The sequence below is a fragment of the Diprion similis genome, chromosome 4 (assembly GCF_021155765.1).
Source record: "Diprion similis isolate iyDipSimi1 chromosome 4, iyDipSimi1.1, whole genome shotgun sequence".
Lineage (NCBI taxonomy): Eukaryota > Metazoa > Arthropoda > Insecta > Hymenoptera > Diprionidae > Diprion > Diprion similis.
Genome location: NC_060108.1, coordinates 18190200 through 18291841, shown reverse-complemented (window position 1 = coordinate 18291841; position 101642 = coordinate 18190200). Strand labels below are relative to the sequence as shown.

At 38.4% G+C, this 101642-nt stretch overlaps 7 protein-coding genes across 20 annotated transcripts; 5 read left to right on the top strand and 2 right to left on the bottom strand.

The window, feature by feature from the left end:
- The first annotated feature begins 390 nt into the window (after positions 1 to 390).
- On the top strand, positions 391 to 67088 carry LOC124405075 (TLD domain-containing protein 2). 11 transcript variants are annotated; one of them, XM_046879666.1, is made up of 19 exons: positions 391 to 715; positions 41714 to 41779; positions 42521 to 42627; positions 45878 to 45970; positions 46402 to 46635; positions 47256 to 47413; positions 47851 to 48237; positions 48327 to 48560; positions 48647 to 49015; positions 50450 to 50604; positions 50763 to 50945; positions 51429 to 51595; positions 52288 to 52323; positions 53449 to 53611; positions 57758 to 58001; positions 58441 to 58530; positions 65317 to 65598; positions 65688 to 65857; positions 66183 to 67088. In XM_046879666.1, the coding sequence occupies exons 1-19, from the start codon at positions 531 to 533 to the stop codon at positions 66316 to 66318; spliced, it is 3459 nt and encodes a 1152-aa protein (XP_046735622.1). In that variant the 5' UTR covers positions 391 to 530; the 3' UTR covers positions 66319 to 67088. The 11 variants fall into 11 exon arrangements, with proteins under 11 accessions (XP_046735622.1, XP_046735623.1, XP_046735616.1 ...); XM_046879660.1 differs by lacking the exon at positions 391 to 715 and adding an exon at positions 30043 to 30952 and having other exon boundaries at positions 45878 to 45966; positions 46398 to 46635; XM_046879659.1 differs by lacking the exon at positions 391 to 715 and adding an exon at positions 30043 to 30952.
- Positions 67089 to 71650: 4562 nt separating this feature from the next.
- LOC124405088 (U6 snRNA-associated Sm-like protein LSm4) lies at positions 71651 to 72910 on the top strand. Its single transcript, XM_046879687.1, has 5 exons — positions 71651 to 71792; positions 71871 to 71912; positions 71986 to 72084; positions 72333 to 72540; positions 72622 to 72910. The coding sequence occupies exons 1-5, from the start codon at positions 71790 to 71792 to the stop codon at positions 72717 to 72719; spliced, it is 450 nt and encodes a 149-aa protein (XP_046735643.1). The 5' UTR covers positions 71651 to 71789; the 3' UTR covers positions 72720 to 72910.
- Positions 72911 to 73133: 223 nt separating this feature from the next.
- Positions 73134 to 74085, top strand: LOC124405087 (NADH dehydrogenase [ubiquinone] iron-sulfur protein 6, mitochondrial). Its single transcript, XM_046879686.1, has 3 exons — positions 73134 to 73378; positions 73584 to 73760; positions 73882 to 74085. Exons 1-3 carry the CDS (start codon positions 73148 to 73150, stop codon positions 73945 to 73947), a joined length of 474 nt encoding a protein of 157 aa, XP_046735642.1. The 5' UTR covers positions 73134 to 73147; the 3' UTR covers positions 73948 to 74085.
- LOC124405086 (protein SYS1 homolog) lies at positions 74080 to 74944 on the bottom strand. The gene has a single exon (XM_046879685.1). It carries the CDS (start codon positions 74829 to 74831, stop codon positions 74349 to 74351), a length of 483 nt encoding a protein of 160 aa, XP_046735641.1. The 5' UTR covers positions 74832 to 74944; the 3' UTR covers positions 74080 to 74348.
- A 562-nt stretch (positions 74945 to 75506) lies between these two features.
- On the top strand, positions 75507 to 78209 carry LOC124405081 (HCLS1-associated protein X-1). The gene is made up of 6 exons (XM_046879678.1): positions 75507 to 75725; positions 76298 to 76387; positions 76465 to 76619; positions 76715 to 76865; positions 77007 to 77317; positions 77859 to 78209. Exons 1-6 carry the CDS (start codon positions 75646 to 75648, stop codon positions 77960 to 77962), a joined length of 891 nt encoding a protein of 296 aa, XP_046735634.1. The 5' UTR covers positions 75507 to 75645; the 3' UTR covers positions 77963 to 78209.
- A 1135-nt stretch (positions 78210 to 79344) lies between these two features.
- On the bottom strand, positions 79345 to 85413 carry LOC124405077 (E3 ubiquitin-protein ligase Su(dx)). Of its 3 annotated transcripts, XM_046879672.1 has the most exons (14): positions 84954 to 85090; positions 83995 to 84133; positions 83429 to 83884; positions 82958 to 83357; positions 82594 to 82825; positions 82176 to 82486; positions 81984 to 82081; positions 81839 to 81845; positions 81597 to 81756; positions 81234 to 81508; positions 80933 to 81158; positions 80758 to 80854; positions 80454 to 80656; positions 79345 to 80335 (listed from the first exon to the last, which is right to left on the bottom strand). In XM_046879672.1, the coding sequence occupies exons 2-13, from the start codon at positions 84050 to 84052 to the stop codon at positions 80484 to 80486; spliced, it is 2493 nt and encodes an 830-aa protein (XP_046735628.1). In that variant the 5' UTR covers positions 84053 to 84133; positions 84954 to 85090; the 3' UTR covers positions 79345 to 80335; positions 80454 to 80483. The 3 variants fall into 3 exon arrangements, with proteins under 3 accessions (XP_046735628.1, XP_046735627.1, XP_046735626.1); XM_046879671.1 differs by lacking the exon at positions 84954 to 85090 and adding an exon at positions 85323 to 85413 and having other exon boundaries at positions 81839 to 82081; XM_046879670.1 differs by having other exon boundaries at positions 81839 to 82081.
- On the top strand, positions 85001 to 88259 carry LOC124405079 (RNA-binding protein NOB1). 2 transcript variants are annotated; one of them, XM_046879674.1, is made up of 7 exons: positions 85001 to 85122; positions 85414 to 85516; positions 85759 to 85891; positions 86261 to 86472; positions 86574 to 86964; positions 87065 to 87399; positions 87510 to 88259. In XM_046879674.1, exons 2-7 carry the CDS (start codon positions 85445 to 85447, stop codon positions 87768 to 87770), a joined length of 1404 nt encoding a protein of 467 aa, XP_046735630.1. In that variant the 5' UTR covers positions 85001 to 85122; positions 85414 to 85444; the 3' UTR covers positions 87771 to 88259. The 2 variants fall into 2 exon arrangements, with proteins under 2 accessions (XP_046735630.1, XP_046735629.1); XM_046879673.1 differs by lacking the exon at positions 85001 to 85122 and having other exon boundaries at positions 85403 to 85516.
- The last annotated feature ends 13383 nt before the right edge of the window (positions 88260 to 101642 follow it).

Here is a 101642-nt window from a genome sequence, read left to right as displayed (position 1 = left end):
GTGATGGACAGGTATAATTGTCTCTTGTTGTAACATACATACATACGTGTGAGGGAAACGAGACTGAGGATCGAGGCAGCAGAAAAGGGGGAGAATCGTTTCGACGATCGTAATGTATCCGATCGAAGGAAAACAAGACGAGCGAGAGACGACGGTGCTAAAGGCGCCGGACATAAACACGAGCAAGAGAGACGCATCGGCTAGTCGATATCTGTGTAATGACAGCTGGCAGCGAATAATCTCACAACCGTCTAATAAGCGATATTATTACTTAGTCGTCGTACAAATCGCGAGTGTCCGAATTGCTTCTCTTGGCGTTTCTGCGCGGCAGCAAAATTCCGGGATAAGAAATCGGTGTGCAATAAGTTATATAGGTATCGCGGGTTGCAGGTGGTGCAGCAGCATTTTTGCGAAAAGGCAAGGGGACTGAACCGCAATCGGAAACGCGAATGCGCGCTCACTTCCGGGCGAAGGGACATCCTAAGGCGATCTGTGGAAGGATCGGGAAATCGTCCTGCAACGGCTGAATAATGGCGCTGCTTCCTGGCAGCGGCGATCAGCCGCCGACCGGATCTTCCAGCGGAGTTACCATTCAGGGTTTACCTGGAGCCGATCAGTCCTCCTCGAGTGTACCAGCCACCGGAACCGGACCCTCCAGGCAACGCAGCCTCCGGGATCGTCTCCGAGAGGGAATCACCGGAGGATTCACGTGGCAGTGAGTATACGATGATATCTAATTACACATCGCGTGTTTTCGTCGACGCGCACCATAAGGTCCATTCTGAGCAGCTACGCTGTTCATTTGTTTATCGTTAGCACGCGGCTGATTCGAAACTCGGAGCTGCTCTGAGTGGACTTGTACCCTGAATTGACTATAGAATACTTAATAAGATAAAACCCATGATATTTTCACTCGGGCTGAAGTTTGTAAGGTTGTTGTATTTCACCTGAAAAATGTTGGTCGTTCTGATAAAACAGCAACAGCTTTTGCTTAGAAGTTTAGCGCATGCGCGTTGGATCGTTCGATCGTTAGTTACTCACTCTCCCCAGGCTAGCTAATTGCAAGTAGCAATGCTTACAAAAGTATTCAAAAGCGTACGCGCGTATAATAATTATACATATTTTATGCCGTCGCGATTCGGCGACGTTTAGCGCCGTGTACCTACCGTATGCATGGCTTGCTGCTGCATGCACATATTACGGGGTCAAATTGGACGAATTGTTGGAATTAACGTAATGGTCAATGTGTCATGTATACAGTTATGTACGTATAATAATATCGTTTAATGCACCGCCGCCGCATCGGTGGGAAAGGTTATATATATATATATATATTGTATATATTGACTATATATATATATATATATATATATATGTCTGCAGTGAAACGTTGTGTTATACACATGTATAACGGTAATTGAGATAAATTTTACAGAGTACTATATACATAATGCCACATATGGTATATATGTGTAATATGGGTATGTCCAATATACCACACTGTACTAGGGTGTGCCAAAAAATTCACAATTTTTTTTTTCTTCAAACGCGCAGCAAAATTTCGGTAGAGCATCTTAAAAAAAATATCTCAGCCAAATAGGCACCTCTAATGAGATATTCTATCAGAATTGCTTTAGGGAAATTTTGATGCGCGTTAGAATAAAATAATTTTATTAATTTTATTATAAATATAAATTATAAAATATAGTACAATGCCCAAGTTTATCTTTGAAGCACAACTCTCTCAATAGGGCCGCACGGCAAATGCAATGGTTCTGCCCTTAATTTTCGTTACCACACAAACAAACTTATTTCCACTTAAACGCGCAATAATTTATGTAAAACGTTTACATGAATAATTATGTACAAAAACATTAGTTGTGTTATTAAAACTTTGACACACAAATATTTTTCCAAGCTAAAATTAAATGAAATGGGAGTTTAAGCGACTCTCGTTTCATTTCATTTTACGTAAACAACGTATACACGCGTGCATGAGAGGCTGACCCTAATGAGAGTAATCAGAGAGTTCGCGACTTTTTCGTGACGTGAAGGTAACTGGTGGGGGGCCTCTGATTCCTGGAAAATCACTTCCGCTTTTGTATGTACCTACTGTTGCGGCCCTATTGAGAGAGTGCACTGTATATAGATATATACACATATATCTATACATGAGGTGGACCGCGGATAAAGAAACCATATAAAAATAGTACATATCATTTTTACACAGTGCTATAGCGCATTAAAGTCGAGGTATTTTTTTAACCTCTATGTTTTTTCATACGATGAAATCCTAGGATCTGAACAAGCGTTTTTGTTTCCTCGGCCTCACTCATTTGCCATCAGTGTCTGAGTCTGTTGGCCTAAATACGTGACGCGAAAATCCACGGATCAGCGGTGTTTCCGCGTGGATTTATAACACGCGTTAAATCGAGACTGAGAATTGGGAGATTATCCCTGCACCGCATATTTCATCGGCGAGCATTAATCGAGTCGTTTATTCGACGCGGTTAGCTTTTAAATACCTAATTGTATTTTGGTAATGATTACTATACACCCGTTTGCCCTGGATTTTCACTATCGCTCAGTCTTTGTATAGATTAAAAAATGGTTATTTTTTAACCCAACTTTTATTGTAGTTCGTATTTTTAGGATAAACTCCATGTTTTCCATCGAATGTGGTTGAAAGTCCGGTGAGGGTAAAAATACGTCAACTCAATTCCTTTATGGTATATAATATACGAATTCTAGAGTAAACAGATCAATGATATTAAACTTTTTACATGTAACAAAGCTTCTGGACATCGTGCATCGTTTTAATTTTTGATGTACAGGGTGGACAAGGAAAAAAAAGCTGACCGATTTGAAACGCGAATGAAATTCGAACGCGTCGAACCGATTTTCAGAAAGATTTTATTGCTCGAATGTAGGAGAATGAATCGCGTTTGAAAAAACGAGAGATCTTCATTCATTGCTGAGTCACCGGGAGTCACTGGGAGGATGAAAGAAACTAATATTAAAAAACGATTAATTTAATTTCCGTCTTCAACTGTGATTCGAAGTTTGATTCCGGTTTGATTCGACTTTGTCGCGATTTCTTGGCTTTCGTGATAAAAATAACTCGTACCAATAAAATTTTTTTTTACTCTCGTGTCCATACTCGTTAGGGAATGTACTAATTTCTGCAGTTTACACGATGTGCTGCACGACTAATATATACGAAAAATTATATATACCACACGTGCTTACATCGTAGAATTTACATACATGATAAATAGCTTAGAGATTCCCCATTATAAGCGTCAACGCGTTAATAAATCTCAGTCATTTATAACAAGAAATTATGACAATAATAACAACCGCGGTGCAACAATTGCTCCGATACATCAGCCGGGCAATTTATGGGGGTTGTAACGTAAATATGCCGTAGCGTAAAATCAGCAAGAAACTGGCGATTACTTCGGGAAATATACGAGTAAATCGAGTAACGCGCACGTGTCCTGTTACACTGTATCCTTATGCATATATATATATACATATTATTTACATAATATATAATATATATATATACCCATATATCTGGCTGTGATTGACAGTTATCGCGCAATAATAGTTCTAGTCTGTCTCGGGGCGTGATTTCTTCTTATTTTACACATTGTGCATACAACATATGTGTATTCATGTGTGCTGTGCACGCAATGGTGTATACCATAATTATTATATGAACGTGATACGACCAACGGCCCGGATAATCCTTTTGCGCATAGATAACCGAACGCGGTGCCAAAAAACTGCGGAAACTCTCTCACAAATCACAGTGTGTAGATGTATATAACTATGACTATAACTGCAGGTTTATCTCTCGCTTCGCAGATTCGCAGACGGTCGTTTAATCGATTCGAATTCATCCCTCAACTGGCGAAGAAGTGCGTGTTGATCTCTGTAACATTTCTGTACCTACTTACTGTATGTAATATTGACGATCATTATTTCGAAAGATCTTTTTACTGTTAATTATTCTCAATACATAATTCGATTAAAGTCTAGACTGTGCAAGTATCCAATTATACGTTTTTGTCTTCTTTCATTGGGCATTTCAGAGTAGCGTTGGAAAAATTAAAAAAAAAAAAAAAACACATAACGTGAGGAAAATCAAGTTGTTTATTACGTTTTATTGATGCTTATTTTTCGGTTGAATTAAAAAATTGGAACGCCAAGTCTGGAATATTGATGTAGTTTTTCGTTCAGAAATCTGTGTCAAATACGCACTTTGAATATTCCAGCAATTTCATGTAAAGGTTTACATGCATCAGTCGGGTGAATCGTAATTAATTTTGTCTTGTGATAAAAATTCAATCAACAAGCGTGTAAAGAATCGATTTGATTAAAGCTACCGTGTTTCAATATCGCTTTCCGTCTGTAATAATACCTGGTCGATCCGCAGATAACGATAATGATACACGTATGTATAAGACATTCCGCGAAATCGAATTAAATATATATTACAAAAATTCAAATTTATATTTATCTCGGTTCTTCTTCCTTTGCAATAAATTATTCCGCACGTAGCTTCCAAACGAAAAGTTTGCCCATTTCTATCTTGGTTTAAAAGTTTTCCTTTTCCAACAAAGAATTGGTACAATTAAAAAAATTGGTTTTCCATGTTTCTAAAAGCCGTGAAAATAAAACCCGTGGTGAAAAAAATATTATACCTACTCGGTAAAAGACGTTTTTTCTTTGTACACTCTACACCATCCTTGAAAATAAAAAAAAAAACCGCTGGGGGTGAATGTCTTACGTAAATCGGTTGAGGGTGGAATGCCTCATATATGTAGCTTGAATCCGAATAAAGAATCTCATGTAAGAGGATTATACCCAGAGACTATAAATATGTAGTTCGTTTCTTCACACTAATTAAATCGTCATTAATCTCGATCGTAATTGTACCGTCACTCTGTATATTCGCGCACAGTGGAGTGCACACTACATGCATTTATTATTATGCACATGATCGTGGAATGATATTACAACTATGAATCATTGTATGTACCTACTTATGTGTAAAACGATCGAACACCCACAGAAACACAAATTATATACGTACAGATTGAGTGAGACGAACGTACGATGTATATGTATATAAGAATGGTAAAGAGGAAAGAAAAAGTCTTTGAACTTTTAATTTAAATCATCGCACTTAACCCTATCGACCTTGGATCGTTGCGCCGTGTTAAGAGTCGCGAGTGAGTGACGCTTATTTAGCATGAATCGGAACGAAGGCGCTATGGCGCATTCTCGGCAATGCGGGGTCAGTGAGCGGGTTTATTGTATTCGCGAATAACCAGAACACACCGTGCATACGCGTGCATCAAGTATTAATTTTAATTATACGTTTCAACGTTATTATCCAAGAACATCGTGAAAAATTCATTTAACACAATCGACGCTACCTCTTGTGGCGATTTGTGTAATCGCTATTTTCAATCCCACGTGTGTTAACTATATATTGCACATTATACATGCACAATTTATCCTATCATGTAAGTATACGACACCGCGATTGCATACGTGTGTCGAAACACACCCCCCCCCCTGCCCCTCTTCCTCTTTCTCTCTCTATACATTTTGAACAGGTAGACAAAAAGGTAGGTTGTTGAAACGTATGATAAGGTGTTGTATTGACACTGTACTGCGACGACACCTGATCAAATGTTTTCTGCAGTTACCACGTGCTTTTTATCGAGTTGTAACAAGATTTGGCCGCCTCTTTATTGTATAAGGGAATTGACGCGTGAATTGAACAAGATTGTGCTTGATGTATGTATAGGAAGGCCATAAGCCAGCCCTCCAACTTCCAATTCTCACATTATAGAGAGAGAGAGAAAAGAAGAAGATTGTGCAATTCGAATTTCGAACTACAAATATTCATATTCGTGATTAATGCTTTTAAAGCCCTTGGATTTCATATTACATGAAAGTATGACGATTTTATTTTTTTTTATTTTGAACCACTAGAATGGATCCACCATTACAAATTTTGTAGATCTGACGTTAGATTCGTGATTAGCGACCGAAAAAACATCGGAGTACGAATTTTCATTCAAATCCATTCATCCATTTTCTTAAAATATAACTTGTCTGCGGTAAGATCTAACGAAAAGTCAAATTTTCATTTTCGGTGTGATTTTTTGTTACAATAACTTCCTATTGTCTCTGAATAGAGAGAAACGGGAAATTGGAAGTATAAAGCAGGAGATGAAATCGATGCCCGATCGTTTGAAGAAACGATTCGATTATACATACATATGAAGTGAACAACGAATGAAATTGACGAACCTGTGATTCTCAATCTCTGACGTAAACAATTAATCACTTTGTACGCGTGTTCGCATATTGTGCACTATACGATGTATCAAACAGAATACAGCGAGAAAAAATAAGAGCATAATTTTTACCGAGAATAATTTTATCGAGGTCATTGCCGAAGATAAGAAATTGGAGTACCGTACGTAATATACGTATACGTATACGTATGTACGTATGATACCGTACCTACGTGAGCTCCGGATGAGAAAACAGGAGATTGCTGACAGCTGGAAAGATATACAATAGCTGCTGCTCTTCTCTAGCTATCGCTATATACGGGGACTATCGAAATTCGCGTGAAATTTTTTTCCTACGCGCCGAGGCGTATCACGCGTCAGTATAACACGCGGCGATGTATGCGGAATATGTGGATTCACTTGGCGCGATGTGTTGTAAATTCTGCAAATTATACAGATAAGAAGATTTCAAAGAAAAACAATTTCAACACGAAATCTTGTCGTCTCGTCTGCACAGTTGCAGTTAATTTATACGGAATTAATTATAATCAGGCTCGTATATTATTGTTATTACTATTATTATCATTCTTATTATTATCATAACGATTTTGAATTTCTATTGAACAATATTAATTGTTATATGCGAAAATAAAAACAGTAAAGAAAAAATATCGTTCTCTCAATTCGTTATAAGCACAGTAGGGCGGTCCAAAAGAAATTACTATATTTTTTTTTCGTTAGTTACCATGAAAATATCATTCAAGATGATGACGAAAAGAAATTCTGTCAAAGTTTCGGCTCTTAATGTTAATATTGAGAGTTTAAGCTTTTACAGAAATTTTTTTCCGTCATTTTGAACAACATCTTCACGGTAACTAACGAAAAAAAAAATAGTCATTTCTTTTGTCCCACCCTCATGTACAGCTAATGATTTTACAATAGCAGAAAAAATCTCTTCAACAAAAGATCTATTTTAATTGTAATCGAGAAATTATGTAGAATCGACTCTCGTAAGAAAAATTGTTAAAGTACAAAGATACACAATGATACAGAAAAAATTGAAAGATACAAGCATCCGAGAGTTTCATTTTTCTTCTTATTCTTCTTTGTTAATACGGATCTGCATTCTCGAAGAGAGAAATAAAAAATATCGTCATCTGCAATTAGATCGAGTGGCTTGCCTTCGATGCGATATCTTCCTGCTGCTGTCAGCGAGACGCAAATAAATCGAGATTCGTGTTTTTCAACAATTTTTTTTCGGCGAATTAATTCATGCATTTCGACTTGATTTTTTTTATTTCAATCGTTGGTATCAATAATTCATTCTGATAGAAGTGAATGTATGTATATAAATGTCAAGTCATTTTTTTTAATTAAACAAAGTTGTTTTATTTTGATTCAATTTTTTCATGCTCTGTAAACAGATAATTCTGTCAGATAATTCTGTCACGAATTCAAACTAATTAAAATCAACTTTACTTAATTTCTCTATCACTCGGTTATTTCACAGTTAATTCTCATAATTTCAGTTAAGTTTTAATAATTCAGTCAATTCTCATCAACTTAGTTATCCTGCCATGCATTAATTCACAAACCTATTGACACGTCAATTCAGCGAGTTTATATCCCCCTCGGCTGTTTTATTATTACATTATACATACCTATATATGTATGTGTAAAGTAACGGCTACAAGAAATATCACGAATTTTATCGCCCATATAACAATGTTGTGAAATCAATTGATTTGTTTCTTCTTTGATTTATTAATTTAAAAATCATTACGATTTAATATTGCAGCGGTTTCAAAGTCACCACTTTATAGTGATATAATTAATCGCCAAATTATTCGTCATACTTGTGAAAAAAAAAAAAAAAAAAAGTTAAAAACCGCGATGAATAACCAATGATTCAATATTACCAATATATACATATACATACACACACACATACACATACATCGAGTCAGTCGATATCATAATAAAGAAAATTTACATGAATCGTCGAGAGAGCAAGGTTAATTGGGCGAAATTTCAAACTCTACGGTACACGAACTGAATAATAATTATCGTGAGTCGAATTTACGACCTGACGATTATAGACAAAATTCCACTACTTTGTTGCGTACCATTGCATTAGAAATTATCCATAGCGATGCGATTTCCGTTTGCCTTCTACAAGGTGAATCTGCACTAGCAGTAAGGACCTCCGGAAATGCATGCATCCGTTTTGCCGCATCTTCGTGAAATATTGCGACTGGGATTGACCGTGACAAATGTAGGTCATGTGCAGTTGTCCCCGGGGTATTTGCACACATGACGTACACGATGACGAGGAAAAGGAAGGGGGGGGGGGGGGAGGGGGAGGATGCATGAAGCGATCGATATAATTAAAAATGCGTGGGCTGTTTGTTTTTTCGTTTTTTTTTTCTTTTTTTTGTCAAAGAAAATAACAATCCTCGGGATATTCGTTCAATTCTGAGCGCTAATTTGAATAAACAAAAAACTTTCTTCGTCCGTATGCGGGCTTACTCTTATTATTTTATACACGCCCCTCGGGCCGCCGGCTTTTAATTAAACACTTTTCAAGTCGCAATTACGGTAATTGGCGGACCGAGGATACGAGCATATGTGTGTGTTGCACGCTTGCAAGGTGAGAGTTTAAACATCTCTGCAAATTGGACGGGGGTGCAATAAGGCCGCGGAAATATACGAAGGGCTGCACCCTCGGGAACAGGGGCAAACACTTTCTGCTAAGGACCGCTTGCAATAGCAGTTACTGCAATTATTTATGCGGTGAGAAAAAATTTCATTACTTGCGGTTTGTACAAACTTTTAGAACATTCTGTTGAACCGAATTCGCGTTAACTACTTGCTCAGATATTAATCTTGGAATTACAAGAAAATTATACTACACGTGGTTACAATTGTCGCCGTGTTATATTGACACATTCAAAATCACTGGATTGTTTTTTTTTTTTTTTTTTGTGTATTGGATTTTTGGAAAATGAACGAGTAAACCGGTCAACAAGAATTTTCAGTCCGGGTTCTAAATGTTAAATTATAATTTCTTCCACGTAATTGATAGATGAAAAAATCGTTTTATTAGATAAAGTTTGCTTTTTATTTCAACGTGTTGCTACCTGCTGCTTATACATACTATCAATCAAAACTTCAAGACTTGTTTATCAACGTAAGAATGAGAAAAGTAAACTTTGTAAGTAATAAATGGAGATTGTGGTTATTATTCGATGTACAGAATTAAAATTCATTAATTTGAAAAAAAAACTTGAAAATAATATTTTTTTTTTCTTTTGTTGACCTGTGTCACAGCTCTTAATATCAATTTATCGTTGCACCAACATCGAATTATCGCTACAATATCTGGATCGACAAAAATGTATACCTAATTACCTGCATGATCAAAAAGAATGTATCAGATTCTTTCTAGTTAGACGTATGTTCAAAACTGATGCAATTTTCATTCCATCACCATCAAAATTCTATTACTAAAATATTTTCCGGTTACGGTAAAAAATGATCATCAAAGTCAATGACTGTTTACAATTCCAGTAGCCAAAGGTATGAACATTTTTTTACCCGCTGTCTTGCGACATTTCAACACCGTCAATTTTATGGGATATATATATATATATACATAGATGTTGATAGGTGTGTACAAACCTCTTGCGACGAATCGAGCAGCAAGATGTGCTTCATGTATAACGCACGTTGCGTTGTAATTTGTATAATACATACACGTGTGCACCGTACAGGCATCGCAATGACACATACGCCGATGTGCGATGCAGCGCATGGCAAGGTGTGTATAATACGTTCGTGCCAACCTATTCAGTCCGTAACGTCGTGGATTACATGACAACACCTGTTCCACAGACCCGCGTTCGTAGATATAGGTGTGATAGTTATAAGAAGATAAGAAGATAAAAAAAAAAAAAAAAAAAACAAAGATGACGTACAAAAATGTGTACTTAATTTCGGTAGAAATGAGCTAATATTTGAGTCGATTATAATCTTCAATATTATAATAACAGGGGGAGGGAATTCATTGAAACGTGGCGGTGTGATATAGTTTGACAAGCTGTATTACATTTACAATAAAATCACTCAGGTGTATAAATAAATATATAATATGCGTTGTACAATTTCGGTACGAAAATTTGTCAGACCGCATTCCATACACCGCGGTATAAATTATAATTATACCAACGAATCGTCGGTTTCACTCGATTTCAACCTGCGGTTTTTACATTTTTTCACATTTTTTAAACCGTGTAGAGTATCTTTGAAATCGATTTTAGTTTATTTATTTTTTTCTTACGACTCTGCTTTTTCACCACTTCTTTCGTTTATTATATCGCTGGCAATGAAATGACCATGAATTATATATTAATTTACTAGACTAAACGGTACGTACGACACATATATTATTAGTCAAATTAAGCGGAGACAAATTTTCGACACAGTGAAATCGCAGTCATTTTATACACGATGTATAATTTCATTCGGAGTCGCGTCTAACAATGTGATGTCTATACATGATAATATACTCCTGCACATGTATTCACGTATGTACGTATCTATATACCTATATTCTCCTTATCAATGATCGCGCCGACGGCGCCTCTACGCGCAGAGTCTAGATCGCTAGATCAGTGTTTTTATTTTTTCATTATCGTTAGATATTTTATTGCAATTCTATTATACAAATACGTTATAACGCGGTATATGTACTATAATAAATATATATATAATATACGTGTGTAGGATAATAACACGCTCATCGTGAGCATTCGTATAAATACACGCGTGTATGTGTCGTGTGGAGACGTATGGGTGTACCTAGATGTGGGTGGGTGTGACATACAAGTGTGGCTAACGAGTACAATTAGAATTCTGCTTACATACCCGGGCCACTGCTGCATGGCGATACGCAACGTGAAATGAATTAGATCGTAATTTATAGCTCGTTTCGCCTGGCGTATAAATGATAATTACTCAATTGGGCGTTAAATTGAAGCGTCGATTTAACGGGTGGAAGGACAGCAGCAGTCGCGTTGAGGCAAGGACCGTTTGCACGCGAAACATGCAGTCGTATATTATTACACACACACACACACACACACACACACACACACAGTGTAGATAAGAGTGTCGAGGATTAATATATTATCATTTTGGCGAACGCCGAGTAAGAGAGAGAGGGGGGGGGGGGGGGGCGACGAAAGTAAAAGTAAAAGAGAAGGGAGAGAAGAATTAAGAAGAAGAAGAGGAGAAGGAGGAGGAAGGAAAAAAATTAAATGAAAAGAAATTGAAACGAGCGCGGACTAACAACTCAACTGGTACACTTGAAGACCGGGCTCAAGGAAGTCGGGCTTCTCGAATCGTGTCCTCGTTTTTGATGCCAATCCATCCGAGGTCGCTCTGGTACCTTATAAAATGCTCAATTAACGGACACATGCACCTCTCTATTATTATGGGACAATACATACGCGTATAAGCCTCACACCTGCGCAATGCCGACTTATTTTCACCGCCTGTTAGCGCGTGGGAACAAAGGCTTGTCGCTGGGTATGCGTGTGTGTGGGTGTGGGTGCAGCGTCATTTCGCTGAGCCTCGCCCACCCATCGAATCGGTCTGACAAGGACCTGCGCCATGGAATTCATTTCGGCCTCTTTTTGCCACCTTTTCTATATACATCTTTCTCTCTCTATATATCACAAATCGGGACATTAGGATCGTGGGAATTTGTAATCGAATTACATACAGGGAAGCGTGGTTTGTGCTTCCAATCACGTATACCTACTACCTAATACCTACATGCGGAATACGTATGGTATCGTTCATTGAGGTTGAAGTGGTTTATTTCACACCGTATATTCCACAAACAAACATCGATTCGAAGTATATATATATACGTTGATATGCTTCCTGTGTAACGTAACGATGTAAACATGTGCATATTTGGTGTTTTTTAAATGATTTTGAAATTACCCTCATTCGGAGAGAATGTTTTTTTTCTCTTTTTTTTCCTTTACAGGAAGATTCCTGAAATTTCAACAATTTGTAGATTTTCATCGGTATTATCAGAATTTTATTTCTATTCTTTGATTATATATTCATTTTTCCTACTCGAGTATTATCACAATTTGCGATTGTTCTGTTTCGATTAATTAATTAACGTCTTCGCTGGTTTCAAAGGCTTGTAATTCCCTTCACTTGTACATTACACTCTCTCTCTATGTATAATATACCTACTCATACAATATGTACGTTCGTCATGTTTATATCTGGATGTTTTATTTTCGGACTCATTCCCCTCCGAATTCGTTATACTTATATAAGTTATTTGGGATAAATCTTATAAAAACATTTGTTACGTACCCTGATAAGCAACACCTACGTATATTTATAATGTATATATATATATATATATATATACGTATACATGTATATGTATATATTTGTTTACATCTCCGTCTCGTCGGCAAAGCTCGAAATGTTTTTAAGAAAGAATAAAAAAATAAATAAATAAATAAAAAAAAATAGGAGAAAAATAGAAAAAGAAAAAGAAGAAAAAAATTTCTACGTGAATACTGGCGATAAAAATCGAGGGCGCGAGTGATCTCGGTTATGTAAAAGATTCGAGTCTGTAAGTGATTGTGAAAATTTTTAATAATGTCCAAGATATTTATCTACATGTTATTATATTTCTCGCTACGACACCGCGACTTCTTCGGTCATTAGGTCAATATAAAATATCATATATATACGATTATTCTGGTGAATTGTTATTACTTTTATATTATATTCAAGTAACTGAAAATCTTTGTTGACGTTTACTCAACAACGTTTTGATTTGTATTTTCATGTGAGCGACGTTATCCGAAAATCTACCGTGTTATCGGGCACAATTTGACAGTTTATATACACACACCTATAATACATACATACATGTATATTATATACTAGACTCGGTAATTTTAGCGCGAAAAAAATAACAGGCTACTTCGTAAAAAATATATTGTTTAATCGAATCAAACGAGTTTTTTTTTTTTCTTTTTCTTCTTCTCTTTAGATAACTTTTCTCGCAGATTCGTTTGTACAGTGTTTATAAAAAATTTACTCCCTAATCCGATTCCCTGACTTATTCCATGGAATAATGGCATATGGAATTTTTCGCATGTTTTATAGCAAGCATTTTTAATTTTGTCCTGTTTTGTTACGATCCGTTTAACTTGAGGTTTGTTTGTTTGTTTGGTTGGTTGGTTGGTTGGTTGGTTGGTTTTTTCTTCTTATGTATTAGTCATATATAACAAGGCTTAAAGTTTTGTTATACTTTATTCATTCGTAGAATATTATGCATCGGTATTATATCTTGCAATAACCGACAAATATTTTGTTCAATTGATTACAAGAAAGCGATATAATTTGCTATCGCTATTGAGTAGAATTAAATAAGATTAATAATAATGATAATAAACTTGGTGATAATATCGATATAAAAATAAAATTTCAATCCAAATAATAATACATTTTCAGCGATTTAGTCAAGTATTGCTTATATTGCGAGTAAAAATATCCCATCTCGTCAGCAAAACATTCGTCCAAGCTCCGGATCATTTATTCGATCAACCGACCCATTTTCGGATCAAAGACGAAACTTCAGTTTTTTTTTTTTTTTTTTCTTTTCTTTTTTTCTTTTTTATCTTTATATCGTGTATAGTATGTAGGTACAATAATAATTTAAGGAGGTAATGCAGGAAGAGTTAATTACCGTTCCAAGAAAGACAGTGACAACATCGTTACATACCCAAAGGCAGAGTTTAATGCCGTTCCGATGCAAATACACACATGTGCTGCAGACTCTGGATGTAAAAATATTTCCAATTTGTTTGATTCGTGTGAACAGATGGTCCTCCGTCTCGGACGAGCTGATGCATGATATGTCTTCCCAAACCACACGTGTACGTTCCACAGGCATACATTACAATAAGCCAATTATCCAACGTCGCATATATATAATATATATACGTTACACAACAATGCCGACGCAAGTGACGATACATATCGCTGCAGGCGTGATTAGGGAATCGGGTATACATACATTCGCACGTTTCGAATCGAGTCCAATATTCGCAATTTCCGGCTGCGGTTACAATCGCATCGTGCCGAGTCGCTCATCAGTGTATGTACGTCATACGTCATGTCTAAGGTACGTCAGATTACGTATACCCTGCACACGAGGAATTGCCCAAATCCCGTGTCCATGTATAGTAGGTACAGTAGAACCTCGATCATCTGAACTAACCTAGTCACAACCTACATTCGAGAGTTCAGATAAACCAAGTCATGCTTCGGATGATCAAGGTCCTACTGTAGCTGGATACCAATTTGTCCAACTGTACCTACGAGTTTATGTGCCATGCGGGGTGTATCACGAGCACAGTAACCTGTGACATCCGGTGTATTTATATACCTAACCATCTAATGGGTATATAGGTACAACGAGTAACGTTCAGACCGTATAAATGTAGGCATGCACGCACGACGAGTCGTGTGGTGCGAAGTCTTGGTACATGTGTAACGCATCGTGCATCGTGGGTGGATTCTCTGGAAGAAAGCCTGTGTTTTTCGGCTATGGCCTGGTCGTAAATTGCGGTAAATAAATCCTCGCTGATCAAACAACACGAATTATAGGTGTACGTTGCCACTGTGTTTTCTCAGGGCCGCCACAATGATGGACCCCGTTGTTTGAGCTACGCCAACGCTACCGCGAAGCGAAAGACATATCGTTGCTACTTCGCTGATCCGATCTAATCCAACCTCCTCTCCGTTAACTGCGACCAATAAAATAGTCACGTCGTAATTGTGCATCAAACGCTTTTGACGTACGGTACCTATACGTATATAAGAAACGATTTAAGAGAACCATTTTATACAGCTTGGTTATAGGTACAGATTGAAAATCATTCGTTGTTAGGGAAAAGATAACGCGGATAATATACCTAGTATATTTGGGCTGAAGAATGATCGTTAGTTACTGTTTATGTGATTGGAGATGATGTTGTCCAGAGTTCTAAACACGAGGTCCAAACTGCATGTAGCTACACCTTTACTTTCGTACCTGCGCTTAGAGGATGATTCTTTTCTATTGATCGCCTTCTTCTCTGTTTTCTTTTCCTGATGATTAAAGGTGAGTGAGTATACCTTGGATTTAACCTGTATAAAGTGCAGAGAAAAAACCGGCTCCATCATCAATGGTACATCTCGGGTGAACGATCTCGATTCTTGGAATAAAATTTTCTTGCAAAACGAGTTTAACTTACGCGTGTATACATGTATGTATGTAAGTATGTTACGTACTGCAGCTGCATACTCGCGGTATATACATACCCATATATACATATACATAGAATAAATACCGGTGGGAAGAATCCTTCAGCCTACTTCCAACTTCCAACCATTCTCCATATAGTATACGTAAAAGATGAGCCGCTTGCCTTGCAGTATCGCGTTTATAATGCACCACGCAATCAAGTATGTCACACTGCAAGCGCCGGTCTCCCAATATTACTAGATTCTATACACTATGCACGCGTGGAACAGATCACGCCTTGTGTCAGTTATACGTACAATGTATACTTACGTATCCTTAAAGGGGGATTTTCTTTTTTTTTCCTCAAATTTTTGATGTGCACGATTCGAGTCTGCCCATTGATCCTGCAACAGAAACCCAAAAACATTTTACTTTACAACAGATGTAGCTATCGTTCGATGAAGAGAAAAAACAAATAATAATTGCGGATCCGCTGATGTTTTGAACTCAAAATATCGATTGATCAAAAATAATCGATCGTTCTTTTTGTTATAAATAAAAAAATATCCAACGTATTGCTTGTTTTTCATCAAACGTTAGAAGGATGTCGACTGAGTATGCTTTCTAAATTTGAAGCGATCTGTTGAATAGTTTTTTAGGTATCGTGCACACAAGTTGTTGCAAAAAGCTGTTTCGAGAAAAACGCGTTTAAACGGTATTTTTAGGAGGAAATGATTTTTTATTTTTTTTTGTTAATTGATAAAAGATAAATGAATCCACATGTCAAATTTCGCATTGATCCGTTGTATAGCTTCTTTACCAGAAAATTAGAAAAAAGCGATAAATTTAGCAAAAAAAAAGAAAATCCTCCCTTAACAGTTCCATCATATTCATCCTGAGCTATGCCTACTATAGAAAATCATTTCCGCTGTAAAAGTCTCTGCATATAATTTGTAAACGACGTATAAGAGTCGCGAGTGGGAGAAATCATAGAAATGATAATTAATTATTTATTCATAATTAATAAATGTGTCCGGATCATTCCTGCGAAAATTAATATGTAGGTGTATGAGTAGTCGGAAGTATACGATATACTAAAGGAGGTAAAAAGGAAAACCACACCGGAACTCGACTTCGAGTCACGAAAATTAATTCATGTACGCTTTTGATTTCATTGTCTGCGGGTAACTCATTGGATTAAATACTCATAATGACCACAAGACGAGATTATGCGGTGGCTTGATGTCTGTCGTTTATCCTTAAGCGCGAGCAGCATGTTTAAACATTTTATTTATGTACTAGCGTGTAATAAGACGTATAAAGCGGCACTAAATCTTGCCTATCAAAAATTGATTTACGACCAAATTCATCTGACATGCAGGGCGTATCGCGTACGAACGAACCGCCGTCCGACGTCTCTCTGTCATCAAGTGCAGTTTTCGAAAACGTGGCAAATCACTTTTCAAACATTTGCATATAATGATATATGTGTCTATTATCGTTACACAGAACTGATATCAATCGATTTTCCCCGCTCATGTAAGCGAGACGCTAATTCGGAAGCTCGTTCACTTAATTATTTATTTTATCTTGACTCGTGTTCCATTCCAATTTGCTCAGATTTATTTCTTATTACACAGTAGCTACGTTCTTTCTTCAGTGTTTACCATCATTGCCGGAAGCAACATTGCGTCGAAGGAAGACTTTTCAAACGTTTTTTCCTCTTTTTCTCTTTTCCCAATCTTCGATTCGGACTGAAGGATTCCATTAATCATCAAGACGTTAGACGTCATTCTTATTTCTCGTTCAAACGATGTACATACATACAGCAATATAAGATTGCCGATGAGTCAAGGTATTAAGGAATATGACGTTAAGGGGACTTCCAGTCCAACCGAGATGCGGATACGTCACCTCAAATCGTACACCTGCGTTGGCCTCGTCACTCACGTTCAGCTCCCATCTCCACGCGCAGGTTTCTTTCCTTATTCGTCATTCGCCTAGCAAAATAATCCTTCGTGACGTTCGTGCAGCACATTCGTATCGCATCATCTAATTGCAAGTGTACCTGAAATCGACTTCGCTGTAAAACGAAGAATCGATGTAACCGTGACGCGTTTTACTTACTATACTCGCGAATCTGCACACTCCACATCCACCACACCTACAACCTACGTCCTGGGTAATGCCGAGCGAGTGTCTCTGTCCGTCGCGTTATCTGCAGCTTCAGACGGTAGCTGGTAGTATAATAAGCCCGCTATACGTGACGTTGTAAAGTAAACGCGGTAAGCGGATCATCATTTCGTGGCTTTCAACCAGCCGTGGATATTAAGGCTTGGTACATACCTACGCGTAGGTCATTTTCATAAAATTTCGCTGATTCTGTAGATTTTCTTTCTATTTCTCCTTTTTGCTTTATTTTTCATCAATTTTTAAGAAATAGAGACATTTTTTTAGCAACGACCTAAGCCTAACACTTGAATTGGGATTATGCTGATCGTGAACAGGTGTTCGTACAACTGTGGAATTCATTGATTCGCTGGATTAACGTTTGGAGAGATGATCAAGGGTCGCGAGAGTCATTCGGACGGATAATAAAAGTAATACGATAACAAGTGATTAGTCGTTTCGACAAATGACCCGCCTGCATGATAATGCCTGATTGTGAGTCACGTGACGAATGTGAAATATTGAAAGTAAAGCAAATATTGTATTGCATTTTATTGTATACACTTTGTCGCGGTAGATAGGTCAGGTTGTATTTCGTGCAATCGTACACATAAATTTTTAAAATGAATGAGATAAATTTCTGTAAGAAAGTTATTATACACGATGTGAATATAATGTATTCACAATCGTTTTCTGCTGCGTATAATATCCATCTGTCGTTTTCTTTTACACATTATCACTCTGACCTTTATAGATATGGTCGAAATAATCAATTTTCAGTTATATTTATGATGTTTCATTGTCGACAGCTGGTTCCATCTTTAATATATATGTGTTACTCGCCTTACATTCGCTGACGGTTATCTTCAATTTTTTTATCCCAACGTACGTCAATTCATGGAATTAATATACCAAGCGACGATGCAAACACGGAGAGTCTTGACAAGTTAAATATTAAATCACCGCCGTACTAGTTTCTTATTATACATATATACGGAAACTCGATCATTATGTAAAAATCGTATTAGATAACAGGTAAAAAAAAAGGATCTCTCAGATGATTAAACGATCATTAACAGTGAGTAAAGACAATTACATACAGTAATAATTTCATTGTCAAAAAATAACAGTAACGTATCTCGCGATTGAATTCGCCATGAATGAAATTTTTCCCAATTTAATTATGCTGCTTAAAGAATTTCACGCCGGCGAAGAATCGAACGAAAGAAGATATCCGTGAAAATAAGAAACTCTTGAGAACCCAACGAATAAGAAAAAAAGATCGGAGCCTGATCTTTGACCCGTCGTTCCAGCTGATTATATGCTCGAAGAATACTGTATTATCTCCGTCTGTTATCGCACTATAACGTATATGTGTATATTAGATATATATTATGTAGATATGACCATAGAGGCGATCTTGAAAGTCGAAAACAACAACCAGCTAAAGCGGACGTCTTCTTTTGTACGTATAACAAATCATTCGGTAAGGAGTGGAAAAGTCGAGACTATAGAAATACACGAAGACCGACTGCACGTATGTAGATATGCTGCAACTATCCATAGATTTAAACGGGCATCTGCTATAGAATATAGGAAAAATTCCACGCGCTTTGACCAGAATCCGCAGACGGTAGACATTTCGAATTTTTTTTCGTACTAGACGTCGTTCACAGTTTTGGAGCTAGAAGTGGTTGAAATTGTAATTTTTGGGATGCATTTAAAAATTTAAACAATTATGCCAAAGGTTTTGAAAAGTGTTAGAGATGTTATACTGATGCAAGTACAGGTTTTATTTTAGAGTAATATAGAAGTTACAAAAATATTTGAAATGCTGAAGAATTTCCCATATTATATAAATAAAATAACTATGGCAAAAGGCGCCGCTGACATCAGAGCGCTTAAATTCTCCGCCGTTCCGTATCAATTGATGGAAATATTCAACCGCCATTGGATACCCCTGCGTATACATAACGTACACATATATGTACGTTATATGTAGGTACCTACGTATAGCATCCGTCAAACTATTTTAGTTATTTTCCAACGCGCGAAATCGATGCGCGACCCCGAGGCAACGCGCTGATGGCTGCACGATTCTCGGATAAATATTTATTGATTTTACCTCCTCCTCCCCCTCCTCCTCGCCGCTCTCATTTTTGCTCTCTTTCCTACTATATTCATTCCTTTATAATGTACCTATATATGTATTTTTTTTTTTTTTGCTATACACGCAGATACGTTGTATAAGTCACTCGCTTTTTTGCAATCTTTTCGCCGTTTTGTTACAGTCGCTGAGAGATCAGATGCAAACAACGTCGACGTTTGAATTTTGATTTTGAAAAGCATTACGTATCTCGAAGTAACAATTCTGATCTCTCACAATATGAAAAATGAAAAAATTTACTCTCTTCGTGCTTAAAATTTTCTCCAAAACTTACAAAGCATAATTCTGTACAATCGGATATGCAAGGGTTTCTTCTTTCGACTTAGGTTAAAGTGATTGACTTTTTTCGAAAATATACTTCACCTTTATTATGTTACCGAATAAATTTGAGATAGATTTTATTCCTTTACACGCACGTATGTATTAGGAAAAGTTTATCGTTCGTGTTGCAATTTGATTTCTACTAGTTCGAACCAAAAATAAAATTTCGATTGGAAAATTCTAGGCACAGCATGGCTCTGTGACAAACGAAGAAAATTGGCCAGAGTAGAATTTCCTAAATTTTCGCTGCCAGCGTTTTAAGCCTGCATATCAAAGGTGACGCCCGCAGGTGTAGGAGAACAGATTCCGGGTTATCGGTACTGTACCTGTATAACGGACTTGAGTATAATCAAGGAGAGGCATCCGTATTATGTACCTTGAAAATACACCGTGGATATACCTAATATAAGGCCGAGTCCCAAGTTCCGTAGCTTATATGCAAAGGAACGTTGAACGTACGCCGTGACGAGTCGTATAGTTGAACAGTAATCTCGAGTCCGACCTAGTTTCCGGTCTCGCGTCTAACGTAGGTATAGGTACCTAGATTATAATTCATGCCTAACTCCTGCAATCGAGTCGGAAAACGTTCGGAACAAGGAAAGCCGATACGTACGAGGCTATAAGCTATGCAACGACTTTGAAATATGCGGTATGTATAAAGTACGTAATTTAGAAGCTGAACCGCGATTTGAAAACTCTTGTGTTATCCGCGAGGCGGAAGGATTTAAAGTGACATAATCAACCCGCTCTAGACACTTGTCTAAATAATTACCTACCGAATGTATCGAGGCAATTGGTCGTCGTTCTTGATCGTTCGTATTAATAACGAAAAAATGATAAAAGAAGAAGAAAATTAATCAAACATTTAAATCGAACGTATAGATGTAGGTAATTTCTAGACACTTGTTCTTTTTCGTTTATTTTTTCGCAGCTTTTTGTCAGAAATTTCTTTTATTTTTCACCTTGCATAATTTTACTGGTTTAATTACCGGGGGGAAAAGCAAATTTTTTATTAATTTCATCCTGTGATTATTTAAATACCTCTTTCCTGCAAAATTATACAAATATCTATCCATTCGTTAAAACGTTATATATGTTGTAGGTATATTTACGCACGTTATATGTAATATAAACGTGATGTGAGATGCAGGCAATGAGCGACGAAGACGAAAAAGAAGAAGTTAATTTCGGTAGATGTATAAAATTGCGTTACTCGCAATTCATTTCTTCCAGATGTAACGCAAAGAAAATATTCAACGAAAAAAGAAGATGACATACAACTTCCTGCCAAGTTTACTTTCTGGTTTTTTCTTCGATGACGTAATGAAAAGTCGCGATAAACTTACATCTACATATGTATATCAATATCCGGCACTGTCATCGTTTCGTTAGATTTTTCATCATAATGAAAGTTTTCTTCAACAATATGGTCGATGCAGAATTGTTTACGTTTTGTAAGTTCCCAGTACATGGTATAGAAACGGTCGAGTTTCTTGATCTCAATAATGACAGGACGCATCCGTAAACAACCACAATAAAGTTTCCTCCTTTTGTTCCTCACGTATAACGTGTATTCCAAAAACTATATTTATTATCACTGTCATTATTCATTTACATTTTGTTTAACTCGGCTGCTGACGATCAGTAACTTCGCGGTGTTCTGCCGTTGGATAAATATTTCCAGAATGATCCCTGACGAAGAAGAGAAAACAGAGTTGTGAAGGAAAAATCTGAAGTTTAAAAAAATTGAGATATAAAAAAAAAAGAAATCATAACCTTCTGCAATTGAAAATTATTAATTAAACCATGCGAATCAACGTAATAGGTATTATACACGAATGATATAGACGTAATTGTTTTTAGCGTAAAAAATTTCGTATAATGTAATCGACGAAGAAATTGCAGCGGTGAGCTCGTCGACGACGGGAACGAGTTAGAGAGAATATCCCTTACAGACAGATACGTGTACCTACTAATGTCGAGGAGACTTTCTACACTGGTCGTAAATACGGCGTTACGGCATAATTAGTGGAACAGCGACGGCATGAACTTCCTAGATTATGCGGATCTCGCTTTGTACGAGCCGATTTCATGTTTCTTATACGTGTTCGAATTCACGTCGTCTTTATTATACCTGCAGGTAAATCAATGAAATTTCTATAACACGTCATTGCACAAAGGGATTTATGGTGCAACGTTGATTTCAAGGGATATTTCACTCAAAGTATCACGGTGTCGGTAGCATTTGAAATCACTTTGTAAACGAGTAAAATTCTGCATTAGTAAGCCTCGATAGTCATGTAAAATCATTTAGGATTACATTTAGTCATGTGAAATCATATGGAATCTAAGAAATCGTTATAGTAATCATCATCCAGTCAAAGTAAAATTATTTATCAACTAATCTCTTGCAATTACTCTATAATACGTGATTAATCATGAAGTCGTACATCCCTTTTATCTATACCTACTTTAATCCACCGAAAGTTTAAGGCGAAGAACGCGAAAGATGCTTTTTTTTGCACACTCTACACCATACTTAAAAAGAAAAACAAACGCCGATGACGAGGGTCACGCGTAGGTCGGTTCGGGGTAGAATGCCTCGTATAATTTCGCCGATCGCGTAGGTACTTGCCAATATAACGCCGAACAATCGCTGCTGCAGGCAGGTACACGCAATTACACCTTGCGATGTATTATATGGGAGGATAAATCGGTGGTATCCTTGACACCGTCAAAACTGGCCGGTGCGGTGTGCCGGATGTACCTATTTGGTGAGTGTGCAACGAGAATGAGGCCCCCCATACTCCCGTTTACGGGGCACCAAGGGCGCAGAATTGCCGTAATCGTCGTGGATGCAACGCAAGTGCGCGGTGCTTCCGTAGATTAATAATTTATCGGCGTTTCTCCCTCTCCTGATGCAGTACATACTCCTCTTATTTTTATTATTACACTATTACCCGAATTGTTTTTTTAATTGAAATCACTATTTCCTGACCAACAAGAAAGGCAAACGTCGAAAACGACTTCGCAACGAAGTTCATATCAACTCCACTTAAGGTAATATAACTTTTTTAAAGTGACGGACATGGATATATAATCATTGGCTATACATTTGAATCGCTGATAACTTTATTCCCATTCGCGCGACAGCTGTACGTATAATAATGTGAAGAAGAAGAAAATAAAACATGTTACAGGGTAAGCACTTGTTCGTGTGAAAAAAAAAAATTTATATATATATATGTATATGATTTTATTTCCACTTCATCGCTTGTCAAATCTGCTCCCCTGACGATGTGGGCTAAAAGCAGTTTTGCGATTCGAATTACGTGAACATATATCAAACACCACCCACTTGCCGAGATTAAGTGATTTAGGAGTTTTACATTACGTGGATCTATATATTAGTATAAGTATGTATGTAACATACTTTGCCAGTCACATGACTCGATATAATTGAAACGTTGCGAAGGAAAAAGAGTAAAAGAATAGTTAAAAATAGCGAAAAATAATTGTACGAATTTAGAAGGATGCGGGGTATCAGCGTATATCTTTGTATTTTTAGATTCATAAATGCTACCGTACCATATCTGGTAATGGTTACCTTTTTTTTTTTTGTTTCTTCTTCTTCTACTTTTTTGACGCTCTTTTCTTCTCGATGCGATTTTCGGCCAGTTTCGAGAGACTGTTGACACTCCGCGGTATCAGATTTAATATTGCAATACAAGTGTTTACAGTACAGATAATGTCAAATCAGTTCGGACGTTTTGACTAACAAGCGACTTGGACATTCCGACGATTCAATCCGATTACGAATTAATTTTATTCCGGTGATTCCACGATGTTATTTCAGGTCATGTCTATTTTTAAGGTCGAAGACGTGTTCGCTGATTTCGGTGAATGACCACCACCTCCCTTTGCATCGTAAAAGATACAGCAATTTCAAACACCAGACGGACTGTAAAAGTTGAAAGCAGCAGCTGCAGTTTTTTACCACCTCCGATCATCATCTCTCGATTAGTATACCTATGTAGTTAATAACTTGATTGAAAGCCCACGAAATTTGATGGTGTGTATTGATTTTCCTTTTCAAATGTTTCATATTGTTTGTTTCATTTTACTTTATCGTCATCGTTGTCACCGTCGTCATCGTCATCATCATCATCATCAGCAGCAGCAGTACCACCATCACCACCACGTGGTTGTATATAGTAGTAAATACTTGATCCCGCGGTACATTTTAATATATATGCGCAGTCGTTGTTTTATATACATACATACGTGCATACATATATAGTATTCGCGTAGAACGTACCCACGTGACGGATTTACAACCTTTCTCTCTTGTGCCTGATGCCGGTGGGGGAGAGAAGGAAGAACCCGCGATGAAAATCTCCTGGAGCGTTCGCAATTCTTATCTCATTGTCAGACAGCTCGATAGCGTCGGGGGGAACCGAGGGGAAGCCACCTCGCAATTTGCAGATATTGTCAATCATTCTCGTCTGATTTACTCTGAAATATACGTCTCTTAAACGTATATATATATATATATGTGTGTATGTATAGGGTGCACGTCTATTTAGATATATTGTAATACAGTCTCTCGTCACAATAAACCGTGTTTTTATTAATTACCCTAACTGTAACAAACATATTTTTTTAAATATATTTTCTGGTAGACGATGTATAACCTTGTATATCTCAGATCTGTGTAGCTAGAATCACACGGCATTGAGTCACGGAATTTTCTCATGGCACGTGATAAAAAATAAATGCAAATCCTGAATTACTGTACATATAGTTTCATACCAAGTTTGAATAATAAGAAGATTCCTATGGAAGAACCTGAGTCGAATTAAAATGAAGACATTTTTTGAAATTGGTGAAATTATAAAACGAAAAGGAGGAAAGGTAACGTACCTTGCAGCATGAATCGTAACAATTTTCGATTTTGCATCACTCGGTATTCATTCCGTAGTATCCGAGCTGGTTTATACCTACCACATGTAATTTGTTCGCGCGGTTTTGAATGCAAAAACAGAAATTTGCAAATTGAATGCGCATGCGCTCCAAACCGTGATCAGTTGTTTGCCCGATCGACTAACTGTCATGAACGTAACCTCAAACATTTTCATAGTTGTCACGGATAATTGTGTTCAACATAAACAGCTGTCAAACGTTTTGAGGTTAGATACATCGCGGTGACCTGTCATCTGAATTTATGACGGTTGGTAGCCCTGAAAAACAACTGCTCCCAAATTTTAGCGCATGCGCGTTAAACAATAGCAGACGACGGGCCATGCACTCTGTCGATATAGATAATCGCTCTGTATATATGACTTAATAAGTATAATGTTCTTGATGCCTCCAATGCTACATACGTATTATTAATAGAAGAGATGCTAATGCGAATGTATTATTCAGAGTTACGGTTCATTATTGCGGTCAGGTTGCAAGATGATGTAACAGATATTTTTTACCCTGTGGGTATGTTCAACATACATCCAATTCCTGTTACATGGATAAGGTATACGTATATTGATATCGTCATATTACTGCCAGTTCCTCTTGCGTCCGTTTAACAAAAAGGAATAATGGAAGAAAAAAAATAAAAGATACATACGCGGTACACATTCCGAGGTGACAGCAATGCGGAAACAGCGCTGTACGCCGCACATCACGAGTTCCAAAACCTTTTTGGCGAACGTCGGGTTTTTTATTATGTATCACCGATGAGAGGACCGTGAGTGGGGGAGAGGACACAATTACAGACGATAATCCAATTTGTCCAAAGCGTAAATATATACATATGTATTACGGTGGTCCTTAAGAAGGTCATATGTGATTTTTGACCGGCTCGCCCCCTCAAATCTGCTCCAGATAATTCAAGAATAATTCCCTAAATTTTTCCAATTTTTATCTCATCTCTATCCCCCAGCCCCAAAGGGGGTAGATTCCATTAAACCATTTCAGGGGTACATCAATTATACCGAAAGAATTTAGATGAAATTTGATGCTGCAGGGCTTCTTGGCTCGCTGATCACAAATCTGAGCTCAACATTTTTGAGGTTAAATACATCACAACGAACTGTCGTCTAAATTTACACGGTTGGTAGCCCTGGCAAACGACTGCTCTCGGATTGTAGCGCATGCGCATTCAACTACACCGGATGACAGACCATTTTATCGTTAGAAATTCACTCTGTATATACCTAGTAGCTATATGTATATATGTATATATATATATATATATATATATATTACATACTCGAATATACATAATGCCTATACATAATTTGTACGCGTATCGGCGCGTGTTTGGGTTTCGCGATGTGTTGATGTATTTTTCAATACCCATTGTCATTCTTCTCCCTTTGTTTCTGTTTCCTCATTTCTCATTCTCTTATTTCTGTTTTTCTTCTTCTTCTTCTTCTTCCGTCTTCTATCCGTCATCACCGTTGTTGTCATCGTAGTCGTCATTTCATTTTATCCGTTTAACGGGTCCATGATGCTCGTTTAGTTTCAACGTTTCATACGTCACATGACTGCACGTTTCGCTGCGAGCTTCGTATTGTATTCGTGTGCATACCTATGAGGTACGTATTTCCTTTATTGGTATTGTACTAAAGCGGTTGAGATATATGTATAATATTTTAAAAACGTACTTACACACATAAATATAATATGTGTATAAATCCGAGGTATTTACAAGAAACAACGACATCTTTATTATAGAACGTACATTATTGATAGGTATTTATACATTTATCGAGTATCTTTTACTTTACCGCCGATTCCGTCATATGCATCGTCGACGCCATATAACAGTGTCAAATATTTACATTGAGAAAATGAAGAAAATAAAATTATACCAGGCGTGAGAAGGAGAAAGAGAGAGAGAGAGAGAGAGAGAGAGAGAGAGAGAGAGAGAGAGAGCGAGAAGCGAGACAGTAATAACATCACGAGAAAAGAAGAACATACACTGTCTACCGTTCCGTGAAATAAATTTAACATATCACGCTCGTGTAATTTTGATAATATACATCGAAATTCTTGTTATTTTTTTTTTTCTTTCCTTTTTGCACTCCTTTACACTCATTACGTAATCAATGTAATAATGTTCTCCGAAGAAGAAAAGAAAAAAAAAACAACGACGAGAGAGAGAAAAAAAAACAAGAAATAATAATAATGATAATTTACCTTACTTTGAACATCATATTGTCGCCTTCTGCCAGAAAAGAATAAGAGAGATAAAAGATCCGCGTTTGTGATGCGTTACGACGCACTTGTATACAGAGTATTATAGGTATACACTATACACATATTCATTGGACAACAAGCAGTGTAACGTAGACGTGGCGTTTGCCAGATTTCAGAATATAATATCTTGCTCTCAGCCCTAGCTGGCAAGCAGGTCGGTGAAAGATCGTGCAACGCTACGACGCGACGTATAAAAGATACACATCGGTTCGGCTGCTCCGCTAATCCCTATCCCATTAATTAAATCGATGGATACTTTGGCACGATGATCGAGTGTGATTGAAAATCAGAGATACATGTGCAAACACATCAATTTGAATAATCTTAAAATCGAGCGGACAAATCGAGGCTCCCCGTCCGTCCTCGGAGCATGTAACACGTGGCAGCGTTGCTCTACCTGCATGATGTTACGCGCGGGTATAAAATGTACGTACGATGTATAAAAATTCAGAAGAGGATGGAGGAAAAAGAATAGGCCGACAAGGTTTATGCGTAATTAAAAAAATGTGCATTACATTACATATGCAGCACGCAGGAATATCACGTGGCGTATCCTCCGTCCCCTTCGTCCCTCCGTCCATCGGACTTTAATTGCAAACGTTATTCTTCATACATCATGTTACCTATTCTCGCGCCGCATATTTATTATAATACACAAAACGCAGCATATGCATATGTATAAGCGCAACAGCTGCGCCAAGAATATACCGCGATATAAGTAATATTATGTCGTTGGTGTGTTGTCGCCATTCGGAACGAACAGCGACATAATAAAGATGTCCACGCTTTCGTTTCATCTCTCTTACAATTCCAGGCAAGTATTATACTGTATCGAAGAAGAAGAAGAAAAAGAAAAAGAAGAGATCCCCTGACGAGATCAACGACAGTCGATTCAACGTAAATAAAAACAACAAACAACGTTTCGCCCCCAATTTTATACACTTTTGTTGTTTAGTTTGTTTTCTTTTCCCCGAAGCCAATGCTTGTTGTATCTAATCTCTCTCTCTCTCTCTTCTTACTCTCACACTCCCCAATAATTTAATTTCGCCAATTAGACGTAGATATGTGTACACTTAACATCAAGTCGCTGACTCGACTGCGTGTTGTTATTACAGACGCTCACCCATCAAATATTGCATGTATACGTCGGATCGCGGGGCGCGTTTCGTTTCGTTTCGTTTCGTCGGGCTGCGTTGGGCCGCGAACGACGACGACGACGACGACGACGTCGACGACGGCGACGACGACTACTACTACTACTACTACGACGACTACGGGCAGTAGAGTCAGGCGGGGATTGCGGGGAATAAGGCGTCGGGAGACGTAGTCTCCGAAAGACGGTGGGGGTGCTGCCAGACGGCAGACACCGGGGGCACCGTATAAATACGGCCGAGTCAGACGGCGGACGGTTAGTAGGTTGTATTTTACCCGTACGGGAGTTGCGTCGTTCCCTGCTTACATATTAGTCTCACGGTCGCGGGGTTGACGGCCAGGATATAACGATTTCTTCAAGTACCAGAGACGTAGAAAAAGATAAATGAAACAAAGAAAACTTGGAAAAATTGAAGAAAATTGAAACAGAAAACAAAAAGTGCGCGTTGCGGTGTTTTGTGCAGGAATAAAATAACACACACGTACATGATCGTTAGCAAAATTGATCCAAACGTTGCTGCAACCGTACCTCATACCCGGGGTGACATGCAGGGCGCCGGTCCAGAGGAATCGGACTTGAACTTGTTCGTACCACCCGCCGAAGCGGGTCTGTCGTTTAACCCCCCGCAAAGAGAGTGAGGAGAACAAACTGCAGTTAAGAGGGAAATGCGTTTGTGAGGAATTTGTAACTGCACGCACTGCATTTACGCACCAATACCCGGGCGGGAGAGGACACGTGTGCGATATTGAATGCGGAGCGTATCTGCGTATTCTACGTTCTGGAGAGAAATATCTGCCGGTGAAAGTGTGCAGCAACGACAGCGGCTGCAGCGTAGCAGTCACTTACTCAGTTCTCTCTCAGTTTCCCGTTCTCACCGCTATCGCTGGTGTAAAAATAAAATAATCGTGACACGAGCGGTAGATACTAACAATGCGAATAATATAATACGAGTAAAGTCATAAGGTGAATCGTGAAAGAGATATTATATTATAACGAGGTGGAGAAAGGGGAGGAGGAGGAGGAGGAGGAGGAGGCTGCGAAGAAGGGGGGGATGTAACATAAGATCATTATTTCCTTTCATCAGTGAGGAGTTTTTGTTGTTTACGCTTGTAGCACACTCCGTTGTTATACAGACCGCGAAGGAATTACCCCGGTTATTATAATAAAACGTTCTGCGGAAGGAATATAATATTCGGTGCCCAGTGGGGAAATCGCAGAAGTACAATAACCTGTGAAGTTTCGCATTAATCAGGGGTGGGGGGAGGACAACGACGCTGTCAAGTTCCTTCTCTAAGACGAACGAACAGCGACGATGATGATAACTGTCAAAGGCCGTCGCTAGATTGTGCACCGAGTGTGCGCGCGTGTGTGTTTGTGCGTATGTGAGTGTGTGCGTGAGTGTTTGGCGAGGTGGTGAGAGAATACGAAAGCAAAAAAATAAATAAGAATTTAAAAAAGGAGAGATCAATTGACAAAGATTGGTGAAAAGCCGAGCGAAACTGTACATAAGAAATCCACTTGCGGTACAATCTTAACGTCAAAGACGCGATGGAGAGCAAAGTCTATATAACGGATAATTCCCTCCATCATCAGAACAACAATCATCGAATGTCTGTGAAGTTCGCCTCGTCAGCGGACTCGATACCCGCGCTTATAGAGCGATCCTTCGTCCAGACCGTCGACGATGTGGGACCGCCGCCTTTGCCGCCGCCGAGAAGCGGCAGAGAGAAAACGGAAAATCGGGGACGTCGTCACAGCGTTTTGGACGATCTGAGGGCCCGACGCGACAGCCTTTTTCAACGGGCAAGACGCGGCAGCCTCTTCGAGGACAGGGAGAAGAAACCTGTCCCTGGAGAAGAAGTCGCCGTCGTCGTCAAGGGGGAAAAGCGACGAAGCAGCGACGACAACCGTCGAGGTTCGGTGTTCTACGTATCCGACGACCTTGTCGAGGAGAGTAACACCCCGCCGAGAGAGAACGACGACGACGAGATTAACGTCGCGCCCGAAACCGAAGTCGAGATCACGGAACCGGAAGCGAAGGACCAGAAGGGACGCCGAAGGTCGTGGCATCCCCTCGCCAAACCGCCAAAGGTCGAACGGAAACGGAGGAAGGGCGTGGCGAGCGTACCGCCGCAGACCGGAAGCAGCCCCGAGGGTATCTATGTTCGACAGAAGAGAGCATCCTGGTGGAACATATTCGCCACGGAGACCAACAGCAGGTAGAAATCGCCTCGCCGCTTACCGACTACAGTACCTACTAAGCAGAGGCTTAATCTAGTTTCTCTTATTTTCCCTTCTTTTTCTAATTTTTTTCTTGTTTTCTTTTTTTTTTTTGTTTTTTTTTTGCGTGTGTTTTTATTACCGTTTTACCGGAATTGACGACAACTCGACGGCCCGAACAGCGATCAAGCGGCACGCGAGTCGGTATTTCTCTCTCTCTTTCTCTTTGTTCTTTCTTTCTCTCTCGGTTTTGTACCGTTGCGGAACCGTCGTCGTCGTCGTCGTCGTCGTCGAGTCTTTCTCCTCCTTTTACTCCTGCAGTACAGCGGGCAAGAAATATTCGAGAGATTCAAGTACCTGGACGAGAAGGCAGCGCATTGAACACCGACAAGGTTCAGGTAACGGACCGCGACTCCTCGACCACGACGACGACGACGTTGTTGCTGCTGCTGCTGCTGCTGCTGCTGGTGCTGATGTCGCTACAGCGACGGCCGGCCGATGGTGTAGAGAAACCGCGTGTGTCCGATTACACGTCGTAACGCGAGTACTTTTTATAATACTCGATTATCTTTATACTCGGCTCGTGGAAGAGCAACGCGAGTCATGATGCATCGTGCGACGATCGGTAAAATCGATCTGTCTGAGATTATCATGTTTTTAAAACAACTCGCACGCTCGGTCGCCAACCTTATCTTTATATCACGCGTGTAATTATGATGCTAGGTGTAGGGTATACGTACTTACTGATTAATTGTCCGAGGATGGATTACACTCGTATTTAAATAACATTGCACGCGACGACGAACGATGAAAGACTCCAAGCCTAGGCAGGAGGTTTTTATATTTTTAAAATATGCCGTCGAGAAACTGCACATCGCGTGTCTCTGTTGTAACTATGTTAATTATACGTTAGATTGTAAACTCGAGAAGAGCACTCTTCGGCACTCGAGTGGAAAGTACAAAGTATAATCTCGAGTTTTTGGGTTCATTTCACCCAAACGACGACTGAAAGGAAGAAGGGATAGTAGGATCGTCCGTAGCCTGATCGTCGGCCTTGCGAACATTGCGTTAATATTAATATGCGCGGATAATAGTGGGCGAAGGAAAGCTGCGAGTTACGGTGATCGCAGCTCGGTCTGGCAAGTGTACCTACACATGAGGTATATGTATATATTGTATATCTAATCGTAAGACGCACGATTCATTGTCAGCGTGAAAGGTGGTCAGTCTCGCGTCGTCGACGCAAACCTTCTAGGTATACAAGTACGTACATTTGTATACCTACCCATACATGTAATGTATGCACGAAGAGATACGCCGGTCTCTTTCACTTTTACTCGCTCCGCGAGTAAGTTAAGTTAAGAAAAAAACTCGCATCAACTCGCGCGAGCGTAACTCAACGCCGCTAACCAAGGCTGGTCGGTGTCCCCTGCTGCTGCTGCCCACTTTGTGCTCTGCTGCAACCCGTTTTGCCAGAGCGGCACTCTCTTGAAAGAGTAAAGAGGTCGACCGTATTCGTCCGACTTGCAAGAGAGTAGGTTGGTTCGTTCGTCGGTTCGTTGGTTCGTTGGTTCGTTGGTAAGGTACAACAACTCCTCGCTCGCGTTATGGAGACTCAACGAAAGACAAGGCTAGCATGCCGCACCAGATTCAGCTCGACGGTCTGTTATACGGGCTACGGATACTCATGTGCGTTGTGTTGGTTAGCCTAGATGGCCGAGGGCGTGCGGAATCAAAGGCCTCGCTTTTCGAATTGATCCCGTATTCGATAACGGAGAACGGCTCCTATAACGCCTCCAAAGAATTCCACTTCGACCGAGGAGACTACGTCGGATTCTCGCACCAAATTCACTATCGGAAACTGCGAAGGTACGCGGATTCCGGTTCCGTCATGTCCCACGTGTAGGCGTTTCAAAACTTGACGAACGGCGTTTATTTGACAACTGGGGAAAATCAGTATATAACAATAAATTGGGGTTACTTATTGGGATTCGTTTTAAACCGTTTGGAACTATCGATTCTTGACTGTATCATTATATAGGTGGACGACAAAGTTCGCCAAAGTAACCAATCACGTTTTTTCCTAGTTCCGATTTCGATGAAATTGTTCATTTAAATACTCACTGATGATTTTTTACTCGTTCATGTGATATAGCAGTATGTATGTGCAGTGCTTTTTGCCATTGTTGAAATCACAAAGTCCACGTATAATCCTTGTATTCTTCGGTACATTTATCAAAACTGAAAGTGATAAATTTACGTTTTACGGACGACGCGCAAAACAATCGTCTGCTGCGATATATGAGTCAAGGTTAATGCAGGCTTAATGAAACTTATTTTATATAATACATTATCAATCAATAAACCCTGTCATTTGAAAAATTGCAGGTAAGATAATCTGTCAGCAGCAAATTGGCTCGGTTGTCGTCGAATGATATTGGGCTTTCAAATTGATCGTTCGTGGATGTAAAGCGTTCACGATTCTTCTTCGAATCGTGATACGACGATTATTTTTTTATTTGCGCATCATCGATAAAACTAGTTTCAGTGAGTTTGAATTTTCCATCGTCTCGCCGACTTCGTTCTTTCTTCTAATCTTCTCCAATTTCTTTTGAAACAACTATACCATTCTGACGGGTTAAAAAGACCGGAGACTTGAATCCGGTCGCATTCGAAGTGCAGAAACATTGTGCTGCACTTTGTACGTATATAATCGTCGGCAAGGTCGTATCAATTTGTAACTCAATTCGTCCCGTGCGAGAGACGGGCAAAACGGTACGGAAACGGTAAATTTGTTATAAATTGTTCTGCACCGTCTCGGTAAAACCATTATCACTTGTTATTATACACGTGTATACACATAACGTCGTACATATATAATCGTACAAATCAGCAAAGATGCAGGGGTGGATAGTGGTATTCGGATGCATAAAATTTCTCGCAGCATCGCGTATACATAATATCATTCGAGTCGTAAGATAAAAAATATATATGTTTATTTATCCGATTGATCGGTTATTGCAGGCAGGCAGGCAGGCAGGTAGACTGCACACTGCACACTGTACGCTTCATCAAAATATGCGGTATAAACACAGACGCGTATCATCATTCCGAGTTACATGTCGAACATCTGCGCCCGTATTTACGTATCATCTGCACGCGGTGCACTGCAGTATAATAATACTCGCGTTTATGTACACAACATACATTACGATGCGTATAATAACGATCCTTTCCTCTTCTCCCGTGTGTCTCGATGTGCACGATACCGACGATGATAAACACCGGCAGCAGCAACACGCTGTCTCTAATAATTTTCGCTCCTCCCGCGTCTGGTCGTCTCGTTTTTCCAATCAATTGTAAGAACAAAAACCAGGAACGCAACAAGAAGTCTATGTATGTTGAAATGTGTAGTCAACTCCTGTGTCACACACGTTCCAGATATGCGAGAGAAGAATCCAGCAGCAGACGTTTCTATTACATTGAAGGTTACCTTACGTTGTTACGTTAAATGTTATATACGGTCTACGCTTCGTGTATGAAAAAGAGGGTCGAACCTCGGGGGAGGGGGCAGGAAATCTATATTGTTGATGACGGCAGAAACGCGCGATCGGAATACCGAGTGTGCAAAGGCTATGCCGTATATAATATCTCCTGGTGATTATCCGAGTGATTCGTCGTCCCTATCGATAAGGCGATCCGAGGCCCGGGTAAACATGACCATATATCGAGTCTATCGGCTACTTAAACATGCGACGACGACGCCCATGCGGATGTATACGTCGGAGGTCAGCGACGCTGCCGATGCGATGATCCAAGTCATTATTACCTAGGTACATACGTGATAATGTTTGTGTGCATTTGGTTGTAACACGCGCGTAACGTTACATGCCTATAACCATGCCATGGTAGGTACAGTGGCTATTGTGGTTGTTCTACTGCGTATAAAGCGGGCAGTTCCGCGGGCGAGTATCCTTGGCGCTTTGAGAGCTAGTATCATCGTTGCACAATGCATCGTCTACGTAGGTACCTGCATACCTACGATCTGCCGAATGTATATGGAGAACGGACACACCTGTGCGTGGGTATGGAACGTGTATGTGGCTCTTGTTGCTCGGAAAATTCTTCAAGCCATTTTTAGGGCGTGAGTTGAAATTTGGAAGAATAAGTATTTGGAATGTCGATTATGTATTGAAATTTTATACATGCTGTGATAACATAACGAAAGATGATTCGTTAGAAATCTTGATTGTTGAAAGTATCACTGATTAGTAGTCATTCTAATCGGTCACACTTTCGGAAATCAAGATTTTCAACGATTCGTCTATCCTTGTTTTATTTTCGCATGTTTGAAATTTCGATATATATCGGTCATTCCAAGTTATACTGATCTTTTTAAGTTTTGACCCCCCGCCTAATTCTTGCGCCAACTTCAATCAAATCACGAGAATTTCGAATTACTTTGTAAATGTAAATACATGAATGTAAATCGTTAAATTCAACTTCAAGGAACATCGGATAGTATGTATATGTGTGTAATATACATATCTGTATTGTTCTGCCTTATAAACAGCGGCGGTGATAGTTGTATATTGTAAATATTTATGCATGTGCATTTTTTATATCGTGTTTTTTTTTCTTTGTTCTTATTCTTTCGTGTCTATTCTTTCTATTGCCTACTATTTCGACTTGAAAGTTCCTGCGTACGTAAGCTTTGAGTCGTGTATCGTCCGTTGATGGGAAATCCCGATTTACATACGTATACATATACATGTACATATAGGCATAAAAGAAAAATACAAGCGAAATTGAGTCATTGCCGCGACGACTGTCTAAGTAAAGACGAATTAAACTCGAAAGTAGCACGAATCGCGGTATTAATTTCTCAGACGCATTCATAGTTTCTTTCTTAATTCCAGGATTTCTGAAAAGTATTTTACTCCGTACATATTCGCAATATTCAACATGCAAAAGCTGATATATATATATCAGGGTTGGTCAGAGGTGTAGACGAAACAATTCGATAGTTGAACTCGTTACACGTCCACGGTTTAGTTTCATTGGCCATTGAAACCCGACGTCATTGAACGATGATGAAAGTCCGTCTGTACAATAACCTTCCGAAATTCTTTTTTTTTATTTGTTATTTTATTATTTCGCCTGGATCGATGTACCAAAACGGGGATTATAATTCTTTCCGGACGCGAATCAAGCGTTATTCCTATACGGGCACAATGTTGCACATTTATACCTACGAAAGTTCTTATATTTATTTCTCATAAACCACTTTTGTTATGGACATAACGTATAGTACGGTAAAATATGACTTTTAAAATCCAAGAATTGTATCCCTGTATTATTGTACGTGTATTCCGCACGCATACGCGATCTTTGGTCAGTGACCCTATTCAGGTCAGGTTCGCGAAATTAATCCTCAGGGTCCTTGGCAGAGGTTGCGGTTATATCGCACAGGTTACCTGTATCGGAACGAATAAAAACTCTTCACCTCGTAGCGAGGTCTGCAGGTCTTAAAAGGATCGTAAACCGTTTTGTAGATCATTCGTTTCACCATGTGTTCAGTAATACAGTGATCGATGATAACTCTTAACTTTGACATAACTAAACATGACGGAAAAAATTGTTGTTGTAAAATTTACGACGACTTTCAAGGATTTCGCTTTTCGAAATATATCAACTTGCTTTCTTTTTTACGGCTTAACAACTCAAGTTCAGACAATCCTATGTGGATCGAAGTAACGATTCCTCGTAAATATTAATAAATTCCATACACCGCGTCGCTGTTTCTAGCTCTTATCGAAACTCGCGTGGGTATGCAATCGACGTTCCCTCGGAGTAGGATAAGCATATCAGATATCGTGGACCACCGCCCCGGAGCTGACATTGACCCACTGAGGGGGGCGGGGACGAGACCTTTGGTTCGACGCTCGAGCGTGGGATCGCGGCGGATCGGTGGATCGATGGATCGATGGATCGTTCAAAGTTCGATAGTTGGATCGATCGATTGATCCGCACCTTTCTCCGACAACGACGAATCCGCTGCACGCATTCGTTCGTTGCTTGCGCTAGTGAACGGCTCACGGGGCGGAGGTTGTTCGGTTCCTTCGCTCTTCGGACGATGAAACTTATAATAATTTCTATGGCATATCGCGCGCACACACTTCAGGCACATGTGCATATACGTATATACGTGCGTATATGTATGTAACGTGCCTACGTGAGGTACCTCACGATTTCTCGCATATAAGATCGGACCTGTACCGTTGCAAATCGATTTCAAATGTAATCGTATATCGCGAAGCCTCGTGCACAGTTTTGTTTGATACAAAAATTTGGATTTTTCATTACGCGTATGAACGAATTTTGTTATGAAAATAAATTCTTCGTATTCCTTACATTTTACCCATGCTTATGTAGAATATATATATCAAATGTTGATTAATTGGTTTACTAAATATTTGACAGAATGATATCGTAACGTTGAACAAGTTTTTCGAACGTTTTATTCTATCATCATTGAATTACATATTTATTACGGACCATTTACGTTTTTCTCAGTATCAAGAGGAGCGTTAAATTTTGCTTTCACTAGATTTTGCGTGTAGTAAGTCGTTCTCATTATTTTTTTTTGTTACAACTTTGAGTCTAAAAAGTGATCGAATGACCTAGTCAGGATTGGAAAAAGATATTATAATTCCACGGCAAAAATTTTTTTAGTACCTATGAAGATACTTTTCGTCAGGGTACAGAGCGCTTGAGGAAATTGAGATTTCGGTTTTTTTTTTTAAAACAACCCTAGATATTCGAGTTATCTATGCAGTTACAGTTTCAACATTGCGCACTCACGAATCTTCGCCAAAAACATTAACATTCCAGGAAAAAATTTTTCAACTGCAATTCTGGACTGCAGAATTGTTCCGAGAATTTTCAATGTATATTACAAATTTCTATACAGCTATTATGACCGCAACCGTTTTTCGCGTTTTCTGCGTATTCTTTTCTGTCTCTATCTCTCACTCCCTCTCTCCGTGCGTCAGGAATGAAATGAAATATCGTTTAAATAATTCCCGGCGAGTGTAGTAGTACCTACAACGAAAAAATGCGGCTGTGCAATTCGTCGAGAGAAAGAAAATAAGGATGCTCTTAAAAATTCTCGCCTTTTCGTTAGAGACCTTGTCGATACATATTTCCAACTTTTATGACATGCAACGATTCTGCGAAACGTCTCGCGCGGTATCGAACGACAGACCGCAGTACGACCCGATTTCAAAGATTTTCTTGTTATTCTCTTTTTCGCGATAGGAAACCAGCCGCCGCCTAATCGAGTCTGCATACAGGTATACCTATCATCTAGTGCTGCAAAGTGCGAGTGAGTCCCATATCGCGATCCTAGAAGCCCAGAAACTAACGCTAAGTTACTTACGTTGCAACTGGGCACGCTTTTGACGTACTTACCGCGTAAATACGTAGAGGCATCAATCTATCTACGTATGTTTGTATGTACCTACCGTGTCGCAACTCCATTGCGCGACGTTGCCATCCGGGGTACGTACGTACGTATGTACGTATGTACGTATATGTAGTTAGGTATATACCTTGACGATATATCAGCTGTTAAATTCGAGCCACGTTCCGCAGGCCGAGAGCATCGGAATTTAGCTGGGAGTTGCTGGCACACCAATTCAAATCTGGACATGTGTGTATGTGGAGGTATAATCGACGTGTGTAACATTGGCGACGCGACAGACGACGCGACGTAGCGAATAAAATTTCTAGGTAAAACATATGGGTGTTGTCTGCAGCATGTGAGATATAGGCTCTTGCCATTATCTTATACAATACTTATAAGGAAGGTAATCCTTTTTTTTTTATTTGATTTCTTTCGTTGTATACTATAGTTGACTAAAAACTAACAATAAGCTTAAATTAATTCAAAACCACCTTCCAAAGTAAGGCATGTCAAGTGTGGTTTTGACAGGTTTTTGTTTCTATTGAGAAAATTACATTTTTTATTTCTCTTTATGAGAAAACTTTTCCAGTTGGATTGGTTAAAAAATATTGTGGTTTCATTCCCTTGAAGTTTTTAATGGCGGATAAATAAAGAAATACGTTTCGCTTAGTTTTTAGTCAACTATAACATATTACAAGAGAAATAAAATCGAAGAGATCGACGTGGGATACCTTCTTTGTTAGGTATGCGAGAGAAAAGAGAAGAGAGGAGAAGCCATCGGTTGCTGCAGCGATGGGTTTTACCCGCGCTTATTGGTCCCTGAAGCATCTGGCAACAATTTATACACAAAACTCGGTCTTCGATTCGGATCTTAGACTTTTATTGTTCCCACGTTTTTTTCTCTTTCTTTTTTCCACCGTTTGCGACGACGACGGACGACAGCGGTGAAATTTAACTATATTACCAGAAAATTCGTTCTGCAGGGGTCCGGTTGTACCGACATTGAATTATAAAACATGCAAGTAAACCTGATAAGATAACGTTATGAAATTAACTCTCATTACTTGACCGCTATCAGTGACTACAGGTGCGATGGTGAGATCTAAAATCAGCGAGGCGGGTACTTTGATGAAAAACAAGAGAAATTCACAGTTACCTAGAATTTTATAGCTTTTTGTAAGAATTGCTTTCAGAAGCTCTGTCTCAGTTTTTTCAACTGCTCGTAAAAATTGTAGCGTGATTCAAAGGAGAATAAGAAATTGAACCGCGCGAGTAATGTCTTTGAACGTATAGACCGCGGAATCAGATATTCATTAAACCAACATATTTCAATGTTATACGCATACCTTTAAATTTAGATTACACATCAGTGCAAAGTCGCGCCTTGAGGGAAGGAAAGAAAAAAAAAACCTGTATTTTTGCAGCCTTGAATACGCCTTGTAACGCGATCATTCTTTCGATTAATGTTCTATTTCTTCAAAACGAACGAACGACTCTCGCCCAGCAGGCAAAACAGTTCAACAGTTATATATGTATTACCATATAATGTAACGTTGTACAGATATAATTAAACGTGCACACGTATCTACGTACTGCTTTCTCAAGACGATAAACTCCCGAGTTTGCAGTTTTTTCCGCACCCCTGGCGATCGATTTTTTATTTATATTAGCTTTTTTTTATGTGCCACTAAATTAAACCGTATAATGTATACACTTTTTGATCTACAAGGTATAATGTGAAACGAAAGTATGCTACTATAAATTTTCGTTGCCGTTAATCGCTTATCTCAGAACCCGCTAATCCGACGTCAAACATTTCCACAGTGTGCGTAAATGATTATTATACATCGTATGTTTACTGCACGATTTTGAGATAAAGAATTCGGTTCAATAACAACTTCAATAATTTTTAACGAATTACATTTTTAACTAGATAAATTCAATTTTTCTCCGTCATCGCAATAGAACGTAAATTATTCCTCCTGAATATGATCGTTCTTTATTATAGGTATAAATTTATTTGTTCCCAAGAAATTTCCGGCCAAACTTATCATCGGCGGAATGTCTTATATATAAGTTCACACCGATGACTGTCGTTACGTATAAATTGCGTATATCGTTCAGACATATTGATTCGGTTATTGATTGGTTTGGTCTGGTAAAAAAGCTTGGATCAACGATTCGATCACCGATCCGTCAAAAATATATTCGCCTAATCGAAGTCTCCGTAACTCTTGAACTATAGTGTATAACACATACGAAAGAGAACCGCACCATCATCATCGTTTGTCGGAAATATTTCTGCCGTGAGACATACGGACGAGAATAAATCTCTGAGAAATGGATAATCGCTAACCGTGAAAAGCTGACCAAGAAATGTCTACATAATATATGTATGTAGGTATCTATAGAAAAGAAGAAACACCTCGTTGCGCGGAATATACCGCGAGTGACTAAGAGGCGAAAAAGTCTTCAGTCTGTCTCGGAGTTTGCTCTCTATGTGTATATATAAATATATATTAATATGCATGTCGCTACATTTACTCGGGTTTACCTGAGTACTCGGGCATCGTGGGTTAGTGCGCTAATTAAAAGCCAAGATCAAACGAGAATGCGGGTCAAAGCTTTGATGCAAACCCAAGCGGACGTTTATCCCGTCGAGCATTATAGCCACGCGCATTATACATACATGTATGTATATGTGTATATATATATATGGAACAGTTACACCATGCGTGTGTATTTACGATACACAGCTTTGACACGCTGTTATAGATGTAGGTTTTGCTAAAGCCGTGGTGGAGAGCGCATGCATAAACGGAGCACGTTTATTTTTTAATCACGCATCCCCATGTTGACCCAAACCCTCGAGGCATATTATACCCATTCTAATCATGCGACGCTGCATGCGTGTTGAATTTGCCCGTATTATTCGAATGTATATGTATGTATGTACATATGTATCTATATGCGGTTTGCGTAGTATAAATTAATTATTGTTCAGCGTATGAACAACGCTATTCATTCATCCCATCGCAGTGCAGATACAATTCTCAGGGAAATACCATCATATGCTTGACGACTATGTACAGAGGTAGACGTACACACTACGTATTATAGACAACGCGCTACTGTTGCAATTACGTAATAATATGTTTTGGCTAGTTATATATTATTATTTATTTATTTATTTACTTATTTATTTTCATTATTTTTTAGCTTTGCACGTCTTACCTTTTGGCATGTTTTATTTTACTTTCTCTTTTTGTTTTCTTTCGTTTGATTCTAACAGGTCGCGACGCATGTCCCAAGATGTCACGCACACCAGATCTACTGAGAATTTGTCGACCCAGTTCAGGTTAGTATACATACTTATATTATACTCAAAGATTTTGCGCACGCTTGCATCATTTGCTATATATTATATCCCTGTATTTCTTTTTATATACTGGAAAATTGGCTGCCACGTTTTGCGTGCACGAATTTATATCGTACACTCTCAGTTTTACGCAATATTCATGCTTGGTTTTATTCTATAACTTTTTTACTTATTTAAGTTTTCTTTTTTTCTTCGCTTTTTCACTGTTGTATTTTATGCCCCTCGGGAATTATAATATAATGCTAGAGAATGATTTAACGACCGCCGGTGTGACGGTGTGCCTTGCATAACAATAAGCGCATATTAATACCCCCCCCCCCCCTGAATATTGCAGTAAGCTATAATGACGAATCAACGAAACGGGAGGTATAGTATATAAGGCCAGGTCACTTTATTCCAGAGACGTTGTTCATCGTTGTGGATGCAAGCAACGATCAATGATCCTTATAAAACGTGGTAAATTCTAACCGTGTCCAATCAAATTCTAGACTTCCCGCGACACTCTCCTCGCAATAGACGGGAAGTGTGAAAGTTTTCATCGCGTGACGTAATAGGCCGCGATACATTATACTATAATAGATAGAGAATACTCTATAGTTTGTATCTTCAACTGCCTATATAAATTGTAGGCATTACACGACATACCTAATTGTAAGTTAATACGACAAAGGTGAACCAAATTAACATTTAAATTAAACCTTTTTGTTTTACCCTTTGCAGGAGCAAAAGTCGAAGCGTCGATCATGGATTTGCCGCCCCTTTCGACCTCGAAGCATTACGCAGCAAGGTCGAAGGTCGTTTCGAGTCGGTTGATAAACTCTCCAAAGGTTAGTTATTTGTTTTTGATAATGTTTGTCGCAGAATTGCGTCACACGTGTGGAAACACGAATGATTTGTCTATAGATATTGTTTAAAAAATTTCGTATAAGATGGGGTGAAAATAATATTATATACTTGGTATGAAATAATATTATTGGACGGAAAAGTTCGCGGGAATTGGCGAGTTATTCAGCTCGTGGTAAAAAATTTGATAGATTGGCGTGGATTTTCAAATTCATAAATAGATCAAGCAAATTGAAGTCATATGTGCCTTGCCAACTCTTTCAGAGATTGCCGGATAATGTTCAGAATCCAAGGTTAGATATCCGTTCGTTGACAGTGAGCTCTGTTAGTTTTCCACGCGGTAATTGCTAGTTTGCTTTATATAGCTCCGTCTTTGAGTAAGTATAAGACAAATTCACTCACTGCATCTCGCAGTGATCAATCAGTGTCGTTATATACGGTTTTACTTTTCGAATGATGATGATCTTACGGTTAAAATAGTGCCGGTGTTGTTTGTTTATCTCCGCTGAAGGTGCGTGGGAGGTTTGAAGACGTTCCACCGTCGCCATGCATGAACGAAATGCGAATGATAACGTAATATATTAACTTAAAGTTATCGACGCGTCACATCGATTGGCTTGAAAGCGGGTTAAACCCGCCTGCCTCTAGGCAATTCGGAATACGTTTTATCGAATTCCGCCTGCATTTTGGCAACCGAGTGTACACCCTGTTATACCGATCGACGGTTGTCTTATTATTCACGATTAGCCGACTCTCCGCTCTTTTCAATCGCGGACCACAAGACAAACTTCCATCGGTAAAATATACTCTCAATTCCATAAATGCAGGCGGATTTTACTGTACCCTAAATTGCCCGTGGAACGTTACCACTAAGTATTCCGGTATATTATCTGCTTTGTGCAGTATGTGTAAGTGTATGTATATCGGCAAAACGATGATTCGGAAACCGTCACGGACAGGTTTACCTGATGTCTGGGATGGCGCTAAGTGACAACACGCATCACTCTTCAAACAGGTATAACGTACCTGTTATACGTTCCCCATTTGGTGAAAACTTTCTTGTATAAATTCCGAATCCACCGTGTGGCTCAAATCAACACTATTGTAAGGGCATAAAAATAATGTACCCTGTAATACAGCCGCGATGCTGGGCTCCGCGCCACTCGCTTTTGAAATTAATTGTCGAAAGGCACGCGCGCGTGTCAGCTCTGCGAAAACAGTAACAACAACAACAATAATAGTTCGGGTTATAACAAAAGTGCTTTTTTTTTTTTTTTTTTTTTTATTTTACATCAAAACGTTGAACAGGCACAATAATTTTGGGAACAATGCTGGAACACGCGGTGTATTACAGAAATATTAGTGTATCACCGTTGCCAAGATTTATACAACCGTGCGAAGCTGCTCCGCGCCGCGTGAACAATCCGTACGCAGCCAACTTCAAGCGGTCACAACGCCATATGAATTAGACGCGTCATATCCCTTACCACTGGATTATTTATAATAATACTAGAGCATGCGCTGCAGTAAGAAAGTGCATGCCGAGAGAGACCGTGACAAGTGGTGTCTTTCTTGTTTTATACTAGGCGACGCGACGCCTGCGCAGTGAAAGAATCGTACAGTTGCTGCAAATTGGTACTCCCTGATATTCCTATATATATATTATATATATATATATATATATATATATATATACATATATATAATATGTGTTTTCAATATCAGAAAATATATTTTTTCTTAATGGCATCGAGGCAACTTTTGTATCGGACTGTATCGAGAGAGACGAATATACCACTCTTTCGGCACGCATTTTATCAATGCACGTTCCAGTATTATAATACTTCATTAATCCTAACAATTTCTTTTCTGCACCATGGATTTTTGAGCACGATATCATTTTAATGAACTTCAGAGTTGATTTAATAAAAATCTCCGTGCGCGTTTCGTCTCTCTTATCCCTCGAATTTTCTCTCTCTCTCTCTCTCTCTTTCCCCATTTCCACTTCTATTCTCCCTTCCCCATCCGCACCTTATCCTATGCTTAGAGCAAGTAGGCGCTAAGATCCTATGACTCCAGTAAGTCGCCGGCACGCGCCGCATCAGCAACATTTATCAAGCGAGCTCGTTCTCCGGTTCATGTATTGTGTTTATGGCTGATCTCGGCTTATTACGCAGCTTCTGTTGTAGCTGTTGGGCGTCCAATGGTCGTGCCTCAGTACAGTTTTTTCATACAACAATATAACTCATTTGTTATTGTGATTTATTAGTGAACATGGACGAATATCCATGCTGCTCCGCCTATCAGCATTGGTGAAAGGAAGGAATCCGTGTTGGGCGGATTTACGTATCCGTACATATACAGTATAAGCGACAGCTTAACGGTATTCCAGAAGTAGTAGAAAGACACTGAGTTTTTAATCTTGTATATTTCGACATCTCAGTGGTTAGAGATTTATCGTTAGTCTTGTTAAATACACTTAGCGGTCAACGAATTGACAAGTGTGTTGACAGTTTGTGGTAAAAAATATACGGCAGTCTAGCTTTTTCCTGATTAATTTCTTTCGACGTTCGTCAACGGTTCAAGGTTCTGCTTTGTTCACATGCGTTTTTTTTCCTCTAGCTCTTTCCTTATCAGTTTCCTTCAAAGTTTGTCAACGTTTCAAGACTTCCGCTTTGCTTCCATGTGTTTTTCCTCCTCATCAAAATTGTTTCCACCGCTTACAATTCGGTTAACAATCGTTGAATACCTCGATCCGTTCGCTGTTGTCTCGATATGGAATTCGGTTATCCTGGTGCAGCTTCCGAATGGGGAATCGCCGATTATGAATCGACAAGTGTTTATATTTCGGAAACTGAAATCGACGATTACGTAGTTTACTACGTCGTAGGTGGCAATCCGAATCTGCGTACTTCTCATATCCGTGAAGAAGGTATAACCAATTATAATATAGGGCAACGTCCGATAATTGTATTTCGAGTTCGTCGAAACGAATCGATGAATAAGTTGAAAAACACCGAATCTGTTCTCACTGTACCGACGCGAGGCATTGATATATATATAACGACTTTCGTAACTTTTTCATAGTATTAGGCAGTGAGCCAATTTTTATTTGGAACAATTTCATAGATTTTTCGAATAAATTCGTAGTGGTAGAAATAACATCGAAAAGAAAGTGGAAAGAAGCACGAAAATATAGCTGTCTATATATAAATATGTCTATTTATTTTTCAGATTCCGACTCCGAGGGCAAGGATGAAACTGGCTCTCAGGAGAAGAAGCACAGCCGTACCCTTCAGCATATCGAAACTGTACCCTACACGGTAAGTTTGATGAAATTTTTTTATGCCATTGATTATTTGGTATCGGGCCCAATGTAACTCAAATTCACTTCTATGCTGGTCTAAAATGCTGATTAAAAATTACAGAATCAGTTGAAAAGTAAAGCTCCTTTAATTAGATCAGTGGTTGAAGTCAGTAGTAAACTTTTTTTCTTTCGAATGGGGAAAAAAATTAGATATATTACAATACCCGTGGCAATAAATGTCATTGAAAATTTATATGCACATAAAAAAGCAGTGTATAAGATTCTGGCAGATTGTAGGAGATCGAAGTGATTAATACCGACGAACACTAACTAGAAGACTTTAAATCAAAAGACATGTAAACGTAAAAGAAATGAAAAAGAAATGAAAATTGTTTAACTGACGTAAAGTGTTTTTTAATCAATTATTCTACTACTCTAAATCGACAGGTAGGTGATAGGGATACGTTGACCTCGATTGCTGCCAGATTCGATACGACGCCTTCGGAGCTGACAAAATTGAATCGACTCGGCAGTACGTTTGTTTACCCGGGACAGCAGTTACGTGTGCCTGCCAAGGGAGAGGGACGCAATAGAACAAGCGTTGGAGCAGTTGCCTCCGACTCCTCTAGCCCTGACCCCAACTTTGACCATGAATCCCACGACGATTTGCCCCCGGAGGAAAAAGGTAGGTGCAAAAATTGAAAAAGTAGTAAACGGTACACCTGGTGCTGTGGTTCTTTTTTCATATCTGAGATAAAATGATAGCGCTTCAGGTAGTAAAAGAATTCTAACATCTATTTGTTTTTGTTAGCCTCACACGTGCCAGGCATGATTTATTGGAGCGTTACATCTCAGCAAAGCTGCAGGTTGCTGTTTATTTAGCTTTATTTAAATATACATCTGACAAGACAGCTGTGCCAGAAACCGGGCGAGAAAGGGCGGAGTTTTTCGCTTGAGTTTGACAGCAATACGTCAGGTGGTAATCTACAATATGGCGTTGTCTCAGCACACATGGCTGTGCGTGACTATGTATTTTGTTGAAAACGCCAGAATGACAGAGAATCTAGCACAAGTGGCATCTGTGCTCTCGATAATATCTATTATCAAGGCAATCTTTGAGGAAATAAGAACTTCAAGTATCTTACTGCTGTTTTTGTGATATTCGCAGCATTGAGGTTATGTTGTGCGTCAGCTTGTGATTATAAAAGAATTCATGAAAATTGATTAAGACCACAGATTTTTTTGGTGTCGTTCTAATTCAATACCTCAACTAAAACAAAAATTGTTTCCATCTTTTTGTTACAGAACTTCTGGATAATCTGCGTCCAGTGTCACCGAAACCTGGACATATGGAAAGAATAAAAACTCCTGTCGGTAACACCAATGTTACTGGGGATGAGGATGAACAGCCTTTCAAGGAACGTTTTCTTAGGATCAATGTGCGCCATATAACTGATGGACAGGTATTACAACTGAAAATAGCAATAAGCCTGGAAATAAAATTTTCTATTGGGGAATTGTCACAGATGTATGCCGAATCAGGAAAAGTACAGAAATTTTGTTCGAAATATACAATTTAGAGTAGCAATTACTCAAGCTTTTAATTGACAGAAATGTAGACATATTTCCTGGACACAGCACTGCTCTGGAATTATTACGAATAATGTAACTATTTGCAAAGCAATTTTTATTTTACTGTGACACCGATAACAAAGCTGAATAACTTTATTACCATTCTTCAATCTTATTATGAATACAATTTTTTCTTTCCTAGGCTGCGTGAACGCTATAAATCTAAATATTTAAGGGCTTCCAAAATGTAAATTTGCAACAAGCTTGAAAATGCATTCCTAGCCAAACTAATTTTGAATAATACAAGTCCTTTGCTTTTCTTATTTAGGGGGTGGTGGGAGGTGTGCTGTTGGTTACTCCCAACGCTGTAATGTTTGATCCGAATGTCTCAGATCCGCTAGTAATCGAACACAGCGCGGAATCTTACGGAGTAATAGCACCAATGGAATTTATAGTGAATGCTGCTATTTACTACGACATTGCTCACATGCGAGTCGGTCACACAGATGCGAATTCCTGTGACAAAAAGCCAGAGATCTACTACATGAAGAAGCCTGATGACAATCGTGGTCGACTATCACCAGGGAAAGATGAAAATTTTCCTGAACTTGTTGGTGACGATAGCGAGAGTGTCTGCAGCTGTGCTGAGAGAGACGGCGATGCTTTTCCCAAAGCTTTTGAAAGGGATCTAGTCACACCCACTAATTTACAGAGTGTAAGTCAACCTCAACACATTCAACACATCCTGCTCAAAGTGGTCTTGAAATGGTTTAAAAATATTTTTCTCCTCATATCACAATGCAGGATGATGGGACTAACTCTACCAAAGAAAAGGATAAGGATAAGAAAAATGAAAAAGAAGAAGACAGCAAAGAAGGGCAGACCATAATTAACACCACTCAAGGAAGCAGGACCTTGGAAGAACGCCGGCGTTCTATGCTTGATCACCATTGGGCAGTGCCAAGCAAAGATAGGTCTTGTTCCCTGTCGGTCGATGATGAGCAACAAGACTCCTCTGTAGTTAGCAGTTCAGATAAGGTGGCGAATCAAACCTTGCAATCGATTTTCACAACTCCTCCAGTTAACTGATTTTAACGATTGTGTTCTATTATTAATTTTTACAGAGTGATCAGCTACCGCCAAAACCGCACGCAATTCCTGAGGAGGAGGCATCTCTAGTCAAACAATCGTGCCACGATTCTGGCATCGACATCCGCGATCCAAACCCACCGTTACCTCCAATACCAGTCGTGCAACCGATTCAAGCAAAGAAAGTTTATTCTGATGCTGACATTGTCCTTTCATCGGACTGGGTACCCCCGATAACTATTGCTCCCACTAATGTGACCCTCACACCAACTGACAGCCTAATCGCAGTTAACGGCAGGAAGAAAGCCAGTTCTGTATCATTCAGCCTTGACAGTAACGCTGAGGATGCAGATAAAGATGATGACCGCCGGGACGACGACAAGCAAGAGTCCAGGAAAAATAAAGTAAGCAATTAATTATAAATACGCTTGTCATTTAAGATATCTTTATGAGATGCGGTACATATTACTATTTAGACATTTGAAATTTTTGATGTGTAATATCTTAACTCTTAGTATGTGGCATTTGGTGGGATTAATTTTGTAAATGCGACGGAAATGTGTAACTGGAAGTAGGGAGAAGCGCATGCTCTACAATTTATTGAATTTACTATCATATGCAGCAGCGTGTTAGCGAGCACGGCGAACACCAATACTTTCATAACGTTTGTAAAGAGAGAGGGAGCAAAAGGGAGAAAAAATAAGGAGACGCAGCTGTCAACCGTTTGTTCCACTAAACATAGTCTTGAACAGCATGATGCATTGCCATGCACCTTTTCTAAATACGTTGTGAAATAATCACTTCAATCAATACCAGACTCTAATATTTTCACGAAAATTTTGTTCATTACCGAGGTTAGATGATACACATCATTGGTGACTACTGTAAGACTCGTGCAATTCCTCAAAAAGTTGTGTTCATAATCAATGGGTAATAATATGCGTAAAGTTTATATGATTAAATGAACGGATTTTGAGCATTCAAAACTCAAATAATCACAGTATCTCTTACAGACTAGCTTTACGTATCTCTCTACTCCCTTTCTATCTACAATTAACAGTATAACAAAATTCCGATGTACATTTTCGTAGATTTGATTTAAAGCTGTACATTGTCTAATCCAACCTTTCGCAATTCTATTTAGAGCTGAATTATAGGCATAACTTGTATGAAAGGCCACCTCCAAAATTTCTCGTGCTGTTCTTGAATGATATGTTAAGATTCTCTTGATAAATAGAATTTTCAAGACTTTACATTGAATACATCAAGGAGAACACGTGTCATAAAAATAATGTCGTCATACTCATGTACCGACTTCATCAAAGGAATATTTAAAGACCTCTCAATCACCAAATTGTCACGCTGATCAACTCTTATGTGTTGTCCAATCTTAAAATTATTAAATTGAATTAAATTACCTAAAGTTGACTAGTCAAAATTATTCTGAAAGTATTTAAAATTACGTTGCATGAATCGAATAAATCCTTGGCGATATTAAACTACTTAAGATCAAGAAAAAGATGCACAGGATTCTGTAGCATTTATCTGATCACAAATTGGTATGAAAGAGTGTAACTCTACCCTAGTCTGTACATTTGACTGGACCAACCTAGGGGTTATGTATTTCGATGCGCTGAATCCAAAGTTGTGGTCCATTTGGTCCATACACCCCCCAAAATTTGGAGTAAATTCCAAAAAATCGCTAAAAATGTCTAAAAATTGAGAAACAATGCTGCTATGCAAACAATAAAAGTAATCAGTGTCTTGTGTAAACATGTCCTCCCTTTATTGATACGTATGATTTTACATACAACCATTTTCTATATAACTTTTTACAGATGTTCAAACGACTGTCTTACCCTCTGTCGTGGATGGAGGGCCTAACTGGTGAGAGAGAGGAAGAAAGTGGAAAATCCGCCACAGACAAAGTATCAAGCCTTCCAAACAGCGCAGGGGCTCCCCATTCAAGTGTACTCAGCAAAGTTTTCTCGAGGTGAGTTGTAGCTCGATACAACTGCTCATTTAAAGCCTACTCAAACGTCGACATGTAAAATATTTTCGGTGCTTTTACTAACTATACGTCGTAACCAGTTAGTAATAACAAAAATGCCTTCCTCCTTCCCATGACTAACAAAAACTGTGTAACGTAAGCTCACCGATCAATCTGGTGAGCGACTTTAGCTCTGGTCTCTTCGCCAAAACCCCCAGCGAGGAAAGCGGCTTTGGCAGGGGGGGAGCAACCCCTCCTCTCTCAGCCTCATCCTATTCCCACTTCCAAGACAACGGCAATGCATCGTCGCAGTTCTCCCCTGCAGGTTCGGGAGGTTCTGCCGGGTGAGTCAATATCAGCGACCCACCCCCCTCGCCCTGCAAAAATTTTCCTTGTTCTCATCGTTATTGTTGTTGTTGTTATTGTTGTCGTTGTTGTCTCACCTTGAACTTACTATTGCCTGCATCTTGATCTATCTTTGTCAATTTCCTTATATTTATCCTTGGAGCGAAGAAGTGGAATATCTAGATATTATCTAACAGATGCTGCTGCATCTTGGATGATGTAATACTGTGTCATTGATGTTACATCCCAATATTCCTGAACTCAAAATTCCTGTGAATTATGCCTGCTTGTCTACTTGGTTATGAATGTACGTGTTGAACACGCATTATGCGACAACCATGGAGACTTTCGCTTATTATATTATCTGGATCCAAACTTTTGTTCTGTTTTGAAAATTTGTATGAAATAAACTCGTGGGTTCGATGATAGTCTTCGATTTGAATTTAAAAATCTTTTTTGTTTACGCAATCGTGTAATTCCAGACGATCGTCCGTGGGCACTTTCATCAGACAGCAACCCCTCACCTCATCTGGCAGCAGCAGCATCGACAGTAGCCGTGGAAGCAAGACTTCAACGGCACCTCCGAGACTCGACTATCGCAGTATGGTATCGGTCGAGGATATGCCGGAACTGTTTGTCAGTTTTGACAGTGAGTATACCTTTTAAACAATATAGGCTCGCTAGTACATACTTACCATGTATACATTTACAATTACCCATGTGTATACCGTATGTATCACCGTCGTGTGACACTTAACGAACATACAATTGCATCGCGTCCTACCTACCCATCATTGAAATATTTCGCCCAAATGTAGTGTAGATTTGCAGGTGTATACAGGGTGTTCAGTGCTACTTTAATCTTTATTTTTCAAACTGAAACCATGAAATGTTTCGTAAACTTGATGATAATTCAAACACTTTTTATTAACGATAAAATAAGCAATTTTTATTACCTCACGAAAAAAAAAAAAAAAATAGAAATTGATTTAATACAATTAATTGGTTAGAGTTCAATTTCTTTCATCGGGCACATGTAAATAATTTGTGTCAGGTTTTTCAAGAATACGATATGCCAATAAAATGTCTCGCTTACTAACAAAAAAAATCCTTTACTTTGTACTAAGTACTTTGAATTCAAGTTCAAAGTAAAAATGAATAAAGATTGAATTTGCGTTGAAGTTCTGTATACTATCTCCTCTCGAGATAACCATGCCTGCACGATTCCTTTTCTCAATCTCATCTCTCGACGTACATACATACATACGATATACCTACGTTCTCAAGTATACTAATACCTACACTGATGTCATATTGTATCTGTTTCTGTTGCCCCTCTAGTCCAAGCACCCAATTTTCCCGAACTCGAAGGCCTCGGTAGGTTCACACTGTAGTACTTGCTTGACTCTCTCCTACACCTATTTACCCCGCCATACTCGCTTTCCACCATCTGTTATACCCCAGGTCCCATTGCTTGCGGATTTTTTTACTTCACCACTCCTTGCGCCCTGCATACCTGTACGCTTTATACATGACATAACACTATAATAGTTTGCCGTTTGTTTTTTCACAATTTACTCACGGTGGATCTCGTTTGCAGTGACTTCTTTTACAAATATATTATACCGCCGAGCAGTAATTGTATACTTGGCAAGGGTGTGAGCGGGTGAACGTGACTTGATATTATTCTTCTAGATGTATGGCAGAGTTTGATAACTTGTCACCACTTTTTTAGAATTATAGCTTACCATTCGCGTCCAAACGCGTCCAAGTCAAGTCAATCTCTACAGGCATTCGTGAACTTCTTCCCTTTACGGAGAATCTAACGAGAATTTGAAAAAAAAAAGAAGAAACAAGATACCCTAAAACAAGTTATCAAACGGTGACTGTACATCTATTCGATGGTATTGTGTATTCCCCTGCCTCTATAAATTTATACGGGCATTCTTCTTCGACTTTGCTTTTGCCATGATTACTCTGTTTTGGATTGAAATTTACTTTATGCGCGCACGCACGCCTATATAATATATCAGCAGCCTCTTCACATTATCAAACCGTCCCCAGCATGATGCAAAAACTATATACATATTTATAATTACACACGTGTACAGACAACGTTATACTAAATAATAATTTCATTATTATTTCATGTCGACATGTTATATTTATTATTGTTGTGTCGTCGTTGTCGGTCATGTCGATGTTGTTTCGTGTATTCAATACTATTCAATTGACTCAAGATCATTGATATACACGTATAATATATGATTCTTTCTATTACCTTCCTATCTACGCACAATGTCTACGATCAATATACCTACTCTGAAAAAAATAATTGTTGCTATTATCATTGTTACCAATATTTATACAATGTTTTAATTTGTTCATCCTCTTTTTATTCGACTTTTTGATACGTCAAAAATTTTGAGCTAGTGTCTTTTTCCGCGTGCGTGCGTGTCGGGTAGCTAGATGTTGATGTGTGTGTTTGTGGCGTTATGGCAGAATTGATTCCGCGGCCGGCCCGATCCTGTGACGATCCCCCGCTCTACCTTCGCCTTCGAACTGGACGTCCTAAAGACAAGAGGATACCACGATCAACGCCGATCATGAGTTACGGGAAAAAGAAACTCCGACCAGAATACTGGTTCAGTGTACCGCGTAATCGGTAAGTAAACTGTATGTATTTACATAATGAAGTAATTTCAGCCCGTTAATGATAAAATGTGCTGCAAACATGTTTGCTTATGATAATTTAGTGAATTTATCGTATCGAAAAGCGTTCCGCGTATTATTGTGTTCAAAGCAATTAAACCCATTGCAGTTTGTCGAATTTACCGTAAATCGAGACGTGAAATTGATCCTATTCGCTTTGAATCGTTTACGATCGGTAGCATTGTCGAAAATCCGAGGTATTTAGTGTAATCGAGCAAACGATTTATTTCCATAAAATTACTCGATTTGATGAAATAACAATCTAGTTTAGAAGCACGTTAAACTGTGGAAATTTCTGTATGAAAATTAGTTCTTGGTTCCTCTTTTTTTTTCGGTATAGCTTATGAATACTTTTATCTCAAATTATATTATTATACTTTTAATGGATCGTCAAAAACGAATACGAAAATCTAAAATCAATATCAATTACAGACAACTCAAAATTCCTCGTTCAATATAGCATCGAATTAAACGAGACAAACTATATGAAAATGCAGTTTCTCTATATACTCACGTGCAATTTTTAACTATCACAATCTACAACAAGTTATAAACATAATAGTAACTATCCCCGCGCGAGAGTTTGGGCGCGTGGAGGGAGACGGTAGTAAATCGTGAACAAGAAAGAGAGAGAGAGGACGAGGAGGGCAGGGAGAAGAAGTAGGATAAAGAACTCAGCGTATACGGGATTCCATTATCATACAGTCCTGGATGTGACGTGTTTGTATGTGTGTTATATATATGTTTGTGTGCTGAAAGAGTTGCGTAATATGAGCTGCAGGTTCAGTTATCCATTCTCCCGCGTCCAAGTAACAGGACTATAAAATTTCGTTTCCGTTACAGTTCATTTTTGGGATTATAATTCGCGAACGAGTCCGTCGCTAATGAAAGTTTACATCCACGTTTAACTACGCTGCAACTGAAAACTGGGGACATCGAGATTTGCTACCATGAAAGCACGTGGGTGAATGCCTACGCCCCCGAGCATACATATATACGTACAGCGTACAGACAAACACACAAACACACGCGAGTGCACATGTACCGCTACTTCTAGAAATAGATCGCGTGACGGCGGTGTGACGAATCTCGTTTTCTCCATATCTCTGAAACACTCTTATCTCACTTTCGATAATTATGAACTGATTTTCAAACACACGCGGCCCGGCAAATGCGTATATCGTTCGGCCTTGTCGTGACGGGGTTTTCAAATTAATATCCTGCGTATTATAGAGCATTTATCGTTTCACACACATCCACCAACAACTCCGGATCTGAAGAAGTTAAAAATGAGCTACGCTGTCAGCCGTTTCTTCGACCTACTGTATATTCCGCCGTTGAGAGCGGTGGTACGTCACTTGTCGCCGTTTATCTATCGCAGGTAATAACCACGGCGCCAACTAAGAAACAGGGTTCTGTTGTAAATTTTTTTTTTTTTTTTTTTTCTTTCTCTTTCGTTCGTTCTTTTTATCAACGCTTCATTTATCTGCAATAATTTGTAATATCTGATGACCTACAACTTGGAATTTCGAGGCCGAAATATTGCAATGTAAAATTATTTATACAACAGAGATGGAAGTTTGGACGTTTATTTGTTTCGTATTAAAGTACGTACCGCGAAAAATGTGATATAAATGGATCTCGAATGTGGAGCAATTCTGACGATACTGACGGGTGCAGAAATAGAGTTCGTTTATTTAGATACGACAACTTTCGCTAAACATTGAGCGGTGTGAAAATTTCGAAGGTAAAGAGAGAATTGGCTAACGTTCTAGCAACTACCGCTTCAACGATAGCAATACTATGATGGTATTTGTTCTTCGACCAGTAATAATTTCGTTTTTTTTATTCAAAATTTGAATGGGCCGATGTTAGTATAATTATATTGTTTTAGCATACGCGGGTTTCTTTTTCGCTTTTCTAATGCTCGAATATTCGAAAACAAACTTGGGTAACGCGCCTGTAAGTAATTACGGATATTCGGAGAATTTTGAAGGTAATATGTCATGATCGATCGATTCATAGCTATTAACCACAACAGCGGAATTATTCTATTTATAATATTTTTGACAAAGACTACGAGTATTTCTCTTTGTATATAATGAAAAAAACAATCATATGAAAGTTGTGTTAATCCATTTCTAACAAAACATAATATGATTTAAAAACAGAATGAGTTCAAAGCAGAACGTTGATGAACCACCACTTGTAGACCTTATTTTTTAAAGAAAAATTTATGCCAATTGACATCTTTTTTAATTCACATATTGTAATGAAGCTCGCTGATTAGCGAGCATAGCATGACACGTGATATGCTTAGTAATTTTAGATCTAACAATGTTAGACCTTGCAGGAGTGCAAGAAAATTTAAAGACTCAAGCAGTAACAATACAAACAGAGTTCGATAATATATACGCTACGTGAAACCGTGAAGAGACAAGACGAATTAATTAACATCCTCAATTTATTATACGCTAATCTGAAAAGTTTCCACGAACAAACATCGCAGTATTGCCAGCAATGAATAGAACAGTTTGAAATCTTGCCAACATTGTGCAACGCAGTGTCCCACTTTTCCCGCGTCTCTGTCGGCTGTTATTACTGTCAGTTATACCCTGGTCCCTAATTTTCAGCTGCCCGATTGAAACTTTTGTGAATCACCCCTGTATTTGACGCTCCGACGCAGTTCTCATTATTCCATAAAAATTCTACTTCCTCTGAATGCACGGAGAAACTGTAGCGGGTCATGCAACAAAATGAAGTATTTAGATGCACGCGTATTACTTAAACTGCAATTATGAACATTGTCATAACAGCAATGTATAGTTTATTCACTCCCGTGTTTGTTTCTGTAACAATGAGTAATATTACCCGGAAATATTCTCTTCAGTTATTAGAGAGGAAATTTTGTTTGCTACAGGTATTATTACCTAAAGATTTTATTTTTCGGGGCGGGGGGCTCTTTTTTATTGCTGTCTTAGATAGTATCATATACATCATGGAGATGTAGAGATTGCAAGTTGAGGGGAATCAGACATTTGCTATAGCTTTGCCAGAATGTGAGACAATACTGAAATACTCAGGTGCACGTCCACTGTAGATCCAGACCTACAGTATCGATGGTCCACTGCATGAAAACCGAAGACTGTTCTGGTTATATATAGAGAGACAAAAATGATTTTATTTTCAACTACGCGTAATTTTATCATACAAATGTTGAGTTTCTACGAACTTGCCATCAATCGGCAATCGAGCGCAAACGCGTACTTATCACTGTATGAAAATCGCCGCATTCGCCGACATTTCAACCGGGGAGCATCGCATCTCTAGTCGCAGGCTCTAATCACTACGCCAAAACAACTCTTTGAGAACACGGCAATTTTCATCCTCTTCTTCGAGGTTCCCCAACTATCTGAGTGTATATCATTAATAGAACTTTTTGCAAGTCTGAGTCTGTAGTCTGTAATGATCCGAAAAAATAACACATCACTTCCTATGCAAACATGTACCACGTAATTACATCGCTCACGTATTATTCCCGGGCTCTGATGTCGCACAGAGTACAATTGACAACTTTTTGTATTTGCCACTAATGTGACTATTCGCGTTTTGCATACTGGAACCTGACATAGGTGAAACCAAGTTTTTTAGGAAACTGTAAACAGCAAGCTGTGTGGCTCTTGCCAGTTGCCAATTAATGCGCAAGAAACTGGTTTATTTCAGTACTACCAAAGAACCAATTGTTACAACCAGGGAAATGAAAAAGGCAGTACGTTGGTACTTCTTCGTCAAGATGGCTAGTAATCTAATCCTGTATTTAATTGTCCAAACCCGCAACAGTAACTATTTTCCATTAAAGCACTTTTTCCATGTACTTATAGTTGTTGGAGTTATACGCAGGGTGTGAGAATCACACGGATAGATGAACGAATGTTAGTAGAATACGTTAAGCGTGTTGTATATCAAAGACAGCAGCACTATCGTACTCAAAGACTCGATTATAGCTACAAAAATCAAAAATCTGGGCGGCAGAGCCGCACTTTTCTCATTCTCATTGTCAATGTGGAGCTAAGATACTCATTATATGTTTTGACTCCAGGGTCGACGATCTTTACCGGTTCATAAGCGCCTGGGTACCAGCCCTCTACGGAGAACTAGATGAGAATCTATGGAGGGAACGGGGTTACATTCTATCCGACACCGACACCGATCTCGCATCGGAACTTTCGCCGGAGTATTCGCCCCTTCAAGATAGAGATCTCGCCGATCTCGCTGAGGCCGGCAAATCCGGACTCTCATCAGACATCGACGACATATCAGGACGCACCCGTGAATCATGGGAGGTGAGTGTTGACGGATAGAAAGATAATTGTCTTGCGCGTCATTAAAAAGAAAAAAAATTCCGCTGTTATCTTCATTCTTTATTTTCGATTTTACAATTATTGTTATTATTGGTATTGATATCATTGTACATACACATGTACAGGTATACGGTGACGGTGGGTGGCGTATACGCGCGTTATTTGCTTATATGGTCATAATTGAGAATTGAATAGGTTGAATAGTGTGTGTACCTGTATTGGTGTATGAATGGATCATTGGACTAGCGGATCAATGAAAAGAGATGAACCCTACGTATGCTATGTTTCTATACCTCTAATTATTGTGTTAAGTAAAGGTGATGAAACACGTGTACATCATAGATGTGTATGCATATATTGAATGTGTGTATACATATGTACCTTATATATACCGATGCATATATGTATACGCGTACCGCAGTTGATCAAGGCCCCCTACGCAAAGCTGTACAGCATCCTGAAGACGTCGAGCGCATCGGCCGATTCGGAGCAGCTGGCTCACGACACCGAGGTACAAATCCTACGATATATCATCGTAAATCGTCGGCTCCAGTGTCGCAACAAACACGATTCTCATATACACAAACAGATATATTACAAATACCTACCACACAACGATGCATATTTGTATTATATAATATAATATAATATAGTATACTTGTACTATACCCATGTACTTGCGAAAGTACACTTCATAACTTCCTATGGACGCGCATACGGCAACAAAAACACACCTTCAATCCGGATCGATTTCGCGACAGCCATCTTTCGTTGTTACGCCTACGTATGTACTTGCAACCTACGCATGTACATGTGTTATATCGTTTTTTTTACAACAATATGAATTGTTATCAGTTTTCATCTGTACCGTGCACGCGTGATCGTCCCGTAAATTTGCCATCGTTAAAGCTCGTTTGTATCGGTCGTTACTGTTTAGTTTATATCTACATAGTACATAATGCGTAGCTATTTACATTGTGCTGTATAAACCTTTGGGTCTATGTCGGTACGGTTAAATATAGATGGAATGAAACGCGAGCACGTACGCGCGTATCGTCTATAGGATAATTGTCAGAGCCTACCGAGACGGTATACATACTAGGATTTCCTTCCTTTCTAATCAGCTACCTTATACGCCGCGGCTAAACATTATGCATGTGTGCCGAGGTATTCAAAAATAGATTTACACATGTTGGATGGTGAAAACTGTGACTCGTTGTGCCGGTTAATGCGGCATTCCACTTTGCTTTTTTCTTGATTTTTACCTCCGCGCTTATGATCAAGGTAAGATCGACATCCTTCGCGATGCTCATATATGTATGCATGTGTGACACAGCAATTAAGCTATGTGCGATTAGTGAAGAAATTTGTATGTTGTCACAGGCGAGTATCTTTCCTCAATTATCCGTGCACGCATCAAATGTCACGTGAACCTTGAATTTAGTCGCAGGGATGTTGATGGGTCTCGGTTTCGTTAAAACTTGAATTTCCTGACTCTTCATCCTCGCAGTGATTTCTTATTTATTTAACATTCACCTCCGGGCTGTGTATCATTATAGCCTTTACACGTCTGTGTGTCCTGAAACATGATGATTACGCAATATTTTTTACGAATGTTTAAGGGTCCGTCGGGTTGAAAAAGCATTATTTATAATATAAGTCGCGTAATACAATTAGCTGGTTATTCACGCGATCTCTCTTTCTATTTCTCTTTCGATCTCTTTAACCAGACCTTGGAATAGTTTCGCCAGAGTTTTGAATGCCAAAGCGTTCATCGTCGTTGCCGTCGTTGTCGTTGCTGTGTTTGCCGTTCCGCATAATATATAAGGCATATTATACGAGGGTATACTTTTGTAAAGTATAAATCGATTACAAAAACATAACTGTAAAATTAAGTTGATACAGCTGGTGGAAGACGCAGGATTGCAGAACGCTGCACCTGCATGGCGTTTCGCGTTTGTTTTTATCTTTGAATCTCTTTTGCGTTGTTTTTTTTTTTTTTTTTTTTTTTTTCATTATTATCGTTCATTTCTCTTTTTCTCCAACTATACAAACAATTCTTCCCACCATTGTGCAACGCACGCTTGTCAATAATTTTATTTTCTCTGCGTTACTTGTACGACGTTATACGTAGGTCTTATGTGTTAAACTAAAAATATCGCTTCTGAAAAGATGGACCACGGTAGCCGGTGATCTTGGGAAGATCCTTCTCGACTCCTCGATCTTTCGTTCCGTCGCACACTCGCTCGCTCTCGGCCACTGATACTGATGCTGCGGTGTAACCTGGCCGCTTTGTAGAACGTGCAGCAGCAGCAGCAGCAGCAGCAACATTAGCAGCGCGTTTACGTACATGTATGTTCATTATAAACATACGTGGAGCGTGGCGCGTAGCCAACCTCTATCGCGCCTGGCCGATCGACCAGTTCGGGTTTACACGTTGATAGGTGAACCTCGGTTCCGGAACTTTCACGTTATTCCCGACGATGAGTAAAAATATCGAGGAAATAACAAAAACCGCGTCAAATCACTCGGGGACTGGCGATCATCGGTCATTGTACAATACAACGTCCGCTTTGTCGCTATATTGTGACTAGTGAACGGGGCATCGATTTTCGCGCGCTGAACTTTTCACAACACTTTATTATATGCGCAAACAACTTGACAAGTCGCACGCAGCGTCGGTCCCAGATGCTTTGCACCGATCGATACAGTCATTGCTCAAATAAATAGCTTCGGTACGAATCAGTCACGGTGAAAGTTTCCCGACCAGATATTAACAAGACAAATAACAAAGCAGAATTAGACGAAGAAGAAGAAGAAGAAGATTCCGCGTGGGAGGTGGGGGTGCAACAAAATCGGGATCCGTCTTTCGGGATCGATCAATCGTTCCTCACCCACGATCGTCACCGCGTTGATCTTTGATTACATCGATAAATCTTATTTTTACCTGGCCATATGTTTATGTGTATGTGGGGGATGTGAATAGCAGCCGAGCCAATGCGTCGCAGTCTTGTGGGCGCGGTGTAAATATTCGTACCGCGTATATATATCATGATTAACATTCAGGAGCTGGTTATTGTTGCTCGGTGCTGCTGGCGTGCCAGGTGAAACGAACTCTGTTGCAGTTTTCACCCGCGAATTCATCGGATAACCGTGATATCCATTGGACACACTCTTTTCTTCTTGGGTTGAGGAAGAGCGGAAGGAGTTTCTTTACGAACGGACAGATTTGAAAAAAATACATTATACTTACGTGCGTGAGTGCGTGTTTTTTTTTTTTTTTTCTTTCTTTTTTATGTGCATGTACAACATACGAACACAATGCCGAAGTCAAGAGTACCCAATCCGATCGCAAAGATCACGAAATACCTGAAGCAAAAGGGCAAGGTAAATTTTACTTTTACATGTATTCTCGAATAATAGTTCAGATCCGTGAGTCGTTCGCGTTAGTGAGATTTTCTTGTCCCGAAATAGATATGAAAATTCAAATGACGCGGGCACCGTGATACCATATTATTAACATATTGTAATGTATAGATGTGAGCGGGACTACCTGTTACATACGAATATCTTGGAAAGAAATAAACTGGTTTTCGATACCTACGTATCGTCGAGTATTGTACGTATGTACAGGAGCACGGTAGACACTTACTTATGTTATACCGAATATAATACTTATGCATATGCGACGGTCGATGGAATAATTTGAAAGAAACGCGCGTCGCCGATCTCGGCGCCATTCGTTCGACAAACAAACTTCTTGCAATCGCGCATTTATATCGTTGTCTTTCTCCCGTTATTCCTATCTCTATTACCTTCTCACTTCACTCTGTCGCCGCGTCATCCAATCCGGCTATCACGGGGACGTAAATAAATAAACAAACAAACACACAAACAAACATCGGCCTGCGTGATTTTCGCTTAGCTTCGCATTGCAACCGCTGATGACTGTTTGCTGGTCAAATTGCAGACGTGACGTGCTACATGCAAGATTCTAGTTATACGTCTACACAAAGATAGTTATATGCAAACGTCTATAACCGATCGTCGGAATACCTGATTTATAGAAACTTACCACCATGTAGAGGAATAATGAATCGGCGGGTAATTAAAGCCGTTTTTCCATGTTGGTTTTTTTTTTCTTCTTCTCTTCCTTTGCAAGAGGTATCCTTCGTTCGTGAATCCATCGAAATTTGTATACAGGGTGACGATTTTATACCGGCGTCAGGATAAGCAACGAAATAGATTCACTGTGCGTCATTGATATCCGTTTTTTACCTACCAATCCCTTTTTTCTTCGAGAAAATTATATTTAAAAAATAAAAGACACGTGATTGTTGGACGGCGATATACAACTGCATTATACTATCCAATATACATACGCACGACACAATTAAACAGCAACATTAACTCACTACCGGACGCATATTATATTATATTATTGTATTATATTGATACATACATTATACTTACCTGCATATAATACCTATAATTTTAGTATAGTGTAGGTGGATGTACGCACGTTGTGTTGTTGAGCCTATATACATAGATACTTGAGACTATAATCCATACAATTATATTGTATATTCTTATAAACATGTATATTTTGCCGATACATACATATCTCCGTATATACATATGTTAGTACGTAGTGGCGTAGCTTGGTGCATTCGTAGATAATAGTCGTTAAAAACGTTCATATCTGTCAAATGAACCGCCAATGATAATCATTATTTTCATCTAGTCCTAGGTGAGACTAGACAGAGAGAGATGAGATTTGTTGAGAAAATTGATCGCGTTTATTTTACTCACGCCTTATGACGAAACGAGTATTTTCATCGTTTAAACAAATCTTTCTTGGCTAGGCATTTTGCCTGTTAATTAAAACGTAGTTTATCCATATACACGGAGGGAAACGAATACTTGAACCAACAAAATAGAGTCCGTTCACTTGAATCTAGTATCTCTTATTTGTTCCAAATACGATGACTTCAATTCAACAATTTCGATGTACGTAGTTTGTCAAAACGATTTAGTCAGGCGAATTCCTTGATTCAACAAAATCTTTTCTTGTCGTGATCGAGTGAGGTATTGATTCCAGTGAACCTTTTGATGTGTTTCCTAAATTCATTCAACTAATCCTATCATTCCTTTCAAAGTTTATATATTGTTCCTTCAAGTCGGATGTTTGTTGACAGACACAATTAGGTACTTGAAATAAAAAGAATATATGAATCTAACCAAAGAAAAATTCACATTAATTGAATGCCATACTTTCTTGAACGAATAGGAGCTTGTTTGGCGTAACTGGTTGAATCAATTGCAATAATTTGTTCACGAGGTGAAAGAAACACTACATGCTTTGAAACAAGTAGAGAATATAATAAACTGTCACTAGGCGGTGAACTTTCTCGATACGGAAGTAGCTTCAGAGATACTTATAAAACTGGGTAGTCAGCTTCGAAATTGGACATGAGTAACGTAAAATAAATTTTTAGTCAGACCCATTACAAATGAAGAAAGCATAATATCAAGTTAAGAGTCATTGAAATTAATACTAACTACAATAATTTCTCGGGTTTTACGTATTAAGTATCGGGCAAATCCCACAATATTTTGAGTCAAGAGAATTGTAAATGAAATCATTCCAAGAATACGTTTTGTGTGCTTAGATAACTCTAATGTTTCAGTCAATACTAAAGATTTTTGTAATAACAAATTCGATTATCTGTTTCAACCATTGAACTCTTGATTCAACAAAACATGAATTAGAACAAGCTCAATTTGTTTTGATACAACAAATTAGTATTTTTTAAAAACAAAACGATTAAGGTGCGTTCAATCAAAATTGTAGTCGTTTCAATCACACATGTTCTTGATACAAAATTCATATTATTGCTATGACTCATGTCGTGTTATTTTGGATATATTTATAGTCAGATGATCATTCAAAGGCTTGATTCAACTCTATACTAAGTTGTCACAAGTATTTTGTCCGCCAAATATATTTAGTTGAATTAAGTAAGTACTGTGTTAGCCACATTTGACGATGGCATTTAGTTGAATCAAACGAATATCACTTGTCTCAAATAATCTTTCCCTCCGTATAGTAATTGAAACTTATGTGAAACGTTGATTTTTGAATGACTACATTTGTCTGGTAGATACAACACATTTTTTCTCTGTATAGGAGTGTTCCTCTTGTAAAGAATAAGTGACGTGTGCAAAACTTATTAATGTACCCATTCTTGATGAAAGCCGTTGGCGGAGTATTTAACAGTTAACTGGGGATCAGGAACCCTTGCAGTCCTGAACTGTGGCCTCCTGGAAAACAAGACAATAGTCAATTTTCAACAAATTAAACTAAATTGATTTATTTCGAGTATGTAGTCCGACTCCGCTATCACACGAACAATAGAGTGCTTCAAAAATGTAGGGAAATGATGAAATTGAAAGTTTTGGAATTTCAAGGGTTCCTACAGCCATACCTTTAACAGCCTTGGATTATGTATATAACAATACATGCGACGCTGGGTGTTGTTTCCGGTCTGCGGTGATGCACCTGCTGCTGTGGGGTTGCCCCCAATTCGAGCTGGCACTTTGCACTTGATACATAGGTTATCTAGCTACCCTTATGAGGCTTTACACCAATCAGTAGCACACGATTGGTCCTTTGAAAAATGTATTACGCCCACATTTGATCAGCTCATTCGACACCCTCTGGCTTCATGGAAATTGAGTGACGAATTTATGGCCTCTTATAAAATTTCTGCCGTGTTGATAAGTAGTAAAAAAAAACATTTATTCAAATTTTTTATATTACACGTTTTATTTGTCATTATAAAAACTCAATTTATTAAAGTTCCAACGAGATGCGTTAATTTTACATCCAGATTGTATATAAAGCTAAATTTTCAACTGTCTGCATTCACAAAAAATATAGTTTATTCTATTAAAATTTGCTTACTATAACTTACACGATATTTGAGAAGTTGTACAATCATAGAGGTCACCTTAGAAAACCATTGAAACTGTAGAATTCGTTACACTCAAACGTATAAGATAGAGCAGTATCAAGAATCAGGGACATGTGTTGTGGAATGGATATAAGATACTGGGTAGACACTTTAAGTGGAGCAAAATTTCATTTTTTTGAGGACTCATAGTGTCCTGGTACTTAGTGAAACAACCCTTGATGTAAAAACGACATACATATGTATTCATAGATTACCTATGTATGTACGTTCAATCAATTATCCATTACCTTGAATTTAACTTGATCCTATGTGATTCTCAGGAGCTGTCCATGAGCGAGGAGCTCAGACGAGCTTTGTACGCAACCAATGTTGGATCCATTGATGCCGATGTGATTGTACCAGACCTAGTTGGGACCACAGAAATACTGAGCGATGAGCACAGAGAACACCTATGTCGTCATTTACCGGCTAGGGCTGAGGGATACCTATGGACGCTTGTATTCAGTACCAGCCAGCATGGTTTCAGTCTAAACAGCATGTACCGTAAAATGAATAGGCTTGAGAGTCCTATACTGTTGGTGATCGAGGACACAGGTGGCAACGTAAGAGGATTCACAAACTTCTCTCATCTCCTGATTTGCTTCTATGCTTGCAGCATCATTGAAAATGTCCATTTTCTTCAATCTTTCAGGTATTTGGAGCACTGACGTCCTGTTCTCTACACGTGAGCGATCACTTCTATGGAACTGGTGAATCTCTGCTGTTCCGGTTCACACCTAAGTTTCAGGCATTTAATTGGACTGGCGACAACCTCTACTTTATCAAGGGGAATAACGAGAGTCTTGCTATTGGGGCTGGAGAGTGAGTATTAACACTATTTCTACGAAAAATTGTCTCTTACATTTACAATCAATAGTTTTCAATACTTATACAATGAGATCTGTGAAAGTACTGGCCTAAAAAGTCCCAAAGAATACTAAGTTTGTTAACCTCATGCTTAGTATAGCATACTTTTCACGAAAAACATCCTGTGGTTATTCTTTCACGAAGTTATCGATCTACTTAACGTAAGATCAATAACTTTGAGAAAGAAGTATCAAGAATAAGTCAAGTGATGGAATCAAATCATTTGGCGTTTTATGTTGCTAATTGATTTATTAAAATCAATTTAATTTATTATCTGTAGTGGGAAATTCGGGCTCTGGCTAGATGGTGACTTGTACCAGGGTAGGACACAATCATGCAGTACCTATGGTAACGAACCCCTCGCACCGCACGAGGACTTTGTAGTCAAAACTCTGGAGTGTTGGGCTTTCATATAAGATATGCTCGAGTCGATCACCCTCTTGCCTTGAAACTGCGAATGGCGGTCCGAACTTAGCCGAGCTTTGCCGTTGCACACTTATCTGCACCATATTGGACGTAGGACTGGATAGATACTGAGGTCCAGGAGAGGAGCTCCAAAAAACGGTGCTAACTGATGCACCGGCGATGTGATGAAATAACTGATGTCCTTTTGTATAGGCAGAGAATGCAAGAAATAATCTTGTTGGTAAATAATTGAACGACAATAAGTTTGATCCAACGAAACTCCTCGTAATCGTCGTTGTTGTTCCATTTCGTCTAAATTTGACGGTAAGGATTAGGGTAACGGAAATGGATGTACTCTGAGGATAAAGAAAGAGGCCAAACAATTTGATACGGGAGAGATGATGCACCAAGCTGCTATTTACCAAACTTTACGTTGCGTTGCAAATTAATTGTTAATTGTTATTACTATTACTCTTTTTCTTTAGTTTTTCGTTCGTTTTCTCTCTTTGTATAATCCTAGTGTATTTATGTTTCTTTTTTTTTTTATATTCTACATTTTAAGTAATTACAATACTGATCATTGATCCTGCGATGTGTTGTCTACGATGTGATAATAACAACACGATTAATTGGGGGAAGGGGAGGGGGGGTTACGTAATCGATCGTTGACGGTCAGATCTAATGTTTATTTGCTGAGAAGCCTGATAACATTTTTTCGTCTAATGCCAAACAAATTTTCTCTCTTTTTAATTGAAAATACTTTATATTCGATCCGTTTCTACAAAACAAATATATTTGCAATATAAATTTTGGCTAGTAAGGACAGAAAACAGAAGAAATATGTGAATTACTTACCATTTATTATCAAGAGATAAACATAGCTGATCACTCCAACAGGGCAGCCTGTATAATTCGTTCAGTTCTTTCAAATTTCGTAACATGACATGTGTCATCTAACTGGTTACAGGCTGAACTTGTGTGTGTTCATCAGTCTGAGAACACTGTTGTAACAATACACTAGGCTAGTAACTGTTCATTGATGTGTAGATAATGTAGATATTGAGTGTCAGCAGAAGGAATGTGAGAAATGGGGAAAGAAAGTGGGATTTGAAAAAAGAGAGGGAGAGAGAAAGAGATAGAATAGATATATAATATTCATACAATATACCCACATATTTGTAAATGTTATATTACGACGATGTCGTATCCACGTTCAATACTACCATTAAGATGTAACATGAAATAATATCGTCGATCGTCGAAACGCATCTGGCATATAGGGTGTGTAGAATTATGTGTATAATGCGTTTGAAATAGTATAGCCTAGTAGGGTCGCCTTGGGTCGTCGTTCGTCATCGTCTAAGAAGAAAATGCATGTACATATACACACGCACACACAGTTACTCACGCGTGTATGTGTATATTTATATTATATAACGACTCACGCTATGCGTTCTATGTTGCATTGGTTGGCTGTTCATGATGCAAGGAACGATTTAATAAGTAAAAAAATTTACCGCGATGGTGCAAAACTAATTTGCCGTAACCTATACCATTGAGAGTATCAATTTGATAAAGAATCATATGCGTGCCCTACGTTCTTTTCAAATCTTCTCATTCTCGTGCTGTTTGTCCAATGTTTGAATGCTCTTCCCTTGTGGTGGACTCACAATTAGCGATGATTATATGTATACATAATTATGTGTTGTAATACACGTGTGATGTAGTATGACACCGCATACATAAGTCATTATAATTGATAATTTGAGCAAAAAAATGTTGTACGATAAAACTTTTGTTGGGTGTATTATTGAATTAAATCGACGTTGCCTAAATAATAAAGGTAGAGCTATTGGATCGCCAATTATCAAGCGATCTCGCATAAGAGAATGTAGCCTTTTGCCTAGCTGCTAGCTTGCTAGTTATGTTGCTAGATGATAATATACATACATAAAACACAAATACACAAACTGTAGCCTGTAGATTGTTCTGCGTTCTGCATATTCTTTTGATGCTGATGATGATGAAGATGATGACGAAACGTATATATAGTATATTATAACTGTATACAGCGCGATAGTACCGATAAGATTATTACATACATATACATATATACACATATATAATATATATACATATATATATATATACATATATATATATATATATATATACATATATACATATATACATAAATAGTTGATAAATATTTAGTAAATTAACGTATTTTGTGATATTCACAATAACTATTGTAAACACTACCGCTTTCATTGTTATAATATACATATTACATACTACATGATAGGCATTTCAAAAGAGACTCAATACTTATTTTTATTTAATTTCAAAGAAATTGAGGAAATATATTATGATCGAGTACAAATGCTAATCGAGGAATGTTAACTCATTATTATAATTTTTATTCTTCTCCTTCAGTACATGGATGATCATTTTAAATATAAATTGTATCCCAAGTAAAACTTTTTTTTTTCAAAACAACCAACGTTAAAATTATCAGTTACATTTTCCACTTTCATTGGGCAGTTATTAATTCTTTGGTCTGTAACGAATTGATTAATCGATTTTCCGAGGTCCTTATCACTATGAATATCTAATCAAAATTGGCTAGTTCTAGATAATTATCGATCTCATCAACGTTCGGGCTGTACTTAAATTACGTCACACGTTTAGGATCGCTCTTTTACCTCAACCCCACTCACATAACTGACCATGAGAAAATATTGAACTCTGCCTACCCCTTTTATTCTACGTAATTTTTTGATTTTAAAAAATTTCTGTGCTAAGTTCGCTAGTCTTGTGCAAAGAATTGCCGTATAGCGCTACTGGCGGGATATTAACGATTTTTCTTTAGGCGAACTCTTACTCGCCAGATTTTTCTTACAAAATTTTTGCTATCACTAAACCTTTATATCTATTTAGAAAATTGATGTGCAAACATTACAAACGCCCTCCACTGTACCGCAACAAGTAGTAATAAACTGGTTTGAATCCCATCGCCCCTAAAGTTACGTAATTTGAGTACAACTCCCCAAAAAAAAGAGGAATATAACGGATGGACGTGATAATCAATCCCTAACTTCGATTTCACCCGTAATCAACAAATGAGTTTCAATGGATACATCTGAGCCCATTATAATTTACTCAATCATGATGGTACTAATATACTTCGGAGTCGTTTTATCTTCTTTTACCTTATTGTTATTTTCGTCTTTTGTAAATGTTATTAGAAAGCGTATTTTCGTCCCGGGCTTGACAGGAACTCTGTTGCTGTTCCGTGGACACTACATGCATTTTAGCTAGAGTATTTGTACAGAAAACAGGTTTTTGAAAATTGTCAATTAACAGTACGCATAAAGTACGAATCAGACTGACTTCAGGGATTGATAAGTCGATTGCAGCTATCTTATTATGTACAATATCATATTAATTTATTCCTTGAAATCGCAGTTGTATACTAGACGGACGATATAAAATCTTGAAATCAAATTGTCTTGAATTATTTCTAATCAACCTGTTGTTTTTATGTTGTAAAATAATAGTACGATGATTACTAGTGTTCTGCCACGTGAGAAGAACATTCGAGCCTCCTCTGATTAATTCAACAAGAATTAACCATACACCTTGTTGACTCTCCGAAGTGCGTATATATGTGTATAGATGAGATCAATAATCGTGTCTATACTGCAGTTAGAATTACGTTTATGCAATAATTATATGATCACATATACACAATATATACGAACTACAATGTAAATTAGCTGTCATCGATTATATATTAATTTCCATTGGAAGTATAGCGATAACCAAGATGAAGCCGAAGGATCACCTCCCCATAAACTTTCTGGACCAATCTTGAAACATTTTACAATTCTACTCATGCAGGTACGCGGTTGACCTAATTCATTATTCATATACAAATACCTATATTCGTATGTAATACACTTTTGTTGATGGATTATAAATACTCTGCCTGTAGAAACCAACTTTTATATATATAATATATATATACACAAACATTCACATACGATATAATCTATACCTCTATGTAAACATTACGTATGATAAGGATAACTTACGAATACACGTAGAATATAGAATAGTTACCAACCCACGCAGTCAATATTGTTAAGTAACAATTAAATTACAGTGAATAGTCTTATTTGGAGTATATGTATAAGTGAAGTATATACTATACGTATGTAAATATATATGTATTGTATGTACACTTATAGTTTAAGGACTTGGTGTGTTTGTTTGGCGTGTGTACATCATGCACGTATGTGTATATATACATATGTATATGTATATATGTGACACATAACTATATATTACTCAATAAATCGCCAATCGTATAGTATGAAAATAAAGCTATTCGTTGCAATATCTCTACCACCCCGTGGAAAAAATTGCATAGGCATTATATGTGTGAGTAATGGTCAAATTCGTAAGAGTCTAATCATATCGTTATTTTGGGATGCGCTCAATCGCGAAAAAACCGACAGGTTTATGCGAAGGGGTTAATCGGGCGACATTGTAAGTTTTTCGCGAAAACAAGGTAATTTTGGACGACAGGTTTATGTGGAAGTTAAAATCCGCCTCGGCGTCTTAATTGGGCAGCTGGCCAGACGTGATCGAGCAGCTGACCAGACGTGAACGGGAGTTCTGCTTACCATTGCACTCTCTGATGGTAATCACCCACACCCGCACTGCGATGGTAATCACCCACTGATGGGGGGTTGAGAACCACGGTCACACACACACACCTCACATGGACACACACGCGTTGAGCCAGAACCGGCATATCCACGTTAAGTCAGCTTAGGCCGGTCACACCGACGCACGCACACGCGGTGAGCTAGAAGCGGCATACTACTGCTACTAGAGTATTCTTGAGGACCCTGTTCTAAAAATTCTTTCACGGTTGTTACTCTGTGACTCTGTGACTAAGGGTAGTTATAGACGCTGCTGAACCAATCAGAGAGTAGCTTTGAATGGAAATTTGACATTTTCACCCGTGCAACTTTTGTAAACGTTTCTAGAATAAGGGTTCAGTATGAGCGTGATAAAAATTTTAAGTCACGTGAATTATCCTAAAAGGATGTGTCAAGAAATTCAAATTAATTCCAATATCATCTATAGGTAGAGGCACCTCCAAACATACGTTATGTAGGAAGCATTTTCTCGTAGCATTGACTGTTTGGGATTGATTTCTTTCTACATCCTCTTTATAGTAATCTGAATAGTGCTGCACTCTGGCAGCAGTTTCATTAAACCTAACCTCTTTCAATTTCTCGGATTCAGTAATTATACGTTGGTAAAAAACTTCTGCATCAAAGCTCGCTAGTCGATAGTCGATATAGTCAATATCAACTGTAAATTATAATGTCAACTTGATACTTATTAATCGACATTGAGAGTTCAAAACCTTACGCGTAAGAAATCGTGCGGGAAGGCTTTAAACATGGTAAAGTTTGATCATGCTAGAATTGTGGACAGCAGATGGTTTAATTAAATCAAATACTAATGTTCTTTCATTTTCCAGCTACCGCTTTCCTTGTTAAGAACAGCACAAAATCATCCTATGGTAAATCTTAACCTCAATATTCTAGTCGTTTCGTTATGTATTGCCGATTGTAGTTTGGTATTTTTTATTTTAGCTCGTCGAGCTGAAAAATGGGGAAACATACAATGGACACTTGGTTAGCTGTGATAATTGGATGAACATTAATCTCAGAGAAGTCATCTGCACATCCAGGGTAATCTCAGTCGGCGTTTAATTAGCTTGCTGACATTTATCAAAGGCACAACATTAAGTGTAACCTCGTCAAAAGCTGGTTAAATAATGCGTGCAGTACCGTAGGGCTGAAAGTTCAATTTCAGTTTAATCATCCTTGGAAAGTCTACTTTCATTGTTGTTTGGTCCTAAAATTTAGTTTAGTCCTACACACTATTGAATTTATTCTTTACTATTGTTGCTAATCACAATAACAAATTGTCGATATAGGATGGTGACAAATTCTGGAGGATGCCAGAGTGCTACATTCGTGGTAGTACCATTAAGTATCTCAGAATTCCAGATGAAGTTATAGACATGGTTAAAGAAGACGTTCAAATGAAATCGAGAGGACGAGGTGAAATGAAAGGACGTGGCGGTCAAAATCAACGGGGAGGTCGAGGGGGAGGCGGAGGAGGAGGTGGTGGTGGTGGCAGAGGTATTTGATAGTCAAGATTATATTGAATGTAGCAGATAACAAAATTTCGAGAATTGATAGTTTATGCTTATGTTGTTTCAGGTACTTTCGGAGGACGTGGGGGAAGAGGCCCTGCGCCTTTAGGTCGAGGTGGTAATCAAGGCGGCAACAAACCCCAAAACAAACCAAGAACCAAATAAATATTTATTCAACAAATATTTGTACTATTAAATTACCCTAGGTTATAGAGGTCTTCTAACTTGTAAAGAAATGTTATGTTTTAATTGTAGCATGTCACGCAGACACTCATCATATAGGTACCTATGTATTTGAATCTAACTACACCATTGGATTGTAATAATCATTTCTATGAAAATCTATTACAATTTGATTACTGTAGTACTTTGAGTTGACCAACGTCATGCATGAGACTTCAAGATATAAGGAGATAATATCAAAACTATTTGTAAAATAATTGACTATCGTTCGTTTAATTCGTGACTTTTATTTTGAATAGAGAAAAATATCGGGGATGAATAGTAATATAATTGGTAAAGCCACACAACAAATCGTGATTTTTATCGTATCTCACACGGTGAGATTATACGGTACTCATTTGAATAGGTTTATGAAACTTGTCGCACAGCGAGAGTCGCGACTCGACGGTTATTTCACGGCAACTTCAGAGTACCTCAGACAGATCAGCGGATTAGTAGTTGTAAACATGGCGGGCAAGAAAATTGTCTGTCTGCTTGGGAATCAAACGAAAATTTGCAAAATAAACGTCCCGGCTTTCACAACTGGGATACGTAAGAAAGCATCTTGGGAGCCCGTAGAAAAAGAAACACATACTGGCCAGGTGAATAACAATTACGATTTATTCTGTTACGTAAATTTGAGGTTATGTTCATCTTCTTTGACTTATTACTTTCCTGTTTAAGAAACTGTTGCTGTAATTTAAACTGGGCGTTTTGACGTAAACCTTGATTCGTATTCCATGAAATTCAAAATCTTTATTAGTTCGGTTGGTTGAAGTTATTTAACTTGATTTATTATGAGTTCAGAAATGGGACGAGAAGGATTATCGATTGGTTAGATTTGTTGATAAACCAAAACAAGTGAATCCAAATTGGGCTATTAATTTAATCGATGACGTCCCGCCAACTCCAACAGCAAAGAGAGTTATTGCCTGTGACGGCGGAGGTGGACCCACGGGACACCCTAAAGTCTACATTAATTTGGTAGAGTATAACTTTATGAACAAGCTTAAATGACTTCAGACAAATGCCTTATATTCTAGATATACACATAAATTGATACTGCTGTAAAAATAAAGAATTCAGCAATCTCTACCAATTATAGGACAAACCTGGGAATCATTCCTGTGGATACTGCGGACTTAGATTCTACAAAGAAGATGCTCACTAGATTATACGTTTGGTAACAAAAACCCATAGTGTGGCAAGAAATTGGCAGAATATATTGAATTAGTTGTATCTATGTTGTCGCTATTGTGTACAGCCATATGTGTATAATATAAATTATAATGTAAAATTTTCCTCCTTACTCTGGTCAACCACTTTGTGACTTGAATCTGTTACTGAATTCCTTAATCTCCATCTACTCTCAGTTCCTGCGATAAATGTCAAATCTTGGGATAATATTACTTCAACATTGGAAGTAAAAAATGATACTCTGGCTTTTTCTTTCATAAAGTTCGTACTATCAACATTTATTAGGTTTCTATTGGTTTTTTCCACTGTTTTATATTTTTAGTAATAAATTAGATCGATTAAAATGAATCTATAATACAAGTAAAATGATTCCATTTACAAAGCTGTTTTTTGGGTATTCATTCCAAGAGGGATTGCTTGGAGTTCAGTTCTCATGCACAAGAATTCTCCACATATGCACATTATGGTAACAGAAACGATGTTCAGGCACCACCAGCTGAAACTTGTTGGAAAACTGTAGTTGTAACCCCAACAGCAAAATAAGTGAATCAGATGAGCGGTGCACGCAAAGTCCATACATTGTTTAGTCCTTTGTACAATCCACCACAAGACTAAGGCTCCAATCAAGGCATTAAACAAGAACATAGTGATAACCATTTTTCCACCCAAATCACGAACGTGGAGTTCACTGTACTGAAAAGCATAATCTAACGACTTTGTCGATCCAAGAAGGGAGGCAACAATCCATATCCATACCCCGAGGCAAACGTATATCACTGCTTGAACGGCTATTATTTGTGATATTATAAGGATTGGATCCCATGTCGTCTTTCGAAATTGTCCAGAAATGTTATTCATCTTAGTTTTTCCTCTTGAAGGTGTTCCGCTTGCATCGAATTGGTGAAGACTAGCTATTAAAAGTCCCAAGTCTTATCATTTTGGTGCACTAAAGTCAGCAAACATTAGTGAATCTGCAAAGTGGTAATAAGTTTGTTTTGAAAAAAGCAGTTTAATATTTTAAGGAATAATCATCGGAAGGTATACTTATTCAGTTACTAATAATATTGCGGTTGTGCCTTACTTTCTTGTGCTAGCTGCGTGAAATCTCTTGGTGAGTTATTTTAGCGGTAAGCCTTGAGAATCAGATTTATTTTAGCTATATATACTAAATCGAACCTGCCGTAGGTTGAAATGGATGTTTAATCTACAATTCGTATAATCGTGTCGCAACACAAAACATGCTGTCAGCATGAGCATGCCATTAGCACTTAGAATCGAGTCAAGTGTTTCACAAATCGCAGCTTATTGCATCTAACATGGCGACTTCAAGCCAATGAGCTGTCACCGTAACGGCTCATTGCTTTCCCGTAGTATTATTTTGGGATTCATTGTCAATGCACGCGGACCTTGCCATAGCAAATTTTAGAACGAAAACTGCAGTAAGAAGCAAGTGCGCGTAAATTTATCAGATCCAAATCATATTCCTGTTAGAATTATGCGGACACGCGATGTCAGGACGTGATAATAGTCGGCCTGGACTCAGCTGATTACTAGTCTAAACTCACGGTAAATTGCGTTGATGCAATTCGGAAAACTTCAAAAAGCATGACGCAATTGTTGTTGAGAAGACAGTTTTACTGCTGTTCGTTAAACCAGTTTAGAGTGGTGGAAAATGTCATTTTATAATTATTTACGAGACCTTTTCAACTTTGGAGGACGACAAAATCAACAAAACAACCAGTCGCAATACGGGTGAATATAACACCAACACACTTTTAAGGGGGTCGATTTTAACGATGTCGACTTCAGATATCCAAGTCCACGTATTTTAAACGCAAAGAGGGCCTAACAGCCCCATTCTATACACAATTCTGAACAAAAAGCTCTAACACATTTTTATTTGATGCAGAAATAAAGAAACGGTATGAAAACTACGAATTTACTATTGCGATTTCGTAGATTTTGTGCAATTTTTTTATTGTTGCATCAAATGAAAATTTATTACAGTCTTTTTGTTCAGAATTGTGTATAGAATGGGGCTTTTAAGCCTTTTTTGCGTTTAAAACACGTTGACTTCTATATCTGGAGATATTTACGTGAACATCGAAGTGACCGCCAAAACACTTAGACGTAGCTTTGTGATTTCTAGTCTATTTTAAAAGAAGTATATAAACTGTTTATTCTTTTCTTGACAAATCAATATTCGCTCTACTGTTCCTTGTAAATCATTCCACTATGTAACTCTATATTCGTTCTCAGTTGATATATATTTTCTTAAAGATTTAGTTGAATAAAAATTTGATGTAGTTCCGTTCGATTTACAGATTTGAAGACCAGTGGCAACACGGACATGAGTTTAGAAATCCAATCTGGCAGACAGATGAAGATGATGATGATGACAATGATGATTTCAGGTATATTATAATATTATATGATATTTTACCTAATTTGAAAGGAGTTAATTTACTTTTTTTCAATAATTCCACCACAGGCAACGCGGACAGCAAATTTTTGGCTCCGGACACTTCAACATTCACAGTAATCCTTTCGAAATCACTCAGTACTTTGAACGTCAACTAGATAACATGTTGAAAAATTTCTTTGGATTTAGTCAGGATGGTATCATGTTGCCGTTCGGCAACGAAGGTATGTATCAGATAATATTTATTAGTATATGTCAGTGTAGAGTAGTGAAAAAAATAATACATGAGATTTTGTTAATTGAAATTATCGTTTTATAGCTGAGGGCCATTTTCAGGATCCAATGCTTATTGAACCACCAAAACGAGAAAACCTACGGGATGAAGTTTTAAAACCAGGTTACGAAAGTTATGAGTCTAAGAATTTTCACACACCTGTTAAAGAAAAATTGGATGTTAATTTGGATGGAAAGTAAGTTGTGGATTTATCACAATGTACATGATTTTTTGAATACGAGATGACAAGAAGTTGAATGAGAGATACTTATGTTAGTGCAGAGAAAATGCAAACTTTTTCACTACGTTACATACTTGTTATTAATCTTTAATACAGGATTACTAGTGAAGAGTTATCTCAAGCCTGGAAAGATCTTTCATCCTTACAAAGAAACGATGCTGATACTAATATATCTCAGCAACGTCCATTTTCTTTCCATTCATTCGGACAATCCATTTCTACAAAAATTATTCGCAAGCCTGATGGATCTATCGAACAATATCGTACGGTCAGAGACTCTGAGGGAAATGAGGAAACTACTGTCACGCGTCAGGTTGGGGATAAATCACATACTGTCATTGTAAAAAAGGGCAAAAATGGGGAGAAAACTGAAACTGAATTTGTGAATCCCGTGAATCCAATCGAACGTGAGTACATTAATAATATTATTGTGTAATTGTAACTTCAAATAGAAGCATGTCTTGTTTAGTACTTTAATTAAGTTGAATAAATATATACTATATTTCTTTCTTTTTCGAAATGGGCTGTTCCATGTTTAATCAGACAGTAATGTTGTACTTTCAATTTTCCTAGCTAATTTTTTTACTGGCTAAATATTTGAAGAAATTACCCTCAGCCAAGCTACAACCCACTATCTTCAACTTACCTAAATGACAGACTTATTGAGTTTGTGATTTCTGTTAAAATCTGAAATGACGCAAAGATTTGATATTGCTCTAACGTTTGAACTTTCCAAGGGCAGACTTAATTACAGTCTCAGTATTTATGCCTAATTAATAAACTAATTAAAAAAACCGATATTGCAAAAAATTCTTTTCCAGTAGTATACAAGTGAGAACATTTAATCTAGAGTTTCACGGAAAATGTTGTACATAGTTGTGAAAATTGCATGTAATTAAGAGTAACAAAAGCCTGGTACCTGATATTTTTCGTTTGTAAAAATTTTAGCCAATCCTGAACAGACATTCGTAGGCATTTGGGATGATCAGAGACAGCAGCAGAGTCCTTTAAGCACCTTTCCTTGGCATAAGTTTTTTGGTCCTAAATTGTAGATTATACAATGTTAACATAATATTTAAGATCAAAGTGATGTAGAAATGTTATGAATCTTAATAGTACCAATTATGTAGTGTAAATAAAGTTGACTTGAGTCAACTTATGTAAATATACTGTGGAAGGTTGAATTACTCGAGAAAAAAACCTCTGTTTCAGCTACAAATTTATTCACTGCTTTATATTCTGTACACCTTACATAATTATATACAATCTAATAAATCCATTGGGCTATTCTGTGTATAACCGAACCACATTTCTTCTCCGTAAAAATAACTCATTCTAATCTCAAAAATATACTCGTACGAGAATGGAATAATTAGTATTTGGCCATTTATAAATAAAACTGTTTATACTGTGAATGTATGGTGAAGTAGATCTTAGTCATGTACAGTGGGTGTCACTTACTCTGATTAACTCAAAGCGCGATGTCACTTGAAACGGCCTGGAGAGATCCACTTCACCAAACATTGCAATAGAACGTACTAAGACGTTTATTAATCTGATAATTAAATACTTTTATGTATACTTAAAAATTTAATTACATGGTTGAGAGTCTATACAACTACTGATCGAACGATGCGAAGACACTGCTTATGAAATAATAAATAAGACATAATTCTTTTGTTAAACAAGCAAAGTTGCGATAATTATAATTTGTTATTGCAAGGATTTTGAATGAAAATTATTTAATATTAGAGATGAATATTAGCAGTGTTTCATACGTTTTAATTCATGCGACATCGTTAGTATCGATGGAGTAAAAAATATATTGAAAGAAAGTTATCCAGAACTTGAATCCTTCAATAAGCGAATGCACGTATGCAATGTCTTTTCATGTATGAAGTTTAGGCACCCCAGTACTACCATAAATACTGTTTTTGACAAAGAACGAAACTCGTACGACATATACATATTAATATTCATCTAACAAAAATACACTACACTGTAATTAAGTAAGTGAATTTACTTGTTAAATTATATTACAAGATAAATTTTTATCACTTCGTAAATAGGTATAGTCAATCATCTAAATTGATTATTGAATAGGTTCAGAAATTTCACAAAAACAAGTGAATCAAAAAATAAATCCATAGAGGTGCTTTATTCCATTTAATTTGATGTAATATTATTAGGTAGTTTTTTTTTTAAATATAATTATATATATATCTATATATATATATATATATATATACCATGTTATCGTAAACAAGCGCCGAATTTACGTTCAATTTCTATCTGCCTGTTGCAACACAACAGTCAAGCAAATTATTGATAAAACCCTTTGTTGCCATCAGTGTTGAAATAGTTTGTAGGTTCGTTCTTGCTACTTTTTTGTTCTTAAAGTAACGTGGTTCTTTGATATGAATTAAAACGTTGATATACAGCAGATAACTATTTCTTTAAAATCATTGCTTGTAAACGGCTTTATATATGCTACAAATTATTATGTGTAGTTCGATTATGTACAATATTTATTATCATCACGAGGAATCTATACTTTGGATTGGTGAGATATAGAAAGCGTCAAATACTGAATTTTTCTAACATTCTTATATTTCATTACCTATCGATTACTGAAAATTTTTTAGTCTATCGTAAATTCTTATGCCTTATCGATTCATTGGAATGCAATTCTGAGTCGGGTTATGAACAAATTATTCTTCTTTCGTTTTGTGGTCATTTCTACTTTTTCTTTGAAGATCAGAACAATCACACCAATTGTACTTGTAATTTTGTTGTTTTTCTCGACTTTTGACAATTTCTACGTGAACCAATCACAATCCCTCAGCATTTGGCAATGTCTCCCAAGTACTCTAACTTGAGACAAATCGCGCCTAATTTTAGCTACAACAGCTATGTATTTTATTTCCAAATTGTTTATAGTCAAAATGCAATGTTCGTAGAAAAGTTTAGACCAGTCTCTAGAATCACAGTTTCTCTAATTTAGGGCGGACTAAAAGTAAAAAGTAAAGAGTATAAGTTGAAAAATTTTGAAATAATATGATTTTGAGCAAATAACAAGGAATACTTTTCCAAACATATCTTCCGTGGTAAAGCGTGGCAAAAATTCTTACAATCCTTCAACTAATATATCAAAAATTATGCTCGTGATTTTGTATGCATATGTATTTTAGTATAAAAAATACGATAATTGTACGTGCAAGGAAAAATATTTATTTCAAGACTTTTCAGCACCATCAAAGGCACAGTAAAAATAGACAGAAGAGTCATTCAATTCTACTTACTTTGCATAAAGACTATAGAGTTTCTATAGTATATAATTAACTATTAATATGATGAAATATTTATACAACATTAAAGTTTGGTTCTTAAGAGTGCATTGCACTCTGGCGCAGTTTGACTTCATTCTGAAAATATGAAAAAAAAGTAAGACTCTACGCACATAATAAATTGACTATTTGAACAATTGAAGAGAGATCTTGGAAATTTCAAATGTGATAGATTAAAAATTAAAAACTGATTTACCAGTTCTCGTTTTAGAGTAACTGCAACTGGTCATTCCTGACCGAAGCCCTCTGTTTCTTCGATCGCATAGTTCAGCTTCTCCACCATTTGATCATAACTTTTATAGGGTGGAAGATCTAGCCTGTTGAAACACGTGTGTGACCTTGGTAACCAAGTATCTTTACCCACCTTTTCTATGCAAAATCTCTGTGGTCCGTTGCTTCCTGAAATGAATAATATTCTCTATCAATTTCAAGGATTCTGTAACACCGCATTGTTGCTATTTTACGTTCATTCAACTGATTGGATCATTTTCATAACATACCCATCAATTCGGCAAATCCACCAACTGGCACACGACACGTTCCTGTGACAAACTGTAGTAGCCTAGCCCGTTTTTCACTGTCTGTTGTCCGTACAAACTGAAAAGATTTAATGTACAATAATAGTAAAAAATAAGGTAATTTCAATTTCCTTAATAATTTAATGCTCCAACGTACCTGCCAAAACCATAGCACTTGTTTACTGCTGCGAGTGTAGTGCCTGTAAATAGCGTTGCGTTGCCAGTCATCAACATCTATTTCTTGCATACCACAGAGCATGAGCTCGAGTTCTCGTTCATCGAAATATTTTAGCCATTCTAGAGGCACAACCTCATTAAATCCTTCGAGGAAAGCTTTAGTTTGTTCCTCGATACCTCTCGTCATTCGCCATTCTGTCATCAGTCTGGAAATGCGAGTATTTTATTTTTATTTCTTTATATAAGTGTGTATAGCAAAAGGAATAATGAGATAACTTTACCTCATATACTCTTCCTTATTTTCCTCAACAACTCTGATTTTATCACCACCATCTTTAAGTTCATGATGTATGACTTGACCGAGAATCTCGAAATCGACGCTGTAATACAATTCGAGACCGCAGTCATCTATGTTATTATCTTTTATCCACACAAGTGAATTGTAAAATTCCGGGTCTATAGACTCAATATCCTTCATGATCAATTTCTTATTCAACATTCGTTTGTAAAAAGGCATTGTGAATCCACTATAGATAAAACGTCCATGGTAAAGAGCCTGATAATGCAAAAACATGGGGAAAATTGATTAAAGATCTTGATTACTTGTTATTATAATTCCAAATTTATTAATAATTCTAACATACCATTGCAATGAACCTGCCAATGAATTTGAAATACTGTAGGTGGTCTGGATTTACGTAAGATGCCGGATTTATTTGTAAACTGTAGTTGCTTTTGTTTGCATACTCAAAGAGACAGTACATAGGATTCAGTACCTCATGACTCAGTAAGAAAAACCATTCCCTGTTATGAGGAGAAACATTCAATCATTAAACATGAAATATTATTTAAATTGCTCGAAAATTTGATGACCATAATTTTTTACCTCGATACTCCACCATAGTCTAAACCTTCTTCACCCTTGAATATAATGTACAATCGTCGTCTGAGCTCATAAGCCGGCAGTCTCATGATCTGGTGATAAGAATCTTCGAACAGAGTTTGTCGTGTGACACTGATCTTGATATGACTAGGAAGAGCATTACTGTGGCATAAATATCGGAACTGTGATAATTTCCAGCGAAAAGATCTCTCGTATGCCTTTGGAACCCCGTAGACACCTTTCGGCCTGTAAAGGAGTTGACGAAAATATGTATTATTGTACATGGACTAATTTAAGCTCAATTTACGATTGGACCGAAATTCTCAAAGCGTTTATATACCCTTTTGGCGCCCCTGGTCTTGGATCTTGGAATGTTGTAGTTCTCGAATTATGATCCACAAAATACCGTACTCCATCTTCTGTTAATCTAATTTCCCATCCATCAGGTAAGGGTGGTTCGTCCATTCCTGTTTCTTGTCCTTGTGTTCTTGGATCCTCCCATTGAGTTGTTCGATTTTTATGATTCACATAGTAAACTCTGCCTTCAGGCTGTTTGCGTCTCTCCCAGCCAGCAGGTAGGGGCCCTAGAGCATCATCTTCTTCAGCGACTGCCGTTGAAAGACCAGCCACTGCAGCTTGTCCACCATGAGCCTTTAAAGAAATGTGCAGAACATAAGAATCTAAAGATCTTTGGTTGGTGTAAAAAAAATTCAACTCCAATTACGAAATTTTCTCCAATTTTTTCAGTTGGTGAGTACCTGAGGGTAGAGGAATCTTTGATTTCCTTGTTGGACAACATGTTGCCGTTCTCCTTGCCAGTGTTGGAAATGCTGTAGCCTCTCTGTGTTCGGACGTTGCCAAGTAGTGCTTCTTGTATTGTGATCTACGTAATAAATTCTCCCTCGAGGATCCCTTCGTACTTCCCACCCTGGTGGGAGTGGCTGTGGCCGTTCCCAGGATGTACTGCGAGTGTTGTGATCTACATAATACCTGGAACGTTAGAAAAAAAAAAACAGAATTGGTTCGTCAATCTCCAAACTTATAACAGTATATTCCTTTTTAGGTGCTCAATGATTCGGACATTCTGTAACCTTTTTGATTAAATAACAATATATAATTTACCTTCTTCCATACACGTCATATCTCATCTCCCAACCAGCAGGTAAGGGTTCTTCAGGTTGATTAGCATTTTCAGTCTCCCCGGGTACTCCAGATGGTCCAGCGGATGCTGGTTGTCCCGGAGGTGGCCCTGTTGATCCACTGCTACTTTCAGTAGCCAAATGATTACCAACTCCATTAGCCATAGGAGAGGTAAGACCAACAATTTGAGCATTGTTGGTATTATTACTGGGTTGACTTGCATTGTGACTAGGATTATGAAGAATATTTGTTGAACTCCGGTGCATAACGGGCTGCATGACAGAAGGTGCTGCATTCTCTGACCCGTGTAATCGCATGCGAGCTCTTACACCACCATTTAGAATACTTCGATTGTTCCCAGAGTCAGAAGAGTTTGAAGAACCTAGAAATAAAAACCGTTTGATCAATATTTAAGCTGAGAGGAAAAAATATATTTGAAATTTCACAACTTACCAAGTGGTGTCAGGGCACCGCTTGTAACTTGATTGTGGTGAACTTGTTCACAGGAATTAGAAGGTGTCACTTCGTTCATATCAATTTTTAGTCCATCAAACAACGTTACTAACTCTCCAACCTTTGATAGTGGGCCATAAGCATCGTGTTTATTTTCGCTCATTAAATCCAGAGTTAATTCGACGTTATCCAATTTTCCATTGTAGTAAGACAAAACTTGAAACAAATTAATTCGCTTTTCACCAATCAACGCATCCCTACGAAAGGTGCTGTGATCCAAGAGTCTAAAATGCAACTGGGAGTAAGGTGTTACAAGAATGGTAAACTTCTCCACCCATTTTGGCTGATACGTAGATTTTGCAATCTCAGTTTTGCGAGGGCTCTTGTCATCAACTGAGAGTTCAACGTAAGGATTAGGTTTCAGAAACGACGAATTGCGCAATACGGCTGCCTCGACTGAAATGAAAATTAATAGGCCTTGGAAATCAACTTGCTTTTAAAATAATTAGGTAAGGTAGAACTTGATCATATTTGAACAAAAAATTTAGAAAACCATTATCATTTACTTGTGATGCTGAGCTGATGAAACCCTGGAGTTGCAGCTTCCACTTCGCACTGTGACATGGTTTGCCTTTAGATGTGATTCAGCAAAATAATCTTGAAATACCATTCATATTAAATCTCAGGTTTCGGAGTACTTTATAACTGTAAGATACAAAGTACATTTAAAATAATGAGTAGAATTTACTTACAATCGTTAGAAACAATAGGTTCAAGGGATCTATGAATATTCTATGTGAATCAGATTCAGATTCAATAAAAGTTTTCTTTTTTATTGAACACTGAAGTAAGATAAAGATACATGATCAATCTGTAAATATTTCCGTTTTCATGTTTCGGAAAGCTTATTAATCAGCTTATCACGGATCCAGCTGTTACTCAGCAAACCTGACCAAACTGAATGTTAAAAGAATACTTTCTTTTCCTGTCTTATTATTTGCTGACTAAAAACGGCTAAAAATTACATAGACTGTTTGGAATTTGGCAAAGTCAAGAAACATAAAATATTTGTAGCCAATAGAGTAGTAGAAGCGTCAGGTTTGCACAGTAAGACTGTAGAACAAAAAACAAAGGTGATTACAGTTCATATGATAGATTCGAAGCAGATATAAATTAAGTTGCGTAGAGGAAAGAATGAAGTACCTAACAGATCAGCAAAATTCGTAAATGATGTTGCTGTCAATTGAATGATCATGTGAGAAGGTAATGAACAAAAATAAAATACATAAAACGAGGTGTGAATTGTTGAGGAATCAATATAACGAATTATAAATGGAATACTATTTTACAAGCAACAATTTCAAAAATCTAAACAGACATTACATTACACTAGGAAATAAGGTACGGAAAAATGGAGCAAAAATTATGATTAATATACAGGGCATTAATCCCTGACGTTTTGCGAATGGTTGATTCATCATACATTGCAGATAGGTTTTGACGTTTCAACTATAAAGATACAAACCTATATGGTATTGAACAAATTTCTAAGGCGCGTGCAGTCTCGAAACATCGCTCGCTCGGTATCGTCGATTATAAGACACAAAAACTGAGTTGAAAAACACTCGGAGGATTCGTTATCATGATATTTCACTATCTGACGTCAGCCATCTTGCTGTCCGTCAGATCTAAAAGTGAGTAGTACGAAATTGAGATAAATAAATTGTTTAACAAATCTAGAATGGGTTAATCATTTCTTTGCGGATGCGAAAATTTGGTAACGTCATGATTTGCGCGGTTTATTTTTTTTCATTATTACAGAGTGTATTCGAAAGGAACTGGGGTCAGGAATTTCCTCGTTTTTTGGCGTATTTGTAAAACATAAGCAACTCACATGAGCTGCGTAGTTCCCACTCCGTGGTTTCAGGCGTTTTAAGCATTTAAACACCCCATACCGTACTGGGAACGTGATATTTTCCGTCTCGCGTGGCCACATGTAAAGCTCCGATTGGAAAAATGAAGGCTGACGCAAAAGTCGAGTATCTGATTGTCGATACTAGTGCATTTATTAGAAATACAGCTATACAGGTATGATAAATAATAAATAAAGAACAGTTGTCCACTCACCTGCATACACTCAATCACATTGCACTAGCTCGAATTAGGTTATGCCATCTTCGTTACCTAATTAGTAATTCGTTTTCTCATACTCTTCTTTTTTTATCATAACTTGAACCGATAAGATTATGATTACTTGATATCGTATCACTTTTCAGTTCAAAATTCTCATATCATGATAAAAGCTCATCTCCCAATTCTTCTTAACACAGGACATCGCTGCCAACGTTATAACTGCGCAAGATGTTGTTAACGAAATAACCAACAAGCGACAGCTCAGAAGACTCGTTGTATTACCTTACGACTTGATTATTAAAGATGTCTTTCCGGAGAACATTCATTTTGGTGAGAAAAATAAAGAATCAGCGTACTTGTATCACATCTTTCTGTCACATGGCTATTTGCACACCGCGTCTTTCCATGTCTCTTTCTACAGCTCTTTCCGTGTCTACATGCGACACTCTAGTCATGCCAAATGCCAATATTTTGTAATTGAGTTTTTTTTATGAATCATCATATTCCATTGATATCCGCAAGTACAATACACACATGATATTAGTATGTAGAAATAATTGGGCCAATACCTGTTATTTATCAAGAAATATAATAGCCTGCAAATGGGAACAGCATTCTTTTTTAGATTTGGACTTGTTTGCGTAATTCATTTGTGGTTCTGTCAGTCATACCACTATTATTTGTACGTATGTCCCACAGTTACCGAATTTTCTAAAAAGACTGGAGATTACCGCAGTCTCTCGGCAACTGATATTAAGGTGATTGCTCTAACTTACCAGCTTGAGAAAGAAAAAGTTGGAACTCAACACTTGAAGGATGTACCTATCACACCTGTGAAGCCCAATGTCAGTATCAATCTCCCAGACAATTACTCGCACAACGTGGCTGGATTTTTTCTACCTGATAATGATGTAAGCAATACAGAAAACAAATAAAATTAGCTTACAACAAGCACTTACAATTAGAAAACTTTAGGTTTCATATTGTACCAATGCATTTTTGTCGCATTTAGAAACAAGATACCGAAGAAGAAACTGGGAAAAACTGCACTTCTAACCAAGATGACGACACAAAAGAACTACATTTGCATAATAAATTGAACACGGAAATCTTACTGAAAAACAAAAGCACAGATTCAACCCCTGAATCAGATGATTTGTCCGAATGCTCATCAGTTTCTGATTATGAGACAGCTACTTCCGACTTGGAAAATATACAGACAGATAGTTTAGCTGATAAATTTTCTGCTTTGAAATGCAATCCAGAAGACTTGGAATTGGATAATGGCAAAGATGTTGATGATATTCTTCCAGCTGAATATCGCAAAGAGTTCACTGATGAGGACGAAGAAATTGAAGGGAGTGAAAGTGAAGATGACAACGATAAGGGATGGATTACACCTCGTAGGTTTTGCAAAAAAACTGTTGAATTGTTTGTAACTAATGATAAAATAGGTTGATCGAATACATGTTTGTGGATACATTCAAAATAATAATTTTGTAGGGAACATTGTGAAAGTTAAAAAAGACATGGATGCAGATATTCAAGAAGAAAAACCTGCTAAAGTTGCCTGCCTTACCACCGATTTCGCTATGCAGAATGTTTTGAAACAAATTGGACTCCAAGTCGTTAGCTTGGATGGGAGAGTAATCAAGCAGCTGAGAACATTCATACTGAGGTGTTACACGTGTTTCAAGACTACTAGCATCATGACCAAAGAGTTCTGTCCCAACTGTGGAAATAAGACGTTAAAAAAAGTCGCAGTCTCACTAGATGAAAACGGAAAACAACAGATCCATATTAATCACAGAAGACCACTTACGGCAAGAGGGAAAAAGGTAAAGTTACCATCTATCATGCTTAAGCTCTAAGAATTCACATCGATCAATTACGAGCATTTTTATTTTACTCTAATTTGTGCTAACTACTAAACTTGATTGTGTTACAGTTCTCGCTACCTACACCACAGGGTGGAAAACACGCCAACAATCCAATTTTATTTGAAGATCAGCCCAGGCCTGATCAGCGGCCGACTAGACTAGCACGAACAAAAAATGATCCTCTGAACGATGATTACATAGCTGGCTATTCACCGTTTGTTATGCGTGATATTAACTCAAAGTCTGCTATGCTAGGTATAAGATCTGGAACAGATATAAAGCACTGGATGAGAAAAAATCCAAATCAAGCTAGGAGAAAGCGAAAGTAATGCCATAATAAACAATTGAGTAATCTCGAAGTCATGTTGCATAACCAATTCCTGCGAAGCCATGCTATTTTTTGGGCCAAAAAATTCATAGTCATGAGATAGATTGTTCGATGCTATTATAGGATACTACAAACTCAAACATCACAAGTAGAACTTAATCGAACCACCCGATTCAGAAATACGACAGGATTTCTGTGTTTTTCCGTAACTTCAGAATAATGGATCGTACTGGAGTAGAACTATTCTCGAACATTTTCCTTTGCACAATTACGCTAACGTAGTGTATACAACAATTGATTATAGCGTTTTTCGAATTCTGTCCAAATTTTTGCAGAAGTTGCAAGGAAATAGCGTTCGAATATTTTTGATTTTTCGGGTCCCAGATTTTTCGTCTAGGTATTGGTTTGAGTGAGCCTTTTACCACTACTTGAACCTTCAGAAATTGAATAGATGTGAAGAAGATCACAAAACCAACAACTGAGATGATACTACGGAATTTTTCGTTTTTTGCCTGATACTTAAAACTTAATGCAGCTTTTGCGGTAAATGTAGCTAGCTGTCGTATTTCTGCAATTTTACAGTCAAAAACTGTTTACCTCAGAATTGATCTAATCCTTCAAGAACACTAAGCGTCAATTTGACCCTTACATCTATTTTGGTCGGGGACTGTCTGTGGATTGGTGGGCCTGAGGCCCTCTACTGGTAACTTGGGGTCCTAAATGTACGTTGAAATATTCTCATTAGGTCTCTTCGCAGTAGATGTTTAGTGTCGTGTGAAGAACGGTTGGGGTCAATTTGATCCTGATACATACGAAGTGTTGATTTGCTCATGCAACAAGGTGATGGCCGAAGCAATTTTTTTTCAGCATGCTTGATTAAGAGCAAATAACTTCAAGAATTTTCTATACTTGGAAGCATTGTTTACAAGTATGCGCAAACAAATGAAGCGCAAATGCAGAGTGCTATAACGCAGCTTGTTTGTTATCTACTTGAACCGTACTTGTGAGACAAACTAGAGAATGTTACGGTTCATATTGATATACCTACATGAAAGCATTCTGCATATTCTTGGAGAAAATCTTCATACTGTCCTAGAACGTGAACCACCAAAATTATTTGAGGAAGCAAGGTGTATACTATGCCCTTACGCAAAGCCCAAAAGAAAACTACATTGCAATCTCCATTTTGCTTACAACCAATAAGCGATGATAATCGTGTTGACTTATGTAACGATTGCACCGTAGATGAATGAATTAGTAAAGTTTCATCGGAATTCGTTGAAATGGAATATCCTAGCATATGTGATGGAAAGTGCAGTTTTTCTTAATAGTATTCAATGTCAGTAGCGGAATGAATACACTTTTTTTGAAAGGTACACCATGAGACTACTTTTTGTTAATAGTAACACTTCATGAAAAATGCGAATAAAACCTCAGCGTAATAGAAGACATTAAGAGAAAATACAATTTCTTGGTAGTTTGTTTTTGTAGTTTTTTAGCTGTAACTTTTAAGCCGTTGCTCCCAGCGTATTAGGACTGCGCTTAATCGATTTCTCTCGCAAAATTACCTCGGAATGGGGCATGCGTAAATTAATTGCAGCTTTTTTCAAAGTCGTCGAAATTTTCGCCAAAAATCCAAAGGGGTTAGCCTTACTTTTTTGGTCATTTTCGGAGCCGAAAGGTTTTCGTCTCGAAATCGATTTGTATGACCATCCTTGGAGTAATTGGACCACCAGGAACTCAGAAAACACATCAAAAACAGCGTAGGACCAGCAGCAGAGAAATGACGGTGAAAATCATGAGTTTTTCGGCCGTAACTTTTCAGCTATCGCTCGCAGCGTATTGGGACTGCGCTTAATCGATTTCTCTCGCAAAATTACGTCGGAATAGGGCATGCAAAAATTAATTGCAGCTTTTTTCAGAGTCGTCGAAATTTTCGCCAAAAATCCAAAGGGGTTAGCCTTACTTTTTTGGTCATTTTCGGAGTCGAAAATTTCTCGTCTCGCAATCGATTTGTATGACCATCTTTAGAGTAATTGGACCGCCAGGAACTCAAAAAACACATAAAAAACAGCGTAGGACCAGCAGCAGAGAAATGACGATGAAAATCATGAGTTTTTCGGCCGTAACTTTTCAGCTATCGCTCGCAGCGTATTGGGACTGCGCTTAATCGATTTCTCTCGCGAAATTACGTCGGAATAGGGCATGCGAAAATTAATTGCAGCTCTTTTCAAAGTCGTCGAAATTTTCGCCAAAATTCCAAAGGGGTTAGCCTTACTTTTTTGGTCATTTTCGGAGTCGAAAATTTCTCGTCTCGCAATCGATTTGTATGACCATCTTTAGAGTAATTGGACCGCCAGGAACTCAAAAAACACATAAAAAACAGCGTAGGACCAGCAGCAGAGAAATGACGACGAAAATCATGAGTTTTTCGGCCGTAACTTTTCAGCTATCGCTCGCAGCGTATTGGGACTGCGCTTAATCGATTTCTCTCGCAAAATTACGTCGGAATGGGGCATGCAAAAATTAATTGCAGCTTTTTTCGAAGTCGTCGAAATTTTCGCCAAAAATCCAAAGGGGTTAGCCTTACTTTTTTGGTCATTTTCGGAGTCGAGAATTTCTCGTCTCGCAATCGATTTGTATGACCGTCTTTAGAGTAATTGGACCGCCAGGAACTCAGAAAGCACATAAAAAACAGCGTAGGACCAGCAGCAGAGAAATGACGATGAAAATCATGAGTTTTTCGGCCGTAACTTTTCAGCTATCGCTCGCAGCGTATTGGGACTGCGCTTAATCGATTTCTCTCGCGAAATTACGTCGGAATAGGGCATGCGAAAATTAATTGCAGCTCTTTTCAAAGTCGTCGAAATTTTCGCCAAAATTCCAAAGGGGTTAGCCTTACTTTTTTGGTCATTTTCGGAGCCGAAAATTTTTCGTCTCGAAATCGATTTGTATGACCATCCTTAGTGTAATTGAACCACCAGGAACTCAGAAAACACATCAAAAACAGCGTAGGACCAGCAGCAGAGAAATGACGATGAAAATCATGAGTTTTTCGGCCGTAACTTTTCAGCTATCGCTCGCAGCGTATTGGGACTGCGCTTAATCGATTTCTCTCGCGAAATTACGTCGGAATGGGGCTTGCGAAAATTAATTGCAGCTCTTTTCAAAGTCGTCGAAATTTTCGCCAAAATTCCAAAGGGGTTAGCCTTACTTTTTTGGTCATTTTCGGAGCCGAAAATTTTTCGTCTCGGAATCGATTTGGATGACCATCCTTAGTGTAATTGGGCCACCGGGAACTCAGAAAACACATCAAAAACAGCGTAGGACCAGCAGCAGAGAAATGACGATGAAAATCATTAGTTTTTCGGCCGTAACTTTTCAGCTATCGCTCGCAGCGTATTGGGACTGCGCTTAATCGATTTCTCTTGCGAAATTACGTCGGAATAGGGCATGCAAAAATTAATTGCAGCTTTTTTCAAAGTCGTCGAAATTTTCGCCAAAAATCCAAAGGGGTTAGCCTTACTTTTTTGGTCATTTTCGGAGTCGAAAAGTTCTCGTCTCGCAATCGATTTGTATGACCATCTTTAGAGTAATTAGACCGCCAGAAACTCAAAAAACACATAAAAAACAGCGTAGGACCAGCAGCAGAGAAATGACGACGAAAATCATGAGTTTTTCGGCCGTAACTTTTCAGCTATCGCTCGCAGCGTATTGGGACTGCGCTTAATCGATTTCTCTCGCGAAATTACGTCGGAATGGGGCATGCGAAAATTAATTGCAGCTCTTTTCAAAGTCGTCGAAATTTTCGCCAAAATTCCAAAGGGGTTAGCCTTACTTTTTTGGTCATTTTCAGAGCCGAAAATTTTTCGTCTCGAAATCGATTTGTATGACCATCCTTAGTGTAATTGGACCACCAGGAACTCAGAAAACACATCAAAAACAGCGTAGGACCAGCAGCAGAGAAATGACGATGAAAATCATGAGTTTTTCGGCCGTAACTTTTCAGCTATCGCTCGCAGCGTATTGGGACTGCGCTTAATTGATTTCTCTCGCAAAATTACGTCGGAATAGGGCATGCGAAAATTAATTGCAGCTCTTTTCAAAGTCGTCGAAATTTTCGCCAAAATTCCAAAGGGGTTAGCCTTACTTTTTTGGTCATTTTCGAAGCCGAAAATTTTTCGTCTTGGAATCGATTTGTATGACCATCCTTAGTGTAATTGGACCGCCAGGAACTCAAAAAACACATAAAAAACAGCGTAGGACCAGCAGCAGAGAAATGACGATGAAAATCATGAGTTTTTCGGCCGTAACTTTTCAGCTATCGCTCGCAGCGTATTGGGACTGCGCTTAATCGATTTCTCTCGCGAAATTACGTCGGAATAGGGCATGCAAAAATTAATTGCAGCTTTTTTCGAAGTCGTCGAAATTTTCGCCAAAATTCCAAAGGGGTTAGCCTTACTTTTTTGGTCATTTTCGGAGCCGAAAATTTTTCGTCTCGGAATCGATTTGTATGACCATCCTCAGTGTAATTGGACCACCAGGAACTCAGAAAACACATCAAAAACAGCGTAGGACCAGCAGCAGAGAAATGACGGTGAAAATCGTGAGTTTTTCGGCCGTAACTTTTCAGCTATCGCTCGCAGCGTATTGGGACTGCGCTTAATCGATTTCTCTCGCAAAATTACGTCGGAATAGGGCATGCAAAAATTAATTGCAGCTTTTTTCAAAGTCGTCGAAATTTTCGCCAAAAATCCAAAGGGGTTAGCCTTACTTTTTTGGTCATTTTCGGAGTCGAAAATTTCTCGTCTCGCAATCGATTTGTATGACCATCTTTAGAGTAATTGGACCGCCAGGAACTCAAAAAACACATAAAAAACAGCGTAGGACCAGCAGCAGAGAAATGACGACGAAAATCATGAGTTTTTCGGCCGTAACTTTTCAGCTATCGCTCGCAGCGTATTGGGACTGCGCTTAATCGATTTCTCTCGCAAAATTACGTCGGAATAGGGCATGCAAAAATTAATTGCAGCTTTTTTCAAAGTCGTCGAAATTTTCGCCAAAAATCCAAAGGGGTTAGCCTTACTTTTTTGGTCATTTTCGGAGTCGAAAATTTCTCGTCTCGCAATCGATTTGTATGACCATCTTTAGAGTAATTGGACCGCCAGGAACTCAAAAAACACATAAAAAACAGCGTAGGACCAGCAGCAGAGAAATGACGATGAAAATCATGAGTTTTTCGGCCGTAACTTTTCAGCTATCGCTCGCAGCGTATTGGGACTGCGCTTAATCGATTTCTCTCGCGAAATTACGTCGGAATAGGGCATGCGAAAATTAATTGCAGCTCTTTTCAAAGTCGTCGAAATTTTCGCCAAAATTCCAAAGGGGTAAGCCTTACTTTTTTGATCATTTTCGGAGTCGAAAATTTCTCGTCTCGCAATCGATTTGTATGACCATCTTTAGAGTAATTGGACCGCCAGGAACTCAAAAAACACATAAAAAACAGCGTAGGACCAGCAGCAGAGAAATGACGACGAAAATCATGAGTTTTTCGGCCGTAACTTTTCAGCTATCGCTCGCAGCGTATTAGGACTGCGCTTAATCGATTTCTCTCGCAAAATTACGTCGGAATGGGGCATGCAAAAATTAATTGCAGCTTTTTTCGAAGTCGTCGAAATTTTCGCCAAAAATCCAAAGGGGTTAGCCTTACTTTTTTGGTCATTTTCGGAGTCGACAATTTCTCGTCTCGCAATCGATTTGTATGACCGTCTTTAGAGTAATTGGACCGCCAGGAACTCAGAAAGCACATAAAAAACAGCGTAGGACCAGCAGCAGAGAAATGACGATGAAAATCATGAGTTTTTCGGCCGTAACTTTTCAGCTATCGCTCGCAGCGTATTGGGACTGCGCTTAATCGATTTCTCTCGCGAAATTACGTCGGAATAGGGCATGCGAAAATTAATTGCAGCTCTTTTCAAAGTCGTCGAAATTTTCGCCAAAATTCCAAAGGGGTTAGCCTTACTTTTTTGGTCATTTTCGGAGCCGAAAATTTTTCGTCTCGAAATCGATTTGTATGACCATCCTTAGTGTAATTGAACCACCAGGAACTCAGAAAACACATCAAAAACAGCGTAGGACCAGCAGCAGAGAAATGACGATGAAAATCATGAGTTTTTCGGCCGTAACTTTTCAGCTATCGCTCGCAGCGTATTGGGACTGCGCTTAATCGATTTCTCTCGCGAAATTACGTCGGAATGGGGCTTGCGAAAATTAATTGCAGCTCTTTTCAAAGTCGTCGAAATTTTCGCCAAAATTCCGAAGGGGTTAGCCTTACTTTTTTGGTCATTTTCGGAGCCGAAAATTTTTCGTCTCGGAATCGATTTGGATGACCATCCTTAGTGTAATTGGGCCACCGGGAACTCAGAAAACACATCAAAAACAGCGTAGGACCAGCAGCAGAGAAATGACGATGAAAATCATGAGTTTTTCGGCCGTAACTTTTCAGCTATCGCTCGCAGCGTATTGGGACTGCGCTTAATCGATTTCTCTCGCAAAATTCCGTCGGAATAGGGCATGCGAAAATTAATTGCAGCTCTTTTCAAAGTCGTCGAAATTTTCGCCAAAATTCCAAAGGGGTTAGCCTTACTTTTTTGGTCATTTTCGGAACCGAAAATTTTTCGTCTCGAAATCGATTTGTATGACCATCCTTAGTGTAATTGGACCACCAGGAACTCAGAAAACACATCAAAAACAGCGTAGGACCAGCAGCAGAGAAATGACGATGAAAATCATTAGTTTTTCGGCCGTAACTTTTCAGCTATCGCTCGCAGCGTATTGGGACTGCGCTTAATCGATTTCTCTCGCAAAATTACGTCGGAATAGGGCATGCGAAAATTAATTGCAGCTCTTTTCGAAGTCGTCGAAATTTTCGCCAAAATTCCAAAGGGGTTAGCCTTACTTTTTTGGTCATTTTCGGAGCTGAAAATTTTTCGTCTCGGAATCGATTTGTATGACCATCCTTAGTGTAATTGAACCACCAGGAACTCAGAAAACACATCAAAAGCAGCGTAGGACCAGCAGCAGAGAAATGACGGTGAAAATCGTGAGTTTTTCGGCCGTATCTTTTCAGCTATCGCTCGCAGCGTATTGGGACTGCGCTTAATCGATTTCTCTTGCGAAATTACGTCGGAATAGGGCATGCAAAAATTAATTGCAGCTTTTTTCAAAGTCGTCGAAATTTTCGCCAAAAATCCAAAGGGGTTAGCCTTACTTTTTTGGTCATTTTCGGAGTCGAAAATTTCTCGTCTCGCAATCGATTTGTATGACCATCTTTAGAGTAATTAGACCGCCAGAAACTCAAAAAACACATCAAAAACAGCGTAGGACCAGCAGCAGAGAAATGACGATGAAAATCATGAGTTTTTCGGCCGTAACTTTTCAGCTATCGCTCGCAGCGTATTGGGACTGCGCTTAATCGATTTCTCTCGCAAAATTCCGTCGGAATAGGGCATGCGAAAATTAATTGCAGCTCTTTTCAAAGTCGTCGAAATTTTCGCCAAAATTCCAAAGGGGTTAGCCTTACTTTTTTGGTCATTTTCGGAACCGAAAATTTTTCGTCTCGAAATCGATTTGTATGACCATCCTTAGTGTAATTGAACCACCAGGAACTCAGAAAACACATCAAAAACAGCGTAGGACCAGCAGCAGAGAAATAACGATGAAAATCATTAGTTTTTCGGCCGTAACTTTTCAGCTATCGCTCGCAGCGTATTGGGACTGCGCTTAATCGATTTCTCTCGCAAAATTACGTCGGAATAGGGCATGCGAAAATTAATTGCAGCTCTTTTCGAAGTCGTCGGAATTTTCGCCAAAATTCCAAAGGGGTTAGCCTTACTTTTTTGGTCATTTTCGGAGCTGAAAATTTTTCGTCTCGGAATCGATTTGTATGACCATCCTTAGTGTAATTGAACCACCAGGAATTCAGAAAACACATCAAAAGCAGCGTAGGACCAGCAGCAGAGAAATGACGGTGAAAATCGTGAGTTTTTCGGCCGTATCTTTTCAGCTATCGCTCGCAGCGTATTGGGACTGCGCTTAATCGATTTCTCTTGCGAAATTACGTCGGAATAGGGCATGCAAAAATTAATTGCAGCTTTTTTCAAAGTCGTCGAAATTTTCGCCAAAAATCCAAAGGGGTTAGCCTTACTTTTTTGGTCATTTTCGGAGTCGAAAATTTCTCGTCTCGCAATCGATTTGTATGACCATCTTTAGAGTAATTAGACCGCCAGAAACTCAAAAAACACATAAAAAACAGCGTAGGACCAGCAGCAGAGAAATGACGACGAAAATCATGAGTTTTTCGGCCGTAACTTTTCAGCTATCGCTCGCAGCGTATTGGGACTGCGCTTAATCGATTTCTCTCGCAAAATTCCGTCGGAATAGGGCATGCGAAAATTAATTGCAGCTCTTTTCAAAGTCGTCGAAATTTTCGCCAAAATTCCGAAGGGGTTAGCCTTACTTTTTTGGTCATTTTCGGAGCCGAAAATTTTTCGTCTCGGAATCGATTTGGATGACCATCCTTAGTGTAATTGGGCCACCGGGAACTCAGAAAACACATCAAAAACAGTGTAGGACCAGCAGCAGAGAAATGACGATGAAAATCATGAGTTTTTCGGCCGTAACTTTTCAGCTATCGCTCGCAGCGTATTGGGACTGCGCTTAATCGATTTCTCTCGCAAAATTCCGTCGGAATAGGGCATGCGAAAATTAATTGCAGCTCTTTTCAAAGTCGTCGAAATTTTCGCCAAAATTCCAAAGGGGTTAGCCTTACTTTTTTGGTCATTTTCGGAACCGAAAATTTTTCGTCTCGAAATCGATTTGTATGACCATCCTTAGTGTAATTGGACCACCAGGAACTCAGAAAACACATCAAAACAGCGTAGGACCAGCAGCAGAGAAATGACGATGAAAATCATTAGTTTTTCGGCCGTAACTTTTCAGCTATCGCTCGCAGCGTATTGGGACTGCGCTTAATCGATTTCTCTCGCAAAATTACGTCGGAATAGGGCATGCGAAAATTAATTGCAGCTCTTTTCGAAGTCGTCGAAATTTTCGCCAAAATTCCAAAGGGGTTAGCCTTACTTTTTTGGTCATTTTCGGAGCTGAAAATTTTTCGTCTCGGAATCGATTTGTATGACCATCCTTAGTGTAATTGAACCACCAGGAACTCAGAAAACACATCAAAAGCAGCGTAGGACCAGCAGCAGAGAAATGACGGTGAAAATCGTGAGTTTTTCGGCCGTATCTTTTCAGCTATCGCTCGCAGCGTATTGGGACTGCGCTTAATCGATTTCTCTTGCGAAATTACGTCGGAATAGGGCATGCAAAAATTAATTGCAGCTTTTTTCGAAGTCGTCGAAATTTTCGCCAAAAATCCAAAGGGGTTAGCCTTACTTTTTTGGTCATTTTTGGAGTCGAAAATTTCTCGTCTCGCAATCGATTTGTATGACCATCTTTAGAGTAATTGTACCGCCAGGAACTCAAAAAACACATAAAAAACAGCGTAGGACCAGCAGCAGAGAAATGACGATGAAAATCATGAGTTTTTCGGCCGTAACTTTTCAGCTATCGCTCGCAGCGTATTGGGACTGCGCTTAATCGATTTCTCTCGCGAAATTACGTCGGAATAGGGCATTCAAAAATTAATTGCAGCTTTTTTCGAAGTCGTCGAAATTTTCGCCAAAATTCCAAAGGGGTTAGCCTTACTTTTTTGGTCATTTTCGGAGCCGAAAATTTTTCGTCTCGGAATCGATTTGTATGACCATCCTCAGTGTAATTGGACCACCAGGAACTCAGAAAACACATCAAAAACAGCGTAGGACCAGCAGCAGAGAAATGTCGGTGAAAATCGTGAGTTTTTCGGCCGTAACTTTTCAGCTATCGCTCGCAGCGTATTGGGACTGCGCTTAATCGATTTCTCTCGCAAAATTACGTCGGAATAGGGCATGCAAAAATTAATTGCAGCTTTTTTCAAAGTCGTCGAAATTTTCGCCAAAAATCCAAAGGGGTTAGCCTTACTTTTTTGGTCATTTTCGGAGTCGAAAATTTCTCGTCTCGCAATCGATTTGTATGACCATCTTTAGAGTAATTGGACCGCCAGGAACTCAAAAAACACATAAAAAACAGCGTAGGACCAGCAGCAGAGAAATGACGACGAAAATCATGAGTTTTTCGGCCGTAACTTTTCAGCTATCGCTCGCAGCGTATTGGGACTGCGCTTAATCGATTTCTCTCGCAAAATTACGTCGGAATAGGGCATGCAAAAATTAATTGCAGCTTTTTTTAAAGTCGTCGAAATTTTCGCCAAAAATCCAAAGGGGTTAGCCTTACTTTTTTGGTCATTTTCGGAGTCGAAAATTTCTCGTCTCGCAATCGATTTGTATGACCATCTTTAGAGTAATTGGACCGCCAGGAACTCAAAAAACACATAAAAAACAGCGTAGGACCAGCAGCAGAGAAATGACGATGAAAATCATGAGTTTTTCGGCCGTAACTTTTCAGCTATCGCTCACAGCGTATTGGGACTGCGCTTAATCGATTTCTCTCGCGAAATTACGTTGAAATGGGGCATGCGAAAATTAATTGCAGCTCTTTTCAAAGTCGTCGAAATTTTCGCCAAAATTCCAAAGGGGTTAGCCTTACTTTTTTGGTCATTTTCGGAGCCGAAAATTTTTCGTCTCGAAATCGATTTGTATGACCATCCTTAGTGTGATTGGACCACCAGGAACTCAAAAAACACATCAAAAACAGCGTAGGACCAGCAGCAGAGAAATGACGATGAAAATCATGAGTTTTTCGGCCGTAACTTTTCAGCTATCGCTCGCAGCGTATTGGGACTGCGCTTAATCGATTTCTCTCGCGAAATTACGTCGGAATGGGGCTTGCGAAAATTAATTGCAGCTCTTTTCAAAGTCGTCGAAATTTTCGCCAAAATTCCAAAGGGGTTAGCCTTACTTTTTTGGTCATTTTCGGAGCCGAAAATTTTTCGTCTCGGAATCGATTTGGATGACCATCCTTAGTGTAATTGAACCACCGGGAACTCAGAAAACACATCAAAAACAGCGTAGGACCAGCAGCAGAGAAATGACGATGAAGATCATGAGTTTTTCGGCCGTAACTTTTCAGCTATCGCTCGCAGCGTATTGGGACTGCGCTTAATCGATTTCTCTCGCGAAATTACGTCGGAATAGGGCATGCGAAAATTAATTGCAGCTCTTTTCAAAGTCGTCGAAATTTTCGCCAAAATTCCAAAGGGGTTAGCCTTACTTTTTTGGTCATTTTCGGAGCCGAAAATTTTTCGTCTCGAAATCGATTTGTATGACCATCCTTAGTGTAATTGGACCACCAGGAACTCAGAAAACACATCAAAAACAGCGTAGGACCAGCAGCAGAGAAATGACGATGAAAATCATTAGTTTTTCGGCCGTAACTTTTCAGCTATCGCTCGCAGCGTATTGGGACTGCGCTTAATCGATTTCTCTTGCGAAATTACGTCGGAATAGGGCATGCAAAAATTAATTGCAGCTTTTTTCGAAGTCGTCGAAATTTTCGCCAAAAATCCAAAGGGGTTAGCCTTACTTTTTTGGTCATTTTTGGAGTCGAAAATTTCTCGTCTCGCAATCGATTTGTATGACCATCTTTAGAGTAATTGTACCGCCAGGAACTCAAAAAACACATAAAAAACAGCGTAGGACCAGCAGCAGAGAAATGACGATGAAAATCATGAGTTTTTCGGCCGTAACTTTTCAGCTATCGCTCGCAGCGTATTGGGACTGCGCTTAATCGATTTCTCTCGCGAAATTACGTCGGAATAGGGCATTCAAAAATTAATTGCAGCTTTTTTCGGAGTCGTCGAAATTTTCGCCAAAATTCCAAAGGGGTTAGCCTTACTTTTTTGGTCATTTTCGGAGCCGAAAATTTTTCGTCTCGGAATCGATTTGTATGACCATCCTCAGTGTAATTGGACCACCAGGAACTCAGAAAACACATCAAAAACAGCGTAGGACCAGCAGCAGAGAAATGTCGGTGAAAATCGTGAGTTTTTCGGCCGTAACTTTTCAGCTATCGCTCGCAGCGTATTGGGACTGCGCTTAATCGATTTCTCTCGCAAAATTACGTCGGAATAGGGCATGCAAAAATTAATTGCAGCTTTTTTCAAAGTCGTCGAAATTTTCGCCAAAAATCCAAAGGGGTTAGCCTTACTTTTTTGGTCATTTTCGGAGTCGAAAATTTCTCGTCTCGCAATCGATTTGTATGACCATCTTTAGAGTAATTGGACCGCCAGGAACTCAAAAAACACATAAAAAACAGCGTAGGACCAGCAGCAGAGAAATGACGACGAAAATCATGAGTTTTTCGGCCGTAACTTTTCAGCTATCGCTCGCAGCGTATTGGGACTGCGCTTAATCGATTTCTCTCGCAAAATTACGTCGGAATAGGGCATGCAAAAATTAATTGCAGCTTTTTTTAAAGTCGTCGAAATTTTCGCCAAAAATCCAAAGGGGTTAGCCTTACTTTTTTGGTCATTTTCGGAGTCGAAAATTTCTCGTCTCGCAATCGATTTGTATGACCATCTTTAGAGTAATTGGACCGCCAGGAACTCAAAAAACACATAAAAAACAGCGTAGGACCAGCAGCAGAGAAATGACGATGAAAATCATAAGTTTTTCGGCCGTAACTTTTCAGCTATCGCTCACAGCGTATTGGGACTGCGCTTAATCGATTTCTCTCGCGAAATTACGTTGAAATGGGGCATGCGAAAATTAATTGCAGCTCTTTTCAAAGTCGTCGAAATTTTCGCCAAAATTCCAAAGGGGTTAGCCTTACTTTTTTGGTCATTTTCGGAGCCGAAAATTTTTCGTCTCGAAATCGATTTGTATGACCATCCTTAGTGTGATTGGACCACCAGGAACTCAAAAAACACATCAAAAACAGCGTAGGACCAGCAGCAGAGAAATGACGATGAAAATCATGAGTTTTTCGGCCGTAACTTCTCAGCTATCGCTCGCAGCGTATTGGGACTGCGCTTAATCGATTTCTCTCGCGAAATTACGTCGGAATGGGGCTTGCGAAAATTAATTGCAGCTCTTTTCAAAGTCGTCGAAATTTTCGCCAAAATTCCAAAGGGGTTAGCCTTACTTTTTTGGTCATTTTCGGAGCCGAAAATTTTTCGTCTCGGAATCGATTTGGATGACCATCCTTAGTGTAATTGAACCACCGGGAACTCAGAAAACACATCAAAAACAGCGTAGGACCAGCAGCAGAGAAATGACGATGAAGATCATGAGTTTTTCGGCCGTAACTTTTCAGCTATCGCTCGCAGCGTATTGGGACTGCGCTTAATCGATTTCTCTCGCGAAATTACGTCGGAATAGGGCATGCGAAAATTAATTGCAGCTCTTTTCAAAGTCGTCGAAATTTTCGCCAAAATTCCAAAGGGGTTAGCCTTACTTTTTTGGTCATTTTCGGAGCCGAAAATTTTTCGTCTCGAAATCGATTTGTATGACCATCCTTAGTGTAATTGGACCACCAGGAACTCAGAAAACACATCAAAAACAGCGTAGGACCAGCAGCAGAGAAATGACGATGAAAATCATTAGTTTTTCGGCCGTAACTTTTCAGCTATCGCTCGCAGCGTATTGGGACTGCGCTTAATCGATTTCTCTCGCAAAATTACGTCGGAATAGGGCATGCAAAAATTAATTGCACCTCTTTTCAAAGTCGTCGAGATTTTCACCAATATTCCAAAGGGGTTAGCCTTACTTTTTTAGTCATTTTCGAACCCGAAAATTTTTCGTCTCGGAATCGATTTGTA

What these genes read in the sequence shown, in the direction of transcription:
- LOC124405087 (XM_046879686.1), top strand. Translation starts at nt 73,148, where the DNA reads ATGAAACTTGTCGCACAGCGAGAGTCGCGACTCGACGGTTATTTCACG. An exon ending in AAGAAACACATACTGGCCAG is followed by an intron (nt 73,379 to 73,583) that starts GTGAATAACAAT and finishes TTATGAGTTCAG; the next exon opens with AAATGGGACGAGAAGGATTA. An exon ending in CTAAAGTCTACATTAATTTG is followed by an intron (nt 73,761 to 73,881) that starts GTAGAGTATAAC and finishes TACCAATTATAG; the next exon opens with GACAAACCTGGGAATCATTC.
- LOC124405079 (XM_046879674.1), top strand. Translation starts at nt 85,445, where the DNA reads ATGAAGGCTGACGCAAAAGTCGAGTATCTGATTGTCGATACTAGTGCA. An exon ending in TTAGAAATACAGCTATACAG is followed by an intron (nt 85,517 to 85,758) that starts GTATGATAAATA and finishes TTCTTAACACAG; the next exon opens with GACATCGCTGCCAACGTTAT. An exon ending in TCCGGAGAACATTCATTTTG is followed by an intron (nt 85,892 to 86,260) that starts GTGAGAAAAATA and finishes TATGTCCCACAG; the next exon opens with TTACCGAATTTTCTAAAAAG.
- LOC124405086 (XM_046879685.1), bottom strand. Translation starts at nt 74,831, where the DNA reads ATGAATAACATTTCTGGACAATTTCGAAAGACGACATGGGATCCAATC.
- LOC124405088 (XM_046879687.1), top strand. An exon ending in CAGCACAAAATCATCCTATG is followed by an intron (nt 71,913 to 71,985) that starts GTAAATCTTAAC and finishes TTTTTATTTTAG; the next exon opens with CTCGTCGAGCTGAAAAATGG. An exon ending in AGGTGGTGGTGGTGGCAGAG is followed by an intron (nt 72,541 to 72,621) that starts GTATTTGATAGT and finishes ATGTTGTTTCAG; the next exon opens with GTACTTTCGGAGGACGTGGG.
- LOC124405081 (XM_046879678.1), top strand. Translation starts at nt 75,646, where the DNA reads ATGTCATTTTATAATTATTTACGAGACCTTTTCAACTTTGGAGGACGA. An exon ending in GTTGCCGTTCGGCAACGAAG is followed by an intron (nt 76,620 to 76,714) that starts GTATGTATCAGA and finishes ATCGTTTTATAG; the next exon opens with CTGAGGGCCATTTTCAGGAT. An exon ending in TCCCGTGAATCCAATCGAAC is followed by an intron (nt 77,318 to 77,858) that starts GTGAGTACATTA and finishes TAAAAATTTTAG; the next exon opens with CCAATCCTGAACAGACATTC.
- LOC124405075 (XM_046879660.1), top strand. Translation starts at nt 30,282, where the DNA reads ATGGAGAGCAAAGTCTATATAACGGATAATTCCCTCCATCATCAGAAC. An exon ending in TCGAAACTGTACCCTACACG is followed by an intron (nt 45,967 to 46,397) that starts GTAAGTTTGATG and finishes CTAAATCGACAG; the next exon opens with GTAGGTGATAGGGATACGTT. An exon ending in GGTTCGGGAGGTTCTGCCGG is followed by an intron (nt 50,946 to 51,428) that starts GTGAGTCAATAT and finishes GTGTAATTCCAG; the next exon opens with ACGATCGTCCGTGGGCACTT.
- LOC124405077 (XM_046879671.1), bottom strand. Translation starts at nt 84,052, where the DNA reads ATGTCACAGTGCGAAGTGGAAGCTGCAACTCCAGGGTTTCATCAGCTC. An exon ending in CGGTGCCCTGACACCACTTG is followed by an intron (nt 83,358 to 83,428) that starts GTAAGTTGTGAA and finishes TTTTATTTCTAG; the next exon opens with GTTCTTCAAACTCTTCTGAC. An exon ending in AGACCAGGGGCGCCAAAAGG is followed by an intron (nt 82,082 to 82,175) that starts GTATATAAACGC and finishes ACTCCTTTACAG; the next exon opens with GCCGAAAGGTGTCTACGGGG.